Source organism: Mauremys reevesii, linkage group 6 (genome assembly GCF_016161935.1).
Source record: "Mauremys reevesii isolate NIE-2019 linkage group 6, ASM1616193v1, whole genome shotgun sequence".
NCBI classification, from domain to species: domain Eukaryota; kingdom Metazoa; phylum Chordata; order Testudines; family Geoemydidae; genus Mauremys; species Mauremys reevesii.
This window is the reverse complement of record NC_052628.1, coordinates 56,049,637-56,193,815: the sequence shown is the minus strand read 5'-3', so window position 1 is coordinate 56,193,815 and position 144,179 is coordinate 56,049,637. Positions and strand designations below refer to the sequence as shown.

The 144,179-nt window shown below is 40.2% G+C and overlaps 1 protein-coding gene and 3 long non-coding RNA genes across 8 annotated transcripts; 1 reads left to right on the top strand and 3 right to left on the bottom strand.

Moving 5' to 3' along the window:
- Positions 1-11,770: 11,770 nt before the first annotated feature.
- NR2F1 (nuclear receptor subfamily 2 group F member 1) lies at positions 11,771-20,530 on the bottom strand. 3 transcript variants are annotated; one of them, XM_039545222.1, is made up of 3 exons: positions 19,912-20,530; positions 17,093-17,620; positions 11,771-12,155 (listed from the first exon to the last, which is right to left on the bottom strand). In XM_039545222.1, exons 1-3 carry the CDS (start codon positions 20,351-20,353, stop codon positions 11,875-11,877), a joined length of 1,251 nt encoding a protein of 416 aa, XP_039401156.1. In that variant the 5' UTR covers positions 20,354-20,530; the 3' UTR covers positions 11,771-11,874. The 3 variants fall into 3 exon arrangements, with proteins under 3 accessions (XP_039401156.1, XP_039401157.1, XP_039401158.1); XM_039545223.1 differs by having other exon boundaries at positions 17,093-17,617; XM_039545224.1 differs by lacking the exon at positions 19,912-20,530 and adding an exon at positions 19,485-19,602.
- A 17,854-nt stretch (positions 20,531-38,384) lies between these two features.
- On the bottom strand, positions 38,385-88,505 carry LOC120408642. 2 transcript variants are annotated; one of them, XR_005600839.1, is made up of 6 exons: positions 88,215-88,505; positions 86,019-86,105; positions 72,241-72,363; positions 50,406-50,493; positions 49,279-49,346; positions 38,385-39,080 (listed from the first exon to the last, which is right to left on the bottom strand). It is a non-coding gene; the product is annotated as an uncharacterized LOC120408642 (long non-coding RNA). The 2 variants fall into 2 exon arrangements; XR_005600840.1 differs by lacking the exons at positions 38,385-39,080; positions 49,279-49,346; positions 50,406-50,493 and adding an exon at positions 71,676-71,894 and having other exon boundaries at positions 88,215-88,504.
- On the top strand, positions 53,733-86,645 carry LOC120408643. Of its 2 annotated transcripts, none has more exons than XR_005600841.1 (6): positions 53,733-53,826; positions 57,445-57,585; positions 71,512-71,681; positions 78,468-78,520; positions 80,730-80,759; positions 84,419-86,645. It is a non-coding gene; the product is annotated as an uncharacterized LOC120408643 (long non-coding RNA). The 2 variants fall into 2 exon arrangements; XR_005600842.1 differs by lacking the exon at positions 53,733-53,826 and adding an exon at positions 55,202-55,268.
- Positions 88,506-104,547: 16,042 nt separating the features above from the next.
- Positions 104,548-143,424, bottom strand: LOC120408644. The gene is made up of 5 exons (XR_005600843.1): positions 143,358-143,424; positions 141,490-141,546; positions 122,143-122,188; positions 105,052-105,071; positions 104,548-104,684 (listed from the first exon to the last, which is right to left on the bottom strand). It is a non-coding gene; the product is annotated as an uncharacterized LOC120408644 (long non-coding RNA).
- Positions 143,425-144,179: the final 755 nt, after the last annotated feature.

Below are 144,179 nucleotides of genomic sequence, written 5' to 3'. Positions count from 1 at the left end.
TGTTAGTTGTGGGGAGTTTTGGTAATAGAGAAACGCTAAGGTCAGAAAATAAACACAAAATGAAACCTAGGCACGGAAGCAAATACCATTAAAGGCATCAGCATATATTTGATGAAGTTATTGCATACACAGAGCTGTTAAACATACATCTGGAGCCATGATCATAATTATAAAGAGGAAAAAATCATTTTAACTGTGAACATGCAGGTAGCTGTCTATGGTGACAGGATCTGCCTTCAGTTCACGTGAAGAAAAGATCTCTAAATACTGATGGCTCTTTGCAAAGACTGTCTGGAAACGTATCTATAATTATTGAATGGAAAAAAATATGGGGTTATCCATACCATGCTGCCTTACCTCTGCGCAGTAAACTCCCAATTACCAAATCTATGTGATGGCTGAACTCAGGGGAATTAGGATGTACTTTGAAGCAGCTTTTACGGTACACTTCATCTACGTTTTAGTTTTCTTTGGTTCTCATTAAAGGGCCACTTTCTTCTTTTCACTGATATACTGTCTTTGTGTCCTTCATTTCACACTCTCCCTCCCCCCCCAAAAAAAGTTCTCACATCTTATCGGGGGGAGAAAAAGGAGGCAAAATAATCATAAAAAAGCTGTGGTCCGGATTTTTTTTTAAGTGCAAATCTTTTATTTTAAAGCGGGTGTTATTCTGCCTAACGAACGGTCCTTTCTGGCAAGCGCGATTTTAGGGCTATTATGGAAGTATTTCTGAGGTGAAATCAGAGATGCAGGCAGTGTGAGCAAATATTTTTTTGTGCTCCGGGCTTACTCTCCCAAACTGATTTCTCACAGAAGCATCTAATAATCACTTTAGAGATGTTCAAATGATGACACTATCTCTTTTCTAGTAAGAAGTGAAGATGTGACAGGTTTTGTTATCAGTGGTATAGTGAGCGCTTTGTAAGATATTCCCTTTCTTTCCCCATAAATACACCATCTTTAAATAAAGACCCCCTGTCTTACAGCGTGACTACCCCTGCTGGCTTTGTCCACTTTCTGTCCGGTGCATCCACATAAATCCAAACTTCATGTCACTTAACATATTTTAATGATTTTACCAATCCAGGCAGGACTTTTTTTAAAAAAAAACTTAACGGAGGGTCATTTTTTTTCCTTTTGAAGCAGCCACACATTTAGCAACACGCCCGAATTCATCACAAAAAAAAACAAATAAAAATCAGGGGAAAATCTGTGGAACCTTGAAAATTCTTCTATTCATATTAGGACCAATTTTCTGTTTGGCCTTTGAAAAAGGGCCCTGTCACTCAGAAAGGGGCCATTTCTTTAACCTCTCTCCTCTACACCCACAAGGCAGCCTCCCGTCCTCTCTCCTGCACACACACACACAGAGCCCACCCCTTATTCCCCCACACATAGTTCCATCCAACCGGTTTTCAAGGAGCAGCAACGATGAGTCATTAGCCTTCTTTAGCCAGATGAGGAGCCCCGTCTCTAACCAGAGCAATGGTAGGCCACAGAAGCGCCAGCAAACAGCTAGCAACGTCCTCCCTAGAGCGTTTGAGTTTCTAGCTGGAGGAGATTGTTTTATCGACTGTAGTGCATATCTAGCGATGGCATTTCTTCTGTTAAGCCACACTTAATATTAAGGTTGGCTAAGGCCCAACACCTGCACCTGGGGCATGGGGGAGGCTAAAGTTTGAGAGGAGCAATCGAAATGTAACAACGCTTGTAGAACATAATAGGGCCAAATACCTTCAGAAGGCAACTGTCAGAAGGTTCTCTTATATGGTACACATATGAAGGTGTATATGTCTCTGTGTGTGTGTGTGTTTACATATCTATGTACATATACGTGTGTATGATTATATTTTAGATATGTATATAGTTCCTATTTTATTCCTTACAAACCTAGGGATTCCTCTCTCTCTCCCTCCCCTCCCACCCCCCGCCCCAGTAAATGCACTGATGGGAGAGTTTAAGAGACTTATTTGGGAGGAAATAGGGGGTCAATTTTGGTCTAAGTGGAACATCTGCAAAACATTCAAGCAGCTTATTCAGCAAAGAATCTAGCCACTTATTGTAGAAATAATAAAAGGCATTAATGATTATAGCTCCCACCCTCTTTCCCCCCCAAAGGCCAAAGCTTAATGAAATAATTCCAAGGTTTGCCTCATTTCCTAATAGTGGATTTTTTTTTAAAAAAGAAACAACTTCAACTAAACTTTCCAGCCGCCTGTCGTGACGGGAACAGGCTAGGTAAATAAAATGTAAGTGAGAATGCTATTAAACACAGCATAAGATACAAGGCTTGTGCATAGTTCCACCTTGATATGCAATTAAATTACAGCAAATTCCTCTTTAAATAATATCGTTTGGAATCCTTCTTTAAGATTCAAGGATGTCTGAGGTTAAGTAGCTTTTAAAACGTCAGTTCTAAATGGCTTATGCAATGAATAGCTACCTTTAAATCCTAAAACCATTATAAATATGCTATACATATGGATGCCAGTTTGTCTCTACATATTTCTTTTTAAAATGAGGAAAGCATTCATAAAAAGCTCCTTGGCACACTTTATTTTAGGAAAGCAGATGTTAATTTTTTCACGTATCATTTTATGACCAAGTACATGTGTAACGTTGGAAAGCATCCAGAACGCCTCTATTATTTGCTAAATGACTGTTAGTTGAGGCATATTATTCTCTGCATAACCAAGGTATAGGTTATATCAATAAAATAAACATCTGTGATTTTTACCAGGAGAGGGAAAAAAATTAAAGGGTTCCCATAAAAGTGAGAAAAGCATTTGTGTAGGAAGAACACACCTGCAATGGAGTAAATGGGCTATTTATATTGCTCTATGCAAAACAGGCCCTCTGTTGTATACTAGAGATTATTTACTTTGTATAAAATAAGGTTACAAAATTCCTCCATGCTAAAACGTGATTCTCACTGAAGCTTTCACACTACGTGATAACGTTGACTGGGCACTATTTAAAATGCCTTGGGATGTTATCCAGGCAAGCAATGCTTTAGCACATGGTTTAGCTCGTTGGGAATGTGCTATGCAGTTTTCTCCTCTAAGTGTTTAAGTTTGAGAATTCCCATTATTGCAAGGTTCTCTCTCTCTCATTACCAAACTATCTTTGAGATACGTTCTTGTTTGTAGTGCGTTACATGAGGACTTGAGTGCACGGGATAAGCCAGGCATAGTGCAGAGGCATAATAATTAAGCATATGCAATATTTATAGTTCTGTAATGTTTACTATCAGGAAGGCAAATACAGTCAATTGAGGTTTAACAAATATAGTGTTAGTGACCAAATATAATGAATAATTATACATATGTATTTATATATATGCGCACGTACACACACAAACACACACACACAGAGGAACATCTAGTTATTAAATTTAACCAAAGCTCTCTGCACCTAAATGCGGGAGAGATAGCCTGTTCCTTTCTGAGTGTTGCACTGTGCAAAGGGGCCAGGGAGGAGGGTTTTAACATAAAATGCTGCAAATATGAAAAATAGGTCACCAATAAAATTGGTCTCAGCGTGAAGTGTAATTGTAACAAAATGCTGCTGAGTACAATCTAGGAGCTAGCTGGCTGTGGTAGCACAGTCGCAAACCATCTGGTGTGTATTAAAAGTGGTGCTGTAAATATTGCTGAAAACTAATGCATTATCAGCTTCTATAAGTGCACAGGGCCTGCAAGCTTTCCATATGTTAGAATATGTAGATCTAGTGGAAAGGAGGGAAAGGTGTCCTATCAATCAGAAGCTTTTCAAGGGTGTTTTGCATACTCCTTATGGAAGTTTGTTCCAAAAGAGAAAGAGAGGAGGGGAAAAAATAGAGAGAGGTAGGATCTCTCTCTCTCTCTCTCTCTCTCTCTCTCCCCCCCCCCCCCCCACTTCTCTAGGAAGAGGATAGGGTAGGCAATTGCTGACGTCACTTCACATCAGTGCAGGAAAGTAAAGGTTACAGAGGGAAGAGTTCATCTGTTTTTCATCACTTGTGAAGTTTTGCTTTTTTAAAGCTAGAAATAAACTCTCGAGCGGAGATTTCCCCCTTTTTAGCCCGATTCCTATAAGGTCTTTCTGGGCGCGTCCACATTTTCCGGCTGTCCCTCCAGCTCTGTGCCTTGTTCAGTTCAACCCAAGACACTAATCAAGAAGGCAGCACACACACACACAAATAAACAAACGCCTGATAGTGAAACTGCCCCATCTACATCCATACGACATCTCCTGCGTGACGTTTCTTCAGTCCTGCAACTTTTCTCCCCTTCTCTTCTCTAACTCCTTCTGCACTGGCAGGAGTTTCCCTGGAGTCAGATTCACCTTCCCATTTAGTGATCACTCCCCTAATATACGTTTTCATTTTCATGCCATTGTTCTTGCCTGCAAGAAAACTTTGGCTGTACATTCAAAGCCACTCCCGTCTCCCTTATTGTACAGAAGTCACTTACTCTTTCTCGAAGTTGGACTGGGTTCCTTAATCTTTCTTCTTCCTTCTCCTCTGGTCTTCGTTTGCTCAAACTTTCTTTCCCGTGTACACACAACACTTTGCTACGAGTGCCTTGTGTTGCTAAACCTGCTGTTAATGACACCCCAAGTGCAATCAGAAAAGAAGTAAAACTCTTACTTTTTTCTCTCTTAGGCTGCATTCCTCTCTGACCGCTGCCTTCTTTAATTATGGAAGCTATATTTCTTCCTTGGGAGTCAGTCGTGGGGATTTTTTTAGGTGGAAACGCGTATCTGCTCGGTTATTTTTGAGCAGGGACCAGTGCCCCATATCCAGAGGCTTTGAGTGAAGTGCAGATTGAGACATATCGGGTTCCCTATAAAAGGATCATTTCATGTGGGAGGTTGGACACAAAGTTTGGACTCGTGACTGGCATTCCTGAGAGACATGCATATTTTAAAACAACAAAGCAAGCCCGAAAGAAGGCTTAGAGGGGGGAAAAAAACTTGGAAAGAAGTTACTAAGTGACAAACATCTGTCAACATGGACTAATTTGTACGCTCGCTGTAAAAGTACCTGACTGGTTTTATTTATAAGTTCAGGGAGTAGCATGTAGTTTGCAGCAAATTGAATGCACACTTTATCCTCGAGAACGTGGTTACAAATGGATTTTTTTTTAGCCAAAATCTGTAAGTTTAAAAATCCTTCTGGGTTTTGGCTTTAAGTCAGAACTCCCTCTTTCTGGCTGCTGGTGTAGAATTGTTTCAGTGTTTCAGGAAATATTTTAATCGAAAAATAACCAGGACCAAAAAAAAAAAAGATAAAAAGTAAACACTGGTGTATCACTTCTGCTTTTTTTTTTATAACCAATCAGTATGTTTTATCCCGCAGCAAAAAATATCAGCCCTTGGCTGAGCTTAAGTAACAGCAGTAAGAATATATACATATGTGCAAAACACAGCAATGCTGCTTGCTGTATGTCACTAAGGGAAAGTAGTAGAACACTTTTAAGACGCTCGCCACTAGTGGTGCAGATGTTAAATATACGCACACATCGCAAGTGCGTTATGTGGAATGGAAAGAAGTTTGTACAGCTCAGGGAAAAAACAGGTATGGTCCCTTTTTTTACACTCTGCATCCCCAATGAACCAAATGGAAGGTCACTGTACAGAGCCCACATATAAATATGTTTCTGCGAGAGATTTGAAGACAAAAGGAGAGGAGGCCTAGTGGTGAGCTGGATATCTCTGTTAGTTGTCAGTGCAGGTCCATGGGCAGGCAGGGAATGCTAATGAGCTTTTGCAGAGCGGGCTGCAAACTCTCTCTCTCTCTCTCACACACACACTCACACACAGTCTCTCTTGCGCTTTCTCTCATCCACCCACACAGTGTGATCTGAAATACACTCTCACAGAATATCCCTGTCTGCTTCTCACACACAGACACGCATCCCCTCTCTCAGACACATACAGCCTCAGCTCCTACACACACTGAACCTCTGTGTCTCTGTCTTACACACACGCAGTCTCTCTCTCACACACACACACAGTCTCCCTCTTCTCTCTAAGCACAGGGATCGATAGCTGACCCCATGGTTTGGCCAATGCTTTATTTATCTGGCCGAGCAATGATATTAGCAGCCTTAAACGTTATATACAGCAAATGTCTCCCTAAATCAACAACAATAGGCTAGCTTACAGCAACCAGTCTGGCCTCCCTTAAAGAAGCCCCCCCTTCCTTTTTCACAACTGGGGATATTTTATACCCTGTAGGTTTGGATTTGATCCATTGCTTTAAGCTTGTCGGAGGGTTCTGCAGACAAGGAGATGTATATACACTATTATACAGCCATCACTGAGATTACTAACAGTGATTCTCCTGTCACCCAGCCCGCACTGCTTTGAAACACTACTCACATTATCCTTATTTTTCAAAATTGGGATGGGGAAGAAGATACTGTTTCCAATTTTCCTCTTTGTTAATTGTTTTATTTACTAGCAATTACATGTATAAAGCGATTTGGTATATTTCATGTAGCGCCTTTGTTTTGCTAATGGAAACCACATGAGGGTGTGGGGAGGGGGAAATACCATCCCCCCTTCCCCAGCTATGAAGTGCACTTCCTTCTCCAATTATGCAAGTATTTCTATTTTAGTGACCACTGTAGCTAGGTCAGAAGCAATAAACTGGACACAATCACCAAGGTCATAGATTTTACGCCGTGAAACCTTAGAGCAGCTTCTAGCAATATATTGTACTTGTAACTGACAGAGAAATAAAAGAATGTTTTCCCACCCCAGTCCTGCTTTAATTTGTTTTACAGGTGGTTGCACCTTGCACCAGAGGAACGATGAGAAAACATCCAGCAGGAAGCTCCATTTTTAACCCAGTCAGCAAGCAGGCACCCAGAGAGAGTTAGGAGAAATAGCTGTAATACTGCAGGCACCTGGCCAACTGTAACCTTTCTGATCTCTGCAGTTTTCGCCTTATTCTCCAGCTGTTTTGCGCTGAATGAGCTATGTGATCGGAGGGGGAGACTGAAATATTTAGGGGAGTATTTAAGTCCAGATCCTTCAATGAAAAAGAAAGCCAACCAAAGTTGGGAAATGGTTTCCCTGACAAGTAAGGATAATAAATGAGAGGCGCTTTCAGATAGATATCTCAGACGTGAAATTGCGCCCAGCTGGTTGTGTAAGCAAACAAATAGTTTCATGTTAGGGAATCTCGACTTGTGGCTTGATGAATAGAACACGACAGAGGTAAATGGCTCTTTAACTCATTTAGGAATAAAACTCTTTGGCTTCCTAAGTAAAAGACCTGGTGACGCCATGGATCCTGAGCTAGCCCTTTAACAAGAGTTTGATTAGTTTCCTCCGACCCCCATTAAAAAAATAAAACGGTCTTCTCTCAGGAGGAATCATCACGTCATAGATGTTGGGAAACCCGGTAGGTTTGCAAGGTGACAGAACACCGTGCTGGCGAAGAGGAAAATGTTTAAGGAAAGCAATCATTGAACCATTGGAAAAATATTAATTTTCGTTTGCTCTGACCCATGTGATGTAAAACCACATCAAAGCCAATGGCAGCCACGCTAATTAGAAAAGGGTCACTTTTGATTTTTTTAAATATTGTTGGGAGCTCATTCCGTTTCTAAACTAAGAATAAAACCGATTTAGAGAAACAGGAAGAACGGTGGGGTTGAAGGGGCGATTTGCCGCTGCTCCAAATCGCAGATCAAATAAGTTTCAGGTTCAGGAGTGTAAAACACCACAAACTGGCCTCTTGAATAATCAAAATGTCCCATTAAAACCCGAGGAAGTACCTGCCAGTATCTGTAATGACCGTGTACATATCAAGAGGGGACATTGTTTATGAATGTCTCTTCACTTGATTATTGGTGGTGTAACTGGTGGGGGAAAAAAATCTATCTATTCCAGTAGGCTGTTCCACAAGGCGGATAATGTGCACTCGCACTAGTCTAGCAGTTCCTTGGGGAAACTTCCCTGAGCTTCCCCTTTTTGATTTATAAGTGAAGCTTGTGTCTACAACAGTTTAACTCTACTTCAAATAAGCTAAAGTTCTCAGTCGCTCAGTGAGTGTGTTTGTTGAAAAGAGAACGTCTGACTTTCATATGTCACAGGTAATTTTTTTAAAGGAAGATACTTTGGGTTAAGCCCTTTCAAACTGCTAAAATATATTTTCCCTTTGTGTTTGGAGCCAAACAGAGTTTCCTTTGCATTAACCACCATTGAATTTACTTTTCCTTTAGTACTTTTACCTTTTAATGTAACTTAAAATGACCTCAAGCCATAGGCATTCGTAAAACGCTTTCTATAATATCCATTATTTATTTCGTAGTAGAAGAGCGTTTTTAAGTATAGGAGACCCTGCCTCTGCAACGCATTATTTAATTCGCCCCGTTAAGTGTGCAGTAAAATATGCCACTTACAAAGCTTTTTAAATGCCACCTCATTCTGAGGGACTGAAGGGAACTTGAGGCCATCCTTTTCTATCCCGTGAATGTTTCAAATCGCTTTCTTCTCTTCAGGTTAAGGAGATTGACTCAGAACTGCCAAAACTCGACTCACAAGTTGTTTGAGCAACACGAGCAAATATGCTCCCCGGAGTCGTGTAGCTATGTATTGAAATATACACAGAAAAAAGGGTCAGATACAATTCCCCACTCATATTTAAGACAAGAACAACACCGACCAAACCGTCTCACTTGCACTATTTATTAAAGCTCCCCGAAGAGTCAGAAGTCATCCCGTGACAGTCTACCACGAAATCCTTGCATCAGCTGTGGTTCGACCTACCATTCGGAAACATTTCCAAATATTTATTTGATTGAATAGAAACGGCTTAATTGGGGAGTGGGAGAAGATCAACTAGTTAGTGCGACGCCAAAGGTATATAGGTATATGTGTATGTTGGTATCAGGGCTATCTAAAGCCCTGCATTCACATAACGTTACACTATTGCTGGGTGTCTGAGTGCTGCTGCTGGCAAACTTTTAATGAGCACATCCTGTTACTGTAGCGCGAAAAACCAAACACCTTCTTAGTAAAGAAGTAGCCAGTGGCGTACTTTTTTTGCAGCCAGTAGAGCAAACCCCACTGTATTTAACACAACCAGGGACACCATCAAAACTACGAAGAGGGGGATACAACGGAGTCAAAGAATAAGTCTAAGTCTAAACAAGATAACACCGAGGAGAAATTTAACTCGAGCTGGTTTTAAAACAGTACATGGTATGTCAGAACAAGTCATCAGAAACTTATGAAGGGACCCTGGCCCTCCTCCACATCAACATTGTAGCATATACTGTGTGACTGTGACAACTGGTACAACAGTTTCGGCAAATATATGAATGCCCAGGAACTTTGAAAGTGGCCAAGGAAAAGGTTCACGACCATAATAAACATTTTATAGTTAACACTTCAGAACACAATACCGTATATCAGCAAAAGTTTAATAAGGGAATTAAAACACTTCTTTCTAATCACATACATGGCAATAACCACATCTCTTACACCTCATCTAACCTGCAAGTTTCGTGGCAATCGGTGGGCTAGTATTATTCATAAACATGAAAATTAATTGAAAAATACGTTTCTGACCTACGAAAAAGTTTATCTGTTTTCATTAGTGGGAGAACACTGTAATGAATATATTTACATCTCATTGGAGGAAAGCTAGATCTCTCTTTGCTTCGAGCCACCGGAGCCCCCGGCACCCATCCTACCAAAAACAATGATCAAGGATTACTTTCAGTATTTCCAAGTGCTGAGTGTCTGTGTTCAGTGTCTGCCTCTCTCTCCCTTTTCTCTCTTTCAGAGAGGCTGGTGTACCCTCTCTCTCTCTCTGCCTGGGGAAGTCAACCAGGATGAGGAACAGAGCTGTCGCCTATTAGCGCTCATGTGAGTTGGGAAGAGAGAGTATTTGCGTCTAATTTCCACCCTTGTGTGCCCAGGGTTACAATAATCATAAACATAGCGGCTACTAGGGAGACAGCCTGAGTCTCCATATTGAAATTGACTTTACCCCCATAGAATGTCTGCCCGCAATGTTGATTATCCAGCTATAAGTGCTTACTGTCTAGAATTGCTCTCGCTTCGGATCTGCTGCGCCTAGACTATTAAAAAACCCCAAGCGAGTTGCATTGAAGGATCTTGTTAATGCAAAAAAAAAATTTGGACAGTAAATGAAAAGAAAACCATTGCCGATCACTCCTCAAATTGAAAATCCTGCCTCATCTGGGTTTGTTTGGAGGGCGCGGGAGGTGTGTGTGTGGGGATGTTATTGTTAAAAGATCCAGCTTTATTAATACGTTAAGAAAGAGCTCCCTTGGCAGTATGTGTTCTTACAGCTCCGTCTCAGATCCTATAAAACATTAATGCACTGAAAGCTGCTACAGAGATCAGCACCACCAGCTAGAAGCATTGTGAAGGGGCTCCATTATGGAAACGATTTTTTTTAATTTAAAAAACCGGGGCTTTTGCAAACCTCTCAAATTTTCATTTTATAGAGTTACAGCACAATAATCCATGTAGGATATGTGTGTGTGTGATACACGCATACACACACATATACACCACGCAACGAACAAACCTCCAGTTAGCTTTCTGTATTAATGGGATGGGAATACCCTTTACATTTAGTGACTGGAGGAGAGAAAAACAATAACACCGATCCTTTCAGCAAAAGATAGCAAATGCAGCACACAATCAGACCACACAGTGTTGGGTCTTTGAAGTCTTGGGAAAAACCCCACTAAGCTTTTAACAAACGAATACCAGGAAAAATGACTACAGTATACCTTATATTGCACATCACTGCACAGTGCTGGTAGAACACAGTGACTCCAAACCTTGCCCGTGAATTCTACAAGGAAATAGCACTGTGTAAACTTAGCAGAAGCTTCAACTGACAAGAAAGGTGTTTCAAAATGCGTTGACCAGGGTAGATACACTTAGCTTTGTGATACAATCGCAGATAAATTGATTCATCTATGATATTGAACTGTTTGTGTTCGCATCTGTCTCTTAAATCCTAAACTTACACAATCAAATCAGTTTTGGAACACTGTGTGCTTTATACAACTTTGTAGCCCCCTTAAAAGTTTTTTTTAAAAACTTCTCCCATTTAATCCCACTAGAAGTTAAAAGCGAGGGAGTATACGTTTGTCAACTCTGTTGGCACGGTCAAGCAACAAGACTAATGATTTTTTTTTGCTAAATTCTTTTATTTTTGTTTAAATTCTCACTTCAATTTTAATTCTTGAAGAACAGCTTCGACAACATATATCGCACTCATTATAAGAAGCAAAGGGTTATATCAAAAATTATTAGTATAGAATCACAGGAAACCTGGTTTGGAACCAGAAAAAAATACAAAACAGATATAGATACATAGACACAGGACAATTGTTTTTTATAATTATTTGGAAAATGTTATTTTCCCCTAATTCTTGTTTCTTTTTTCTTTATGCGCATACGATGTTTTAAATTTTACCAAAAAATGAAAATAAAGACTAATATTTTACAAAATGAATAACAATGTTCGTGGTAAGTGTTTGCGTGTGTGTTTTCTACACAAGATTCAGTTCAGCGTCAATATTTTTTGTTTGTTTCTTTGTTTCTGTACAGAATATATCCACATCAGTCCACAATAAATCCTGGAAGATCCATTATTCTCCTTCTGGTTTTATTAAATTTCCCTCGGTCCTTTTTCCAAAATTTTCCACAGACACAAGGTCCTTTCTTTTCCTTTCAAACATGGTCACAGATCTGATCCTACACGAGTCTTTATTTTTTTTGTTTATTGTCTGCTTTCCCCCCCCTCTCTGCACCCCAACTTTACTCGGTTCGTATATTTCTGTTTGTGTTGGTCCTCAGTGTCTCTATGGGGGTGTTGGCTGTGCTCTAGGAACACTGGATAGACATGTAAGGCCAGTTGAAGCTGCTCCCAGATAGTAACATATCTCTGATGAGGGTTTCAATGGGGGTTTTACCTACCAAGCGGACGAAGAAGAGCTGCTCGATGACTGAGGACGAGACGGTGCGCAGGGAAGGCAGCCTCAGGAGCAGTTTGCCGAAGCGACTCGGCTGGTTGGGGTACTGGCTCCTCACATATTCCTCCAGGGCGCATTGAGATTTCTCTTGCAGGCTCTCGATATGGGCAGCATCTGACAGGCCACAGGCATCTACCCAGGCAGCCACACACCAGGAGGAGACAAGGAGGGGAAACCGTTAGTTACTCAGTAAGCAAGCGAGCAAACAGCGCACATACACAGGGACTAAATACACCGTCCCACCGCCCCTTCCAACCATAACACACCCCCCATCAGCACCCAGGCAGGGCTAGCCGAGCAACCAGCCCGACAAACAGAGAGACGCGCAGGCAAAACCTCCCTTTGTGTTTCCTCCGCCACCTTGGAAATAAATAATGTAGGATGCTGTGTGTGTGTGTGTGAGTGGGTGGTGGGGGGTGGGGGGGATCTGAAGCCATACAGCCAAGCCACAGCAACCTGTCTTCTGTCAGGAGACTATCAGCCTCTGAGTGGGGAGAGAGAGGAGGAACGGGGCTATTATGCTCATGATTTTGTTTTAATATACACACTGATGAGTGTTGTACCATGGCTACAACTCAAACACAGAGCCAGGAGAGCCATTGTTTGGCTTTATACTAAATGTGGCCTGCATCGATGCTGCATGCTAAATAAATACATACATTGATTAATTAATTCAAATACGCCGAGTTTCTGGACATGGCTGGAAATCCGAACAAGTCAAAATGCTTTCGCAATATGGGATTTGGAGTCCCTTGTCCGGAATCTGCAATGCAATGCCAAAGAGAAAGGCTGAACTGCTCTCTGTATCTGGGAGCAAGTAATTGAAAATAGGTCACATCTTTGTAAACTGTATAATAATCTAAGAGGAATATGGCTCAGTTACTCCAGACTGTGCTAAGCAGACATCTGCAGCTATCAGCCATAAAGCTGGAAACGGCTGCAGTGCGTGAGCATTGCCTAAATGTAACCATATATGTGTATTTTTCACATATATAGCCAGAAGTATATCCTTCATACCCGGCAGAACGATGCGATCGAGGCAATTGCATACTAAGCTGAGAACATGACCTGGAATCTATCTATCTATCTATCTATCTATCTATCTATCTATCTATCTAAAATACCAAAACAGCGAATTATTGTGTATCAGCTGATTCGTTGAGAGACTTGCTCAGGAAACCACCGTCAGTGAAATATAATGGATTTGCCCCTATAGTTCAAATAGCCACATTGTTACGTATATTAATAATAAATATTTTTAAAACATAAGTCTCACAGGCGAGCAGTCAGTTGCAGTGTGGTTTACTATAGATCAAAGCCAGGCTTTGCTAATATATAGATCTGTATATGAATTAATGAATGTTAATAGCCCCAAAAGGACATTACAAAATTGTGAATGTAAATTTATGACCCTGGAAAGACACAACAAATTATTCAAAGCAAAAATCTCTGGCAACTGGATTTTTGAAGTTTATGTCTTTCTATTTCAAAAACTGAATTTAAAAAGATCTCTGAATACCTTCATCTACCATACTATGGCCTCGAGCAAAAATACAAATAAAACAAGCTATGATTCAAGAACTTCTGAGGATAAGAACCTTTGACCTGAGCTACGGACTAGGCATCCCTCAGATATACTATTATCCAAGCCAGACTGTTTTGCTAATCCATACTGTACCTTTAATGCAGTGTTATTTTGCAACATCTAAAGCACCAGGCTGCAATATCTATATCTATACCTATATCAAAAGAATAGGCCTGTTCTTGTTTGAAATATATATCAAAACCACAGTCCTGTTCATATGCTGATTGCCACAAATCACAGTCCATATTTACATATATCTTGGTATTTTACATGTATCATCTGCTCATTATGCAATAGGATCCCATTCAACTTCCAAACAATGCAATATGAAAGGGTCTTACTGATAGCCCAGCAGATTTTTTTTTAGGCCCCATATGTCATACCCTTAAGGTTAGTAAAATATTTATCAGATATTTACGATAAGTGCACCTACAATGCAGAGTCACTGGACAATCAAGATTGGGAAGTTACTTGATAGAAATACGTTAAAAAGGGGAAAGAATACGTCTTAGATTTTGTATTACACAGAAACACTTACAATTTTCTAATGCAGATAATATCTACTCTCTATTAATTATTTGAAATGTCCCGGCATATGTGTTTATTTGAATTGTATTTAGCACTCTTAAAGTTTTTTCCCAACCGCTTAAAACAAGATTTAAAAAATTAAACACTATATGGTATAAAACCGATTAGTTTATTGAGTCCGGAGAAATGGAATATGTGTAAGAAGTAATGCAATACATATTTACCATCCGTGAATTATATCTCAGTTAATAAAGAGAGGGCTAATGTGGAAATTCTGTATGTCTCACTTTTTATATGGCAATGTGTCAATAAGGGAGAGCTCAATATTTCTTCCTGCAGTCTATGGAAAAGAAATTATGTAAATAAATAACCATTACTGTTCAGTACACTCCAGCCTTATCCTTTGTAGTACAGGGAATGTATTTCATGTGATGCATTCAGAAGAGTTTAGTGTTCAGAAAATATAGATGTAATCAGCTGGCATATAACTAGAAATCAAAGTTCTTATTGCGCTGCAAATAGATTTATTGAATTTATGTTATTTTGTCTGGTCCCTTCGTGGAAACTTTTATTTACTAGAAGAAACACGTAGGTGTATAAATTAATAAAGTTTTTTTTAAAGAGTAGTACGTTTGGGTCACGACCTAGTTCTTGGACGGTGTCCAGAATTTTAAAGATTAAATATACTATCCGGAACCCAAATGTAAAAAACACACCAAGATAAGCTCATGCCAGCTTTAAATACTCAGTGCTTAGTAAACTGCTTTGGACAATATGTCTAAAAATGTCTTTTCCATCAGTCAAAGTTTGCTTAAAAGTTGGATGACTTCGAGAAAGGCTTCCCATGAATTCCCCTCTGGCTAGCAATCAAAACAAGTTTAGTCAAAAGTGGAAATGTGTGTTTGGGGATAAGGGAAAGGGGTAAATTACTACTGACAGCTGTATTTTCATCTTCTAATATGCCCCATGCTATTCTGCTCCAAAATAATATTATTGTTCCATTCCTAAACCCCATTCATCGCTTTAGTCAATTGCTGGAGCAAGCTCCTCCCTTGGTAAATATTTCATTATATACTTGAATACATTACTATTCATATAGAAAGAAGGAGTTAAAAAAGCCACCAGTTACACATCTAGCCCAGGTCCAGAATTTGGGGGGAAAGATGGGAAAAACCCACTCTTCATTTGGGGCAAACGCCTTTCAGGTGTCTTTTCTTTTAATAACTACTAACCACCACACCAGTTCTCCCTCTATTTTACAAAAAAAATCTTCAATAGGTGTTGAAAAACAGAAAGATTCTCAGAGATTGGTCTGTTTACTGATGAACATTCTGAAATGAATGAGTATGGAATGTAAGTCTACAGACAGACTCGAGTTAAATCAGGCTGATAAATGCTGCCCAGTCTCTTTGTCACCTTTGAAAAACATGTTTCCATCAAGAAGACTTATTAAGATAAAATGCATTAAAATGTCGAGATGGCTAATCAGTAAATCTTCCATTTGTTTTAAGATCTGTACTTTATCCTTCGCAAAGAAAGATTCCTTCCAACACTACAAGACTGCATTTGCACTGAAAGTAAAAGGGGGCAGTCAAAGTACATGTCTCTGACCACCCTGCATACAAATTAGATACTCCTGTCTAAATAAATTATCTGATGTTCAAATCGATATTAATACTACATTTGCTACATTACAATATTGTGCAAATTTAAGAGTCATTTTAATACCATGTAAATACTATTTTTCATGCATGAAAGGCAACAAATATTGATGGATTATAAACTGCTTACTGTTAAACAAGGCCTTTGAACGATTTGCCATCTTTGTTCAAGAATGCTTTTAATTTTGCTTCGGCCTAGTTTCAAGTTAGATTTATTACAACTGTTTATTTATTGCTAAGTGGGAGGAATGGTTCAAAAAAGGAAAAGACAGAAAGAAAAAGAAAATAACATTGAGTGGCTTCTTATCTTGCTTGTTTATATTTCCTATGTTTTCCGAAAATTGTTCGTCTTTGATGTTTATATATTTCACTCTCGAAGGTTACAATAATAAAAGATGTATAATAATCTTATAGGCTACAACCCGAACACTTCAAAGCGAAGTTAATACACCTTCCTGCAAGTTAATTTGAATCATCTATCATGAGAAAAATTGTTAACATGCATGCATGCATGTTATCACCTCCTACACTTAATTTGGGGTTTTTTTTCAGGCAATCTGTTAAAATTCCAATATTTGTGTGGTTTGCATAGCAAAAAGATTTCTCTCTAGGCTGGTAAGCTGGTACATAACCCTCTCCCCCTCCCCCGCGACTTGCTGTTTCTATTGTTGGGGTTGGTTTTCTGGTGGGTTTTTTTTTTTTTGCCTTTCTCTTTTAGATCGAATCCATTTTTTACGATCCTCAATAACCTCTGCAACTGCAAACGTGAATGGTTTCCGATAAGGGAAAATCAGGCAGCAATAAATCAGTATTGTTTATGATTTATTTGTGCTTATGCACTCCTTTTAACACTCTCGGGGAGAACCTCCTTACCAGTTAAAGTACCACAAGAAACCCAGATCCCTCCTCTCTCTCTGGCAGACACACAGTCACTCTCACACCCGAAGATAGCTGGTAATATTTCTCTCTTTTCCCCACCTCCCCACCCCCCGTTATCCAAGGAAACAAGGAGCACAAACCCTGGCAGTGGGGGTAATGGAATATAGTGTGTATAGAACTCCAGCTATCTACAGCTCTTCCCATAAACGTGGGAGCCACATTGATTTGCAAATCGAGTGGGTTTTATTAACCTAACCCCAAGCCAGCCTGGCTTGCGGGGGCGGGGGGAAGCTGGGAGGTTTGACCCTATGATTTTGCTCTTGCTGTTGCCTAATGATCTCTTTCGCCTTCTCCGACCTCTCCCCTCAGCTCCCCCCATCCCTTGCCCTTGGCCTCTCTCCCCCGAACACACTCACCTGATGTGAAGAGGACGATGGCTTTGAGGCAGCTGTACTCCGCCGAGTCGACGTGCAGGGCCTTGAGCTTCTCCACCTGCTCCTGGAAGATGCGGATGTGGTCCATGAAGGCCACCACCCGGTCGGCAGACATGGGCGAGGCGTGCAGGCCGGCGGCTGCCAGCAGAGGGGCCACATGCAGGGGCATGGAGCACTGCGCCGCGTTGAGCACAAACAGCTCGCTCCAAGTGAGCCGCAGCAGGGCCACCTGGTCGGTGATCTGCAGGTCGGGGAAGAAGGGGATGTTGCGGGCCCACTCGACGGCGCTGAAGAGCAGGCGGGCGGCCAGCTCGCAGATGTTCTCGATGCCCATGATGTTGTTGGGCTGCATGCACTGGCTGCCGTAGCGCGAGGTCGGGTAGGGCTCGGCCCGCAGCAGCAGCGAGATGTATCCCGACAGATAGCAGTGGCCGTTCAGAGGGTCCCCGTTGGTCAGCGCGTACTGGCCTGGGTTCGGCTGGGTTGGAGGCATTCTTCCTCGCTGAACCGCTGACAAAAAGAAAGAGAAAAGGAGAGGAAATGTGCATCCAGGAGGCTTGCAAACATCGCCTAACACGTTACAGCCGATCCGGAGACAATGCAAGGCTTATTCCCACACAGACACACACACACACACACGTACAGAGAGCTATAGACAGCATATACACATGGAGCAGTGTATACATAACAGTCTGCATCTCCTTACCCTCAGCCCCTGTACAGGCATCCCGGCCCCATCACCAGCACAGCCAAAAAAAATAAAATAGAATACAAATTACAAATAAAAAAATCCCAACCAAAACAACGAGACAATCCACCCTCCCCCCACTCGCAGCAAAAGGAAAGCAACCAGCAAAACACAAATAAAAGAAATCCTCCGGATTGTAGCGTGCTGTCTGGGGTAAAAATCCCAGCAATCTGGTACAAATATAGGTACCATAGCTCTTTCTTATTTCCCAGTCCATTGTCCGAGGAGCATGTAGATTTACAAGCAAATTGTTTTTTAAAAAAACAAATGTGTCCATATTCTTCAAAAATACCATCAAATTATCCTTATAACTGGATCAGGTCACAGCCCCCCAGCTAACCACTTCTAACTTTTTATTACACGGAGCAAGCATCCAATACGTGCCCAGCAAAGTTCTCACTGATAGAAGGAAGAGAAAGATTAAATATTCGAAAGGGGGTGGGGGGAAGGGTCTGAACTTACAGTAGCCAAACATTAGTGAAAAAATGCGATGGTTTAATTAATATCTTTGCTGCGCTGTTGCAACTGCAAAAGCCTGTAGACAGCTTTGCACACTGAATGCACAAGCTTGCAACTGCAAAAACACTGGATTCATTAACCATCTCAATACAAAACGTAAGCATGCTTTGAGTTCCTAAAGCTGACCAAAGTTTTTTTTTTTAGTATGTGTATGTTTTACTTCATCAGTGTCAGTGTTCTAAACTGCATGCAATGTAAACAGAGGTAATTCAAGGAGAAGATACGGCTACTGTGGTTTATTATTAACACACACCTATATATAATTTATCTTTTCCAGTTTAGAGCGTGCAATATTTTCGTAACTTTATCCTTTATTACAGTATTGATGAAAACCTAAATTCCAATTGAGCCCTCAAAATCTAAGTGGCTGGACTCTTTTTCCCCCTCTCCGCCTAATTATAGTTTTAAACTTGGCAGTTATTTTTTCAATTAAATGAAAACACAATTCTAAGTTTGCTTTTTTTCCCAGACGCTACAAACAGCTCCCTGAAGCTACAAATTAAGTCGTCATATGTGCGAGCTCTTTCATATATGAAAGAACTCACTTTCTAGTGGCATATAAAATATAATTTTAAAACTAATTAAAGAAGTAGTAATCCCCACTCCACAAAATTGACTGTTTCGCTTCTTTGCCTATAAGACATCTTTAACGATAGTCACAAGATGAACTTTAACTGTAAACTGCTAAATATATTTCGAAAATATAGTGCAGCCAGTCTTGCTACAGGAAAATGAGACATATTGCAAGCAAACATCAGAACTACTCTGAAAAACAGCATTTGAAACGGTGGGGAGCTCATGCCAGAAACAGACTATGTATTATGCGAAAATCAGAAGGATCAGTAAATATGTTGTAAATTGTAATTTGTATGCAGTATTTAAACAGAGGGTGGAGTTTGATGGAGAAATAAAATGAGCAGCATGCTAAAAAATGACAGGACTATAAAAACACGGTTCAGTCACAAACTTTCCTTTGAGAGCATGGAGTGAAAAGAAGGCCAGATCTTGCAAGAGGCAGACTCTACCATACTGGCAAGCAGAAGAAAGCTGAGATACAGTAGCATATTTCTCCCCCTTCCTTTCTCTCTCCCCCTTCCCCCCACTTACATGTCTTTCATCTTTCTTTCAGGAAAGATGATGGTGGAAATGGATCTACTGCGAAGTGTTGTGGGGTTTTTAAATTTTATATATGGAGGGAGGGAGGGGAAATAGAAGGAAACCCATCTTGTAAAGAATGTTGTCCCCCCAGCCTCATGCCAACAATAGACAAAACCACATACACACACAGAGATTATACTAGTGATACTGGAGAAATAATAAATATTTAGTGACTGATCATCATAATAAATTCCCATCCCAGTGAGCAGAGAAGGGAAGTGTGTGGTGGTGGTGGTGTTGGGGAGGGGGGGAAGAAAGGAAGAGGAGGAGGGCATCAGCGCAAACCAAAAGCCTGGGTGCAAAGCTGTAGATGGATTGCAAACATACACCCCGAGCTACAGAGAGAGGGAGAGTAGAATAGGGAAGAAATATTCACCTTCCCGCCTCATGCCCACTTTGAGGCACTTCTTGAGGCGGCAGTACTGGCACTGGTTGCGGTGGTGCTGGTCGATGGGACAGTTCCTGTTGGCACGACATGTGTAAGTTAAGTTCCTGCGGACGCTCCTCTTGAAGAAACTTTTGCAGCCCTCGCAGGTGAATTGGCCGTAGTGTTTGCCGCTGGATTTGTCCCCGCAAACCACGCACTCGATGTGCTGCTGGCTCTGGCCCGAACCCTGCTGGCTCTGGCCCTTGTCCCCGGCCGTGCCCGGGGTGGAAGGGGGTCCCGGCTGGCTAGGGGTCTGCGGGGTGTGCGGGGCCGCCGAGGCCGCTTGCTGCTGCTGATCCCGGGCCGGCTGAGCTGCTGGGTTGGGGCCGCTCGGGTTGCCCCCGGCCACGTCTTCCTGCGGATCTCGCCAGCTGCTAACTACCATTGCCATATCTCGGGCCCAAAAAGTGCTGGGGAGCGGAGCTTCTCGCGGAGGGCTGCCGGGGAGAGGAGGGGGGTGGGGGGGAGTGGGTGGCTCGGATTTGGGGGAGAGAGGAGAGAGAAGGAATCTTGCCTGCCTCTGCTTCAGCTGCTGCTGCTGCTGCCCTTGTGGTGCTGCTGCTGCTTCTTGGAGCTGTTTCTGCCGTTTTCTTTCTCTTTATTTTTGCAACCCCCTCCTCTCTCTCTCTCTCTCTGTGGGGGGATGGGAGGGATGAAGGATTTTTTGGTCCCCCCCTCTTTTTTTTTTAAATATGTTTTTTCCCTCAAGTTGCAAAATGAGAAGCGGCCGGCCGGGCTGCGGGGAGAGGCATGCAGGAGAGTCACACGGGGGAGGCGATCGGCGGACACACACACACAGCGCGCACCCGCCACACAGTCCGAGCGCTAGGAGTGCAAAGGATGTGCAGACATAGAGGAAGCTGGAGGAGGAGAAGGAGGAGGAGGAGGTCGGTGCTGCTGCCGCCGCCGCTGCTGCTCGCTGCCGGGGCCCGGCCGGTGCTGGTGCTGGTGCCGCTGCTTGTCCCCAGTTGCCGCCGCCGGCGCTCTGGGCTCTTTTGGGGGCGCAGGCCTGGGCGAGGATGGTGGAGAGAGAGAGAAAAAGGCTGCCGATGATCAGGGGATAAAAGTGTCCGGGGGCCAGGTCCAGGGCAAAACGCAGTCAGCCATTCAGGAAACCAGTCTTGGGAAACGCGATCGAGGAGGGATTGAAGATTAGACAGTTTGATGTTGTTGTTGCTGTTGGCTGTTGTTTCTCTCTCTCTCTCTCTTTCTCTCTCTCTCTCTTTCTTTTTACTAAAGAAATACAAAAGCAATTGGATGTGACTAATTCGCAGAGGAGACGAATTCACGGCGAAGTGTAAAAAAATAGAATATGAATAATAATGGCACACGCAGAAAACGAGAGATCCAAAGTAGGTCGAATAAATAAATCCTCTTCTTTCCCTCTTTCTTGCTCCTTCCTTCTTCTTCGGTTATAATACACGATGCTGGTTACAAAAATCGCTGGAGCTCGCCGGGAAAATGTTCCTTTTTTTTGCTCAAAAAAAGTATTTCAGATAAAAACTCATCAGCCAGGACCAAAAGCCTGCCCCAAAATAAAAAACAATAGACAATAATGGAAAAAAATGATATTAAGATATGAAAGCGTCCTTTCTCTCTGGGCTGCTGCTGCTTCTTTTTTCCTTTTTTTTTCCTTTTTTTTTTTTTTAGTTTCACCTCTCTCTTCTCCTGCGGGAATGAAGCGAAAGACACTAGGAGGAAGGGTAGAGAAAAAGAAGAAAAGGAAGGAGAAGAGGGAGCTGAAGAAAAAAACTAATAGAATATGCAAGAAAGGGGGGAGAGAGAGAGAGAGAAAGGAAGAGAGAGAGAGAGAGAGAGAGGGAGAGAGAGAGAGAGAGACCCAAAAATGAATGCGTTTAAACGGGAAGACTAGCAGAGCAATGTTTCCGAAAGGGGGATCTGCGCGAATGTCTGTATATAGTGAACTTTGACACTACTATTGAAACTGACACGTTTCTATGGAGATCGCTGCCTTATATGGAGCTCATGTCAAGGAGCCAAGAGAGGGGCTGCTGGCAACTGATAATCAAAGGCGACTGACTGGTCAGAGCCCTGAATTGGGGGGAGAGAAAATGGGAGGCTAAGGTTAGCCAAGCCTCCTTCACTCCATTGGTTAAGAGGCCCCCCCCTCTTTTTTTTTATTCTCTGCTACCTACTGACTGGGTTGGGGAATGAAGGCGGGGGGGGGGGGGAGAGAAGGGGATTCTTCTGACAAGCACAATTTACATTGAGATCGCCCTGCGCTGCTATTTACTTTGAGACCTGATTAGTATGGGTCGTCTATGGTCATACACACTCACACACGCACACACATCAAAAGGACGGGGGGTGGTGGAGGGGGAGATACATTGCGATGGGGGAAAGGGGAATTAAAATGAAATTATTTTGGTTCATGCTGAAAAGTTTTTTGGGGTTTTTATTAATTAGATTTCTGTATGTTTCCAATTGAAAAACCTTATTAGAAATTTTTATTACTGAAAGTAAAAAAAATTTGCTTTGTGTAACACACACACATATATAGTGTAATAATATATACATGTACCCACTAATATTGCTTATTATTTATATAATATAATATATGTATATATATATAAATAAACGTATATATATAAATTAACTTCAACTTTGCTTTTTTTCTATACCACGGTGCTGGCTCCCATTTATTACCTAAAATACTCTTCCTCCTTTGATATTTTTAATTACGATCAATGACACTGGTGGAATTCTCGGTGTCGTAAAATGAGAGCAGAAATCAACACTTTCCCCTGGAAGGGTTACTATTAATTATGATGATGATTACACTTTCCAATAGTGTCCCTTTCCAAGGCTGTTTATACAGCCAGCAATGCTTCTATAATTATTAATAAAACAAAAGTAAGTTCTCATTTTGTTGTCTGGGAAGATCAATGCTGGTAAACGAAAGTCCCAGGAAGAGAGAGAGAGAGAGAGAGAGTGAAGGTTGGAGTATGTACTGGGGGGGAGGGTTGCTCTCTCTCTCTTCCAACTGTCTAGTAGTGGAATCGCTGGATCCGGCTGCCATCTAGCGGACAGAAACCGAGCCTAGGAGCTTCAGCCCAGCAAAGTCCCCAGCGCCCCCCTTCCTCCTCAGTGCACAAAGCCCGTGCCTTTTCTAAAGCAGCAGGACGCCACAAAACCTTTTCATTACTTTTTTCAAAATAAAGACGCTGCTTTGGGGCAACAAACCTTCTTTTTAATTGTCTACCTCTTCTAGCCTCCTGTCTCCCATCCCTTCTTCCATGCAACGTCCTCTTATGTGCTGGGTTTTAAATGCGCTATGGGTCGAGTGTCTGTGTGTGACAAAGAAGAAAGAAACTGCACGAACTCCCCTTAGCTCATATCAAAGTTTTAAATCAGTTTGGAAACCAAGCAAAACCTGCAAGGAAAAGGGGAATGTGAAATATTACAGAAGCTGTTTTTAAAAATATATTCCCTTCATTAAAAAAAAAGCCTTAGATGCGGCTTGATAATGATTTTATTTTCTGTCAAGCCCACAAATGTAAGATTTTTGAGCCAGTTTGAGAGGAAGATTTCTAAAATCAGAATAAACGGTTTGTTTTGTCCTGAAATAATGAAGAGATTTTCAATGAGTCCCCTGGCCAAGCCGCCCCTATTGTATATTGCATTGATAAAAAGGATGTTATTAACTATGCAACAGTGGGCTCCTTTCCTCTCTCTCCCTCTTTCCAAATAAACTCTCGCTCCTTGCTCTTGGTCAGTGAAAAGGTGAAACGAATAAGATTAAACCAGACAAAAAAAGCAAGCGCTGTATGTATATCATCCAGATTTTACTCCCCAGACTGTGGAGAGACAGGGAGTAAAAGAGGCAGAGCAAGGCACAGAGAGAAGGAGAGAGAGAAGGAGAGTGAAAGAGAGTCAGAGAGAAGGTGGACGGACCCAGCAGCTTGTGCCCTGCTCTTCCTTGAAAAGGTTTCCTCGGAACCTGGATCGCTTCAGCTGGCACCCAGAACCTCGGCCCAACCAGGCTTCACCAGGCAAGTACTGCTTTTCTATTCCGTGTTTCTAATGGGGTTAACATGGGACGCAGCGTCTGTCTAAATTTCATTGGAAACCCACTGTGAATGAGTTACAGTAGAGCAGTACTTTGCAAGGATAACTTTTGCTTTTAGCATCCAGGCTGCTTTCCCGAGACTCGTCAAGCAACCCAGCTTGAGAACATGGCCCGTTATTTCTATATTTCAAGCATATTGATTCTGATTGAAGGAATTATAGATGGGAGATATTGATAGCCTCCAGTTTTTAGTATTTTCTTATGAGACCTGTTTTTTTCTATTCAACACACAGATTCAAAGATATGCGCGTGTAGCGATATACGCACTTCCCAGTAAGATAACACACTTGCGTTTACCTATGTGTATCGTCGCAAATATTACAGACACAACTGATGTAGCATCCATTCCATAACAGGAATGGAACTTTTACTTCCAATAATGTTGCTGGGATGCCTGCTAAAGAAATGTAAGCATATTAATGCTCTTGTTTTTCACCTGCTCTATTTGTTATTTGATCACCTAATGAAAAGATCGATGGCAGCTTGTTTATTTGGGAGATAATGTCAACAGATTAAAGGGACAGCACCAATCAGATCCCACTGACCTGGGAAACAGACTACAATAAGAAGGAAAGCAAAAAACAACGCAAATTGTTCTGTTTCAGAGATGTATTTTTACTCCACTGTAGTTGTGCGGATGGTGACGATCATTTTCTGAGAAAGAATCAATTACCTATGTATTCTGAAAGAAGATACTTAAAGGAATTGGGAAACCGGCTTTAGTGCTGGTTTGATTCCCGACGAAAGTCCAATCTCCTCTGAACCGTTGTGTGAGTCTTGGGAAGTAGACTGACAGCAGTTGAGCTGGGACGAAGTGAATCTATCAATAAAAGTAGTCTCATTCCTCTGATGTCCAAGTCAAAACAAGATTAACTTGACAAGATGCATTTCCACCTCCGACAAATTACAATAAGACTTAAAAATGGGGACAACTCAAATGTAATTTGGAAATGAGCTTTTACTGTTAACTTGCCCTATGCCACGTACCAAATGGCCAGAACAGACCACGATAACAACAATGCAAAGCTAGGACTTTCTCAAACGTAACCTTCTTTTGACACATTAGAACTCACTTTCATTAGATGAGACCACAGTTTGGAATGTTAGGGGTTGTTGTTCCGGTGAAACAAAAATGGACTCCGTTTTACGCTCTTCTTTTCCTTCTGTCTACACGCTTTTATCTTCCGGAAAAAAAAAGTTCAGTATCTAGCTCGGTTGTGAATCTGTCACAAATTTTAAAAGCTATTTTAGGGAAAAACGTATAGAACACAATAGAAATGCTATTTTATAAGAGCCTGGGCACGGGAGAAAATAACATGTGAGCTGGGAGGTGAGTTCTAGAGACATCTTTATTCTGTATGTCCTAAAATAAACGTTAAACACCTGCTTCTCTTGCTAAGCCTCACAAAGATATTTTGATATGTATATGTACCCTCCGGGCACACACAGAGGCAGGATTGGGGACAATACCTATATCCTACCATAAGACACAATGAGCAGTTCTCATGTAAAATATCTATTTGCCTTTAGCAACTGTTAGGACGTCTAATTAACTCTTTTTCTGATAAGAAAACACATTTTAAACCTATACAAATGCCATGTTGAAAATCCTTTAAAATGCACATGATCCCCCCTTTCATAGATATACTTCTAACATACTCGGAGACCCCTATTCAATGGATGCCTTGAATTCTACACTCTGAGTACACATACCCGAATAACTACCCAATCCTGTACTGAGCTGTTTTGCCGACGAATCAGTTAGTACATTCTGAAAACTACTGACAAACTGTGTCTGATACCGTCTAGTACACGGTCAGTCAGTTCATATTCATGGTGCCGTTCATAGCACCCTATTTCCCTTTCTTGGCTGCCTTGCAAATGTAATTGTCATGGAAACATTTCCATTTCTTCCTCTCCTGCAGCCACAAGCTGCTTCTCTTTGCCAGGCCGGGTTGCCCATTTGCTATAACTTTCGCCAGACTAGGACTCCGCTCAGATTCCAGCTGGGCTGGGCCTCTTGTGTTAGCTGTGCCAGGCTGAGGCCAGGCCTGTAGAAAGAGGCGTGCCCAGCAGGACCTCCTCTACCAGTAGCTGGGCTGGGGCCTTTATTCTCAGCCATGCCAGCAGTTTTTAACTGTGCTAGTTCTTTTAATAGTATAATAAAAGATGTATCCACCAGGCTTTGTTTGTATAACAGAAAATTGTTCCTTGCTTTGAAAAGTAGTTTTCAGTGGATTATAATGACCTTTGCATGCAGCTGGAGGCTTCATAGTCCAATGCTGGTTACTTGTCACTTTATTATTAGGCCATAGCTCTTAACTTCCAGTCAAACTGCAGCACCTACATGTGAAATTCTCTCCCTCCTTCTCTGTGTGTACTACGGTTGCATATCCCCAGAATTTATTTACAAAGCCTTTTCCCCATTTCTAAAATATTCAGTGAGGCGTGATATTCTGAGGACACATTCCCAAGTCACACTTAAAATTGATTTCTGAATGCCTCCACCTGTCTGATCATTCCTTCTTGTACTTTGGTAAATCTTACAGAACAACGATGGCCTTGGGAAAAAGGAAACAAAAAAAACAACCGCTCAAACCGTTATTTACACCCTGTAGAAGAGCCCTGACCAGCGAGATATTAAAAAACAAACACACCACTTTTTGAAGTTAAAAAATCCCAATCAAACAAAAATCATGAGCGAATGTAATGCGAGCGTGCACCAGAAATAGCCAAATTCAGGTGGCCAAACGAACACGTTCGAAACTATGGTGAAAAAGGTCAGTAGCTCTAATCTATCAGTACAGCTTTTCACAGGTTTCCTTTTAAAGGTGCGTTATCAATTAGTCTCTACTGGCATGTTATTAACTGAGATAAATTTAATTCCTCCCTTCTCCCTAAATTCCCTTAAAATTATTTTAGACATTGTTGGCATAAAGTGGAATGCCAGCAAAACACCTCCCAATCTGCCGTCATTGCAATCTATCCAGTACAACATTGATTTTAGCTTGTTTTTGTCATTTGTTAGCTATCAAAAGTTCCGCGGTTGACTGCCAACCTGAAAGCAGGGCACTGAATCACAACTTTGCTCTCTCTCTCTCTCTCCAGTTATCCACCCAGACATTAGATCACAAAGAAATGCTTGAGTATACCGAAAGTCCACTTTATAATATATGTGCATGAATGTAAGGTGGAAAAACCCATACCGAAGGCCACTTGTCTCACAGGGTAAGGGATCCTGACAATGTTTGAGCAACCGAGAGGAAAGGAAATTAATGACGTCTTGATGCAAATCAAACCTTTCTGTATAAGGGAAATCTGGGAATCATTTCGCGCACACTAGTGAATCCAGAACCAAATATTTACTTTCGGCACAAATAAAGCTGCGGTGATCTGAGTGCCTGAAGCCAAAAGAAACAAATGTGTACAAAGCCATTAACACGAGACACTACATTGAAACCCATCTTACCATATTTTAAACTCTTGACTTCTGTTAAGGATGAATGTGGTGTTATTTGTAATTCCTATAAGTAAAATGGGATAGGCTTTTGATGCAAAGTTGGCGTTTGGAAACGAGTTTGAAAGTTGTTAGGTTGTCCTGACAATACAGTCAACTGCCCTATATAATCATCTGCCTTAATACTTACCTGTCAAAGCTCCTATTTCTTTTACTACAAGGATTAGTCCACCACACGTGGATTTGAGTCGGACTTTTCACAGACTAAGGTCTGTTCCAATAACTTGAAGTATTTAATGTCACTTTTCTCCTTGTCTATAAGATAAAACACTGTACAAGGGTTTTGCTCAGGAAATACAGGCGTGCTGCTGGTAACAACAATCATGTTTACCCCATCATAAGTTTGATCTCAGTAATAAACCTTAGCATTTTCACTTAAACTGTCAGTAGTAAGATATGTTTATTACAGAGTATTCTATCGGTGTTCAGAGGGATGGTATATTTTTAGGCAAAGTTTAAATGAAATAGAATAAACATAACAAATCGCTCAAGCAGACCGCATCCAGCTGTAAATAACTGTTAGGTATTTTATCATGCTAAGTGTATTTTATTTACACATTTCTGGGGAATTAAGAGCAGGCATATCCAAAGCTGTAGTTAATAAAGTATACCAAACTGGGTTAGAGTTATATGTTTTATTGTTAACCCCTTGCACTGAATCTTCTGAAGCTGAAAGGGGAAAGGAAAGGGCTTTTGTCCGAGTTGATCCTTGGCTATTCTGGGGCTCAGGTTGGTGTGAAAGGGACGAGGAGGTCACTTGAAATCTCCTTTTATCTACTCTTATTTTCTCTCTGGATCAGCAACTTTGAATAGACACCATCTAATCGCTCGTAATAGAAGGAAACTCTGGGAGCCACGAAAATGCCTTTACTCTAGAACTGCATATGTGAATGTGGACACACACACACACACACACACACACACACACACACACACGTGTGGTGTGTGTCTATGCATGGGTATTGTATTTGTATGTGTACGTACATTCTGTACAACATACATACCCACAGACACATATACGTACATGGAATTTTACGTTTTAAACTGACTGTTCCAATTAATGTGGCCCTAATTTGTATGCTTTCTGTCCTTTACGACTGTTTGGGGACAAGGAATGTACTCATCAGAAGTAGATATAACATGGGTGTAGACTTATGGTAGGAAATATTCTTTACAATACAGATCTGTCCCAATTTTAAACTGGTAATAACCCTGGCGGTTGAACGGGACTGTAGCTATATCGTTATGATAATAACATGTAATGACAGTCAACAATTATTTTAAATCTTATCCGCAGATCACAGATTTGTGTGTGTGTGTGGCACTGCTTATTAATTTTGTCAGGACACTGAGTAAATCGGAGACAGACATGTAAATGGGAATATGAGACATTTGTGAATGAAGCTTTTCTTCCACAAAAACATATAACTGCCTGTCTGAAGTTGAGCAATTAACTACTATTTATTGAGCTGAGAATTTGTCTAGCAAGTCTATTGTGCTAGCTGAAACTGAAGTTGTTTTTTCTTTTCCAAACATTGTTAAACTCTCTCAGATTTATTTGTAAAAGGCCAACGAAAAATATTAACAAAATGTGTAGTTGTTAGAAAATAGAAAAGCTTTGCTATGGAGGTGGAGAAGCTTCCAATTCTAAGCAAAGAACTATGTCTGCTGCTCTTAACCCCTCAGATATTCGCATTTCTTTCTGTGTCCAGGATGCTTTAGCTGTAAATTCCTTTAAGTATATACTTTGTTGCTAAGGCTACAAGTTCCATCCCAACACGCAAATCTTCTACTTTGCAGAGCCAACTCAGCCCTGGGAAGGAGTCTTGACTTGAGAAACCTACTTCAAACTCCTTGGAGTGCCTCCCTGCTAAATACCTGCTGAAGTCTGCTGTTTAAAATGAAGGGCTAAAGAGCCCTCTCCCCCCATCCTCTCAAATGATACATTTTACTGGGAGTTCTGGTGAATAGAAGGCAAGAAGGAGCCCAGTCCAATAAAGATTAAATTAAGTAGAAGAAACCCAGCCGGTATATATTTTGAAGCTCCGGTGGGGCGTCAAACCGATGTTTAACACATTTTTTCCACTCACTGTGCACAAGTCCTGAGCATGTAATGCCTTTTAATTTTTTCCACCTTCAGGAGGGAAGCGTTCTGATTACTACAGCGGAAGGGCTTTCCTATTCCAAATTTGCTTTAAAAAACTCTCCTGCTAAAAAGTAAACGCACTCTATTGTTAGGTGAATGGGAATTCTATTTCCCTTGATTAATCTTTGCTCATGCGTTGTCACTAATAAACGGGCTGCAGTGTGTTAATCAGAACATCTTATTTATTTGTTTTAGAGGGGTGGGCTAGGGAAAAAAAACCCTCCACCCAGGTAGCCCCTAATGCAGAGCGAAAGTTGAAAGGAAATATAAAGTATTTTAGCAGCTTTACTCCCCCCCACTCCCGCCTTTGGCTAAACTGGCTACATTTCCTGAATGGCTGAGGAAATATTGTTTTAACTAACGGTCTCAGCATAGTGGACAAATGCTTATGAATCACTGAACCTTCCAGTATTGATGGAAAAGAAGGAACTGGAAAGCGAGATCATGCTTAAAAAAAACCAGCCCCAGAGACTCTGAAAACATGATCTAAACGCTGGAAAAGTTAAGCGTTATTTGGTAAACGTTTGTAAATGCAAATAGAAATGAATAAATAAACCTCAAACCAGTTAGTTTGGGTGTAGTAGTTTAGCAGGACTAATTGCAGACAATGGAGCTGAAATGACTTTTCCAATTAGCTGCTGGTTGGAGTTTAGTTGAAGGAACTGTCAGCTCTAGCGATGGGTAATTGCTTTATTGCTCACAAAACTATCATCTATTTAGAACATATGTGCTAATTACTCTGGATGGGCGTTGGAAAAGAGACCATAAATCTATTAATACTTTCAAAAGTCTACGGCGCTTGTAAGCTACTAAACTCCCTTATATGTAATATTCAGGATAGGTTTCTGTGATAAATGAATGTTTCTCAAAAAAATCAGAACAACATATATACATATACGTTTTCAACTTCAGGTAGTGTGCTGTTGGCTAACAGTGGTCATCTCCGATGAAGGGAGGCAACCTTTCTATACACTAAACCAATGCAATAAATCACTGTCATAAAAACGATTTTCCTCTAGCTTTACACTAGTTTTTTCCCCAGAAAGATTAGTTTAGAAATCTTTTAATTGGATTACTCTGGAAAATTAATCTCCTTTAGGCTTGCTAAATTTGTGTACCAAATATTTAGAATTAATTTAGTGTCACTGAACATATTTGGGATGCCTTTTGTTATAACTAAGAAAATGGACAGGTCGGAAAGGTAACATTTTAACATAGGCATTCATGTGCTCTCAGCGCTTTCTATGCATATTCATTGCGATGGATGTCGCATTATAGCGCATAAAATTGCTTTTGTAAGGAGATAAACAGAGCTGGCTCCTGGCCTGCCATGGTGCAGGGCTATAGTGCAGAAAAAAGTGCAGCTCAGTTCAAGAAAAGAGAGTTTGCAGGCAGTGTGGAAAGTCCTGTCCTAACACAATAATTTATGGCAATGAGTATCAGAATTTCCCATAGGAAATTGACACTTTTTCTGAAACACACACACACACACTCTTATTGCCCCGGTGCAATTAGGTCCCGCACCTCACCGTGCTTAGGGGAACCAGACACAGACACGCCCATCCTAATCTATTTACGATTTGGAGAGAACCAGGTGTTATTTTCCCGTGCAACACTCCAGGGTTTCCAATTCCGTCGAATCTAGCACGTGAAACCTTTTCTCAGCACAAGAAAACCAACTTTTGGGAACACTATTGTCCCCGATGTAGAGTTCGGTTGCCCCCTACCCCGCCCCGAAGAGTCGTTTAGGCGTTTGGTCGCTTAAACACAGTCTCTTTTACTTCTGGATTTAAGAGCTTACTGATCTGCTGTAGCCGACTCCCCTCGAAAAACCTCTCTTTCCCCGTAGTATTATCTGCATGCTCATTTTAAAGGGTGTATTGTGTGCAGTGCGTGTGTTAAACCGATCTACTGTCCCTGAGAGGACACATCACCTTTCTTTCCGGCGCATCAGGTTATCGGCATCCTGAAACTTTCCTAACATATTTGCAGAAAAGTTTCTTTCCTGCTTGGACTTTTGGAGGAGCCTGCTACAGCAGGGACCTCTATCATATTTATGGCTATCTGATGTGATTTTCGGAGTTAGATTACTCTATCTATATGAAATGGGATACTTTACTTTTAAGCTCAATTTAGCTCTTAATAGCAGCCCTGTGAGGTGTGGTTAATTGGTGGGGATAAAGGCATAATGACTTGACAGGGAGATTGCAATGATTCTTTAATGTACTTTTTTTTTAACAATGACATGTCATCTCTTTGGTAAAAGAGCAATAAAATGGGATTCTCTGAAGGAAACAAATTTGTAACTTCCACTTAATGATTTATACATAGAATGAAAGTCAGATTAGGTTTTGTCTGGCAGAAACGGGGAGGGTTCTATATGTATTGCATGGCTATAGCTTTAGCTGTTTTTTTTCCGGGTCTATGGAGTCAGATGCATATTGGTGAGTTCTACTTGGCTGGAGAAGAAGGAAGGGGATTTTGGTGACTTAGGTTGTGCAGGTGAGCAGTCAGTGTAGGCTGAACGGAGCAGGGATTGCTGTAGCAAAACACCCTTTAATATGCTGAATTACTTTAGTACGGGATGATTTCAGACACACTTCTTTCCCAAGACCACAGTCAGTAAATTGTCTCAAAACAACCAGATCCCATGTCAGCCCAACAGTTCTTTGGAGTTTAACCAGAGTTTGCCATTTCAGCGTCAGCATTACATTTTTAGTGTTAGCCTTAGGTAAACTGCGATCTACACAGGTGGGACGGTGTATATTTAATAAAACGTAAAATACACACATATGTATACATTGACTACATGGAGAGACACCTATACGTAAGTATACATAAGAAAGTATATAGGAATATATAGTTCTATACATATGTACTTTCGTATATATGTATGCACGCAGTTTACATATATAAAGTTTGTGTGTGTGTGCGCATGTACACACTTTACATCTATGTGTTCGTCCGTATATATACATGTATATATGAAGTGTGTTTATGTGTGTGGGTGTGAGTACGTATGCGTGTGTTTACACAAATGCATAGACAGCTACATCCAGAAATTATATGTGTACTAACCAATCCTTTGGGCTATAATAATATAATTCCATTTTACTAATGGGACATTACATCAGTTCAATCATTTTTAACCCCCTCCCGCTCTAATTTTTCACCATCTGTCTCTTTTTTATTATGGTCTGGTATTCATACCTAGGAACTCACCCAGGCAGAAGTTGTACTGTCCCCTCTCAACTTAATGTACGTTGAAAGAAGCTCTCTTGTTAAAAATGTAAAACTAATCTTAATACCCCTTCGGAGACAAAGCGCTCTGTCTGTCTGCGGCTGTTTGTCTGTGTGTATCTTCATGCTTTGCTTAGGTAGTGTGGGAATTCTTTACAGTTTGGAAGATTCTAACCTTGATTTTTCAGCCTTGAGCTCCCTCTGGAAGCGGCAAGAGCAATTACTCCACATTACTGTACATATTTTATTGCAGTGATAGATCGCAGGTGTTTCAGCTGCTGCTATTGTCTGCCTCGCGCCCAGAGCCCTTAACTAGGGAGAAGCAGCTGCAAGAAAGTCGTTAACCTTCGCTGGACCAGAGGCGCCACCGTATCAATAACTTGACGGTTACTTAGCTTTAGGGGCCAATCCTGCAAGGTACTGAGGGATATTGGGCACCCCAGCCAGGTGCTCAGCACTTCCCAGCATCTGGTCTCAGAAGCCACATGTCCGTGTGAATCAGCAGCATCCGCTCTCTGGGCTGAAATGAAATGAGCCAGGTGCACAAGCCAGCGCAAAGGTCTGCGCCCCGTTTAGGGCCGGCACCGGCCTTGAGCTGGGGAGCCGATGGCTCAGCTGCGCGCGCTGAGCTCTCAGCGCAAGCGGCGCGCTCCCCGCACTCGGGATGCTGTGGGGGCTGGCGGGTCAGGGCAAGCCAGGAGGGCGCAAAGGGGCGATGACGAGTAAGGAAGGTTGTTTCTGCTGCCCATAGGCGGGGCAATGGCTGCGCCGCAGCATCCTGCTCTGCTCCAGCTTGGGGCAGAATTCACTTCCCAAAGCTCCAACACTTTTCTTTCCCTTCGCGTATGCACCCTTTGGCCCTGATCCTGCCTCGTGAAGTCAAGGGGCGTTTTACCATGGATTGCAATGGACGCAGGCTCCGGGGAGGCGCTGTCTATCTTGTTACCCATGCCTATGTGTTCCCTTCCCTGCGACCCATAATCAACAAATACGAATTCAGACCGGACTTCGGCCTAGCTCTTATGTGACAGGTGAAATTTTAACAATTCGAGGCAAGGATTTTGGTATTTTATCTTGTAAATATATCCCCTTCAGGGCCATCATGTTTTGCATCAAGCTTATTCATCAAGCTTTGTGCAGGACGTATAAAGCCTTTTGCAAGCCATTGCGCATTGTCAGTTTCCCCTGGACCTGGGCAGAGGCCACCGCTTCCCACCACCCCCAGCTTTTATAAAAGCAGAATGCAACTTCACATTTAAAATCCTAGCAGTCTGTACCCTAGCCATGCCTGCCTCCCCCAGAGATCTAGCTGTATTTGTACAAATGAGGTATCTATAGTGTGTGTGGGCGAATGACAGTGTGTCTATACTTTGTGTATAATGCGATGGGTGTACGTGTGTGTCCGGAGGGTATAGGTGAAGGCATAATTTTCATATGTGTGTGCAATATTATACTACAACACGTGTGTAAATATGACAATATGCTTAGATATGGCTGTAGACCAAGTTGGGAATTAAGCAGCACATAAAAAAAAACACCCCAACCCTCTCGTTTGTGTGCAATACACTCATACATAGATACTATACAATGCGTGAAGGAACAGATCTGTAACTAAATATGTGTAAAAGGAGTGAAAATGTTGTATATAGGATGTAGAGCTCTTTGTTATATTGATTTCAGGAATGTTTTACATCATATAACATACCATTGTGCTGTACTTGTAAATCAGCCTGGAAAAAACCAAGAGAAACCAATAAAGCATGTTTTCAGGCTAGAAGTAGATATAGGCTAGGGACAATTATTTAGACGTGGAAGCATGTACAAAATGAGGGAAACTGAATAAATACATAAAACATGAAGCAGGCAAAGCTTGTGACTAGATACAAAATGCCTGTGATGATTGTTTTTAATTTAAGCTATTTAACAGTCCCTTTGAAAGAAAGCCAGGGTGTTCATTTGCAATGAGTTACAAAGGTGCTGGGTGAAGGCAGCTTGCTATGCGGTAGCATCGCTGAATAGCATTACACTGTGTCACGGATCAGTGTCACGATGACGTATGACAACACAAGGGCTCCTTACGAGTGAATAGCGTACTAGACATGGAAAGTGGACCAAAGTCTCCTTGACAATTCTTACTCATATGTCTTGGGGGACAGTTTTACATTTGTGACCCCCTTTATTTGGAGTCAATTCTGAGAGAAAGACACATGAAGCACATGACTGAAGCGGCCTAAATGGGATGAAGATGGGTTTATAGGATTGTGGGGAAAGTCTGAAGAGGTCACCAGTGGAGGTGCAAAGCAAAACACCTGCTGTATCCAATTTAACAGGACGCTCCTTTCTTTTATAATCGTTATTAGAACAGCTTCCTGTAAGATCGTGTCTTGAAGGATGTAACTTGTATCCTGTGTTTTACTTATTTTCGTGTTTGGTTCAATATATGGACTGTTAAAGGTTGAGATCTGGGACCTGTAAGTAGTAACAAGTCATGTTTGGATATTAATTGAGAAACAGAGAGCAGTAATAGCAACATGATTTCCAACAGCAGACAAGCAGACCAAGAAAATATATATGGTTTGTAAAACCACTAAACTAAATGGGATTGCCTTTTAAATTCATTCCAGTGTTTATCAACAGCAAACACTTGTCTTTTAGTGCATTCTTGGAAAAAATGGTGAATCTCGAGTTTGTTTTTAAAGCAGCTCGTGTTAAAACTAGAAGCATTGGGCTTCTTTTCTAATGTATATTCCTCCCTTCCCCCAACTATATTTATCAGCAGGTGTCTTAATTGGATAAACGAGTGAGCATTGTTTAGATGTGTTGTGAACCCCACCGACTATTTTTGGTGGCACTTCGCTGCTTATATTTACACAATGCAAGCTATTCAAGATCAGTCTCTGTAGCCTCTAAATCATTTTCTTTGGGAAATCCAGCTAGCCATTTTCTAAAATTGCTTTAAATTCATGGACGTAGGTTCCAGTGAAAACCCTTCAGAGACATTTATCATCTCCCCAAAATACAGAGATGTTATTTATCTCGCCAGTCGTACAGTGAAGAGTATTTTCCTTGAGACAGGGATTCACCAAAGGAAAACCACCCTACAGCCTAACTGTTTTGCCTTTTCAGTTTTTTCCCTCCACACTGATAACGCTAAACTGCTGATCCAGATGTTGTAGGCCACTGAATGTGTGAACAGGTAATGCAAGGAAGAGTGACATTGTTAACAGAAAACATCTAATTAACAATGACTTCATTTGATTGGAAGAATGAAAAAGCCTTTTTAAATCAATCCAGATTTACTGGCCTAAGCACAGCCAATTTATGAATATGGAGGCTGAATTGAGTCTGCTTTCTTTCAAGATGTCATCTGAGGGGTAATAGTATAGGTGAAGTCATTTAGTTACACTGTGGAAACTTTTATAGTGCCTTTCTTGGGAATTTAATTCAGTGCTTCTTCATTTTATTGGGAACAGACCGAGTCCATCAACTGCGCTCTCCATGTTTAGAGGCATGACTGCTTGAAGCAATTAGGCTCACCAATTAGCATACTTCTCCTGACCCCAGCAGCAGCACCAGGTCCTTATATTATCCATCTCTTCGCAGTAAGCGAAAGCTAGACTAAAACATGCATCCCAAGTGTCCAGGGTGGTGAAATTCACACCCAACCGGACTACTAAAATTACTCCTTAGTCCTTGAAAATAAAGCTCCTAATAGCAGCTCAGTGTTTATGTTCCAACTGCACAGGCAGCCTTCCCCCCCGGCTTAGTAATATCACTGCGGTTCCTCAGCTGGGATTTTAAAAGTCCTTTTGCGTAGATTTTTAACATTTTACAGAAGCGCTTCACTTACAGAGTAACGGTGGTTTCCCCCGGCTTCAGTACTCGCTAGGAACGATGCCATGCAGGACTAGGAGAGAAAACACTGGACTAGGTTGCGCATTGTAGAGACCATATAGGGAGACCAGAGTGTTGTTAAATAACAGCAGCAATAACTACCAAAGAACATAGCAAGAGACTACAAACAATGACAGGGCACTTTTTACTCAAGGCTGTCAACATCGTTAACAGAGAGGATGAGGTCATATCTTTTAGTGGACCAACTTCTGTTGGTGAGAGGGACAAGCTTTGGAATCACGCAGAGCTCTTCTTCAGGTCTGGGAAGGTCGTTAACACTCCGTTAATTAAGCCTCACTACACTCTTGTTAGGTAACTGTATTATCCACATTTTGCAGATGAAGACGCTAAAGCATCCAGAGGTTAAGTGACTTGCTCCAGGTCACACACACAGTGAATTGGGAATAAAACAGGTCTCAGCCACCTACTTCTCTGCTCTAACCGTTAACCAGCGCTCCTTCCCATCAACAGAGTGGGCTCCGGAAGGTATGTGCTAGTTGCATTTTGCACTGACTTTGACAGGCGAGATCAGATATTGTGGGAGTCCTTATAACAGAGGGATCCATTGACAGCTCTAATGTGGTCAGACATTGCTGTCTCGGGTACATGGATTCCCTACTCTGAACTCTCGCCTCTATAAATTACATCCCCCTTTGTATACCAGATATTTCTGGAGGCTAAGCACTATGAGCTAAGGAGGACTTCCTTTGCTTTGCTTGAACAATAAGTCACATAAGTTTGCCTTGAAACTTCCAGCAGACAAGGAAAGTTAGAGATCGCTACATTTGTCGCTCATAAAATTGAAATGGGCTACTTCTTCATTACAGAAATAAAGGATTTGGGTTAACAGCACCTGCTGGAAAGTAGGGTATATAGATGCAATTTAATATCTCACTCATCCGAATGCATGCCCTTAAACAACATCCTCACTGAGTCGTATTGGTGAGAGTTTATCATCTGCAGCACCAGACAGGATTAGATCTGGACAACCTCGTGTGGTCGTGCAAATGTCCATGCACTTTAGATTCCAAGCAGTTTCTCTCGCCCACCTATGGCTATCTCAGCCTTATTTGACCCCACTCGCTCTCTTTTACGTTCCGTCCTTTGGAATTTTTTTTTTAAAGTTACTGTACTTCATTCATGATTTGGTTCAAATCTATGTGCTCTCCTTTGCCCCGCCCCGGTCCGCTACTTCGGTTTACGTTCCACCAAACATGTTGCTTTACATGTGTAATGCTAAGACAGCTGTGGCTCTCAGTACATGGTACTGGCTTAGACTTCTGTAAAATTTGCTGGTCAGTGGAGGATCCTATCCTATTATAGGCTCTGAAAACGCTCTCAGTCAGAGCGGCTTGTTCTCAGCACCTGCAGTATGGGGCCCTGCGCGCAGCAGGATGCAGTTTCCCCCGAATTTCAGACCTCCCATCTCTCTTAGCAGTGCACAATCCCTTCTTGCTTGTTAAGCAATACACACGAGATAACAAGCCACAAAGGAGCCCACGCTCCCCTCGGAGATAAGGGTGCGACTCCCGCTGAAGTGGATGGAGATTGCAGCTGCGGGGAGAGAAGAGACGAGACCCCCTTTTAAGAGTTACATCTTAAATCCGTCAGCAGCCAAATTGAGTTCGAAAGGTGGATCCCATGTAGCCTGGGCACATTCCTGCTGAAAGCAGAAAATGCAGTAGGGCCTGATCCTGCATTCCCTGATCTCCGTGAGGTACCGATTACAGGGGGAGCAGACTGGAGCTGCAAACGGCTGGAAACCGAACTGAATATGTAACTTTTTCCGCTACCTGCCCATCGTGGTTAAAGTACTAATTATTCAAACCCTATTCACAGTCAATTGATGGAAGCCAACTTCCAGAGAGCCGAGTGTTCAGAAGATATAGCCATTCAGGGTTCACAACAGGGTGGAAGAAAAATCTTTATAGGATGAAATAGGCAATCAACTGAAATCTATCCTCTTTAAATAAACGGATTCCTTAGTATTTTCCCAGTGTTGGTGTAAGTTGTTGTCTGTGATGTCCCCCTGGGCTCTTTCCTCTGCTCTCTGATTTGGTGTATAAAAGCAGCTCTGAATGATGGATTACTGTGTCATTGCAGCCTGCGAAGGATTAATTTGTTTCATTGATTTCTCTTTAGGCAGATAGCCAGAATTCGCCGCTTCCCACCTTTCCCCGAGACTTCCAGCAGTAATAGACAGTAATAGCCTAAGACAAATCAGCCCATTCCTGTAAAAATAGAAACACAAAATCCTGAAATCCCACGAAAGCCATAAAGAAGCTCTCCACCCCCCACTTTGTGGTACTGTGAAAGTAAGTTTGTGTTTAAATTAAAGGCTTTTCTTATGAATATATATATAACACTTAAAAGCTATTTAGTTTTAACAGCAGCTTCAATAAGCGCTGGCATGTAAATAATCAGCAGACATTTGAAAGACGGCAATGAGTATTTTATTCACGTTTAGCAACAGGCTTAGGTTTTATATAAATATAACCAAGAGCTCATTCTTTTGTATATGAAGGGTCGTTGTATAGCTAATCTATTATCGATCTGTCTGTCTGTCTGTCTGGGATATTGCAAAGAAATGTGGTTTATGTCAGGCCGCAGAGTCACTGGTCTGATGTGGGGGCGGAGGGAGTTAACTATTTCAGATCAATTTGTCTATAAGTATTACGAGGGCAATTTGATTGAAAAAAGGCCTTGAAACATTTGGATAGGGCACAGAAGTAATGAAGAGTCAGATAGACACCCTCTTAAATGCCCATTACAAGGAAGGAGAATTAAGAGCCCAATGATCGCGGTAGTATGAAGCATTGTGCTCCAGAACCAGCAGCGGGGCTAGTTCCGCTACACTACAACACTTTTCCAGTTTTAGGAGCGCTGCTATAATCCGCAAACATCGGCTGGCTGGGCAACTCTATTTGTTTGCACAATGCGGTGCTGAAAATTGTATTGATTTAGTGTTCTCAAGTTATACTTTATAGGAATTAGTCGCGTAGTAAAAACTAATATTGTCATGTGCTAATGTGCTAATCCAGGGATTGTGTAAAGCTATACCATGCCGTAAGAGCAACTTTACACCTCACTGGGTGCACAGAGACTTTTTTTTCCCAGTTCTGCATCCTAGTGATAGCTTCTTAATAGCTACCTTAAAGTATACTGCTACTATCTGGTGCCAAATGGCCCATATCTGAGTTGCATGGAAGACCTAGGAGATACCAGAATTACACCACCTATTTTTGTTAGCCTTGCAGGGGGTTTTTAAGGTGCTAGCTTCTAACTTCTTATTTTACATGGTACTTACTAGGTTTCCATGGGTCATGTTAAAGTAAGAACCCTGGGATGAGGACACAGAACTGATTTCCTCAATTTGACTCTAGAAAATGTCCCTTTTCATGCCCAAGTAGCATTTTTTGTTTTGATTTGCATACTGAGATTCTCCAGGGCATGCAATAGCCATTTCTAACTCCTCTCCTTTACCACTCCTCGATCTGAGGTAGCTTTTGAAAAATTAGACATATTGCTATGTAATCAATTTGCCTAAAGTGTGAACAAGACACAGCAGCTTCTAACTACAGCAGCCTGGGAATTGCTAGTATTCTGGGAATAACTCAGGGGCTCTCCATCCAAAGGAATGTCCCCTCTCCCCCACTTTTTTTTTAATGTAAGGAGCCTGGCACTGCCTAGCTCTCAAATTTCTGATTGTTTTCACTGTGAAGGAACTTAGAAGGTCAAAGCACAAAATGGTTAGACATGTAACAGGTCCCCGACAATCTCCACTCAAAACAGGGCTTTTTGCTTGTTTCTGTTTAGCAGCAAACTCTTATCAAGCAAGAATATTACTTTAAAAATGTTATTATCTGAGAACCGGGAGCAATGTGCAGTGAGGAAAAACCCAAGCCATATATATATAGCCCCCTTTGCCTGAGACTCTTACAAAGGAGAGACAGCAAAGAATCCTGTGGCACCTTATAGACTAACAGATGTTTTGCAGCATGAGCTTTCGTGGGTGAATACCCACTTCTTCGGATGCAAGCAGTGGAGTCCACTGCTTGCATCCGAAGAAGTGGGTATTCACCCACGAAAGCTCATGCTGCAAAACATCTGTTAGTCTATAAGGTGCCACAGGATTCTTTGCTGCTTCTACAGAACCAGACTAACACGGCTACCCCTCTGATACAAAGGAGAGAGGGATTGCGCAGTGGTTTGAGCATTGGCCTGCTAAACCCACGGTTATGAGCTCAATCACTGAAGAGGCCACTTAAGGATCTGAGGCAAAAATCTGTCTGGGGATTGGTCCTGCTTTGAACAGGGGGTTGGACTAGATGACCTCCTGAGGTCCCTTTCAATTCTGACATTCTAAAAAAATACCCCTTCTGATCATTTGCTCTTCACCAAGCACCTTTTATTCTTAGTACACAGTTTATTGTTGGTTTGGTAAAACTGAGTCAGAAGAATAAATCTAATTCCCCCTGCCCCTTTCTTCCCCACCATTTACAATAAAACAGTAAGATGAATTCCAATAGCATCCAAACTTAAAAGAAAGCTATATCCTTTAATCCCTAAAGAACTAGTGAGAAACAGAGCTGATAGATTAGCAAACATTAACCTTTTGCATACTTCTGGACATGGGCTCTATGTCTATTGAACTAAATATTATGTCACTATGGCTTGTTAAAATTTGTGTGAAAAAGGTGTGCCCCAGAACATAATGTGCTAGTTAAAAAAAAGGGTACTGAGATCTACTTTCCTAAATATATGTTATTGTTTACCCGAGTGTCATTTACTTCATTTAAAGTACAGATTAGATTAAACCTTAGCACAGGATTCTAATGGTCTACTGAGTGAGACCACACACACAAGTTCCAGCTGTGAGTTTGGGATCAGTCTGTCTTTGGGCAAAACGGAGAGTTTTCCTATGCCAATGCTGGATTTACACATAGTAAAAGCTTAGACTCTGCCCACATGGTGTTTTGAATCTGCTTAGGTTTTTCAGTAGCTCTACATTATTAACACATCTGTTCCCATATAGATGATTTGTGGAAGATTTATGTGTCACCTGAATAAGCCTCCCTTGAAGAATCTGGTGTAAAAATTACAGTTTTTAAAGCTAGTTTGTTAAAATCTATACTTTTAAAGGAGTGAAAAAGTATGTAATTAAATACAGACTGCTTATTTGGTTCATTGCAGACGATAAAAACATTGGGTCTGATTCTGTCTCATAACAGTTTCATGCAACTGTAACTCATCAGTGAAGTCATTCCTGATTTATATCAGCATAAGAGCAGAATCAGTGCTGGACAGAAAGCTTCTATTTTTTTAAAGACATAACTATTTTTATTTATATAAATGAATTAAAATGTTGTTTACCTGTATAAGAACATTAGTAACTTAAAACACTGCTGGGTACCAGGCCACAAATAAAGACATGTGTGATGTGCAGTCAAACTAGCTGAAGCTTTGAATAATAACCAGCTGAACCAAACTGAGCAACTGTACCCTGGGCAGAACAGACACAGATTAGTGAGCAGCATGAACTTGTAGAGACATTACTATGGCCAGCACAGCTCACAGGACTCACCTAGAGTTTGAAAGTTTAGACCCTGCAATGGCTCAGCCTGGTGTGCTAGGCCCACAGGTACAACCTCCTTCCAGCGTAAATGGTGAAGCCTCACCTTGTGCCTTTTAGAAGTGCTCCAAGGGAGCTGGTTACTTGATCCAACTGCTCTCTTAGATCATGTTTTGAGAGCAAGTACTATCTTCTTAGGAACAAATCAGTAAGTAAGTGCCAAAACAATGCACAACCGGCACCACAAACAGTCAGGCAAGGGTCTCTAAGGGAAGATAAATAGTCACTGAGGGCAAAAGATGCATCTCTGTAAAGTTAAATGAGGAGATAAAATCCTAGCAGGATATTCCTTCTGGACTCCAGCAACACTTGGAGCTCGTGCCAGGGGGCTTCATGGTGTAAGTGGTGTTATGTGACATGGCAGAACACCTTCCCATGAGATGAAAAAGATGCCTCTACTGGGAAACCACAAAGAGCCAACAGGAGAGCTGAGCAATTTTCTTTCAGAAAATGCTAATTCAACAAATTTGGACTATTTCACAGGAATGTATCTATTTGGGTAAAAATGTGATGGGAAATCATCAAAACATTTTGTTTCAATCATGTATTGTTTAGACCCAACAAATTCTGCATCTTGGCAGGGGATTAGACTAGATGACCCTTGCGGTCCCTTCTAAATCTATGTTTCTATGATTCTTTGGCTAAACATTTAATTTATACTACTGATTACAATAAAAGTTGAAACTAAATAAAATAGTAAAGTCAAAATGAAATTATTTTGACTTTATCAAAATAAAGTATTTCATAATATTTTGCTTCACAAAAATATCCAAGATGAACTTTTCTTCTCAATTTGGGATGAAATCAAATATCAAAATAGCGCAATTTCCACGGGGATGAAAATTCCATTTTTTTTAAGCTCTCTCTATTCAACAGGTATAGGCAAACTATTATATGGGATGGGAGAAGCAAAGTAGTTTTTTCAGATAGGCATGGCAGAGAATAAAGTCTTGCTAAAGCTGGCTGGAGAACTTTGTAGACTATAGGTGCCAGGAGGGCAGGGATGGTGTCTCTAGCCTAGTTTGCCAGAAGCTGGGAATGGGCAACAGGGGAGGATCACTTGATGATTAACTGTTGTGTTCATCCCCTCCTGGGCACCTGGCATTGTCACTGTCGGAAGACAGGATAGTAGGCTAGATGGACCTTTGGTCTGAACCTGTATGGCTGTTCTTATGTTGTAATTATCTAGTATTAATGATCATCCACCAGAGTGAAGGGCTAAAGTCATTATTTTGAACATCCTATGTGGATCTGCAGCATCTCCAGCACCAGTATGAAGTTATTCTCTTCTTTCCTCAGGAGGGTGTGTGTGTGTGTCCATCCATCTACACCTATGTGAATAGGCAGATACTAGGCAGTGAGGGCTGGAGATCCTGCTTGGTGCAGTTGAAGAACTTGGGGAAACAAGCCTGGCTTTCCTGGTACCCTAGTCACACTGCTACCAGTCCACCACCAAGGAGTGAGCCAAAACTACCAGGACTATGGTGAGGAGAAGCTGGCTGGCCAAGGCCTGCCCACAGATTGACTTGCTGGGAGAGTGGTGTACAGCATTAGTTCTATGGAAAATTAGTTTTTCCATTTAAGCACTCTAATTTCATTTTTAATTGAAACGAAGAATGATTAGTGTGTTGTGAATATCTAAGTCCCCATGCCCACAAAACTTGTCCAGGACTTGTCAACGGGTAATGATCAAGGGCTCCATGTCTAGTTGGCAGCCGGTTTCAAGTGAAGTGCCCCAAGGGTCGATACCGGGGCCGGTTTTGTTCAATATCTTCATTAATGATCTGGAGGATGGCGTGGACTGCACTCTCAGCAAGTTTGCAGATGACACTAAACTTGGAGGAGTAGTAGATATGCTGGAGGGTAGGGATAGGATACAAAGGGACCTAGACAAATTAGAGGACTGGGCCAAAAGAAATCTGACGAGATTCAACAAGGACAAGTGCAGAGTCCTGCACTTAGGAAGGAAGAATCCCATGCACTGCTACAGACTAGGGACTGAATGGCTAGGAAGCAGTTCTGCAGAAAAGGATCTGGGGATTACAGTGGACGAGAAGCTGGATATGAGTCAACAGTGTGACCTTGTTGCCAAGAAGGCTAATGGCATTTTGGGCTGTATAAGTAGGGGCATTGCCAGCAGATCGAGGGATGTGATCATTCCCCTCTATTCGACACTGGTGAGGCCTCATCTGGAGTACTGTGTCCAGTTTTGGGCCCCACACTACAAGAAGGATGTGGAAAAATTGGAAAGAGCCCAGCGGAGGGAAACAACAATGATTAGGGGGCTAGAGCACATGACTTATGAGGAGAGGCTGAGGGAACTGGGATTGTTTAGTCTGCAGAAGAGAAGAAAGCAGCTATCAAATCCCCCCTCATTCAACTACCTGAAAGGGGGTTCCAAAGAGGATGGATCTAGACTGTTCTCAGTGATACCCGATGACAGAACAAGGAGTAATGGTCTCAAGTTGCAGTGGGGGAGGTTTAGGTTGGATATTAGGAAAAACTTTTTCACTAGGAGGGTGGTGAAGCACTGGAATGGGTTACCTAGGGCGGTGGTGGAATCTCCTTCCTTAGAGGTTTTTAAGGTCAGGCTTGACAAAGCCCTGGCTGGGATGATTTAGTTGGGAATTGGTCCTGCTTTGAGCAGGGGGTTGGACTAGATGACCTTCTGAGGTCCCTTCCAACCCTGATATTCTATGATTCTATGACTTTATTATTCAGCTAGAAGTTTAACTGAGTACAGTTAATGCGTGAAATGGCACTGAAGTGGTTAACACTCAAACACTTTTGAACAGCATTTAGAAAGGAAGTTTGGTCTCTTGCCTACCCACTGACCTCTGCTACTGGTAGTAAAATTCAGCTCTCTGTTATATGTGGTATTATATCAATGTGCTTTAGTTTGCTAAAACATTGAAAGTATAGCAGAATTAAATCTATACATTTAGTTAAAAATGTTGACTAAATGACAATTTTTTACTCACTTACAAGGGTCACATACATATGTGACAAAGATGAATCAACAGGAACCTGTTAGATTAGTTTTTTCTAAATCTCTTTTATTAAAACAGCCATTTTTGTTACTACTGCATTTTGTCTGAGCGCAAAACATTAAAAAGTACATGGCTTAGTATGCTTGTGCTTCATTATGTATAGTCACAGACAATATTAAAACAGAGTGATGCTACAAAGGTGTAGTTCTAAAGCCTTATGTAGCTATCAACATTAGTTATACCAATCATATCTCTAACTTTATGCTATGTTAAACAGAGTTAAAGGAATATAGGTTTGGCTCCAAGCAGCTTTTTAGTTTTACTACATTTCAGGGTATTGAGAAAATTCCTAACATTAATGCAACATGTTCTTAAGGCCCTGCAGGACTCAGGGAATTGGTAATGGGGTCTAATGCCTTTAAACACTACTTCAGATCTGGAGAGAATGAAACCAACTGATAGCAATTTGGTGGCCTAGGTGTAATCAGCTCATGGGATCAGTTTAGTTCTTAGCTGGACTTCAGTGGGACTATTTGCATGAGCAAAGTGATCAAGTTTTGACCCTCTGTGGTTAAATAGACCTCTGTGTCCAAGGGCTTGTCTACATGGTGACACTGGAAAGTTAATATCTTTAGTTGCAAAGAGTCCTGTGGCACCTTATAGACTAACAGACGTATTGGAGCATGAGCTTTCGTGGGTGAATACCCACTTCGTCGACTGCATGCATCCAACGAAGTGGTTATTCACCCACGAAAGCTCATGCTCCAATACGTCTGTTAGTCTATAAGGTGCCACAGGACTCTTTGCTGCTTTTACAGATCCAGACTAACACGGCTACCCCTCTGATTGTGAAGTAGTTCTAGATGCTTTTTCCATTACATTCATCACCATTTTTTTGTGACACTGTTAAGTTAAAAGTATTAAAAAAACCAAAACACAAATCCCCTTAGCTATGTTACTTCCCTTTGAAGTCAACAGGAGTTTTACCTGATGAGTAAAGCCTGCAGTACTTGGCTTAGTGCTTTAGAGTATTGAACCATAAACATTTTTAAAATAATCAAATTAATTTTCCAGTGTTTCTGCTACTTTTCTTTCACTTAGGATAATGAATATACAACAGACCAGTCAATTTTACCTTGTTAGATTTTAGTCAAATTTCACTGTCTGGTTCTCATGCACTAGCATACTGCTTCCATGTTGGGGCTGCAAACATTGCTGTGGGATGTAAGTATGTTTAGAAATGCTGTTTTCATTGATAGTTTTCAAACAATTAATTTTGGATATAGGTCGAGTAAAAGTTTACTTTTACAAAGGTTAAAATCACACAGTAATTATATCCTGCCTTCCTAAATCTGAGCCAATGCCCATCTAAATCAATAGGAGGCTTTCCATTGCCTTTAATAGGCTTTGGATCAGACTTTGTAGAAGATATTCTTCACTCTGCAATTGGTGTTAGTAGTGTCAGTGAGTGTTTGACAGTTGGCACATTTCAGTCTTGGGACTGGTTGAATTTCATCGGTGGGGGAAGTTATTGCCATGTCTTGCATAAATTTTATAAAGAACTAACCTTTGATTTTAAAGGGGAGTTGGCACCCCACATACGCATTGTAGCAGAGAGACTGTAAAGTCCTTAGAATCCCCCTGTCTAAAACATCACCAGTGCAATTGTAAAAAATATATGTTGAAGATCATTATTTAAAAGTAATCTACATTTATTTTAAGCTATAAAATGATATGCATGCACACTCACAAAAGAACGAGTAGCAGGAGGCTAGAACAGATACACTCCATACACTAGGAAGATGCCAATAATAAAATATTTTACATTGGGTGTATTCTGATCACTCTGAGATCACAATTTTGTTCAGTTCAAACATCAGGATATCTTAAAAATTATAAGAATATCAAAGAATAAATGCTAATGAAAATGAGTCAGGGCACCAAACTGCAGGGTAAAATTTCTGTTTGCCAAAGTAATATATAATAAACAGTGCACAGACTGGGTCTTCCTGCGTAATGTCAGCTGTCTGGTTTGTACATCTTGTTCTTATAGGAAAAGTCCATGAAGAAAAACCCAGTGAACTTAAATTCTATATTTTTACATTAAAACAACACAAATGTATCAAACTATAACTTCTGCACAAATAGATTTAGAGTGGTTTTATGTTTCCTTGTTTATATTTTTATCTGATTACTATTAAAAATCTACATGTAGAGGTCACATGTTATTTGTCTATCAGATTATAGTGTAATATGATTTTTAGCTAGGGAAAGAGGGTGAAGGTATTGCTGTTAAACAGATACTATGCTATGTGAATTATGTCATTTCTATAGTTATAAAACAACTCGAGAAAATGTACTGTAACAATATGATCTATGTTAAGATTGATTACCCCAAAAATGCTTTCAGGAGGAAAAACAGAGGAAAAAAGAGAAAGATTGTTTCTACCCAAGCTTTACATCATAAAAGGTTTGGCTTCCATGGAGAAAAAATCTAGCATTTGGTTGTTACATACAATGGTCACTCCATTTGTATATTCATTATGCACATTAAACAGTCAAACATATTCCTTCAAGTAAATATGCGTATCTTAATTTGTTCTGCTGAAAGAGAGACAACTATCAGAAATGGCAATAAAAGTCACATAATGAAATAAGAATACTAGAAAATCCAAGGATTTTAGTATGGTCCATTATTCATTCAGTTCCTGGCAGCTTTTATGATTACAAATCACTTGATTGACTAACTAGACATTCACAAAGTGAATTATGAATCAGGTTCATTTTTCCTGGTTGATAGTTGGTACATGTTGTAACTCTTCCACTTTGTGATATATCAAGTTCTTGTAACAGTAATAAGAGATATAATCAACTCTTTATTTCAGGACAAATAAATTGCCTTTTCAAAAATGAAATGTGGTTGCTAACGTTTTAACAGTGTGCAATGTAATTCCTTCCTGCTATTTTCTGAACAGTATCTGCTATGATGACATAGCTTTTAAGTAGTTGACTTTGCTAACATTATTTTAACAGTCATATACCTTCAGAACCATGTACACTGACCTCAGTGGACATTCTGCACTTGGACTGTCGCCCTTTTACTTGTAACAAGCAAGTCTAAAACATCTAATCACTGGGCCACATTTTGCTTATTTTGGCTCCATGTAAGGTACAGATTGGGACTCAGTCGGCCCAAAGAATTTGAAAGGAATAACCCCCCTCTCTTTCTCTCTCATACACAATCAAATTTTTTGAGGAAATGTTTTTTGTCAATTTACTTTTCAGAAAATCCAACTGTGGTATCTTGTTTTAAAAAATGATGACTACAATACTTCAAATTTATTAAACAGCTTTTATGGGATTATTTTTTATTCCTGATTACATCATGAGTATAGATTATCAACCACTCTATTCATTTTAAAATTGTGATTTAGAGCACAATCCTAAATAAGATGTTTATAACAATTTTAACTACTCTGCTTTAATTAAGGGAGTAATGGGCTTAGAAATAAGATTTAAGGGTTGAGCAAGGGGGTAAAAATCAAAGCTCTCAAAGTTTTAACATTAAGTGGAATAAGTGACTGTCCAGAATCAAAGGGGGGCAGATCAAAAGTCAAGATAATGGTTTCAAGTATAAAATTCACTTTCATTTGGTCCATCTGCTTGTCTCCCATGGAAACCAGTGTGGAGTATGGTGAGATGAAGCAAGTACATTGGTTAAACAAGGAAAGGGAAATTGATTGTAACATTTCAGTGGTCATAAGTAGGAAAAGGTGTGGTACATGAAGGAATAAGGAAGATACCTACCAAAATGTAGTGCAACTATGCTCAACATCATTGCATCCACTGCTGTGCTTGAGTACAGAAGAATGGTTCTATAAGATTCAATGAGATTTATTTCATCACTACTCTGTTGAACCCCATAATGAGCCACCTGCTTAGCGATTTTCAATGATTACTGCTATGTTTGTGATGTGCTGGGTATCCAACACCATGTGTATGCCTTTCTAATTTCCACTGTGTTCCCTGCACATACATTACAGGTTAGTGCTCTTCAGCATGGCATAAACTTTGCTAAGCTGTTCCTCTTACTGTTTCTGTGGTTTTCATTGGTGATTAATTCAGTGCAATTCTTTTGCTGAAAGATTCTTTGCTTCTGGCCATTCCCCTTCTGGCAACTTGTGTGTGTTGTCTCTCTATATTGTGCTGTCCTCAGGGGCGGCTCCAGGCCCCAGCAAGCCAAGCGCGTCTCCCGGGAGGACGGCAGGCAGCTCTGGTGGCAGGGAGGTCCACCGGAGCCGCAGGACCAGCGGACCCTCCGCAGGCACATCTGCGGGAGGTCCACCGGAGCCACGGGACCGGCGACCGGCAGAGCGCCCCCTGCGGGCGTGCCGCCGTGCTTGAGGCGGCAAAATGGCTAGAGCCGCCCCCTGGCTGTGCTGTTCCTTAGCATACTGGTTCTGAAAACAGGAACTTAACACTTAGGTATCTGTAACTTGTGTGAGTGGTTTACTATTTCTTTTCCTATTAGCTCATTGCAAACTTCTTGGCTTTGTGGCATGCAGCCAATAAGAGCATAAGGTCTTTTGGCTGGCTTATTTATACTGGCCACTTTTGACCTCTTAATTTGTGTACTCTGAAGGTGTATACAAGGAAGTTACTCCTTGGACACGTATCTCCAAAATTTCCCATTCTTCTCACCCTTGTTTCCTACTGTGCAGGATCATGGGAATTCCCATGAACATGTAAACCAAACAGCAGAATTTAAATTTAAACATAATGACTCAGGTCAAACACTTGCTCACTTAAATATCCAAAACCACACTAAATTCTGCTCCCATTTGCATCTGTGTAAATCTGGAGCAACTCCATGGCTTCTACTGAGTTATTTTGGATTTGCACTGGTGTAAAAGAATAGAACTGGTATCACGTACCTGGTTCAGAAGATGCATCTAAGAGCAAAAATCTTTTTTTCCAGTCTCCATTTCACACAAAGTGCTACCGTGACATCACTGGAGAATTCTGCATAGGGAATGAATGCAGAATATGAAATAGAGATGTACACTGCAGATACAAGAGAATTTTGCCTTAAATTTTTAATCTCTTTTACCATATATTCATAGTCAAGTTTATATAATTGATATGAAAAAGTGATGGAACTAGGCCATCTCAATGCAGATTTAGTAATAGCTGTGTTTTAAAATGTGCTGTACATGTAGCGGTGGGTAACATTCCAGTTACGTGGTGCCAGATCATTAGTGCTGATTCTCTACACTAGTAGCTGAGAGGTGTCCTAAGCCCTGGAAATCCCCAGAGCTGTTATTAGTCATGCTAGTTAGATCAGCCTTTAGGCTACTCTAATTTGGGCCAGGACGAACTGGCACCTGGAAGATTGAGATTGCAGAGAGGGAAGACACGAATGTGGTGCAAAGTTTAGGCCCTGTGCTAAGCACAGCTCAACCAAACCCAGTGGTCAAGCCCTGGGAAGGAGACAAGGAATGCAAGGTACCTACAACTAGATAGACAAATGTAGCCCAGGACAGAGAATAAAGTACAAAACAGTCCCAGGAAAGCAAGTTACATGTATTATCCTGGCCACTTTTGTTTCTTAAAATGTTACAACTTTGGTTTGCAAGTTAGAGCAACCTACATCAAGGCACTACGCAGACTAGTCTAGATCACCCTGGGACTCACTGACACTGGTATGTCTTGGACATATGCTTGCTTTATAGCACTTTTTTGGATACAAGAATATTTTGTCTTGGCTCTGAGAATTTTCCAGGTTGCACTACATAATGATTCCAAAGGTCTGAAACACCATAGACTTCAAAGGGAGGCAGAGAGAACAAGAGAGATGACATGGGACACAGCAACTCTTGGGGTCCAAACAGAAGAACATAAAAATGCATTTTACTTTGATCAAAGAGGCTAATGGTTCATAAAAACACAAATGTTATGTCTGTTATTTAGTAAGTGAGAGCTTAATTTATTTAGCTCTTTTTCCTCCAAGTTTAATAATTTTAATTATTTTTAATGAAGAAAACAACCCCTCCCAACCCAAGAAATTCTTATACAGTATCAACAGAAATCCAAGTGTCAGAACTTGGAATTCCCACAAAGTGTATACAAAGCAGAAAGTTAACTACATTAAACTTGGTCAGAGATTTTCCAGAAACACCATCATATGTTTTTGGAACTTTCATATTTGTCATTTAACTGACATGTGATCTTTGCTGAGTGTGCCAAATCACTGAGGCCTGAATACCATTCAATAATGTTAATTTTGTTTTCTGATTTCCAGTTCTTAACCAATTATTTTCCTGGCAATCATTCTAGCCTTGAGTATAAATATTACTTCAAGCTCTTTGTTGATATCCAGAACATTTTGTATATCTACAGTAGGAGATTCTGGAATCTAATGGGAAAACCCTGAATATTGTTAAGATGAGATGCTGATTTATTTTGTCCCACATGGGAAGAAGTACAAGGTAGTATCAGGGCATATCTATTAACTGGATTCCTTCTGCAAAATTTTAGCACATTATTTTTGAAGATTTTGAACTTGTGCATCCTACTAAGCATTTAGCAGATTTAAAATGGGATTTTCTTCAAAATAAATCTCAGTCTCAACATTCAGGGTACTGGACAATCCTCAAGTGGTTTTAGGAGTCAGAGGGAGATGGGAGGCATCTTGTTTGAGAAAAGAAAGGACCAGGAATGGAGAGGATTTCTAATGGGGATAGGCAGTGGAGAAGGATGAAGGACTTTCTTTTCTCCTGCCTCAGTTTGGATTCTAAAGACTTAGTATACTTGTACGGAAGTTTCTAACAACAAAGAAAATGACATTTTAATTTGTGAGGGTTGGTAGCACATTGGAAAGTGTAGCCCTGGTATAAACCCCCCACATCTGCATGTGTCCCTGTCTGTTGGAATAATTATCTCATTAACACTAACAAATACTCCTATATTTAAGTTAGTCTACGGGAGACTTTCTGCTAAGCTGGTAGATTTACTGCAAGTTCTGCTCCTAATTTTCTTGTTTGCATTACAATTCCAGTTCTGATCCCAGACTTTTTTTGATTTGACAACTATTTTTTCCCTCTTCAGCCCTGAACAAGAGGAAGGATACACCATATTGCAGATGATACTGTTTACAAAGGAGTGAACTATGTTAGGGCATTTCTTTCAATATTTTATGCACACAAAAAAGGACCAAATTCAAAGTCAGATCCCTTTACACTTACTTGCAGATGTATAAAGGAACTTAAGCTGCAGTCACTGACTCTTTAAGGAGCCACAAGATAGTGTAAAGCTGGGGACCAGTCTGTTTTTATCTGCACATTCTCACAGCTTTCTGTTAGTTGCTCTTGTTGCTAGACTCCTTTCTACTTGTCTCCCTGGAGTGTGAGTTTCACCAGAGGCCCTAGGCTTTCCTACACTCAGATGCTGTGGGCTAAATTCATAGGTGCTGTGGTGGTGTAAGTTACATGTTGGTAAATGGGTGTGAGTCTAAGGGCCCGATTCTGCACTTGATATTCTAACAAAGAGCCCCATTGATAATAAGGGTTAAGAATAAGGTTGCAGAATCAAGCCTTAATGGACCATGTGTGCCTAGCTCTTACTCAGCCACAGAGTGGATTAACCCTGTCCCCCATTTAGTCAAATAAAGGCTGCTCAGACTCCAACTCCAACTGCAGAATGAGAGCAGGGCTGCTAACCCCTGAGCAAGGGCGGTGGTGCAAGAATGAGGTGTGGGAGAAGCCTGGACTCTGTTCCCCCCTTCTTGCCAACCAGAATAGTTGGTGGGCAAACAGGGCACTTTGGTGCATCTGGAAAAGGGGTGAGGTAGTTTACTCCCTGCTAGAGCAAGGGGAGGAATGCATCTCTCCTTCCTGCAGCTCCTGTTGGGGTGGCTCAGGGATGGGCCTGCAGTTCTAAGGAAGTAATTTGAAGTAAGTTGAAGTAATATACATGTTGACGGGGCTGAAGGAAAGTGCAAGTCACAAGGAATTGACTCCCCTCTCAACATGGCCACTGCCTTCAGCAGCAGCTATGAACTGCAATACCCATTGTTAAAAGAGGAGGCCCAAAGGCCAAACGCAAAAACGCATGCCCAATTGCACACTTACATTCAATGTATAAGTTGGCCTCTCAGACATTGGTTCTATAAGCCTTATTTCAGCAATTACTGTTTCTTTAAGACATGTAGTCTCTGGAGGGATAACTTCTGTCATGTTTGAATTCCACTGTCCTTTTCCTAGCATTTCAGGGATGTAATGCAGTACAGGACATTACCACACTCCTTTCTTCTTTGGAGGATTCTCCCCTCAAGACTTCAGTGCCACAGAGGGAAGGGTAATGTTTACTGATCTTCTACTATTAACACATTTGTTAAAAAGGGATCAGGATTGATTATTTTCATCTTGACATGCAAAGAGTCAGACTGTGCCCTTGGCTTGATCTCAGGGTATGAACTGACAATATCAGCAGAAGATGCAGAGGCAGCAGCTTTTTGGATATCATACATGGCAGGCACATAGCGTTCTAACACACAGAAATTGCTCTAGCAAGGTGTACACACTATAGTCCCTATAGGAATAATAAAAAGAGTTTCTCATGCATTTGACGTATTCACATACCACGTTCAGCTCTGTGCAGAATCAGCTGAACATTATGTGTAACCTATGATTTTTACTACTGTTCAGTGATCTACCCTCCGCCATGCCAAAGTTCTGGTGTAGAGGAAAGATACAAAATGAACAATTTTAGCAAGTCAGATTAAAAACCTAAATGTGAGACAAGGTGGGTGAGGCAATATCTTTTATTGGACCAACTTCTGCTGGTCAGAGAGACAAGCTTTTGAGCTACACAATGTAGCACGAAAGCTCGTCTCTCTCACCAACAGAAGTTGGTCCAATAAAAGATATTATCTCTCCCACCTTATCTCTGTAATATCCTGGGACCAACATGGCTACAACAGCACTGCATACAAACCTAAATGTAAACATTTCCTAAATTATGTCACTAGATCAGAAGCAGGAAGGATTTTAAAGAATCATCTTTAAATGTTTATGGAGCTATAAATATGGTAGAGTTCTTCCCTCATTTTTACTCCATGCAACCCCACTGAAGTCAATGAAATGGCATGTAAAGCACTACTGGATGTAACTCAGTAGAATAGGCAAATACAAGACATTGTGTTGTTTACTGTTAACATGAAAGAAAGGATTCAAGAGTCCATTGTGAACCAGAAGAGCATCAGCACTGACTCATTGTTTCTAATTATTATTATATTACTTTTTTCAAACAAACAACAAAACATCAAGCAATTGGCTCCCCTGGCTAGTGTCTCAACAAAGCCTCAGGACTCAAATGAGCAACCCAACAAGTAAATGGTTAGTTCAAATGAAAATTATAACAAAGACAAAAATGTCAGCCTGGAAACTGAACTAATAAGGGAAAGAATTTGCATGAAGCTGCTGGCACAATTTTAAACTTTAGTAAGAATAAAGGAGAGCAGAGCTGTGGAAATCAGCTTGTGAAGCTGAGGTAAACAAAAATCCACATTGATCTTTTCTTCATGCAAAGCAAATGAATGAAGATCTCTGAACAATGATGGCTTCCAGTATGATCTTGCATGTTAAAACTTAGGCAGGGTTTGCAGCCCAAAGTGAATTCAGTGAAGAATGACAGTTTAGCAATCCAGCACCAGTTCCAACTAGTCAGATGTTGCTGCTTTTTGGCTTAACTACAGGAAGAATCAGAAGCTCATGGTTTCTGTGACAACACAGGATCAGGTGACCTGGATATGTCCTTCCACGCTGATCTGGATAAATAAATTGGCTGGTTGTAAACAGGATGGCTAAGTATTCTCTCACAAGATTTCAAGTTCACAAAGCATGAGGCAGCAGAGTGAGGAGTCAGAGGTGAAAGGTGATAAGCCATCTTTGGCCTGTTCTTCTGTAGAGCACTGGCTGCTGTTCAGACTGAGATCTTGGAAACAGTCCATTGGCAGGCTTCTTGCCAGGGGATTTGTTACAGAGAGAGCATGGCTTAGTCAGGATTTCACTACAAAAATTGTCTTGATTCTTTTGCTCTCTTATTAAAGACACTCTCCCTCCCCCCACCTCCCCAATTATTTATTTAAAAAATATATATATCTGGATGAAACACACACATTCATTTCCCACAGACAACACTTTCAGGATGATTTGTTTTTTAGAGATAGAGGCTCAAAAACTATGAATTTATTGTGCAAAGTAATAATTGCAAATTACAGTGGCAAACTGCTTTCCAGAAAAAGAATTAGGATATTCAAATAATTGAAAGGATTGAAAAAAAGACTGGCTGCTATCTTAGGGCTACTGCGGATATTTTTGGAGGTTATATATCTCTGTTCCACCTAAACCACCAGAGGCAACACAAGATATTGTAATTAATGGACCCACCTACTGTCATTCTTGTACTGGGTGGTAAGACCTGGTGTGTATTGAAGTGCAGGAAGGGCTTCATGTAGTAAAAGTTGATATGTCCTTTTAGAGTTGTTTTTTGGCTTAGAAGTACATCAACAAATTCATTGACCCTGATCTCAGGGCCTGGCCTGGCCCAGGACCAATGAGGTGAGTGTGGGAGGTATAAAGGTGAATGTCACCTTTGTTCTCCTGTGATCCCTCAGGGCTGCTTTAATTCATTCCAGGAGTAACACCCTCAAGGGTCTGTTGTACTATCCAGAGATTGGTGGAGCATTCCAGCCACACCTCCAGCATACACCCCAATCCCTGTCACTGGCAAGACTGGGAGCTACACCATCTTTAACATAAATCAGTGATTCCCCTACTGGTTTGGCTGTTTCAGGGAGGTACATGGCCTCAATCCTGCAAAGGTGAAAGATCCCAGAGCTCAGGCTCCAGCCTGAGCCCAAATGTCTACACAGCGGATTTTTAGCCCTGCAGCTCAAGCCTTGTGAGCCCGAGTCAGCTGATCTGGGCCAGCTGTAGGTCTTTTATCCCTGTGTAGACTTTTGTGATGCCAAAGCAGCAGAAAGGGGTCTTAGAAGGTTAGATCCCTCTGAACATAGCCTTATTTGCTTTGCTGGATCTTCACATTGTCAGGGTTGCAATCAAGGTCTTACCTCTCTGCTGCTGTGGAGTAATTTGCATCACTGACACATGTGCCCCATTAGGAAGTACTCTAGTAAATTGAAGTCTCCAGGATAGTTGAGATTGTGGTTAATTATGGGAAAAATAAAGATATGTGCTTGTACACCCTGTAAGTAACACTCCTGGTAGTAATGCTCTAATTCATAGGCATAGCGCCATTAGAAAGGGGTAGAGCTTATTAAATTGAAGTTATGCAGTGACATTTTCTACATATCTAGCATAGAAGAATTGTAGACTGAGCAGAAAATTGGGATTCAGGTGCTCCCAAGATCCATTCCTGGCTCGAACACAGACTCTGAAGCCTTGGCAAGTCCTCATGGCTCCATCTCCACTATGGCAAATTTCCTAAGAATTTCCCTCCATTGCTAACACCAGTATTAGCAATTTTGGGAGCCTTGGTGTAGCTAGGATGCCAGCTGCTGTACGCATTTAAACACAATGCATCTAACCTTGCTTTGGAACAGGCTTAATCTTATGTAGATAGGGGCTTACACCCATTTTACTAAGACACAGAATTTAATAATATTTCCTTCCCTCCCTCCGAGGAGTGAAGTGATTTAATATTCGTAAGATGCTTTGAAGATTAAAGTGCTACATGTTATTACAAGTGCAAAGAATGTATTTTTTCCCTACTACCCATCTTTTCCATTCAAGTTATTTCTACCAAAGGAACTCAGTTTCACCATGGGGGGAAAAATAAAAATCACAGAAAAAGGGATGGGCAGCCTTGGTTCAGATATGTAAAACATTAATATTAAGCCAATAAATATATTTTCCTTATGGAACAATGAATTTTATTTTGATTTTTAAACAGAGCTATGCGGAGACCGTCCAGTTCACTGACTACTCCATGGAACTCAAGAACAACGGTCATTAGAAAGGATAAAGGGAAGCAATCTGTAGCCTCCTCTCTCCCCACCACCCCCTGCAGTTTCTCATCTCAATAGGCACACAGGTAAACATACTCCTTTTGTATGACAACATATCTCTAAGATAATGACAAACTGTATTTCTTAATTGCTGTTAACCTTGCTGTATTCTTAATCTTTCCAATCAGGACAGGAAAAATACCAGTCTTCTCATTTAAAACAAAACCTGAAGCAGAAATTAGGATACTGCAAGATTAGATCAATCTAATTAGATGATATATATACCATATATAGAGCTGTGCCACTCATTAGGTGCATCATGGGAATGGTAAACCAGGGTCATCCCTTAGGGGGTGTGGGACCCGGGGAGGAAGTGACGAATCCATCACTTCCGGGACCGACCACTCCTGGTGCTGGCCAATTGCATCAGCAGCTGTGTGCCCCCCCTGCCCCAAAGCGCAGGGCCTGGAGCGGTTGCCCCAATTTGCCATGCCCAAGGGATGGCTCTGGTAATCACTATCTTCTGAAGCATTGGGTGTTAGCCACTGCTGAAACTGTGTTACCATACTTGATGGACCAATGTATTGATTTGGTATGGAAAATTCTAAGTTCCTATTATCTTTTAAGGAGAACAGAAGATCAAAGGACTATAGCACCAGCGGTGATGCTAAAATCCTAGGAGAATGCAAAGATTTTTGGGATATGTGTTTATATGGCCCCCTACCACTGTTGCCTGGGAGTGCTTCACAAACCTTAGGGAATGTTCACTGTCCAGCACAGCAGGGTGTGTGTGTGTGTGTGTGTGATTGCTGCACTGTGGACTCCTACACCCTACCAGCATGCACTGTTTTCTCTTTTGCCTCTCAGTGTGGCTGTGGCTTACAAAAATGATTAGAGGTACAGAGACTTCTATATGAGGAGAGACAGAGAAGATTGGGACTGCTCAGTTTAGAGAGGGGATCAGCCAAAGGGGAAATGATAGAAGTATACAAGATAGTGAATAGTATTGAGAAGGCAAGTCTGGCTCCCACATTTACCCACTTAAGATGTCATTTAATGAAACAGAAAGGTAACACATTTAAAACCGATAACAGGAAATATACACACGCAGCACAATTAACCTGTTGAACTCATTGCCACTAGATATAACTGAGACCAAGAGAGTAGTAGGATAAAAAAAAAATATAAGACATTTATATGGGAAATTAAAACCACCCACAGTTACATTAGATAGGACATGTTAGTCCACTTTTTCTCTGTATGTCTCAAATCAGAGAGCAAAACTAAGACCATCAGTAGAGCAGGGAGGGTAAGAAAATGCCATGCTTCAAGTTTTGGGATGAAGTCATTAGCTCTTTCAAGATAAACAGAGAACCCTGAACTCTGGTAAATAAGGAGGGACTGAGTTTCAAATATTTTGTTTTTTATTGTGTTTTTTGGGTTGTTTTTGGTCTACATGGACCATAAAAATAAAAAATGGAATAAATCTGTTAAATCATGTAAATGTAGGAGTTAGTCCCTGGCTGTGATGTATCACTCATAAGACTGAGATTAGATTAAAACGTAAATTGCCTCTTGTCCTGTGGTCTCTTCTTCCTGACCCCTGAGAAATAAAATCACAGTCTCTTCTATTTTCCAAGAAATGGTGAACGCTCTATTCTACCTCCCAAGAAATATGACTCTCCCCTGAATATGACACCACTTCTCACTCACCTGCCCTCTGTAGTTTGTGCTAGTTTTCTATCTGCATCTTCAGCCATTTTTCCCCCCAGGAGAAGGAGATGTGAAAGCTTTCTGTTTCCTCCTGTTTGTCCTACGGGATGGAGGCATCATGTGCATCCACTCAGGAGGAAGCTGTCTGAACATCTCCCATTGTCCCCCGGAAGAGGGGACTCCAATCTCGACAACCCCTTTAACTGCAAACTTTGTCCCCAGTGGGTCTCTCTGCAATTTTATCCTTCAACCATTTTACCCTGTCTCTCCTCTATCCCTGAGGATGTTCACTCTGTGACTCCCACCCAAACTCCAGCCTTCTGTCTCTTCATCATGGGCTCCATAGTTAACCCACCCACCCGATCCCCGCCCTCCACTCCCCCCTGCCTCCCTCGCCCCCCCCTTCCCCCAGGCCAAAGCCAATCTTCCCCGGATTCAATTTTCCTTTCCAAATTAATTTCCCCGGCTCCACAGCTGCGAGCAGGCGGGCACCAAGATTCCAAACCCTCCAGCTCAGAAAAACTATTATACCATACACCCATTATTTACCACCATTGTGTGTATATTAAGTGAGTTACCTATTGACTTATCCTACTATCCTATCATACCATCCTCCATATCCTATCCTTAAACTTAAACTTATCTAGCTTAATCTTCCCTCCTCGGAGGTCCTATAGCTGTGTCAGTTCAGTGTTCCCCTCCCCTGATGGTTAGAAACCTCTTCCTGACTTTTCCTTTTTGACAATTGACAATTTAATGTCGTTCCCACATTAGCACTGAGCTGAACTAATTCTTCTCCTTCTCTTCCTCCTTCCTGGTATTTTCCCTCTGATAATATTTTTTAAAGATCATATCTCTTCTCCTTCTTTCTTCTCCAAAAAAAAAACAAAGTCTCTCCTCTCCCCTTTCATTTCAAAGGCCTTCCATTCCATTGATCATTCTAGTGGCTCCTTCTTCCTTCTTTCTTTATTTTTTCTTCTCATTTCATCTTAAAAAAAAAACCAACAACAAACAAAAAAATGAAAATGTCTCACCTCTCAACGCTTTATATAAAGGGACTAGCACCTCCTTATCCCTACTAGAAATACACAATACAACCCATTAGCGCATTAGCTTTTTTTTTTTAATATCCACATCCACATCACCTCTCATAGTCATCCATCATCAACTCAGACTCCTCTTTCCTCCCTCCTCTCTTACTTACAACTGCCCCCCCCCAGCTATAACTAAAGTTCTTGTTAGACATCCCCTAAATGCACTTACACCACTTCTCACTATTGAATTTCATCCTGTTACTAATACTCCAGTTTACAAGGTCATCTAAATCTCCCTGGAGAATATCCCGATCCTCTTCCGAATTGACAATACCCCCCAACTCTTCTATGTCTGTCCCTAGGACTCCATCTGTGTGAGTGTCTGTTAGTTGAAATCCCTTTTCTTAGGGATATAATAGTGTAACTTCCCCCCATTCCTCTCACTCAGATACCCAAAGCTATTTCCCAATTGAATCTTTCTTCCCCAGGGAAGTCTTTCCCCAGATACCTCTCTGCCCACCCCATCTTTGCCTTGCTCCTTGTGGATCTCTCTGGATTCATTCTGTGCTGCTCCATGTACCCCTGTAGACTGAGGACTCATCTGAACCTTGCTGGGTGAAAGGAAGCTGCCTCCAGCTCTTACTTGGAATACAAGACCCTGTGTTCCATGCTACCCAACTCAAATGCTAGTCCCTGCTGTTACCAAGAAGGGATGATGCTGAGTCAGTGCGAGGAGACCAAACACAATAATAGGCTTGCAATATATCTATTCTATTACTGGTTTAGGAACTTAAACAGATTTTTAATTACAGTCTAGCTATGTCTGTCAAAAAAATTTCCAGTTTACTTTTAGAGTCAGAAAATCACTAACCCGTGTCCTCATGTGCAGAGTAACTACCACATGATCTTTACATGAGGACTGCGTGATCCTTTGAGGTTCCGAGTGCCCTCAACTCTCACTGAAGCAAATGAGAGCTGAGGATGCTCAGCACTTTGTGCGATCAAGACTGTAGTAAGGTTCTCAGTTAAATCCTGATTTTACTAGTACAAATACATCAACTGTATTTAGTCGTCAATGATGACTAATAATTCCAGAGCCATTTTCTTTGCTCTTGGTTTATAATTTGTAAATGTTACTTTATTACTGTTTTACAAAAGTATAAGCAGTGTTGCAAGAAGGCTTCGTTTTGGCAAATTAAACCTGCAGTGGGATTTCTAATGCAGGCATTCATCCTGTGGGACTACACATCATCGTTTTGTGGAATTATTTCTGACATTTCATCCGTCATCCAGTCAGAATAACTAAACAAACCAGTGCTGTTCTCCTCTACTCAAAGAGCAACTTTTCGAGAGCCTTCCCACAGAAAAAATATAATGATTATTGCTATCAAATTATGCTTGCAGAAGCAGAAAGGAAAAAAATTCTACACCAGTAAAGGCAAAAGAGCTATTGTACACCAATAATGTACCTTGGGAATCATTTAAATAAAATGTATTAGGCCAGATCTTTAGCTGGTAAAAACTGGCAATGGAGATATGCCAGTTTACACCAGCTAAGATTAGGTAAATAGAACCTAGGATTTGGATGCGCTATCATTGAAATCAATGGCAAAATTCCCATTGAATTAAATAGGGGCAGGATAGGACCCCAAATGACCACTTTTTGTCTTTTGTTTAAACAAATTTCATTTTTAAACCATGAGAGAGATAAATAGGTTATCAACACAGCTTCTCATCCTCTGTATTTACCAGGGTCTTTCTTAAAATATAGAATACATGTCTTGGAGGCCAACTTGTTTATTTCAACCATGTCACTCCAGGAAAAATATGATCTAAACTACATTAGTTGTGATGTTTAAATATCAGAGCACCAGTGAATGAAAAGTGCAGTGTAGCTCATTATTAGTGTATAATGCCTTCTTAATCTATATTAAAAACATACATCCAATAGGTCTCAGATTGGTTTCCCCACTCTGTAGAGATCTCCAAGGATATATATTGCAATTACATGAGTTATTTTTTGCCCTTTAATAACTAATATAATGTGCTTTGAAGTAATGTGGTCTCACACTGAAATCTAAAATCAGACACCTAAACTAACAGAAAAGGTAAAACCGTCACAAAAGAGAATTTGGAGACGGAAGTATATAATCAGATAAAGGAGAAGAAAGTTTTGAAAAGGATTGCAGAGGAGTAACAGGAGATATTACTAGTGTGTTTCTTACTTCATTGTTGTTTTCTTTTAGTAAAAGTTCTATCAGCTGGGGAGAGTTGCTCTCCTCTTTGAAGCTAGCTCTTGTTTCTCTGAAATCAGATTCCTTATTCCCAGGGCTCCACTCTGCAATGCCAGCACAAACATACACCAGCAGCTGCACAGAGCTTTAAAGAGTTAGCAAGAAGCTATCAAAAAATTACTTATTCCATTTTAGATCCACGTCCATGATTTTAACTTAGTAGGTTTGAAGTTTGGGGAATGGGTAGAAAAAAAAATCACACAGTTTGAAATAATAAATAAACAGTTTGAAAACGTATACACATGAAGAATAAAAAGCGAAATGCATCTACATTTAATTAGAAAGATAATATCCATAGGTGAGAATAACAAGATAAATCCCACCCCTCCACTACCTACACACATTGTGAATAAAGCTATGTAGAATGTTCCAGATTAGATTAGATTAGGCCAGTGCCAGCCTTCCTTCTATAGCCTAATCAGGCAAGCAGGTGCAAGTCCAGCTATTTCTGCATTTTGACAGCACTGTGTGTAGTTAGGGACCAGATTCATCCATGGTGTAGGTCCTTTAAAGTCAGTAGAGCTATACTGTAGATGAATTTGGTCCATAGAATTGGATGAATGAAGGAGCTAAATTTGAAATTCATGCATTGCTCCCAAAATTCTATCTTTTTTCATTGAACCAGAATTGATTCAGACTTTAAGGTCAGACGGGACCGTCATGATCAACTAATCTGATCTCCTACACATTGCAGGCTACAGAATCTCACCCACCCATTCCTGAAATAGACCCTATCCTCTGACTGAGTTACTGAAGTCCTCAAATCATGGTTTAAAGACTTCAAGTTACCAAGAATTCACCATTTACACTAGTTTAAACCTGCAAGTGACCTGTGCCCCATACTGCAGAGGAAGGCGACCCTCCCCGCCTCCCTCCCAGGTCTCTGCCAGTCATACCTGGGGAAAAAATTCCTTCCCAACCCCAAATATGATGATCAGTTAGACCCTGAGCATGTGGGCAAGACCCACCAAACAGATACGTGGGAAAAAATTCTCTGTAATAACTCAGAGCTCTCTTCATTTAATGTCCCATATCCAGTCACTGGCAGTTGCCTGTGGGCCAAATGCCATTGTTGTAAGTCCCATCATACCATCCCCACCAGACATTTATCAAGCTCAGTCTTGAAGCCAGTTAGGTTTTTTGCCCTCACTTGGAAGGCTGTTCCAGAACTTCACTCCTCTGATGGTTAGAAACCTTCGCCTAATTTTGAGCCTAAACTTGTAGATGGCCAGTTTATACCCATTTGTTCTTGTGTCCACATGGGTGCTTAAATAACTCTTCTCCCTCCCTGGTATTTATCCCTCTGATGTATGTATAGAGAGCAATCATATCTCCCCTGAGCTTTCTTTTGGTTAGGCTAACCAAGCCAAGCTCTTTGAGTCTCTTATAAGGTAGGTTTTCCATTCCTCAGATCACACTAGTAGCCCTTCTCTGTGCCTGTTCTAGTTTGAATTCATCTTTCTTAAACATGGGAGACCAGAAATGCACACTGTATTCCAGATGAGGTCTCACCAGCCTTGTGTAATGGAACTAACGCTTCCCTGTCTCTACTGCAAATACCTGACCTGAGGCCAGTGGAGCTGGAACGATGTTTATGTTTATATTACTTCAAGCCAGGAGGCAGCACCCCCACCATCCATAGTTCCAGCACCTATGCCTGATGCATCCTAGAACTGCATTAGCCTTTTTCATGGCCATATCACCTTGAGGGCTCAGAATCATCCTGTGATCAACCAGTACACCCAGGTCTTTCTTTTCCTCTGTCGCTTTCACCTGATAAGCCCCTCGCATATAGCAAAAATTCTTGTTGTTAGTCCTAAATGCATGAACTTGTACTATTAAATTTCATCCCATTTCTATTACTGCAGTTTACAAGGTCATCCAGGATCTTCTTGTGTGATACTCTGGTCCTCCTCAGTATTGGCAATACCTCCCAAAATTGTACTGATTTCTGACATTTTGTGTGTGAAAATGTGTTTGGATTTTAAATTTGTATATATCTGTTTGGCCTAAGCATATGTATGTGAAAAACCATTAAGAAAAATCACAAAAAATAAACCAGCAGGATCTGAACTGTCTTCATCTAGGATGTCTCTCCGCATCCAGGTTAATAAATAATGCTCCACATTGCCCCAAACATACCTTCCAGAACTCACCCCTTAGCAAAAACCTTGAAGAACAGATCAGCCTTTCTGTTTGCCCTGAATGTGTCCTAAAGACCAATAGCTCTCTTGAACTATGCATGCTCTTCATGTAACATTCAGATATCGCAGGAAAACAAAGACATAGATGTGATTTTTGTGACAAGTAATTTAGAAGTCTCAGCTATCAGCTTTAAGATGTCTTATTCCCAACCCTTAACCCCACTAAATGGAATTTAATAATATTTTGTGATTTTTTCCTAGACAAAAACTATCCAATCCCCCTCTTCAGTGGAGGCAGGACTTTTCATATGTACATTTATAGATGCTTGACTGTCACTGAACACAGAACTTCATGATATGTTCATATGTGGCAGGTGTGAAACTGTAGGCTGGCTAACTGCCCCACAGTTTTGGTTTGGGGGAATTCTGTAAAGAATCACCCCCCCCAAAAAAAAACAACAAAAAAACAACCCAACCAACCAAACAAAAAACCCAATGAGATGCCTGTGGTGAGTCTTATTTCCAGGTGACCATTGGGAGTGCCTGAATTTCATTATCACCAAGTCCAATATCCTTGTGAGAAAGATCACTTGAACTATTCAATTGATTTATAACCCAGCACCTCATCTATCTTCCTTTATTAGCCAACATATACGTGCATGCAATTGATTAAATGTGTCCATTGCTAGAATGTCAGAAAATTATGCTGTAGAACAAGAGAACCTTAGGCCACCACAGCATGAGCTTGATCCTGCAATCCTTCCACAAGTGGGTGCCATGGGTTGAGTCTGCAATGAAAACTTTTAGCAATTCTCCCACTAATGGCTTAACCAATGGCACCCAAATGTTACTGGTTCATGTACCACTTACTTAAAAATGGTTGTGAAATGAATGGATGGAACATCAAGGTCATGTACCACTGTTGGACACATACCACAGTCTGGGAATCTTCAGGTCCCAAGACCAATGCAACTCCACTTGTGGAAAACATAGAATCATAGAATATTAGGGTTGGAAAAGACCTCAGGAGGTCATCCAGTCCAATCTCCCACTCAAAGCAGGACCAACACCAACTAAATCATCCCAGCCAAGGATTTGTCAAGCCAGGCCTTAAAAACCTCTAAGGATGGAGATTCCACCACCTCCCTAAGTAATCCTTTCCAGTGCTTCACCACCCTCCTAGTGAAATAGTGTTTCCTAATATCCAATCTAGACCTCCTCCACTGTAACTTGAGACCACTGCTTCTTGTTCTGTCATCTGCCTCCACTGAGAACAGCCTAGCTCCATCCTCTTTGGAACCCCCCTTCAGTTAGTTGAAGGTTGCTATCACATTCCTTCTCACTCTTCTCTTCTGCAGACTAAATAATCCCAGTTCCCTCAGCCTCTGCTCGTAAGTCATGTGCCCCAGCCCCCTAATAATTTTCGTTGCCCTCCACTGGATTCTCTCCAATTTGTCCACATCCCTTCTGTAGTGAGGGAACCAAAACTGGACACAGTACTCCAGGTGTGGCCTCACCATTGCCGAATAGAGGGGAATAATCCCTTCCCTCGATCCGCTGGCAATGCTCCTACTAATACAGCCCAATATGCTGTTCACCTTCTTGGCAACAAGGGCACACTGTTGACTCATATCCATAATTCTCATCCACTGTAATCCTGAGATCCTTTTCTGCAGAACTGCTGCTTAGCCAGCATGGTGCATGGGATTCTTAGTGGTGCATGGGATTCTTCCTTCCAAAGTGCAAGACTCTGCACTTGTCCTTGTTGAAACTCATCAGGTTTCTTTTGGCCCAATCCTCCACTTTGTCTAGGTCACTCTGGACCCTATTCCTACCTCCAGCATATCTACCTCTCCCCCCATTTTAGTGTCATTTGCGAACTTGCTGAGGGTGCAGTTCATCCCATCATCCATATTAGTGCAGACTAGGTGCAGGTGTTTTTACCACTATTATTTCTAGTCCTGTTTGGAGCAGATTTGGAATTGCATATCTAGTCAATCAGAGTGTTAATTTCAAAACGTGAATTTTAATCACAGACAACTTAAAATTCACCTCGATGTTGGCTTGTTGCACAAATCATCCAACCTGGGAACAAAAATTATACCACTTGAAGCTAAGTGAAAATTTTGAATAACTGCATCAACACTTTTTCATGTGAATTGTTGCACTGCAGTCAAAGGCTTTCCGTACACTGAGAATTTTTAGCAATTCTCCTGTCATTGGTCTAGCACATAGTGGATTCAGGCATGCCATCCTAGGCTGTGCAGAGCTATTGCTAGCATTGGTGGAGCTACTACATCAGCATTGGAAAAATTGCTAAACATTCTTAGCATAGACAAAACAATGGTCTGCAGTGGTACTATGCACATCATGATCATAGTAAGGGCTTTCAGGATTAGGCTTCATATCTGTACAGTAAAGAAATGGTAGAAATAGGAAACAAGTATCAATATAAAACTAAAATGTCCAGACATTTTTCACTGCATACAGTATGATACAGTTTAAACTAACACCATCACATTTTAGTATGGCAGTTAAATTGTATAACTCCTAGCCTTTGCAGTTTCAGTTATTGTGGGCCAGATTGTCAAAGGCATGCATGCATCTAAAGATGCAGATAGGTGCCTGGTAGCATCTTCAAAAACACCAAAGCACATTAAAACATGGATCTGGCCCTAGCTGATATACTCTGTCCCATTCCTTATGAAAAAGATGAGGGTCCAGATGAAGGATGCTTTAACCTGCACGAGACAATGATGCTCACAACCCTTTCTGCTGCACCAAGCAGTACTGAAAGCCAGGCCCAATGCCATCTGCCATAAATCAGTCCCCCACTCCACAAACTGACTCCTGCTAGCAGGTCACCTGCTCCAAAACCTGCAAATGTTATTATATAACTCCAAATGGCACCCTCCCCACAGCCAGACCTCCTGGGTGCTGAGAGAAGGCAATAAACAAAGAATGCACTATGGGTTGTGAGAAAATGCCTCAGATGTCAAACAGAAATTAGTTGAGACCCCCTACTCACCACCCTACTGCCCTCCATTTCCTGAAGGGAAAGATGGGGGAATGAAAAGGAGGCCAAACACTGGGCTCTTGTGCCTGAGAGGAATAATACATGCCTCCAGGAGTGGGGAGAAGAGGGAACTGGGAGCCAGTAAGAACCCACTAATGCGGATTAACCAGCCATTAGGTGTGGCAGTGTCCAGATCATCTTGCCTTCTCCTGAGGCCAGATTGTTAAGGGACCCTCTCCCCTTTGTGATATCTATTGCCTGCTTGGCATGACCAAAACTCTCTCAATAATGGAGGTGGGGCAATTTATTTGTGGGTGGAGTTGCGCAAATTTATTCAGTGAACAATTCTTGGTCTGCAGATCGTTCTGAGCAGCTCACTGAAGTTGTTAAAAGTTAGCACTTTCTTGGTTAGTTATACAAGCTGTGTGATATTGTTGGTGTACCCTGATTGGGTGGCATATATCTAACCAAAGCTACCAACATTTTTGTATTTGAACATCAAAGTAAAATCCACAATTTAAATATACAATAAAGCAAACAGATTAACTTTTGATAACTGTTTGAGCATCCAAACTTGAAAATAAGCTTTTTGTAAGAACTGGTACTTGGAAAGGAGATTTGCTAGTGTATTTGGGGAAGTTAACAGAAATGGGGAGTGTATGAAGATGAAGTGAATTAGTTTTATTCATTTAAATAAATATTTGAGGAAAGCTCTTCTGGTAAAACATAAAATGTCAGTGATGTGAAAACAGAAGTGGATGGATATACAGCTATGCTAAATAAAAAATAAAAGATGCTCACTACTAAATAAAAAATAAAAGATGCACAGGGCATTTATACCACTCAAATCTTCTTAAAATGGACAATGTCAAGGTAAAAAACCCCATATTTAAAACAATACTTGCCAATGTTACTAACCCCACAGTTGATTAACACTGAAAGAATTTAAAATTTGTAGTTCACCGTCTTCATTATTTATTTACTTTGCATGTCACTCAACTTGAAAAGAGAAACTAGACTAGTCAGTTTCACTTTCTGGGGTTCATACATGTGCACAATGCTGTCATGCTTAGTTTTCTAATGCTTTGGGGGAAAATGTGTAAATTAAGAAAAGTGCTTGCGATGCTAACAGACCCCAGTCGTCTGTGGGCAGAATTGAATCTGGGACCTCTGGAGCTTAGTGCATGAGCTAAAAGCCAACTGCTTGTTAGCTAAGGCTGTAGCACAAACTCATTTTCTCTCTCTCTCTAATTGGTCTTGGTGCCACTAGATGGGACAGAACACCACACCCAGAAGGTGTGTGGGTTACATGTTCATTTAGATTTCCTAATTATTTCTGTTCATTTTTTATAGCTCTTCCTTTCCCCTTCTTAGTATATAATTTGAGTCTAAGTGACTCCACAGTGTCCTTCAGAAATAAGCTTTTGATACTGCACCAGAACACAGAACTGAATTTCCAGCTGTGCCTGTGCTCTATTTGTGCAAATGCAAAACTTGTGAGTGCACATATATGCATCTATATGTTATAGGTGCAACTTAAATGCACACTTTTGCAAATGCTCCTACCTGCATGTATGCAGTGTTAGAAAGGTTGAAGTTCATGCACTGGTATTTGTATCCATAAAATGTGAGTCCATGTTATGTGTAATGACAATTTTGTATATGCACAATTGGAGACAGCAGGTTGAAAACTTATCCCATGGTGCCATATTTTGTATAGTTAGGTACTTTCCATGATATTTCTTGTGAGCAAGCAAAGTCCTTGTAACATAATCCACCTACTTAGATTCTTATGGTGACACCTGTCATTGTAGTACCTAAGTGTCTCCGTAGAGACAATACTGAAAATCCTCAAGAGATAGTAATGGCACTACATTTATGATAACACCTGAGAAGCCTTTACAGGCTGCATATAACAGCTTGTTGCTGTATTCCTTAAAGCCCCTGGAAATCCTTTTGAAGAATTTTGGGCATGCTAGGAAAGCTGGATTGGGCCATAAATCAGTATCAACTCATAACGATACTTTTTAGTATCTTTGGAGTTACTAGGACCTTATCAAAGATCAATATACTTTAAAAAGAAGGTACAGAGCCACTTTATATACAACATATACATAAATTTTGGAGGGAATCTTGCGTCTTACATTAACCCTTTTCCACTCTTTAAGAAGATACTATGCTGCAGTGGAAGAGTTCACAAAAAGTCAAGCTGCCAAAGGTGAAACCCTGGTCCTGTTAAAGTCAATGGCAAAACTCCTTTTAACTTGAACAGGGCCAGGATTTCACCCCCAATGTGCAAAACGAATTTACCTCAGGAGGAATTTGTTAATTTGGTTTTGGTGTCCTTTGTGCAAGGCAGCAAAGGTCATGAATGTCTCAAATCAATATGGTCACAAAAGGCATAAGAGGTAAGTGCTCAACAGTTATTGCATTTGCTATACAAGCAAGGTTAGTCTGGACTAGAAAGTCTATCACATTACAAAAAGACTAATCAATCATTCCAACAGGCAGTGCTAGGAAATTTAGGGTAAAATGCTCATCTCTGATCTGTACTGTGGATCATTTGCCTTTCTGCATTCATTCTACATGTAAAATCCCTAAGAACATCAACAAGCCTGGTGGAAAAAGCAAATGCCAAGATGACCCTAATGAGGAAGTGACTTTATAATTTATAGCTTTGAAAAAATTAGTTACATTCTTGATTGAATTATATTATTCTTTTAAGTTAAATTACCATGACATCTTTTGGGTGAGGATACCAAGTAGTCTCATAGAGCAAGCCATAAGGCAGCACCAGAAAAATATGATAAAAATATACTTAAAACAGTAACCCTGATAAAAAATGTGATTGTATATGGAGCCTTCTGGAAAATGCTGTGCATCCCCAGCTTTCTCGCAGGAGGCATTCGGCATCTTGCAGCAGGAGCTCAGCACCATGCAGGATTGAGTCCCTAAAGAGAGATTCTATCATGGTTGATCTTTCTGTGAACTAGACTCCGACATGGCACTGAGAACCTAGAAAAACAACTTCAGTAATTCAGAACCATTCACTTCCCCCCTTAGTCTTGTATTTCCTTTTTCTAGAAAGTTTTTTGTATTTTGCAACTATTACATTTGGGGTCAGAGGACAATGGTAGAGTTCTGGAAGGAGAATTATTTTCACTGGATCCTTAAAATAACTCTTCTGCTATGGTAAACATAGGAAGGCTACAAAGATGCACAAACATCAGAATGATCACACATCTTATTCTTATTATACAGACATCTCAGTCACAGAAACGATTAAAATTCCTCAGAATCATGAGAGTAAGCGCCACACCATTCATGTTTGACTAGCCAGATGTGATGGCGAATTCCAGTACTATTTGACACAGCAGTGACTGTCCATTTCCTGCTGGTTATCTCTCTCCCTTCCTCTTATGGTTGTGAAAAGAAACACAGAGGAGATTCAAAGGAACTCACTGTAATAACAATTCTACGGTCATCTTCTAGAGTTAAAACTGAAACCTTCCTGCCCCCATCTTCTTCATCTCATGTGGTATAATTCCAGAACCTTTATTTCATGAGGCTTTCCAGTGCCTCTTACTTTTTCTCCTTTTAACACTATCCCTCTCAGTACAAACTTTGACTGTTTGCCAATTCAGTGCATTTAAAATAGCATACAAATAAAATAGCAGAAGGTACAGAATTCTGGACAACACAGTGTTGGTAAATTAAAAATGCTGATTTTTATTTGTTCCTGGATATTTTCTTAACCCAGTATAATTCGGACTGTACTAATTCAAGCATTGGTACCTATGTTTGTTTATAGGTTCTTTATCTAGAAGACCTTCATTATTTGAAAATAACTCCCCTAGCCACCTGTGACTGCTTCTTCAGGACCTTTTTAAAATATTTTGCATTTATCCCTGCTTGCAGTGGAGGAGATTCTTTAAAACTGCAGATGTTTTCTGTGTAGCATTCACATCTCATGAATCACAGGTAAAAGTAAGTTGTTTCCTTTTGGTGTGTGCGCCACATACGTTTGTGCATGATTCAAATATATAAGTAATGCTTTGCAATAGATCTTTTTCTTTTCTTAATCACACTCAACTGTGTGCATGCAAAGTAGTAGAAAAAGAAGTTTCCAGAAGTGTGGTAATTCCAGATCTTCTTGTTGTCACTTGTACAGTATGAACAGATGTAGAGAGGAAGCTATAGCATAAACAGAGAAAAGGCTCAATTTTCTATCCAGTTTAATTTGCCAGAGCACGATCTTTTGCCTATGTGCTGAAAACAGGAACATGTCTTCTCTCACAACCTGCAAAGCAGTTAACTGAAAGACTGGCAGCTGGTTGAATAGAATGCACACCTTACACTTAGTTCCAGGCAGGCAGTGTTTTAATCACAGTCATGGTGATGAAAGGGCTGGGAGGGCTCACCTTTCACACACAAACCCAACATAATGTCTCAGCTGCAATCCAAGCCATTTCCTGCTTCAGCATTCCTGACACACACACTGTGCGCAGCATACTTTAAAATATAACCAGCCTACATTTACCTGTGTCATTTTACATCACTGATCCTTAAAACACAGCCTTTTAGAATTCTCCCTCTAATCATGGAGGCATCTTGGAAGACTTTTTGTCCCAGTGAATTGTAAGAATTCCATTGAACACATTTACTGGAAAAAAAAAAGAAGAAAATGAACTGAAATGAATTTTAAACAGCCCACTTATTCAATTAGTGCTATATTTCAGAGTCAGGCTCCTACATTTCAGAAAATGGTGTAAGACATGTTACAATGTAATTTTTCCTTTTTGAGATTTATTCTCAGAAAATTGACACCATTTATTGCATGAATGCACAAATGAGATATAATCTCTCTCTATATATATACACATACGCTTTAGGCTGAAGTACATTTTGCTTTTTGAACAAGTATGTGAGAACTCTGCATAAATGGTGCCTATTTTCTATTTATCAGACTCTGCATTTGAGTATGGATATATACATTCCACACAAAACACTATAGGCCAGATGGCAAATCCTTTATTCTCATTCATGAGAGGGTACTCACACCAGTAGTCCCACTGATTTCAACACCAGTGACAATAAGGTCCTATGTTAAGAGAACACTAAGGCCCAGTCTTGCAATCTGACTGGTGCACCTGTGAATGGGCACAGACATCCAACTGACTTCAGTGGGACACAGGGTTGGTACTCCTGCATGGATCATGTTGCAAGGCCATAGTTGCAAGGTTAAACAACAAAAGGTAGTACACCTCTACCCCGATGTAACGCTGTTCTTGGGAGCCAAAAAATCTTACCGCATTATAGGTGAAACTGCATTATATCAAACTTGCTTTGATCCGCTGGAGCATGCAGCCCCACTCCCCCGGAGAGCTGCTTTCCTGTGTTATATCTGAATTCATGTGATAATGGGTCACGTTATATAATTAGAGGTGTCATTGACAAGCTTAAAGTTAAGTGTACAACCTTAAATCTGCCCTCCTTGGGGTATATTAGTTTTTAGTTACATGGCCATGTAGTATTCTTTGAGCTAATAATGCTGTATCCTGTGTGCAGTATTTCTGTAGCCTGTTTGCCTCAAATATCTACAAGGCAATGGGCAATACTCAGATATCCACCCCAAACACATTGCCAAAAACTCATCCATTTCATCCTCAACCATAACAACATTATATTTAACATCAAAAACGGTGTCCAAGCCATGGGTACTAGGATGGATCCCCCATATGCCAACCTCTTCATGGGTCACTATGAGGAAGAATTTATGGAAAAATGCATCACAAAACCAACAATACACCTGGGATACATCAATGATATTTTCATGCTCTAGACAGACAACTTAAATTCCCTCATAGATTTCCACCACAACTTCAACAACCACCACTCATCCATCAAACTGTCTTTGGAACATTCCCACAGTAGCATCAATGTTCTTGGACACCACTATCAGCTTCAGCAACAGAACCCTACAGATAACAATATGCAAGAAACACAGATCACCATACTTACCTCCACAGATCCAGTAACCACCCCAGACACACCAAGAAATCAGTTAGCTACTGCCAGGCAATCAGATACCACAGAATACTCTGAGGAGAAAGTCTGGATACACACCTTAGCACACTTAAAACTGCCTTCAGCAGACATGGACAGTCCACCAGAGAAATAGATCACATAATGAAAAAGGCCACCCAAATATTCAGAGAGAACTTGCTTCAATACAGAAAAAAACAAAAACAAGCACAAAACCCACAAACACCCAAGCCTCCCTCCCCCACACTGAACGAACAGCCCATATGTCACCTATCACAGGAACCCATACGGAAGATCAGCAAACAACATACTTAATGGAGCCATGTCCTGAAAGAAACTTTCCCACCCCTCCTTCTGGCCTTCAAACAGTCCAACACCTTTCCAAACTCATCATTAGAAACAAACTCCGCACAGACCACAATTCAAAGTGGCACCAGACTGTGCCATGATAAGAGATGCAAAACCTGCAGACATATTTCCACTGCTATGATGATCAATACCCCAACAACACACCTTTCATGATCCATGGGTTCTACACATGCCAATCACAACATGGGGTGTACCTCATCCAATGCATCAAATGCCCCAACAACTATGTGGGTGAAACTAGACTATCACTATGCTTTTGAATGAGCCCACACAGAAAAACAATAGAAGAAGACAAAGACCCTATCACCCATGGGCAAACACTGTTCACAAATCACTCCAAATCCGATTTCTCAGGCCACATTCTCAAAGGAAACGTGCACAACACCGTCAAAAGATAAACATGGGAAAATTAAATTCATAACTCTGCTAGACAACAAAAATCCTGGGCTCAGAGACATTGGTTTTATGCCTCATTACAACAGTTTGTAACCTACTAACCCTCCTTTGTCCTGTGACTGCAGAAGTGTTAATTGCTCACCTCACATTAGCTGGTCACCTGCAACATGTTTGAACACCTCATTCTTAACAAAAAGAACAGGAGTACTTGTGGCACCTTAGAGACTAACAAATTCATTTGAGCATAAGCTTTCGTGGGGTACAGCCCACTTCATCGGATGCATTCTTAACAGTCCCACCTTGTATTTAGCTGTGATACTCATTACTTTTTCCAGATGTGAAAAAGATCTATGTGCAGCTTGAATCTTCCACCAACAAAAGTTGGTCCATTAAAAGATATTATCTTACCCACCTTGTCTCTCTAGTATAATATCACACAGTATTTTTCCTACTGTCTTAAGTGCATACAGTAGTTGGACTTCAGAGACATTACTGGTTGCAGCAGTATTCACTATACTTGAAATGGGGAATACATGAGAATCAATAATGCCTATAGAAATGGAATGAACTTTTTAAGTGCACCCATTCTGTGTGGGAATCTTCCTTTGCATTCCTGTATACATTGCCAATACATTTTTATTGATGTGTATGTCAAAAATTTTGAACTCAGTTGTCTAAAGTTAAGCACATTAAGAGTAGTCATTTTCAGAAGTGCTGAGCATCCACAATTACAGTTGATTTCATTAGGATTTGTGGGAGCTCAACACCCCTGAAAATCTAGTCACTTATTTAGGTGCCTACATTTAGATGTAACGTTAGACACCAATAGTTGAAATTTTAGACACCAATATTTGAAAAATTTGGCCTTAGACATTGGATGATTTGTTCTTTTCTTTCCAAGTTATGTGTTTCTAATAATCTGGGGCCTGATCAGTGCTTAATTTGTGTCAGGACTTGCCAGTTCTTGGCAGTTCATAGCTCCAGCACCTCTGGGCTTGCTGCATCAGTTAAGAAAGTAAAAAAAAAAAAACTGCTTGAGCCCCGGCACCTCTTTCATTACAAATTAAGCACTGGGCCTGATCCACGCCTTACTGAAACCAAATGAAAAGATACCCTTAGGCCTGGTCTACACAACGGGTTAGGTTGAATTTAGCCGCGTTAAGTCGATTTAAAAATGACTGCGTCCACACAACCAACCCCGTTCCGTCGACCTAAGGGGGTGGCTTATTCATACCCCTGAGTAATATATTTATACCTACTTAAGCTGTAGTGTGTACATAGTCTAAAAAGCTAATTTAGCTGCACAAGCATGCACAGCAGAACAGTAATTAGGTGCAGCTCAGTAGATCAGGCATTTAACTACGAAGCTAAGTTACCTACAAACTTTAGGTAGCTTATACATGTTAACGTCTTTTCACTGTTACTATATCTTTTTATACTATCTGTGATATGAAGTATAAGGACTGTTTAATGTGTACTTTTCTTAGACGTTTCAGGGGCACAAGGTAATACACAGAACTACAAGATACTTTACATGTGCATCAAAGGCCTTAATCCTGAAATTTATAAGCAAAAGGATAGTTATGCCTATACATAGCCCCATTGCCTTCGGCAGGGCTTCATGCTGGTACCAAAGCTGGGCACTGTAATTTGTAGGGTTGGGGCTTAGACTGATAAAACTATATCATATATTGAATAGTATGTCCTCCTGTAATTAAAGAGTATATTATAAAACAGAAGCCAAAAAGGGTCTGAGTTAAAGCTGCATATGCAACCTTAACTTTTTAATTTCTGATGTTTAACAATGTAAACATACAATCTCATCCGAAGAAGTGGGTATTCACCCACGAAAGCTCATGCTGCAAAACGTCTGTTAGTCTATAAGGTGCCACAGGATTCTTTGTTGCTTTTACAGATCCAGACTAACACGGCTACCCCTCTGATACAATCTCACACGCTCATTAACAGTCTTTTGTATGAAGTGTTTCTTTTTACATGGAAAAGAGAAACAAGGGAAGGACATGTACACTCCAAGACTTGAAAGCCCTGTAGCTTTGATAACAAGTTGGCAGTAGGTCATGTACATTCTGTAATTCAGAACCAATTCTCTAGCCATTACTGGAATGACTGGTCTCCTAAAACTAGGCGGGCCCATAGGAAAAATGCTTGTGAATCTGAGTAGCTGAAGTTCACCATACCAGATTTTCCTCTTTCTCATCTTACAAAGAGTGAAGAAGCCATCCTAACATCTTTGCATAGTATAATTCCACGTGGACTAATCAAGAATTCTTTGCCTCACTCAGGGTACACCTTCAGTACACTTTTCACTAGGCAGCTATGTTAGTTGGCATACAGCCAGCTCCGCCTTCCTTAGTATGCACTTTGTGAGCTAAACAGAACATTCTGCCCAAAAACCATATATATACAATTTGAGTGAGGCAAAGAATTTGGAGGTTCTCTTGATTAGTCCACGTGGAATTATACTATGCAAAGATGTTAGGATGGCTTCTTCACTCTTTGTAAGATGAGAAAGAGGAGGATCTGGTATGGTGAACTTCAGGAGTTCTACAACTACTCGGATTCACAAGCATTTTTCCTATGGGCCCACCTAGTTTTAGGAGACCGGTCATTCCAGTAATGGCTAGAGAATTGGTTCTGAATTGTATACAGCATGCAATTGTCAAAATTCCTGAAAAGTCAGTAACATCTGAATCAAATTTCACCAGAACACATGAAGGCAATTCTCTCGGGAGGCTATTTCCATGCCAAATTTCAACTTCCTACATCTAGTAATTTTGGTTGTAGAACTATTAATAAAAGTTTCAATTTTTTTATTATTGGAAGGGGGGTGGGAGAGGAGGAAAGGACTATTCTCCCTCTAATAAAAAATAGCAAACACTGTTCTTGTTCAAACTTAAAACACCAACCAACCAATAACCACCACCACCACCACCCTCTCTCTCTCTCTCTCTCTCTCTCTCTCTTTTGGCCAGAGAACAGAGACCAAGCCTGGAAAAGTTTAGCCCAAGATGTGAAAGTTTCAGAAAGGTCTGAACTATTGAATACAAGAGGTTAGAATAGAAATGTTACATAACTATAGCTATTTCTTCTGTTGCCCAATAATACCCAACGATATGAGATTGACATAGAAATACAAAGATACTCAGTGTAAGAGTACTTTTACTTCCTTTTCCCTGATAAGGGGAGGACTTTAATGAAATAATAATTCTATTTAATAATTAAAAATACCACCACTCACCCAGGAACATACAAAATAAACAAACAGTGGTTATAATCAGGTGATCTGAGATGTAAAGTAAATATATTCAGTTCACAACAGTTGCAGAGACATGGGGCATGTAAATTAAGGTTGCCTGGAGTCAAATAATATCTTGTTGGGTTTGCCCACTAGCATAAGAACAACCCATATTACTTTGTTTGTCAGTTCTTAAACATATTTTCAAAATTTGTTTATCTGTTCTGTTTTAAGCAGTGAAAAGAATGTTTCCATAATGTATGTATTAATAGAGGATGCATTGCTATTTCACAGCATTCAAGGCTAGGAGAATGTGACTATGTACAGTTAGTGGTATGGGGGAAGGGAGGGAGGGAAAAGCTGAATAGATACTCGGCCAGAAACAGAACTTACTAGGAGGGGGTCTTGCATGGACCTGGGCATACTATGTCCCACATGCTGATTTTTTGAACAGACCTGTTGCCAAGATAAATTTTCCTTGGACTCTAGAATTTATAGGATGTGCTTGGCTTTCATCAAGAACACAGCAGTTTCTTCCCCACACAAACAACTCTGCTCTAACTAGGCAGGACAAATAGAAAGAATGCTTCACTAATTATTTATATAAAGACAAAGATAGCTGCAATCTGGAAGTTTCATAGGATCTGGAAGTTGTGGGTTTTTTTTCCTTTCGGTCTTACTTTATTTTTAATAACTTTCAGGGCTGCCTTGTCAGAATACACTGAACAACAACTGGCTATTCACGCATAGAAAGGTAATTTAAAATTTTATTACTTTCCCTAATACTCAGATCTTTAATCATTTAGTTATATATTGCTTCAAGATTTTATGACTGTTGGTATAACAGTAAGATAATGATATAAAGCCCAATCCTGCAAATCTCACATATGTGAATAGCCCTTACTCATTCAAATAGTCCCATTGATTTTATAGGATTACTTGCAAGAGTAAGGACTACGCAAGTCAAATAAAAGGTTAATTTTTTACATGAGGAGAATAGGATTTCATAAGTAAGGAATGTGTTATCCTGGCTCCAATCCTGCAAACATGCACACAATAGTTTTATTGAAGTTAGTCTGGCTACTTCTGTACTGCTAGTGAAACGTGTTCATAAGTGCTTGCAGAATCAGAGCTTCAGTCACTTTGTTTCATAAATGATTCCCCCCTTTTTAAAAAATATGAAATAATCTGGCCAAATATAGGAGGGGGAAAAGACATTTCCCAAGAGTAGCAGTGAAGATTTAGTCTCACACACAAAAAAATTACATTTATATAGTTCCTTTTATCCCAAAGTATACCAGAGCATTCTAAAAATTATACACTGAGGATGTAGATGTGGTTATGCGTATTCCCATTTCTCACTGCTGCCACTTGGGAAAGAAAGGTGGGTTGGACAGAAATAATGATAATAAAAGAACTAGAAAAAGGTGTGAGGGGATCTTTGCAAAGTTTTTGCATATTTTTGCATTTTCCTCTTCCCCTAACGGGAGCATTAAATGTAGCCAACTTTGAGCTGAAGCATGGCACATGGAAACACAACACATATGTTTAGGACAAGAAGTGAAGAATAATACATCCAATTGAATCAACAAGATGTATTTTAGGTAGGCAAAGGGTAACAGGCCTGATCCTGCAAACGCTTATGCACATTCTTGAATATTGCACCTAGTTCCACTTCAAACTAAGTCTGTGGATAAATGTCAGCAGGATTTGGGCCTCTATTTGGACTTCGATTTATAGAAGTGTTTAATGCACAAACTATAACTCAATAATGTAATACAGTTGCAAAAAAAAAAAAAAAGAGAGAGAGAGAGCGGTACATAATCCTGGGCTGTATTAGCAGGAATGTTGTGAACAAGACATGAGATATAATCCTTCCACTCTGCCTAACACTGATAAGGCTTCAACTGGAATACTGTGTCCAGGTCTGGGCACCACACTTTAGGAAAGGTGTGGACAAAGTGGAGAAAGTCCAGAGGAGAGCAACAAAAATGATTAAAAGTCCAGAAAACATGATTTATGAGGGAAGATTGAATAAAGTTGGGTTTGTTTAGTCTGGAGAAGAGAAGACTGAGGGAAACATGATAACAGTCTTCAATTACGTAAATGGCTGTTATAAGGAGGAGGGTGATATTTTTTTTCCTTTATCCACTGAGAACAGGACAAGAAGTAATGGTCTTAAATTGCAGGCAAGGGAGATCTAGTTTAGAGATTAGGAAAACTTCCTAACTAGAAGGGTAGTTAAGTACTAGAACAAATTACCTAGGGAGGTTGTGGAATATCCTTCAGTGGAGTTTAAGTGCAGGTTAGACAAACACCTGTCAGGGATGGGCTAGATAATACTTAGTCCTGCCTCAGTGAAGGGGACTGGACTAGATGATCTACTGAGGTCCCTTTCCGTTCTACATTTCTATGATCCTATGATTACTCTAACCATGCTGGGATCATGGCTAGAAAAGAATGCAGAGGGGAAAATGCTTTATGTATTGGTTCACTAACACAACTTCACTAACACTAACTCATGTAGGTGTTCCATAAGTGTCCCATCAATGTACTGGCTCTATGCTGGAATGTGAAACTTGATGGGCTCAAATACAGAGAAATTTTGTTTCAAGGAATCAAGTGTCTTGTGCAAAGCTTTCAAAATGTAAGGTAGGAGTGTTCTATCTTTGAATTTCCTGAGTTTATGTTGTAATTTTATTATTAGATTAGCAATAGGACCTGGTTGTGCCACCGTTTGGTTGAATAATATTTAATTGCAGAAGCAATCACACTGAACTCCTTGGAAGAGTGGCACAATAAACGTAGGCCCAGATCGTCAAAGTATTTAGGCACCTAACTCCTATTGATTTAAATGAATTGCGTACCTCAAGCCTTTGAGGATCTGAGCATTAGTAATTACATTTCCTTTATTTTAACTTGGAGGAATAATCAATTTCCTTCCCCTTTAACCTTCCCTTTAGAATCCTGAATGAACTACCCCAGTGATCTAGGTAAGAACATCTCTGAAGTTCATTAATTCAACTCATAACTGGCCAAGAAGTGTGGAGTTTGGGCCAACCCCACCACAAAGGCTAGGTGTGTTGACAAGATAGACTTTCTAGTCTCTGCTGGCCTGAGAAGCAAGATGCCAAGTCTTGTGCATAGCAATGAGTGGCAGCCAGCCCAAGTATGCAACTTTAATATTCATAAAGTGGAGCTGTTCTAGCTAATGATTTGATCATATTAGATATTTTGGAACAAAGTTTTAAAATTTTCATACACAGATCAAGTAACTGCATCTAATTGAGCTTTATTTGTAGAGAAAAATTACAAGTTTTGCCCATTGCATTTTGTAGAAAAAAGTTTAGAGACCAGTTCTGAACATTTTGCCCTGTGCTAGGACTGGGTGAATAATATGCAACTTGGTAACTTCTGTTTATTTCAATTGTATGAAATATTTAAAAGGTTGATTGTTACTTGCTTAAATTTAGATTTAATCAACAGATTATAAGGAACAAATCTCTCAAAGAGCACTTGGAAGAGTTTCTGAAGCTATTTTACAAAATCAAAATTTCTGCCATTTAATTTGTTTTCAAAATACCACAGCTTACTGTACATGACTTACCAGATGTTTTATCTTTCTAAAGATTCAAGTTACATCTGAGTTATAAATAACTTTTTAAAAAGCCACAGCCAACTCAAGTTTTGGGTGAAATATGGCTAGATAGTAGTTCCTTATATGGTAAATTTAACAGAGTAAATGTTCATGGTTGAATTATAATTTTCTGAAGATCAGAGATGTATAACAGAACTAAGATCATATTCTTAACAGTGTATATGAGAGAGTTGTTAAGCAGTATCTAGGCATCTTTTAACATCCCTCCCCATTAATCCTCCAAAAGTATTTAATTTCTTCCCAGTAACAAAAATATTTTCAACATCATGGTCCACTTGAGCAAATGTTAATCTTCCCCATAGTTCAGCATATGTTGTAGATACTCTGGAAATCACTACTGGTGTCTGAGATTATTAATATTGCTTTTCCAATCAGTAAAGTTAGTAGCAATAAAACCTTGGCATTGGTAGGAATAAAGCCAAATGTACATTTCAATAATTAATTTTGTGGCTATAAACAGCTACATTGTATTTCCACTGGCAATGACAGGGAAGCCCTAGCCTACCCAGCAATCACACTTTCCTCTTGTGTATATACATAATGAAAAGCATTCCCACCTGAGAACTCCACCATGGATTAACTTGTGAAACTCAGAAAGATGTGTTCTGTTGTATATTTCTCAAATCAAGCCCTTGCCTTTACTTGGGCCAAATGATGAAAAACACAATCCAGCTTCTTTTCTCCCCAGCAGTATTTAATTACCTCTAAGGCCTGTAGTAAAAGCTTTGGCTCATTGACTAATTGAGAACACTTGCCCTAGTTTGCAATTAGTAAGAATATCTCCCTTTTAAATATGTCCTATACTCTTCCATGGAAAGGTGGGTTTACTCTTAATCAGCCAAGATCTTAGGATCTGCACAAATTAAAGTATATGCAGGTTATCTTCTTGCTTTAGGGGATATTCACCACTGTCTGTGTTCTTGTGGAGTAATAATGAGATACCATAACCAAACAGTAGAAGATGCATGTCAGATGGTTCTCCAATAACATTAGGGGAGAAAAAAGCAACTGATGTATGGGATATTGAAGGCAGATTAAGTTGTTAATGTATATTAGTATATTCTTAATTTCCTTTTAATTGAAAAAGACATATTGACTTTAATTAGAACCATTTCACAGGAACTGTCAATTAGCACATGTCAAAGTAGTTAATTCAGAACAGAATTGTTTTAATTAGGGTCTGCTTTCCTTTAACTGTGGGGCCAATGAAATCAGTCTTTCCTTATCAAGGTTTTAAATGTCTCTAAGACATACAATACAAGTGTAGTCTCTTATCTATTATTAGAAGCCCATATGGATAACATTAAAATGATGATGCTTGCATTGTTCATGCAGCACAAATCACAGTTTCCTTTATTACAGTTTGGAAAAAAGATGGCTTTGAACAAAGACCATTTTAAATACACAGATTTATCCTACTTTTAAGAGACTACAAAATTTATGACATACATGTTCACATGTAAAGTATTATTTAATATGTCTGCTCAAATAAATGGGCCTAGTCAAACATTTTGTGTGTTCTATCAGCCAAAGACACATAAAACAGTGTTAAAGCATGCAGTAATATTTTCCCCTTAAATGAACTATAATCAAAAAGAGAAAACAGTCTCAGTGATTATTTTGGACAATATAAGACCAGCATTGTTAACTTTCATTGCATGCAAAGATGTAATACCCATTGCAAATACAGTGGCTGAAAACACTAGTGAGCTAATGTGATCTCAGTAATCAGACAATCTGAGTCTTGATTTTCACAGTATAGTTTCTAAATATGTTTGAGGTGACTGATGTACCTTGATTCATAGCTGACACAAGTAAGGCCCTCCATTTTTGTCTACCAGCAGGTGCTGTGAACTGTAGTATTGGTATACTACCAAGTAAAAGAACAGCAGAGGAAAATGTATCAAAAATGTAAAAAGAATTAATGTGAAATCTAGACTTAGTTTTATTATATGAGGGTTAGCCACTGTTTTACTGACCTACATCAATTGAGGATTACAGAGATTAGTGAAAGGAATACTTAATAGCTGAACTGTGGATTCCAAAGAGGATTATCTGGTAAGATATTTTATGTATCCTGATGCTTTATTGAACTTATTAAGGGCCTGATTAACTCAACAATAACAGAAACATCATTTTCCAAAATGGAGTGTGATATGAGTATACTAAAATTAAAAGTATACCAGAAGTATACTTCATCTAGTATGTTAATCATACTGTATTCTTGTACTGGAACTATTTTGGTATATGAACTGTAATACAAATTGCAGGAAGCCTTGTGATAAAATCACTTAGGTCAGATTTTTACAAGTCCTGGAGAAGTGGGTGAACTTTCACTTGACAACCTCTTGAATTGAATAACTGGAATTCTACTGAAGCCTGGGTTTTCTGGAGATCATTACAGACATCAAAAAGAGCCTCTTCAAACACTGTAGTTTACTGCTTACCATTCTATAGGAGGTGTAGTTTGAGCACAACTTAACAATTGTATCATTACTTTTTATGTTACCTATTTACAATTATATGTTAGAATAAGATCCTTATATTCATTCATTAATCCTATTGTGGCCCATTTTAAATCTCTACTTATCAGTTTAAATACTTACCATAATTTAGAATTCTTTTTTAAGCAGATCTCAGGCACTGAAATGCATAATCCATCCTCTTTTATACCACAGCAGAAACAATGCTTTGGATTCTGAACATATAAATTTGCTTGCACTATATTATGTATTTCAAAAATTAACAATAGCCATATCTGTTTCACCCATGTTTTAATATCACTCTAATACCCATTGTGGATATGAAGTTTTGGCATACTTACAATATAACTATGCAGTGTAAAGCAATTGTCATTGCCATTACCACATTCAGATCATTATGACTATAGGAAACTATATTTTATAGTCTGGAAAAATTAGGCTTAAAAACTGATCAATCACCACAACACCCTTGAGAGGTAAGCAGTAACATATTCTTATCCCTATTTTACAGATGGGACAACTGAGAGAGTTAAAGAGAGAAAAGATCTACCCAAGTCACAAAACAAGTCAATCCCGGAGTAGAACTCAAGAGCTTTTGGCTCCCAGCTCCACATGCATTACTTTGGATCATGCCGCCTTGCTGCCAATATACTAATAACAATTTACTGCACATCTCAATACAGTGCAGTAAGTTCTGTGTGCTTAAGCAGAACAATTCATTTTTTTCTCATTAATACTAAGTCTATTTGTTGCTCAGCAGGACTAATATTTATACATTCTAGATCTTCTGATGAAGTAGCAAGCTCTGATTTCAGTTCAATCTGACAGGTTCTGAGAGCAAAATGTCATTATGGAACTTCAAAAGCACTTGCTCCATAGCAAGATCTTTACAATTATTTATATAATATCTTTCAACTCCTGTTGGCTCCTTGATCTTCTGTGGAAATCCCAACTCCTCTGCCAGTTTTGGTTTATGAAAAGTTGACCCTTAAGGCATAACTATTTTAAAAAAGATATGCCAAAATGTTACAAGATATAGTAGATTTCACCCAGTTTGATATCCCTTCTGGAATACGCACTTAATAAAAATTGCATTTTTACTAAGTAATTGGCCATATGAATCATGTGCTATTCATGTATTGTTCATGAATCAAACCAAGAGCCATTTAAAAATGACTAGCATCAGGGAAACTTAATAGCTTTTCAACAGATTATTTAAATGACTGTAGCTATGATTTCCAATAATTTTTATTCAAACAGCAAGGCTTTAGTAAACTGTGGCAGGACTCTCTCCGAAAAGAGTACCTTTCTGATTAAAACCTTTTGCTACTGGATTTAAGAAATTAAAGAAAAAAGGGGAACGTCTGAGTTATGTATGCATCTGTCAAATCCTGGATCTTTATAGTGTAACAATTTGACCAATCACAGGTAAAAGAACGGGTGGTTTGGGAGGGATATATTTCACTTTATGAATCACAGCTAATAACGTAGTTAAGTACTTTCTGAACAGGCACTTCCTGCAGACTGACCAACCTGTAGATTGTGTTCCTAGTAGTTTCTGGTGCAATAGTTTGGCATGCATGATGCATTTGGAGAGTGGATTTGCCAGCATTCCAGCAACATATGCAACTTTAGCTAGGATTTCTTATCACAGATTAGCACCAGTTCGAATTCCTTGATTGATTGATTGTCTATACTATAAAGCCAGATGTATTTCACAGCATCAGCTGTATTCACCTATTTCTTTTCTTGTTGTTGCAGCTTGCATCCTTGACATGATTTTGCCAATGGCTACCTGGCCTCTCAATACACTGTTGCTTTTCAGGAATATTTTCTAATAATGACAACTATAGTTAACATTTATATTTATACTGTACAATTATACTTAACTATTTAAAATTTCAAAAAGCTGCAAAACATTCATTAATTTGCCAAATAAAATCACTATGGGGTAGACAAATAGGATCATTACCCCCCATGTTATAGATGAGGAAACTGAGGCTGAAAGATTAAATGTCTTGCCCAGTGTCACATGGCAAGTCTACTGGCAGAAGGAGGGGTAAACTGAAAGTTACCCTTCTGGGTGCATTCCTCGAGACCGGGTCTCTCACCTTTGTTTAATAGTGTTGACCAAATCTTAGTAGAGGGATTCCCTTGTGGACTCCTCTCTTCTCACTCAGGATCCCATGTGATCTCAACTACAGAAATTGTTTACAAAGAAAAATAATATTAGGAAAGTGCCAGCCTGCTGTGACCAGCCAGCAACTCCCCGGTCACCAGCAAGTACTCTGTGGACAACCAGCAGTTCACTGAACACAGTCTGAGAATCACTACCTTAGCACTATATCTTGAGGTTTATTCCTCTAGGTCACATTGCCTCCTGGTACAGCAATGTTAACTAATCCTTTATTAAACAAGTCTCCAAGCACAAATAAAGAATTTGGGTTGTTAACATACATAAGTTATATTAAAGAAGGTTTCAGATCAGCACATTGTATTTTGTAGCAAAGTCATAAAATATGCTAACATGATAACATCTAATGAGGGAAATGTTGCATGCAGATGTCTGTTTGCCTATTATCCCATAAAATGACTGTATATTTTTATTTATATGAGTAACATCAGACACAAATGTGTTACCATAAATGCATTCATTTAGGAAAATGTATAAACACAATATGAATCTAATATATATGTAAAACTGTTTTAAAACCTGATATTTAATGTTTATATAAAGAATAAAGATGAAAAAAATTGTCCATAATTACATTTTTTGTTACTCTTGATGAGACAAGAAATATAGGTTCTCAGCTGGCACATTATTTCTGATGTGGCAGTGAAGTGAAATTTGTGCCTAACATCATGTATCCTTTACATGATGCAAAGGAGTATAATGTTATTTTTGTTGTATTTAAAGGCTCTGTCTAGGCACATTGGCCACCAATTTCATTTCTACTGCAGTGCATGGATAGCAAAGTCACATATCCTTAAATTAATGCAAAGGGCATAAGAAAGAAAAGAGAAAGTATAATTTTTGTTGTTGCTGTTGTCATTTGAAATTTCCATAGTGTCTGTGCACATTGGGCACCATTTCATTTTTATTGCACTGCACTGATAGCAATGTCACATATCATTAAGTTAACACCAAGTAAGTAAAAAAGAAAAACAGAATTTTTTATTGCTACTACTGTTGTTTGAAATTTCCATATTCTGTGTACGTAATTTTTGTGGGGAGGAGAAAGTACCAGAAACTTTAATATACAACATAAAAAGTTTGTTTATTTATTTTGTACTGCTTCATGGTACAGCGGCTAGGAATCCAGTGCTACCTATATGTCCTATGGATTGGGTAAGGATTTGGAAAACCAAGCCCCACATCAGGAAAATAAAAACAATTGCATGCCCTGACTCAGGCATGTATTGTTCCTCTCCTGGCTAGTCCTGTGTACCCCAGGGGGGCATGCCCCACACTTTGGGCAACACTGAGTTAATAAGTGGTTATATGATTATCCAATTCTGAACCCAGGTACAACTGCCAGTAAGGCAGCATTAGCAGCTAGGTTTTTCAGTACAGTGAATCCATTACCAACGACTGTCTCTGTATATGAGCGCAAAATTGGGTCCTTTATCTAATCTTTTAATCATTTATGTACTGTGTCTAACAATGGCTCTTCAGAATTGTACAAAATTTAAAACTTCTGACCTTGGCAGTACTCTGCAGTGGTGATGTAACCTAGTGTACATTTTGGATGAGTCATCTCTAGAAAGGTAGAGTACCAGAAGCCCATCTCTTGTAAAAAAAAAAAAAACCTGTATGTTTATGCCCGTAAGAAATAGTTGTTAGAAATAGACACTAGGCCAGAGTCTCTAGAGTATTCTGGGTCCTTTGTACTGCTTTTGTGGTGCAAAACCAGCTAGACCTGGACAGCTGAGAATTTGTCCAGCATGGGGATGGCCAGGGACCAGGACAGGGGTGATGGTGCCTAGAGATTAGAGCATCAGTCAGTGGCTAGAAACCAGAGCCAAGGGTCAGAGCTGGGTTACCTGGAGTGGGGGTGGAAACAATCAGGCACAGGAGCTAATACAGCCATGGGCAAATGCTTTGAGCAACCACCACCTGGCTGCCGCTGCTCATCGTAAGAGGAGGTCTGCAGATTTCCTCAGCCAATTGGGTGGTCTGGCCAATCAGGTGGCTCAGCTGGGGCCCAACTGCACTTGTTAGACTGCCTAGGGGTTAAGCGAGCAGATAAACAGGTTACCCGTGGGTCCTCATTCCTAATAGGGGGATGCTATCAGCTGGTGCAGACCTGGCATACTCCGCTTTTGTGACATCCTCTTCCTTCTTGCATGTTGTGGGTAGGGTGTGTTGAGGGGGCTGGTAGATCATGTGCCCTGGCAATCCCCAGCTGGTATATGTTCTCTTGGAGACCAGTGCTAACTGGGGTAGGTTAGAGAAGCCCTCAGCAAGAATCTGGTCTGAGAGCCAGGAGGCCATATCTGCTTCTCTGCTGCACCAAGCTGACCTTTGGGCAGCAGAGGATCTGGGCCATACTATATTAACGCATGCTCAATGAAAAATATGTTTATGATGCAATGGGTTAAACACCCACTCTTGTACATAAGGTTCCTTTCACTATGTCATAACAGGCTACATCACAATAAGACATGCCAACACATAAACAAGGTTAAATGAGATATCACTTAATTTCATTTTGAGTCTTGGGGAAGCCTGATCCTCTCCACCCCTTGCCACAGGATCCTTTTGTACATCAACAAATCTCAAGCTCCAGAACGTCAAACATAATGAATGAAAGAGAAAACGGTCAGAGCCACTCTCATAGGTCCAACCATTATCTGAATTAGGAGAGTATATTAATCCCCGGACTTGCTGTTCCTGGTTCTTTGGATTGTGTCTATGAAATGCACACCTTTCCATGCTCAGCCCAGTGTAAGCCTTGGTTGCTAACTTGAGAAAAGTCAGTCACACTGTTGAACCCTACCAGTATTGGTTTTGGCTACCTGCCCATTCATCGTCCTCCTTTGCCTTGAGAAAGAGTTGTATGAGAGATAACAAGAGTGAAACTTTTTGTAGCTGGTGTTAGAAAGAGTGGGATAGTGCAGCAGTTTTGGAAGAAATGCTGGAGCAAGGATATGCTAGGAAACCCTGAACCAAATAGCAAGAAGAAAAATTTTGCTACAGCTCTGATTTGTAGAAACCACATTTTAACATCTTTCTCAATTCTTCCATATGTTTTTAATCTGTGTTGTCTATTTTTCTCTTGGACCTTTTGTATTATATTTGCCTGACTCAGAACATTTTAAGTTATGAAAAACATACTTACCTTGGAGCTCCACAAAATCATGATTTTTTTCCCCTGGATATTGTAGTAAGTTCAGTGGGCCTAATTTCTATTGCTCTGTGCCTTGTATAATCATTCATATTAATGTAAAATGGGTATACAAACCATAATACTGATTTGGTACTGTTTGATATCCACATTGCACTGGTGTAAATAACTACACAAAGTGAAGGGCGATAGAAAATTGGGCCCAACATGTTTTACAGGGTAAGTGACACGCGGCATACTATAAAGTCAATGGACTTTAATGACCATGGCTGAATTTGGTCCATCCTTTACTTGTAAAATCTCTAATTTACTTGTTCTGTCACAACCAAGCTGTCAGAGTGATAGTTTCAGTTACCAGTGACTTCATACATTAAAATTCCTCCAAACAAAAGTCTGTGTTAGGTTTAACAGAGAATGGGGTAGACCACTGGCTTTGTATGAATTTGGGGTTTCCATTTAAACACGTGTCTTTGGGGCCTTCAGAGCGTGAACTCTGCTGGCATAGTTGCTGTCATGCTGTCTAGAGTGATTCAAGAGCGAGAATGCCAACTTTAGGGCAAACTGTTAAGAAGCAGAGCACCAACCCCAAACTGATGGTGAATTCTATAAGAACTCACCAAGCAAGTAAAAGAGTGTAAATTCTTTAGGTACTATACAGCCTTAACATGGAGTCACTGACAGTTCCCTTGGGCATTTCGATCCCAGGCAAACTTGGCTCTCTGGTAGGTGGTTCCTTCCATCGAAAATCAAAACAATATTCAGGTTACTCCCAGTCCTAAAGGATCAGTCACTTATTCCAGGTTCAACTGAACCTAGCTGTCTCACCGAAGACAACACTTGTAGCCAATCCTGTAGCAAGCTACCTAAAAGTTGATTAACTAGGTAAAAGAATTGAGTTATTTACAAGGTTAAAGCAGGTAACATACACACATAAATGAGTTACGTCTTAAATTCCAAATGATAATAGAAACTTCTATAACAAGCAAACATTATATGTCTTTTATTACTAACCCAAGCTAAACAGTTGGGGATTCCTCGCTTATGCTTAGAAATCTTTGCCCCTCAGAGTTCAACCAGCATAGGAATAAAAAATTCTCCTTAACAGGCATTTTTATTCCCTTCCCCCAGTGTTCAAGCTGTGATAGGATGAAGGCTTGGGCACTGTACCCTCTTCAGGGCTGTGTGGGAACAATCAACAAAGTCTGTTTCATAATGGCCCATTTGGATTCAATAATCCTTACTGATGGGCAGGCAATAACTCCTTCTGTAGCAAACCAGCATTTTGCATTAGGTGAAGTTTTTTTCCTGTTCGGTGAATTGCATAGTTTCAGAACCAGCATTTTATAGAGCACAGTTATAGTGCACTTACGTATTACCTTATAGCATGGGATATAGCGGTCACAAATGAGATTAATGCAGGCAGCAACTTACAAGCATTTTGTAAAGTCTAAACACTATACACACTGATATGTCAGTGATTTTTAAATTTTTAGGCTGCATACCTCTTTCCAAATAATGTAGTGAATCACATGCTCCTATTTGAGATAGGTTCATAATATACCTATGAAAACAGAAAAGAAGGTCTGTAAGGGATAACATGATGCATTGTCTGCCATTACAGTATTTTTCTTGCATGCCCCTTGACAAGGGATACGTGTACCCCAATCTGAAACCACATAAGTCCAATAACTATCTTAACAATACTAATACACAGGTTGGTTGCATGTGTTGCTGTTCAGTGAGGCCTGGGGGCTTGGCATGAGCTGGCACCTGGTCTGCCAGCGTCACAGTTGCATCATACATTCAATGCCTCTCAGCTCTGAGATACTTCATTGGTACTTTTTAGCTTTTATTTAAATGTATACAGCTTGAATAATACATATTGGGATAATTCTGGAGTCAAAATCACAAATTTCTCTCTCTTTGAATCAGGTGCAAGAATGCTTCTTTATGGCCATGGTAGCTATGTTACAAGCTGTCTAATTCACAGTCTCTGGAGTATATTTTTAAAATAAATCATTCAGTGCTGTGCCCAAGGGCTTACTTTTTACATGGGATGGGGCTGAGCAAATGTGTTACTGATGTCCTATAAACAGTATCATTTTGATACGCTGACTCAACGTAGAAAATCATAATGTAGAAAAATAACTGTCATACTGGGAGGAAAGAACACCTTTGTTTGCTTCCATTATTCTTTGTTCAGTGGCAAATTAGTCTCTGTGAGTCAAACCCTGCAGTCCTTACTCACTCCTTACTCAGGCAAAATTATCTTTCAGCAGCAGTTTTTCCTGAATAAGGACCTTAGGATTTAGCCTTATGTATTAAGTTAATTTTTCCCTCCTCATAAATGCATAGTCTTATTGAAAAAGTAGTAAATATAATTTTTCATCAGATTAATTCTAAATTAATTAAAACCATTCAGTGTGGTAATCTTTATTGTACAGTTGTATTTAATACCTATTATGAGATTAAACTAGTAAAATATCTGTCATCATAGGAAATGTCTTCAAACTTCAGTTATAAAATAATGGAATTAAAGCAAACATTCTGATTAACTAACGATGGCATCATATAGTGTCTAACAGCAGAGAAGACAGCTCAGAATAAATCTATTAGCACTGGGCCAAATCCAAAAGTCTTTACTTAGTCTTTAAAATTACTACAGTGGATGTTTATCTGAGTGAGAACTGAGTAAAAAGTGAGTTAATAACCTCAGTATTTGATCTGATATTATTAAAGTTTGTTGCTGATTAATTTTGTATATTGTTATTGCAATTGAACAGCTCATGTAATTGCTATAAGGTGTTCTATAGTGTGTGGCTATGATGCAAGAGCTGCATTTACCGGTTCATTAAAGTTTTTGGCTTCAGTTGATTAAAATAATGGCAATTCTATTGAATCTTATTGCTTAACTTCCTAAGTTACAGTATGTAAACAAAGCAAAGTGTGATGAATCATCTCTGAATTTTTTGAGAAAAATGGCATTCCCCAAATAAAACAATATTTTTAACTATATGACAATTAATAATAATTTAGAACAATGTATTTATTTGAGACACATATATTTAACAGAAAAAATTACAATGATTAACCAAATGAGGTCAATTATAACATCCAGCAAAATAGTCAGTAAACCCAGAGCAGGAAAACCAAGTTAAAAGATCACAACAGTACCTCCTCCCAAACCCATATATAATGTGAAAACAATATTACATAAAGCTTCTCAAAAATAAGATAAAACCAAAACATCTTTGGTCATGTCTTGCAAGGTGCCAGATAGATGTGATGTGGTAGATATTCAAGGAGTAAACACTGTAAAGTTGTAGGACTTCAACAGAAAATGTCTTGCTTGTTTCTTGGTGAAGATTATCTTTCAGGACATTCAGTATTGTAGGTTTAACCTGCTGAGTCACCATCAAGCCCTGTGACAGGGCATGGAGCAGCAGGCTGACCCTTCTGGAAACTGGAGCTATTTGTTTTTGGATTTTGTATACTTAAAGTTCATCTTTAAATTTAATTGTATTGATAAAAACACATTAGATGGATTGAAACTCTGTGGCTGATGATCTGGAAAGATTCTATGGTTTTCCTGGGCTCTGCATCCATGAAAGAGACCTCCTATATGGAAGGGATAGTTTTATCTCCTTGCCAGTCACAGAGTGCCAGTCACATGAGCGCATGCTTGGGTGCCACCTAGTTTGATCACTGTTCTGTACATAGTAACCTATGTATCTTTTTGGTGACTAAGCATATTAGCCCACAGTTACTATGCTCTCCTTGGTGCATTCGAGAAATCAGGCAGGGAGATGAAGAAAAGTCTCCTAATTGGAATTAATACACGTTCCTGTCCCACCAAAATTTACTGATTAGAAGGATGGCCAAAGGATTTTCCAACTAGTGATGGGGGAGTCCCTCCAACACAACAAAAGGAATAGGGGACGATCTGATGAAACCAACCTATTTTTCTTTCTTGCAAATCAAACACTGCCAAACTGTGTGACTGCCCATTCCTCCATGTGTGGCCATAAAAGGAAATTAATAACTCCCTAGTTTGGAAGAAATGCGCACTGAATATATTCCTTTTGATGGGGCTGAGATTTGGGAATTGTGGAGTGTGTGTGGCAAAGAGCTCACTTACAAGTCTGTAACTTGCTATTGCAGAACAGGACTTTGATTTTTTTTTAAATACCCCCATGTTTTAGGCTTCTGCAGTAGGCTAAACATTCTGCTAAAGAGGTTGGGTTTGACTGATTTTCAGGCAGATGTTAAAGCATAAATCTTTAGCATCCAAATGAAAGGACACGAGAATAATAGTTAAATATTTGGGCTAGTGCTACATCTGTAGTTCCCACAGTTGCTAAAAACAAAATAAAAATAAAATGAAATAAAGTAAAAGGATACATAAATGCCTCAGACCCATAGGCACAACACCCTTCAGAATGTGTTTTATATGAATAATGGAGTAAAACTCTGGTCTCAATCCTGCAGTCTTTTTACAGAAAGTCCCACTGAAGTAGTTTTGCTTGAGGAATCATTATAAAATAGTGCTCACTATTTGCATAGTAGCATTTTGTTGGGTAATAGTGACCAATTTTTTAGAACTACCTGGAAAAAAATAACATTCATATAGAATATCCTTTTCAAATGCCTTTTTTGCACAAGTTAAATTTGAACATACCCCATTAGCACGCACTCAAAACACAGTTATACCCGTTAATAGCTAATTGCTCATGTGAGTCAGGTCATTGAAGTGTGGCCTATCTACCTGATTGGGTATGCCAATGTACTATGTATGACAACAAAAGGGAAAACCTATGAAAATATGGCCTTATGTTTTAGTGGAAGTTTTGCTTGTGCCAGGACTGAAGGAAAATGTCATAGAGGAATGCTGAGAGTGGAAATTGTCTGATTTTCTGGAGCAAATAATGAAATCTCGAGAGGCACTAGAGAAAAAAATAATATAAATGTTTAAAGAGAGATTGCAAAATAAACAAATGTAATTTTTATGTATCAATATTTGCTCCTCAGGTTTATTTTGTATTTTTTGGTTTTGTAAGTATGATTTAAAACCCGGTGCTGTAATTCTCTAGCTTGTAAAACAATTATAGAAGGAAGGGATTTTTCTTCTTCTTTGGACATGATTTTAGAACAGTCTCATTCCAAAAGTTTCAACAAACATTCAAAAACTAGACACAACAGCATGAGTTAAAGACAGAATGTCATCTTGGCTTTCTGACCTTCCTCTTTTGTGGGTTTGTATCAGTCTAATATTACTTGAACAGAGTGTTTTTTGTCTAGTCAGTTAGGCTGCTTTGTTTTCTTAGTAATTTTGTGAATATTCTTGTGAAATTTGGGGTATAAAAATCACTGAATATGGGATACACAGAAAACTATTTTATAATTGAACTAGATCATTTGTTTAATTTTTTTATTCAAAAAAGAAAATATAATTAATTCTTCATTTTGAAGTTACAGGATGATATTTTCATTTCAAAATTAAAATACAATTATCCCCCTCCCCTATGACCCTCACTAAATAAGTAGACAAAAAGCCTTTGAGAACCACTCTCCAGTATGAAAATGACTGTATATTTTTTCAGTTTAGTTTAATAATGGGTATCGCCTACAATGGACTTCTAGTTTTGTTCTTAGTAGTATATGCTGGATTAACATGGATCATTTTTGTCATACAGGGCTAGATAGTACCTAGAGCTAACATACCCAAAGAATTAGGAGGTAGTAAGAATTCGTTGCATTTGCACAACCTAGATTAAGGTTATCTGGATCAGAGCCCTGGAGAGTATAGTTGTGGTAGGCCAGATGTTCCCCACAGCAGCACAGTGGGCAGAGTAGGTGGAGCCATGGCTGCTCCTCCCCACACCCCAGCCAGTGAAGCTGCCCATAAAGGACTGTTGCAAATTACTCCAATCCTGTGCAACAAGCCCAAAGCCCCAAGCGGCATTCAGAATGCCTCCCAAGCCTCTCGTTGGGGTGGTGCACCTCTGCTTCACTTATTACCTTGGGCAGCATATAAATCATAGAATCATAGGACTGGAAGGGACCTCAAGAGGTCATCTAGTCCAGTCCCCTGCACTCATGGAAGGACTAAGTATTATCTAGACCATCCCTGATGGGTGTTTGTCTAATCTGCTCTTAAAAATCTCCAATGATGGAGATTCCACAACCTCCCCAGGCAATTTATTCCAGTGCTTAACCATCCTGACAGGAAGTTTTTCCTAATGTCCGACCCTAACCTCCCTTGCTGCAGTTTAAGCCGATTGTTTCTTGTCCTAGCCTCAGAGGTTAAGAAATTTTTTTTTCTTCCTCCTCCTTGTAACAACCCTCTTGGCACAGTCTAGCCCCAAATAATTAAATAAAAATCCAAAGCCACTGACTTTACTGTTTCTTGCCCTAAAATAGTTGGAAGTTTTAGTAAATCAATGTTCCTCTGGGGGAAAAAAAACAATTTTAAAGTAAATTAAGTGCAAAACTAGTGTGTTTCCAGCAAAAAATGTGAACCTTTTAGGCTACATCTAGACTAACAGATGCAAATATTGATGTAGATATTAGTACTTCTAACAATAGCATGAGCATTACCATTGTGTTGTGAAAACTGAGGACAATGCCCCTTTAACTACCGTGGTGTGTCACTACGAACCAAGAGACTGGTAGGAAAAGTCTTTTAGAATATTGATCAAAATGTGGTTTGGTCCGAGGGTGACATTTTGAACCTCACTCTGTGGTGATTAAACTTTTCACAGCAGTATTTAGTTACTTATTATTTTACTTCAGATAGAGGAAACTGTTGTCAGTAACAGTTATTCCCTTACATGAACAGTGAAAGAGACCATCAGTTATACAAGATAAGAGAATAGAGCAGAATTGAGGAAATACAGCTTATGGCTTACAGTCAGTCTACTTGGTATTATTACAACAGTTATATAATGGAATTGTTTTTAGTCATTTCATCTCACTTAGATGTATCTTTCATCCAACTGTTCAGTTTTTAAGCAAAGTGAAAGAGAAACACAAAGGCTAAATCAAGCATAACACTTGTCACTATGTCTTCTTTTGGGCAATTGGAAATAGTCTTATTTCAGCTTTATTTAAATAACTATTTTATTTGAGCAAACATTGAAATCAAGGAGGCACCTGAAATTTCCCTCATTTATAACATGACAAATGACTCCTCAGAGCTAGCTCTGCACTTGAGACAGCCCAAAATTTAGCCAGAAACTTTGTTTCAGCATGTCCCAGATAACCTAATGAATGTTAACATAAACAATGCCAGATATCTGAATCAGGTCACCTACAACCCTACTCCACGCAAGATAGATCAAATTGAAAAGTATATTGAAAGGATATGTAGCAAGAGGAGTGATTGACTCTGAGAACACTGGTCTAAAATCAGAACCTGTGAGTGACTGCATGAATTCCGATTGCTTTCTGGGATTTACTGCGGACGTTTTCGTGAGTAAATGGTGAGGCCATCATCATGACTCATAGTACCGGGAAGCCAGTGAGGATTAGTAGGGCAGGGTGAGTGAATAGTGGTAAGTAGTTTAAGGAGTTTATACATTTGCGGAGATACCAACTAGGCAAATACATTCCTTACTTCTGATTTGCTGGCACCTTGTTTTTGAACCTACAAAAGTGGAGGTGACTCTTGAATTCGACATTGTGGAAATGGTTGCTCCAGAAATACCTTCTTAAGTCAGTAGATCATGCTATATTTTAGGAGATGAAAGTAAGTGCTTCTCTGGATAACAAAAGCAGCAAAGAATCCTGTGGCACCTTATAGACTAACAGACGTTTGGCAGCATGAGCTTTCGTGGGTGAATACCCACTTCATCGGATGAATACCCACTCTGGATAACAGTGCACTACAAAATTAAGTTAGCTGCCACAACAGAATTACTGGGGGTTGGGGGGAATTCACTGATGATTACTTTAGAAAGGAACATTTCATAACTATGAGGAGAATGGGCACTAGCACAAAGAAGGGCAAGTACAAATGTTGGACATCATAGAAACAGCCATGTGGCCATTTAAGAAGGGAAAATTACCTACCTGGCAATTCTGACTTACCCTATGGCACAGGAATTTGGAACAGGTAAATGCCCTGGCACCAGTCAGATCATCTTCCCCAGTTGCAGCCATCAGCATCCCTCAATTGTTGGGCCACTTTGCAGCCTGTGTTGATTCAGTCTTTGGTTCAACTGGGAGAACCTGGGTTTTAGGTCCCTGGAAATGTAAAGTTCACTTGGAAGGAATGGGGGAAACTGCAGTGATAGAAGCCACTTGCTGTAGGCCAGATAATGGAAAGCACTGACAGGGGGGTTCCAGCCTGGGTAGCCATATGATTAGCTGATTCAATGCATCCTTCAAGCAGCTTTAGCTGATGCAATGCTTATGGAATACCTGGCAGAGTTTAAAACCTTCCTCTTTCAGGAAGAGTCACTCTACTGGTGAACCCCTACAAACCCAGCTGAGTCATGAATCAAACCCATTGTATTGAGGAATATATGATCATGTGTCACGGACTACTGCTCAAAAAGAAAAAGGTGCAGATGAGGAGAGTCATACTGTCCTGGTTCAATGAAGAAATTGATTATGGTAGTTTCTTAGGGCTCAAAAAACTTTACTGAATAGAAATCTGGCTAGAACAACATATATAGATTGGAATGCACACAATGAAAGGTAAAATGCAAGTTAAGAATAAAAAGGGCAAACAAGCTATAAGAATTAAAAATAGCTGGAGATCTCTAAAAAATAATATTAAATAGATCAGAAGCAGGAAGACTGCAAATATGAACAGCAAACCCTCTAGAATGCCTGAGGGTCAGGGAGTAATTAAGGAGGAGGATAAATTAACAGAGAATTTATATATTCATTTATTTCCCATTAGTCTTTATTCTAGAGAGTGGTAGGGAAATTCATAGAATCAGAGAAATTAGAAATTAAATAGACTTATTAGGTCACAGTTTATCTCCCTATCAATCCAGTTCCATTTATTTACTGGAGTTTTTTTTTCCAGTATAGATTTAAACATCCTAAACTGATGGGGATTCCACCAATAAACTTGGGAGACTATTCCACAGTCCAATACATTATATTGTCAAGAAATATTTCTAAACATTCAGCTTCCACTTTCTGATCCTTAATTTCATTCCATTACCACCTTTTACTGTCGTACAATGTCAACATTCTCTAGCAGTTATACATTAATATTTTATTTTCTGTTGTTAGTATAGATATCTCAGGGTTGATATTTTAATGGCAATGACTCCAATTAACTTGTTTCCCTGTGTAATGTTAAACCCTTCAAATGTTCGTAGATTTTTATCATGTATTTTTTTAGTTGTCAGCCACCTTACACGTACTTATAATTTAATCTTTCCTAGTTTCCATCTCTCCAGCCCCTTCATGACTTTTCTACCTCTTGTCTAAACTTCCTCTAACTTCTATTCTAAGGTCACTTTTCACAGGAAATAAGAATGTGGCCTCAACAGACTGGCATGTTAGGAGAAAGCTAATTTGAGAAACTCAGTTTTAGTAAATAACCAGGATTAGACAATTTCATCTAAGAGTTCTGAAGAAAATGAAGTATGAAGTAGTGGAGATATTGATGAGAAGATGCAATGTATTCCTACCTTGCACACCCCACAAAACCCCCATCTTCTTCCTGATGAGTTACCATAAGGTAACATTTTTTTTTAAATAAAAAGGAGACAAAGATTTGTAGTGAATCGTTTCTCTCAGAGTGAACAGAAGTTAATAGAGGGTGTATATACACTGATCAACAGTGTTATTTAATAGAGTCATAGATTTTAAGGCCCGAAGGACCACCAGATCATCTAGTCTGATCTCCTGCATATCACAGGCCACCAACACCACCCAGCACCCGCACAATAAACCCAACCACCAAAATTAAAGAAAAGTGTTACAGCCCACAGGACATTGGACTATTATGTCCCACAGGCAGAGAACAGGAGAGACCAAGGTGGACCAGTGCTTGAGGCCCCCGCTACGGAAGGGAGATGATTAAGTGAGATGTACCCAGATAATCCTGGCAAGTGACTCACACCCACACACTGTAGGGGAAGGGGAAAAAACCCAAAGGTCACTGCAAATATGGCCTGGGGGAAAACACCTTCCCAACCACACATATCAATTAGACCCTGAGAAAGTGAGCAAGAGCCAGCCAGCCAAGCATCTGAGAGACAGAATGCTCAGTGCCACCTCAGAGCCCTGGCCCACGTGCCCCAGTGTCCCATTGCCAGCTGTGGCCATCCCTGATGCTTCAGAGGAAGGAAATAAAAAAAACCCAAATCTGAAGATGTTGGGGAGAAAAAAAATCCCTTCCTGATCCCTGCAGGTGGCTGGCTGAAACCCTGAAAGTGAGCCTCAGGACTGCTGAGCCATGCCTTCTACCATTGCAAGCATCCTTGTCATACAATTGCAATCAAATTTGTCCATCTCTCTCTTAAAACTAATTAAGTTGTTTGTTCCCCACAACTGCTATTGGGAGGTTGTTCCAGAACCACACCCCTCTGATGGTTAGAAACCTTCTAATTTCCATCCTGAATTTGTTCATGGCCAGTTTATACCCATTTGTTCTTGTGCTAACATTGTCCTTTAACTTAAATAGCTCTTTACCCTCCCTGGTATTTACCTCCCTGATGTATTTGTAGAGGGCAATCCTATCCCCACTCAGCCTTCTTTTTGTTAGAATAAACAAGGCAAGCTCTTCCAGTTCCTCTCATAAAATAGGCCCTCCATTCCCTTGATCATGCTAGTAGCAGCTCTTCTCTGCACTTATTCCAGTTTGAATTCATCTTTCTTGAACATGGGTGAACAGAATTGAATCCAGTATGCCAAATGAGGTCTTACCAGTGCCTTGTACAATGGTATTAATACATCTCTCTTTCTATTGGAAATCCCTCACCTGATATGTCCTACGATTGCATTTGTCTTTTTCACAGCTGCATCACAAGGTACCTCATAGTCATCCTGTGAATGATCCACACACCTAGGTCTCTCTTCTCCTCAGTTGCTTCCAAGTGATGAGGTTCCCCCAGCTTGAAGCAGATTTTTTTATTATTCGACCCTAAGTTCATGACCTTGCATTCTGTACTACTGAATTTCATCCCATTTTTATCACTCTAGTCTTCAAGGTTCTCCAGAACTTTCTGTATAATATTCCTCCTCTGTATTGACAATGCCTCCCAATTTTAATATCCTTATCAGTATTAAGATTTGAAGGAGGAAGCTGATAGTGAATTGATGAAGTTGGCTAATGATATGGATGTCTTCACTAGCAATGTTAAAACGCTGCTGTGGCAGCGCTTTAACGTGGCTTGTGTAGTCTCAGCACCAGCGCTGGGAGAGAGCTCTCCCAGCACTTTAAAAAAACCACCTCCATGAGGGGAGTAGCTCACAGCGCTGGTGCACTGTCTACACTGCCACTTTACAGCGCTGAAACTTGTGTTTTTTCACACCTCTGAGCGAGAAAGTTGCAGCGCTGTAAAGTGGCAGTGTAGACAAGGCCCAAGTTGGTATAGTTGCTTATAAATATAGGCTCTGATCTTGCAATCTGCTTTGCATGGATGGTCTCCTATACCTGCGTGGAACCCCATTGAAGTCAATGGGGCTCTATACAAGGTCCCCTTGTGCAGGTGGATTTAAACAAGTTGGAGGAGTTTAGCAGAAGATGTAAGTTGAGAAAATGCAAGGTAATAGAACTATAGTCTAAATTTCTTGTGTACATTGATGGGGTCATGAGTTGGAAGAACATTTGATGATAAAGACTTAGGAGACATCATGGATACCTTGTTGCAAATATCTGCCTAGTGCACAACAGCAGATTTAAACAACACACAACAAAAACAAAACAAAATGCCCCTCAGAACAACACACTGGATACTTGGATCCACTAAACAGGATAATAAGAGAGAAAATATGATCATGATGTTATGTCAAACAGTGGCATGTCATCAGTGGTAAGAGTACAACCAGTTTTGAATACCTCACCTTAAGAGAGACATGGCAGAGATTAACTCGCTTATGATGTCACACTGCAAAAATAAGCAGCTAGGGCCTGATTCAAAGCTCATTGATGTTAGTGGATACGCTCTCATAGACTTCAGATCAAGCTCTTAGTCTATAAAAGAAAAAATATTTGGGGCATACTTCAGAGGGCATTAAAATATGAAGGGCACATTTTGCTCAATCCCATAATGTAGGACAAATGGACACTTTATGATGTAAAAGGGCAGCACAGCTACAGCTTTTGTAACTGTAACTACTCTCACATGCATTGATATAAAACTGGAGTAACTTTTTTGACTGAATAGTGTTCCACATTTACATCCATAGAACTAAAAGCAGAATTTGGCACATTAATTAGCTTCAGGTAGGCAGTCATATGTTTGCCTGCAGGGGTCAGGAATGAAATATTTTCCACACCACTGTACAATCACAACTGGTCAGTAGTGGATTATCTCATTTTCCACCTTCATAAGGACCTCAGTGGCTATCTCAGGAGGCAGAATATCAGACTAGACAGTCCAGTGGTCTCCTCCACTGTGGCAATTCCTACACTAGTGGTCCTACACAAGTTACTATATATAACATTTGAGAAAACATTTAATAGATGATTTCCTGTGTTCCACAAGATTTAACTTAGCCGTCCATCTTTCTGTTTCCTCCTCGTTTTCCAGCTTGTTCAATAGCTGATCTCATTCACCAAAAAACATCATTATTATGATCTAATGTAATTTCCCAGTATCTGGATTTTATTTTAAAAAATCTTATATGTGGCATCAAATATTTGTGATTCTCCTAATGAGGTACAAAACTCCATGAATACACCTATATAATGAAATGCACAGGTGTACTGACGAGCAACAACAACAAGTAAAAAAAGCCCCAACCTTTTGCTATTCTGTCAAATAGTGTGTGTATATATCAAGGATCCAGAATACAAAGCTGATTTAACAGCAATCACATTCTGAGTGGAATTCACTTGAATGTAATACCTTCCCCCTCTAAGATTCTGCATGTGGTATCTTAAAGAAGATCATACAAATTACTCATTCTGGGAACAAAGGCTCTTTTTGAAAGCTGTCAGCTTGCTGACAGTTATGATGAGCATTTACTTCAGACTTGTAAAACATATTAATCAAACTTGTTCATATAGCTGCAGTCCAAAGAGGTTTACTGTTTCTTTCAGAGAAATGTTTTACATAAGTGAAGAGCTCTGACTACCTATATGCCTTGAATGCAAACCGTTATATATGCTGTTCATTTATTCATAATGAAAACATACTATTCTACACAAGGCTTAAGTAAGATTGAAGCAGTGTTTGGAAATCTGTTTATTACAAGACTATTTGCAAAAGACCTATGCACCATTAATTGAACCTTGAAAAACATTTGAAAATATGGGTTGCAATTGCAAACTTCAATGTATGACATGGAGAGCTGGCAGGCTGCCTGGTTTCTACTTAAAGGATTGTCATTCTGGGAAAAATAAATTTCTCTAACTAGACAAAAGTCAATGTTTTCATGTTTTACTGCAATCAAACTGATATGGCTGACAATTTAATGTCTCAACACTTAAAATATCTGTGGATAATCAGTTACCTCAATCAATCATAACCACAAGATTCCTCTATTTTCAAAGTCTGTATACATATGACTAAAATATTTAACAATTTAGTGAGAAACCTCCTCAGCACTAATATTCCATGATTCATCTGGAGCCAGGAAGATATTTTGCGTGAGTGCCTGCATTTGGAATTTTTTTAAAACCCCCTAACCCTGCATGTAATCAGATTTTGAAATCTTTGTTTTAATGTCCTGCTTTATTTAATTTTATGTATATTTTATAGTCTGCTTGCCTGTCAAAAAGATGTAGAAATGTGCTGGCATTCCAGCTGAAGATATCATTACGAGTGAGAAAATGCTCAAGGCTTTTTCAAAGTGGGTGCTGAAACATACGTTTCCCTTTTTTGACTCCAGGGATGCTAATAGCTGCCCCAGCAGACAGGTATTGAGAGGTCAAAGGTTAGGAGTGCTGTGGACCCTCAGGATTTGACTGCGAGCACAGTAGATGGGTTGTTTCTCAAAATGAATAATAAAAATAGTAATAATTATGGAAAGAAAAGGAAACTGCCAAGAAAATGAAAAGAAACCTGCAAGAAGAGAATTCTGGGTAGCACAACACTTGGCAGAACTGATTTTAATATCTGACAGGTTGAATTCACTAATCTTTGCTATTGATATTGACATGAAACTTCATACAGTTTTAGAAAAATTCATATCTATTAAGACATGCAGCAGTGTTCCTACAACATGGGAACAAGTTAGCTAGAGTCTATCATTCTTCTTCCTCCATGATAAAAATTGATATGAACTCTTTTAAACTCCTCACAGATAATTACTCTGAACACTCAATAAAGAAAGCTATATCTTTGGCACATTCCTTTATCTTTTAAAAAAACCCCGAATCAAACCAAAACAAACCCAACAACACTTTTTTCCTCTTTTGTTTCTTTGGTTACTTGGAGCCTTGTAATCAAACTAAGCTTAGTTTCAGGACCCTTGGGGCAGTATCTCTTAGTTCCCTGTCAAGCTGCGTTGCAAAACAATCAATCTTGCTCTTGCACTCACTTGGCGGAAGTGCGGCGACATGAGGAGTGCAATGCTTTGCACTTGCCGTGAAGCCTCGGTGACAAAAGTTTTTATAAAAAGCCGACTGTATTTAGGGTTATGAATATGCAATGACTCTCATTAGTATTGAAGCACAGGAGCAGGGGCTGACATCCCCCGCCACTTTGAGCTGCTGCAGAATTGTCTAATGAATTGTCTTGCTCTTTCACTCACACAGTCTTTTCTGTTGTGGCTCCCAGTTCCAAAGGGAGTTGCCCAGTTTGAGGATACTATTGACTGCAGAAATTAATTGCCAAAAACTGTTCTTGATTTTGTTGAACTATGTTGAGACTGTGTTTAAATTGCCAAAACAGAAGACCATTAAACTCTACATGAGCTAAAATCATTATGAGTGAGAGAACCTATATGTTTATATAACATATGCACATAAATGTACATACAGTAACATAATTTGTACATGTATGTATATCAGTATATGAGATACATTAAATGAAATAAAGTCATAGAAATTTGACATTCTACTGGTTTGTCTATTATTCTTTTGAACAGAACAAACAAGGATGACAGAAAGTTCCCAAAATGAATAGGGCTACAACACAGAGCTATTCGATCAACCTTTTCTTTCTCTGTCCTTCCTTCCTTCCTTCCTCTAGGCCTCTGCCAAACATTTTGTGGCTCACAAATATACAATCCTTTATGAATATTTTACTGATAAGAATGTTTCCAGCAACTCATTCAGGTATCTGGTTTGAGCTGTAGAAGATGAGAAAGCGTTCACAGACAAGTTAGAATGACCCTTTCCCCCCAACTAGTTAAATATATTTTCCCCCCACTGAAATTTCTGTTGACACAAAAGGAACGTTTGTGGCTCGCTGCAGATTGTGAAGGATGGAGTGAATTGAAACAGATAATATATTCTAGGAGCTATAAGTAGCTTTCTGAAAGGTGTGCACATACAGCAAAGAATAAAGAATTTGAAGTTCTCTCAGGAAGATGCTAGCCCTGCACACTTCTGAGTACATTTAATCTGTAATGGAAATGGTCCCACTGGTAGGAGGAGGATCTGTTTTCTTTTTACTACAGTTTCTGGCAACATTAGTATTATGAGAGCTTGGCTTACCTCTTGACCCATCCCATCATCTGGAAAAAAAAATAAACATAGAGAACATATACATGTTAGGAGTATCAAAAATGAGTGCAGCTTAAAATAAATGCAGTTCTGACAAAAGTGGCTCAAGTATCATACATCAAACACTTGTTACCTCTCTTGGCCTTAGTGATTGCACATGACTAAGAACAAGTCAATGATAAAATCTGAAGAAAGATGAAACCAATCTAGGCCTTTTTAAAGACCATCAATCATTCTGTGCAGCCGTGATATTATTAGTTCAAGTAAGCCTTGTTCTCCCATTTTATGGGCATTATAAACCTCCTACCCCTAGACCAATGCTATCATGGGAAATCATTTTTATGGGCAACATCTTAGTGGGGACCAATCAGATCTACTCACATAACAAGCTACTGAATTATTCAACAGTCTCCCTAAATTTGCATTCTTGCTGTACTTTGCTGTCAGGACATGGCTTAGAAGTATGTGGTTTTTACAGTATATATTGAGAAGACAACTGCACACAGGAACTATAGTATTCTCAATGTCTTTGAACTGCCATTTGTTCCTTTGAATTCCTATAGTCTATGAATTACTACAGAAGAATATTCATCTAACCCCCCTCCCACCAACAGCTCAGCACTAAACTTTAAACTCTTTCAGCTTTAAAAATATCAAAACATAAGGACAGCAAAAGTGAAACAATTGTTTTCAAACATAAGATATTCAACTTTACTGAGCAAATACTACCCAACAAGTCTCATAGCTGTTGCTATGAATACAGGGATCACTTTGTATATGAAAATATTTCAGTTTTAATTGCAAATCTGTGCAGAGATGATTTGGGGTCTGTAATTAGCACATAAATTCCAGACTTTGTGACTGCTGTGAAAACACATTATTTATGGAATGATTATCTAAATATAATTCAGCATTTCTTGCTTTCAGCAAATACTGTAAATATCTGATTTAATAAAGTGAAAAAAAATGTGCCCTTCTCATGCATTTATATTTACATTATCAGGATTAATTCCTGCTCACTACCACTCCCCTCTCCACCTGCAACAGACTCCAGAGCATCGCTTAGCGCTAGGATCACCTTTGGAAGGTTTCTTTACAAACATCAATCCTAGAAACTTAATTTGTTTAAAACGAAGGCTCAGATTATGCAGATACTGATGAACTGTGTGTTTATGTGAGCCTCCCCTTAACCTCTCTCATCTGACACTGCACTAAATCTAAGCCCATGGGGGAACAGAAGGGAACCTACCTGAGCTGGTTTTAAGCTACTGTATGTAGTTTCCTAGTTATCTGGGCATGGCTGTAGAAAGGATGGTATGGTCTTTTGTTCCCAGCTCCCCACCCCCGCTTACTCTAAGATGCAGGCCCAGCCATTCCTAGCCCTCAGGAGCACAGATCCCGTGATTGGCACAAAACATGCCACTTATAAAGTAAAATTCGTATCTCCCTCTGTATAGGAATTCCTCCTAGAGGACCAATCTGACCCAAAATTCTGGGACTTATTGATGTAAATAGGGATTGTTCCTATACAGAACAGAAAGTCTTGGCCTCCCACCCATTCTGGAGTTTAGGAAAGTTGGACAAACAAATATATAGGGAGGGGGCTAGAAGAGCAATGGGAGCGCTTCCCAGGCACAGGGAGGGGAGCATTCCCCTTGCAAGTGCTATGTTTTGGGACTGCTAGTGAGGGGGTGCTGCCCTCATTAGAACTACTCCCCTGTGTAAAGTTAAGCACATGTGCAGAAGTTTTGCCTTCTGTCCATATTTTAAAACAACAAATACATACTAACCGAATGCAAAACATGTCAAGATCACAACAATGACAGGCGTATATTAACACAATAGTAATTTGTAATGAAAGATGACTCAGTTAAAACTTCCTCCTTTTATCATCGGCAGATTCCCACTCTGTTCCCCGTTTTAGACCCATTAGTTAATGCATACGTTTGAACTACAACTTTTCTCCCTTTGCTCTCTGCCTACCAGCTGCAAAACTCCTAGCACAGCCCCTTTTATCAAGCGCAGTTAGCAGGAACATTTTATAGTAATAATAATAATAATAATAAAAATCCAACCTCTCCCACTGCTTTGTCCAAATTGGCTGGCTTTTCTTTGTGCAGATCATGACACATGACTGGACCAAACCAAAGCAATGCTTGTTGAGAGTGTTGCCCCTCGCTGGATCAGTGTGAAGGAGGCAGGTGAGCTAGACACTAATGGGCGAAATGTGTGGGTCACTCTCAGTTTTTCATGTTAGACTACAAGGGTTTGTCCCCACAGTTCAAATCTTTGGCAAACAGCTGCCTATAGCTCTGGGAATGATACTCTTCCTTTTGTCTCTCTGATCTTCAGTGATAGAGCAAGGCAGAATATATGCAAGTACATACCTCACAGCCCTGCAGTCAGTTTTGAATTTAGATTTGAATTGTGATATCAATGTCATGGTGCACATGCTTTGAGAAAGTAGTTACGAAGAATAATTGAGAGATTCAGTGTGAAGCCACTGAAAGCTGTAATTTAAAGTTCCAGATGCCTCAGTACTACTATTACTATTAAAATTTAAAGTGACAGAAGCCCAATTATGTATGGTTATTTTCTTAAATAAAATCATATTTCTATCCTATGTGAAAGATTAATTTCTGACTACCCATCACTGTCACAAGAATCTATCGTTGCAGCCTGTGTGTCACAAGAGATGCTTAGCCTTATCCATGTGACAGTGAAAGAATCAACAGGGAAGCAAAGCTGGGAGCCTCTTTGGAGACAGCAGAGGAGACTGATTTGCATGATAATCAGCAATGGATCCTCTCCCATGCCAGCCTCCACACATAGCAAAGAGCAGCACAACTTTAACAGCAGCTAGGCAGGGATGAGGCAGGAGCTTCAGCACTAGTTCCAGAAAACTGGCAAATGATACCAAAGATTGTGGCTAATTGAAATAACCAATTGTAAAGACAAAGCACAGTGAGGAGCCTGAAGATCTTTCTTGTGTCAGCTGCCTTGGACTCTTTTAAAGTATACCTGCTTCTTTTGCAATAGTCTTTTTTTTTTAAGTGCAAAAATTTGCTTTGGTTATTTCTACAAATTTGCCCTAGGGCTCCCCTGCCTGTTATTATAAAGAGTTCATCTGAGCTGTTTGGATGATGCCAGGTTCCGTGAGCTGTAGGTGAGAAGGTTCTGGAATTGTCCAAACAGTATATAAGAGTACTTTAAAATATCAGCCAGAAAGGCAGGCAGGGGACTCCTTATCAATGTGAAACGGTGCTGCCAACTCTCACAATTTTGTCACAAGTCTCATAATATTTGGTGTTTTTCTTAGAGCTTATAATGATACGATTCAGTGAGAATCTCAGATTTTATTTTAAAAAAACAGGTTGTTAGCCCTTATGATTGTAGAGAATAGCTTGAAAATGTGAACTCCAAAGGTTCAAGAACTAAAAGGCAAAAAGAACCCAACATATGGTATTAAAAAAAAATCTCATAATTTTTAAGCAATGTTCATGAATTTAGTGTCTGGTTGGGATTGGCAATAGTGGTATTATAAAGCCATTGAGCAGGAGGAATGCCTGAAGTCCTTCTTGTCCAGAGTTTGTGAAAACTGATTGTGTGCTAATATGGATCCTGTGGCCTCACTCTTGACCTGCCCACATGATCATCCTTTGTTCCTACCTGTGTGGTGACCTCTTCCACAGTGAACTGAGAATGTGCTAGTGTTTTTGTGCTGCTGCTTAATGTATGGTTGTCCATGCAGACCACTTATGGGTGTAAGTGGTGCAGCATGCCTTGCACTAATCTCTGCTCCTGGGGGCATTTTAGATCTAGTTAGTTACAAAATCACAAACCTGACAGTGGGACCAAGCCACACTGCTATACTACTCTGGCTGTTCTTTACATCTGATTTAGTTCTGAGGTACACTAGGTTTACCTATTATAGCTCAGATATCTGTATTGTCACGATAGGTATTGACCAGTCTATGTATAATCTATTAAAAGAGCCAAATTATGCTCTCATTTACACTGGTGTATATCTGGAGTAACTCCCCATTAGCTTCTGGTGAATTACTCAGGATTTGCATCAGTATCAGTGAGACCAGAATTCACCAGGATGTAGAGAGACAGTCTGTACATTTACTGAACTGGATCTGCAGTGCACATGCACATAGGCCTAACCAAAGAAAATACATAATCATTTAGATCATTGAGATTGATTATTTTTTGTTTTATTACCAACATAAATGTACCACAAGTCCAGGCACAGAATGGTGAATCTGCTGTTTTCAGGTGAGACTACTGACATGCAAATGACCTGGAGAGTCACCGATATGAGTCCAGGAGGAATGGATGGGGTATACAACCCCACAGTGGACAACAAGAGGTTAGGGAACTGTTCTGGGCTCAGTCTGCTCTGCTAGGCCATTCTTGCAAGGCATGCACAAGCCGAAGGACGAGCTTAAAAGGCAAGCAGAATTGTTCACTTGCTGGTAGACTAGGGAAGAAAACAGATCTTCAGCTCTGGAGGAAAGGGATGACTGAAGGCAGGAGCTTTCCAGATGACCACTGCCCAAAGGACCCTCCCAGAAGGAAGAGAGGGACAGATTCTGACTCTCTGTTAACTCAATTTATATGCATTAATTTCCCTTTCTTTTTTGTTCACAGATTACCCCGGAAGGGGAGCGACTTTGCAGGGGCAAGTCCCAGGAAGAGGCAGGTCACCACAGAGGCAGAGCCAGGAGGTACTCAGCCAGGCAAGAGTTGTTATGCCATGCCTGGCCACAAGCAAGTACCAGTGGTTAGTCAATCAGTTCACAAAACCCTGCTGAATCAACTACTTCTCCTTACAAGTAATATCAGCATATTAAGTCATTTATCTGAAAAACAGCTGTATACAAGATCATGGCATATTTTTTTCACCTTCAGAATGCTACTAAACAGGAGAATGTGAGTATCCTTCAATACTTTTGGTCACCTTCAGCTAAAATAGTTGTATTTATAATCTCCTGTGTCACAAAATGGAAATGATCAGAAGAAAGAGCAGAGAAATCCCTCAAATTAAACTAGACAAAGAGTTCATTGAGACATGTGGAAGAGGTAGAAAGATGTTCTCTTTGAAGGCACCTCCAGGGAAGCAGGGATAGTAAGAAGCAGCGCAAAGGAATACATCTACGAAGGGTGACAGAATAAACCCCCTATTTAATAGTGAGGAATCTCTGCAGTACAAAAGAAAGCTGAAGAACAGACTATGGCGACTATACTGTGATGCACTGGATCATTTTACTGCCTACCACTGAGATCAGAAAAATGTCAGCGAAAGGAGTTAAAACTTGTTATCAGCAATGGATTTCTGGAATCCTGGCAACTGTCTACAATTAAATTGGACAATATGTGAATCCATTTGTCTTCAGTGATAGGAATGGCTATTGTTTCTTAAAATGTATTTTTGTACGTATTTGTATTACTGTAGCATCCAAGAGCCCAAGTGATGGGCCAGAACCCCATTGTGCTAGGCGCTGTACAAACACAGAATAAAAAGATGATTCCTGCCCCCAAAGAACTTACAATTTAAGTAGCTAAGTATAAGGTACAGCAGATCTAAAACTAAATGTTAGCAATACCTCTGAGCTATTTAGTTGCAATACATCCCTTGTCTCACTCTACTGCCATTTCACTGTGGCTGGGCCAAACTGATTCCCCTCTTTCCCCCAGCAGAGAAATTTATGGAAGGGGAGAGAGAGGCAGGAAAACTCTGTAAGGTTTCCCCTGGCAGTTTCCTGATAGACATTCCTTCAAAGGGCAGTTGTTTTCAGGAAGTGAGGCCTCCCTGCCCTGTGGATTTAAGCCATATGCAGGGAACATCGTGGGTGGATGAATGTAGATTACTCCTGCTTCTGTGCTGCTCTGTTGGACCTGCCTCTCTTTTGGCAGCAGGAACTGTTTTCCTGTTGACTGGATCCCGCAGCAGCTGTTAAGTTGCAACTATGGGGAGGATCCACCAAGACCTAACACAGCTCCAAACTGTATTAATTCTTGGCTGGATTGCTGGATGGCCTGTAGGCAGCAGTGCCAGGGGATGTAGCTTGCCCTCTTCCACAAAACTCCACGCATCCCTGACCCTGTGAAAAACTGGCATGCCGGTACCCGGGGCCCCAGGAAAGGGTGATGGTGGTGATGCAGGAACAGCCTCTTTAGTGCAGGGGCACTCATTCCCTATCTGAAGGGACAAAGCAATGATCCACGGCTAGATTAAAAAGTCAGTTTTTATGTTATGTACTATAGGCATTTCTTATCTGTTTTAATTTTTAATATAAATGTTCCTTTTAAAGTGCCAGGAGCAATATGAGTTTAATGTGAGCTCAGAGGGCCATGCAATGCCAGCATAATTGACTCACTACCATCACTTGTCATGGATATTTTTTTCCTTCCACTCTCCCTAAGTCTGCAGGAGCTTTTAATAGAAACAGAGCATGTAAGAATGTATGTATTTGATACAGAGCTTACAACCTACTAGTCAATATTGAAATTGGATTTGAATTACTATGTAAGTAATTGCCAGTAAGAAAACTGGAGTAAAGGAGCTATGGAAAGGTATAAAGTGCCTACAGGTCAGAAGTGAGGGAAAATTGTTTATTGAGGTCAAAGGCCTTAATTTTTAACTATTATTGTATGAAGGGACTGAAGCCACTTTTTTCCTGTGGCTTTATATAAAATCTATGGTTTTGTCTTATATAGAAGTTTTGCATCTTTCCACTAATCAGTGTCACAAATAAAAACCAAACACAACTTGTAAGTGAACAATATGTACATTGAACCTCTGAACTGGTGACCAGATATTTCCACTCTTTTTAAGCATGTTGCACTTAATTCAGTGTTTAAGTAACCTTACTTGTATCTTCCCCATATCCTCTTGTGCTAGATTATCTGATGTGCAGTAAACAATGAAGAGTACTGTAATGTCCTCAGCAGTCACAATAACCTGTCCTCCCCTTAATGACAGGTTTAGTAGTTTGTCAAAACCCATCATCTGAATTGATCAGATTGAATTACTTCAACAACTGATGAATTGGAGGTATTCATGTGGTGAAATAAAAGAAGCCAAATACTTGTGCTTAGCAGGTGCTTTCCCAGAAGAGAAGCCTGTGTCTCACTGAAGCCTCTCATCTAGGTTGTTTTCCAGAAGCAGAAATAACTTCCTTAAATGAGAAACATAATATTTATTATACTCAACCTAATTTACTACCAAGAAGGAAGATTCATAATCCTGTTTTCAATCCAGAAAAGGCTGCCACTATTTCAAAACACAGAAGCATGCCTGGCTGTATTAATTTTAACAGGGAACAGATTGGGAGAAGAAAAGTAGATATGTGGACAAAGTTGGCACCGGGGTTTGTTGTAGGGTTTGGTTCCTGGGTTGGTGTTTTTGTTGTGTGGTGTGTAGTTGCTGGTGATTATTTGCTTCACGTTGAGGGGCTGTCTGTAAGCAAGGACTGGCCTGTCTCCCAAGGTCTGTGGGAGTGAAGGATCATCCTTCAGGATAGGTTGTAGATCCCTGATGATGCGCTTGAGAGGTTTTAGTTGGGGCTGTAGGTGACGGCTAGCAGCGTTCTGTTACTTTCTTTGTTGGGCCTGTCTTGTAGTAGGTGACGTCTGGGTACCCTTCTGGCTCTGTCAATCTGTTTCTTCACTTCACCAGGTGGGTATTTGTAGTTTTAAGAATGCTTGATAGAGATCCTGTAGGTGTTTGTTTCTGTCTGAGGGATCGGAGCAAATGTGGTTGTATCTTAGAGCTTGGCTGTAGACAAAAGGTCATGTGATATGGTCTGAATGAAAGCTGGAGGCATGTAGGTAAGTATAGAGGTCAGTAGGTTTCCACTATAGGGTGGTGTTTATGTGACCATTGCTTATTAGCACTGTAGTGTCTAGGAAGTAGCCCTCTTGTGTGGACTGGTCCAGACTGAGGTTGATGGTGGGGTGGAAATCGTTGAAATCTTGATGGAATTCCTCCTTCACATGGGTCCAGATGATGAAGATGTCATCAATGTAGTGCAAGTAGAGTAGGGGCGTAAGAGGATGAGAGCTGAGGAAGTGTTGTGCTAAGTCAGCCATAAAAATGTTGGCATACTGTGGGGCCATGCGGGTACCCATAGCAGTCCGCTGACTGGAAGGTATAAATTGTCTCCAAATCTGAAATAGTTGTGGGTGAGGACAAAGTCACAAAGTTCAGCCACCAGGTTTGCCGTGGTGGTATCAGGGATGCTATTCCTGATGGCTTGTAGTCCATCTTTGTGGTGGCTAGGATGGTGTTTCTGGAAGATCACCAAAGGATTGTAGTTTCCTCAGGAAGTCAGTGGTGTCTCGAAGATAGCTGGGAGTGCTGGTAGCATACGGGCCTGAGGAGAGAGTCCACATAGCCAGAAAATCCCGCTGTCAGGGTGCCAATGCCTGGGATGATGGGACATCCAGGATTCCAAGGTCTATGGATTTTGGGTAGCAGATAGAATACTTCTGGTCAGCGCTCTAGGGGTGTGTCAGTGTAGATTTGTTCTTGTGCTTTTTTAGGGAGTTTCTTGAGCAGATGGTGTAGTTTCTTTTGATAATCCTCAGTGGGGTTAGAGGGTAATGGCCTGTAGCATGTGGTGTCAGAGAGTTGTCTAGCAGCCTCTTGTTCATATTCTGACCTATTCATGATGACTACAGCACTTCCTTTGTCAGCCTTTTTTATTATGATGTCAGAGTTGTTTTTGGGTGGCGTATTTCATGTATTTATACCTGCTCCTGTATTTTCCATTCCATGCATCTGATGAAGTGAGTTCTAGCCCATGAAAGCTTATGCCCAAATAAATTGGTTAGTCTCTAAGGTGCCACAAGGACTCCTTATTGTTTTTGCTGATACAGACTAACATGGCTATCACTCTGAAACCTGACACCATATACGGAAGAGAGTAACTCTAGGCACATGAGTATCCTGGGGCAAATTCATTGACCTTACTAGAGTTATTCCTGATTTACACTAGTGGAAATGAGGAGGATCGGGTCCAGAGTGTTGTTTAAAGATTGTATTCTGTACTTCTGGGTTCTCTTTCCAGCTCTGCCAATGACTCTCCTTTTTTTCATGTCACTTTAATTATCTGCACTGCAGTTTACCCATCCAAAATTGAATAAAACACTTTTCTACCTCATAGGGGAGTTAAGAGACTTAATTTGTGTTTGCAAATTATTTTGAGATCCTCACATGAAAGAGACTAGAGAAATGTGAAGTATTATTGAGAACAGCAGACATTAACACATACACACTCAGATTACCTTATAATACCATTTTTTTGCCATTAAGAGACCTTAATCAAAATCTTAAGATGTTATTTCTACAGAGATAAAGGAGGATGAGAGCCTCAGAACAACTGTAGTTGAGAAACAGGAAAATGTTGTCTAGTCAAGACAGCTCATTAGCAGTCCAAGGAATGATAGAATCAGCATCCAGGGTAACTCCAAAATCATCTACTCAACTGACTGGAAGACAATTAAAAGGCAGATACTGGTGGCAGGATTAATATTTCCCCATAGCTTGGCTTCTGTGATTTATGTTCATAACTATTAAAAGTAAAAGAAAGCAAGGTTTCAAAACTGTGTTTGTATTCTCGCTAACCAAGCTGTTTTCTGTTTGGTCTGGGATTTTTTTGCTCCTTTATCCTTTACTGGACAGACAAACTTGCTAATTGTTTTTCCCATAATTTACATAAAATTAGATGCACATTTTTGAAAACCTTCTCCTAGTGTTTGGTTCAATTAAAATTTTAGCATTGTGTTATATTTTTTCCAGGACTGGAGAAGGTACATAACTGATTCCACTATGCCTAATCCTTTCAGCAGGAAAATTGGAGTGGTGAGGTGAAGTAAAGTAAGCGTTCACCTGTGAAGTAGTTTGTTATCTGCTCAGCTGCATACCCCTGTCTGTACTGTACCAGTTCCACAGAGAAATGAAGACCTCGGATCCATGGGATTGTCAATTAGCTACTTTAATGATTAAAAACAATCACTCATATGTTAAATAAATGGATGGTTCTTATCTATAACTCTAGATACATTTTTCTTTCATGCTGCCTCCATTGTCTGTGAGTGAGAGTGAGAGAGGGAGGACAAAACTCATGAACAGAGTTTGCCCAGGGGTTGGAAGCAGAAGCACTTCAAATGTATAGGATGTGGAAGGAAACAATGAACCTACCATTCAAACACCCTCTTAAGGAGTATTTTTGAAACCTATCATATAAAATTCAACACCACCAAGGGCAAAAAGACCTCTCTAGTCTTCTTCATTTTCTCCTTAATTCAGGAATGCACTTACATATGTGCTTAAGTCACTCCCTAGTCAGGAAAGCATGCACTTAAATCCCTTGGAAATCAATGGGACCAAAACACTTACTTTCCTGAACCAGGAACTTTGGGTTTTGGATTCCACAGGAACAAAGTTGTAAATCACTGAAAAAATGGGGTATGTGAAAACTGCATTTTAGGGCCAAGTATGATTCCAACATAATTAGGTGTTGTGTAAACCTCCTAAGATGTGCCAAGAACCTTTCAGGAAGTCAATGGAAATACTCTTCTTAGGTACTCTTAGCAGGATTAGGCCCTAAATTAAAAAAAAGGAGCAAGTTAATCTGTCAGATATAATAAATGGCAACAGATCTCTCCATTAATGTTCAGGTGCAGAGGTGGGCATTACTCAATCACATGCAGCAGCACTATAACCTGGTGCAACAAAGAAGACGTGTGACAGTAAAAAGAAAAAAAAAACGATCCCCTCCTCCTAGCCAGCACAACTGTTCATAGCTTGAAGCAAGTCAGCATTTCACACCATCCAACCACTTTGACATGACAGGTATGATATTTTCATACCTGCAGAATTGCCAAGGAAATCCTCCCTAGCAAAAGTGCAAAAGTTTTGAATATGGGGGAAGGGGCAACAACTGGCTTATAGGCAAACGTTGAAATGAACAAGTCTGAAACAAAATGTAAATCAATTACTGTTACAAAAAGATCACACTGACATTTAAAAGCTGGACTGATAGTATCTGTCCCCTCCAAGGCTGACATAACTGAACCAGATTTGATCCCCAAATGTTTTTCTGGAAGGTGGTGGGGCGGAATCCTGCTTTAACTTTAGTTGTTGTTTCAGAGAAATAATTGCCACCCTGGAAAGGTAATTACATATGCCATTGTTTATACACATAATAGGCCTGGAAAGCATGTTCTGCTGCTAGAAAAAAAAAGAAAATCCTGCTTTCACAGTAGAGCGGTACACTATGTATAGTGACAGAATGCTACAAATAGCATTCAAACCCTCACATGTTAATAGTTTCCCCCCCCCCCCCCTTGGTGTGTGTATGAGTTTTGGGATAGGGGGAAGGGATGAAGAGCGAGGAAGGAGGTGGAGCAAAGAAGAAAATTTTGTACAATAGTAACCACAGTAAATTCACCAGCTTTTACTCTCCAGATTTCTGTTAAATGAACATTTACTGCTGTAAAGGGGCTTACTGGTACTTTTTTGCTTTGCCATATGATTATTAATTACTCCGGAACTTTGATCACCTGTAGAACTATATCAGATATATTAGTAAATGAAATATATTAATATTGGCTCTTCTAAATTGGTCTTGATTTGAACTGCTCTGAAAGGAGACCAAACTACCGGACAAAATATCGGATAGCACTTTGCATTCCACTGTGCTTTCAATGCAACATATAAAGTGAATTTAGGTCACAAAGTACAGCTAAAAATCTCTATACTTCCCCCCCTCAGTACTATAATAAATGACAAATGAATAAAGCAAACACTGTACTGTAATATTCTTATCAGACAACATGGCTTTTTTAATTCCAATGGTTTTTCCAAAATATTGCAAGTATCAGGACTGAACAAAGAAAAAATACATATGTATTCCAACACTGAACTAAGCATTGTTAGATGTTGAAGCAATTCATAGCAGGCTATTCTCTGCTGCAGTGTCCAGCAAATTGCATGACCTGCTTGTTAGGCTTGACAACAGTGTTTTACCTAACAAAGGCCTCAACAGCTCAGAGCAGCAGTGGAATGTCAAAATGAGCACATTTCACACACAGATGTGTGACCGTAATAGCCTATAAGAAGATGCATGTGGCAGAGAGAAGGGGTTGGGGGTTGGGAAGGCTAACAGTTAGCAGTAGGGACATGGCCCTACTGACCACATTTAATCAGCCCTTCTGTAAACAATTCAACATTTTCATTGTTCTCTAAAAACTAATAAAGAGAAACAAGCACTTTTCATTCATCTTGAAGTAATTTTCTGTCAGGTTTGAGCCCCTTGTGGCCTACAGCTTGTGCATTGCTAGCTGTGTGATACAACAACTATTTCAATTTATTTTACAAACTCTGGCCATTCACATGTCAGTTAGTGTTCACCAAACCGGCATCTGAAATTGTGCAGTTAACGAGTTTTACAACATTTCTATCAAGAGAAACTGTTTAGCATAACTGACTCTTAAGGAGTTATTATACCTCTAAAAATCCATTTTAAGGGGCATTATTTAAATAAAATAGAAAAACGGTTCACTGCCTTTTAAAGGGGCTACAAAAAAAGTCCATCAGATCCAGTGCAGTAATCCTCAGCTTAAAGCACTCTTGAGAGCACTTCTGGGAATTATCAGCATAATGAAATGTTTTGTGAAATGTCCAGATAGATTCCTCTACTCAACAATTTTACTGCACCATATTTATTTTCCTCCTAGTTTTTAAAGAAGTGAATTACTTTTTGAGGGGACGACGCTACGTTGTGCAGATTAGCTGAACACAGTTATTCTACAACCTTGGTAATAGTGAGGGTTCAGTTTGCAGTGTAATCTATATACATCTGCAAAAAAAAAAGTCAGCCTTATGCTCTACGCTGCTCTAAAAGGGTTAAACCACAATGAGGCTTATGCAGATTTGCATTTCCCTTGTACTGCATTTTTCCCATACTCTTAAACAACTTTGTTATACAATGGCACCTGTGAAATGCTTTATTGAAAACAGCTTTGACTCTCTTCTTAAGTCAATTAAACAAACAAAGGCTATAAAATTGGAATGTTTAAAAAGGAGATGTTCCTGAACTTTTAACGTAAAGAGAAATAGATTTTGTATATTAAGCTATGATGGACAATGACCCAAAACTGCTTAATAGCAAGAGTCCATAATGGTCGTACACTATCACATACCAGTAAGTTAATCTTAGCATATTAAACTACCTAATGGGGCAAAAGCCACATGTGCAAAGTAAATGACTTCCTCGTTCTGCCTAAAATGAATACGAGTAAGAGAAAAGTTATGTGGCAGTATAAAGAGATACATGTACACATATATATTGTACAGTGTAACGTTATTGTTATAGATTTCCTTATCAGATATCTATCCCAAGGACCAAATTTTCTTGTAACGTAGTCAGTGTAGTCAATGGAAATAAATAAACCAGCAGAAAATGCAGCTCCAAATTCTTAGAGTGATATCTTTCCCACATTATTTTAATTCCTAGAGAGAGGGGCAGCTACTCGAGTGCCTGGCACCAGCATCTGTTAACAGGAAGTTCAGCAACATTTATGGACATGACAGTTTGTCATCACTGATGGTTTTGGCACCTCCTCAGAATTATATTAATCATACCTGGCCCATTAGTGTATCTAGCACCAATTCTAGCAGTGCTGTCACTCAGAGTTTATAAATTGGGGAATAAGAATAAATTGTCTGGGCAGAAAAAAAAAATACAAGATGGCTTCCAGAGTGACCAATCTAAAAAGTTAACTGACACTTCACTACCAACTTTACTTAGGGTTCACAAGATGCTGAGCACTGCGGGATCCAGCACATACTCATTTTAAGCATGTAAATAGCCCCACTGAAATTAATGGTTAACTCACATGCTTAAAAAGTTAAATATATGTTTAGGTGCTTTACTGGATTGGTGCCAGAATGCTCAGCACCTTACTGGATTAAGCCCTCAAAGAGATCGAAAACACATAACAAATACGTGGGCGAGGGCTTATAAAGGAAAGTATACTGCTGAGATTAACATTAGAATCAATGGAAAAGTCCAATGCATTTAAATAATGTATAGGTGGTCAGGCTACCAGAAGGCATGGAGAGAAAAGATGGTATTGGATTCCTAGAATATTGGATCCTGAGGATATTGAACGTGGATGTTTAAAAGAATGCAGTGTATATAGAAAAAGTGTGAAGCCACAGCAGGTAGAATACCAGAAGTGAATGCTCATTTTGTATGTTACTGAAAAGAGACAGAGACAAAATAATTAAAACAGCAGAGTGAGCTGAACTTCATCCTTATGATGCTAGCAAGAGACTTGCCAATTTACTAGTTTGCTGTGGGGTCCCCTAAGAGGTGCTGTGGTTGCTAGGAGGTGAGACTGGATTAGGTAAGACTCCTGCTCAGTCAGTCCAAAATGCCTTGCTCAGATGTCCCCTACTCTTCCAGCTTTCAGTCCACTTCTTTCTGCTGACAGGTCAGCTCTCTTCTTATTGTCCAGAGGTTACAGGAGGTGCAGTGGGAAGCATAGAGCTATAACTGCAACCAGTGGCAGGGACTTTTTGGTGTGGTCCCCAGAAGAAATTTATAAAAGTGGCAGGTAGAACAGCAAAGAGGACCTAGAGTGAGAAGTTGATTGGAATGGGCCCTCTTTTGGCACATGTGGAAGGCTGGAGCTAGGGAGGTGGGCGGACACTCATTCTAGAAAGCAAAGAGGAAGGAAAGGGAACAGCATCGAGGTACAAGAAGGGGAGCTAACTTTATTTGATTCGAGTACTTCATCCTAGGTAATTATACTCATCTTACATTTTCTAAGAGTTAACTATTAAGCAGTAGCATTTCATTCTCTCCTAATATCTCTCCACCTATTCAAGCAAAAAGGAGGGACATTTCTTTTACCAGGAAGGGACAGATGCTTCTCACCTGCCACATGTTGGGAAAGCCACAATGAAAAATCTTTTCCTTTTGAGGAAGCTCGTAAACAAAGTAGGGACTCCTGGACAGAATCGCTACCATGGAAGGAAGATGAAAATTATCTGCCACACCTAAATCTTGCCTATTAGCTGACTTATTATGCTGTTGAAAACTGGGAACTTGGCTTTTAGTTGTTTACATTGGTTTGACTTATTGTGCAGCATTTAAGATTTTTTTGTATGTGTTCTCTAAAATTCAGGTTTGTGTTAGATAATATCTAAAACTAAATCATTACCAACTGAGAATCACACTGGAGGATTTTGTTATTTTAATCTTTTTGTTATATATAAAGCCAGGCCTCTGGATTACAGCCTAGTACTTTATTGGCTTCATTCCAGCCTCCCACCCAAAATCATATTTTATGATATGCTGGGGAAGGAGTGGGTGGCATATTGCTTGCTAAGGGAGCTCTTATACCACCTGAGAATTCCCCTTTGTTGGATAAATGCTCATCAGCACCTTTAGGGCAGCTTTCTGGCTGTTTTGCACTGCTGAGACTGTATAGAAAGCATAATATTATTGGAAACCTTATCTTAAAATGTAAAAAATTACTATCAATCTTAAAAAGAAAATACAAGACAGAAAAAAGTATTAAAAATGCCTTAACACGCAGAGACTAAAAGGTATTAGTGTACCACATGTAGGTAAAAGGGCAGGTATCAAATTATCCACCACACTGATGGCGTAGGTGGATAATTCTGTACTTGAAGCTACCAGTATCTCATTTTAAAACTGTATGAAATTATACTGAAAAAAGAAGAGAACACAGAAAACTCAGGTCGCACAATAGCAGATTTTTTTTCTTACGATATGAAAGATCACACAGATTGACTGATTCTTTTTGATTTCATAGTCCTATTTATACTTTTTCTTTTCTTAGTGGAATGAATGCAGATCCCCTTGCTTTCACCAGAGCTACATATCAGAATGACCATATACAAATGCAGACCTGTTCTGGTGTACTACTAATAATTCCAAAAACATCAGCTCTGAGATACATTTGACCTTTGATATACAACTACTAAAACAAGAGGGGAATAGGGGAAAGAAAAGATGCTCCATAATTTTATTTGTAGACCAACTTTGCTTGCCTTTTCATAACAACATAGCTCAAATATTTGTCATGAAGTCAAAATATCAAGTCACAGATTTGTAGAGATATAGAAAGCTTCCCTGTGCCCACGAAGAGTAATTATTTAATAAATCCAACTTCTGGGCCTTTTGCAACCATCTGATCATTGGAAGTGGAGCCTTCCTCCTTTATTGCCCAATTTAGCTACAAATAAAGCTGTATCAACTATTTTTTTGGTCAATTTTTCCTCACCAAACAATGGATAGGGTGAACCCCAAATGGCTTCTTCTGGGTAGCCAAAGAGGCTAATACTCCATATCTGAATTATTTTTCCTCTATTCGCTATCTCAGTAATTTCTAAATCTTGCTGTAGTACCAGAATATCTGCGCTAATGTTTCAACTTGATTACACTCTCTTCAGAGTAGTGTAGGATACTGTTTGTATCTCACAAGAATTAGATACATCCAGGTGACTGTTTTTGATAGGGTTTCAGCATGCAGCAGTGAGAGTGAGCTCTTTTTCCACCTTGTAATGTGCGCATCGATTCACCAAGATCTAGGTCAGCTCCCAACCCTGTTTCCCCATTTACTCATAGACAACTTTAATCTTGATTTTGCTGTGGTCTCTGTGCTTTCCCCTTTCCTTTCAGCAGCTCTGATTGCTGCTCTAATTAAATGGGGGTATTTTCAGCTCTGATACCACCAGTAGACTGACAAATATAAAGCTATGCAGCAATTTACACACTATCACCCCATTTATTTAATACAAATACAGCTTTATTTTGTTTTAAATGGAAAGTATAGAAAATTATGTAAAAAACGTGACATCAGTTATGAACACAACCACCACCACACAAAAACGTCCCTGGCCATGAAATATCACAGCATTCTTTGGGGGAAAATGCTGTAAACAGCATACTATAGGATACCATATATATCTTAGCGAGAGAGAGAAAGAGAATATGAGAGGAGAGAAGGCCAGGGAGAGTGCACACTTACCCACCGTGACTCTGGGAGCTACTCCCCAGCTGTGTATACTGGAAATCTGGAAGATAAAGATCATGACAGTTAATACAAAACACACAACCATACTGGTTCCCAGGAAAGTAAGTGAAATTACTTGGCTGATCATCACACTGCAGGGCTGTCATTGATATCAGCTGGCCCCACAGAACCAGCACACAACTGGTTGTGGAGATTTATTGGCTGGCAGACCCTCGGGCAGCCTACTGGCACTGACGCCAGAGCAACACATGCCCATCTTGCTCATGCAAGGGAACACAAGGGAGAGAAATAACTAGTCAGATAGAAAAGCAGATCTGAATGCAGAAGCAACATTCACTGAAGTCATTATGGCTCTGGACAGAGCACAGGCCACAATGTCAGATTGAAAACAAACAAAACCAAGATTTACAATGCTTGATTTAATAGTCAGCATTCTGTCAGCAAAGTGGTCTGGGCCCTGTCTTAATACATGCCAGGTTTCTGGTAGCAAGTTGCTTGAAGGGATTCAGCCATATGTACCTTGGGTAAACTGAGGCCTCATCTTTCCTCAGCACTTTGCATGACAGCAGAATTGCAAAGCTGTGGTGTCTCAGGATGTAAGAGCAGCCTGTTTGCTTGGGCATAACCATGATGTTAGATATTTTACCAATAATTGATTTATAATAAATTCCGCAGTTTGTTCTCATGACATTGACCAAGTGTGTATCCCATGCATACTATGTACAGAGAAGATCTGTGATACTTGATGGAACAGACTTTTATTGCCATAGTGCTATGCGATTAATAGCTTTCTACTAAGCCAAACTTAATTGGTGTTCTTTACACCATCCTTCTGTTCAATCTGCTGCTTCATATGAGTTTTCAAATGATCCCTTACAAGGCATAGTCTGTACAAAATTTATCATAGTACATAATTCTCCCAAGGCCTTTTGATACACAGCCGAAAGAGGGAGCAATTTTAAACCAAAACCTCACCCAGGAGTGAGGACTACTTTCCTTTACCTTTGAGCCATGGATGAAGGAAAAAAAAACCAAAAAACCAAAAACTAAAACTTCTACCTTCTTTGAGATATTCCAGATATGTGGGTACCTGTGTATTATGGCACCTGTACCACAGTTACTGTGTAAGCCTTCTTAAACAGATAACAGCATCAGTAATGTTTGGACCTGAGTGTTAGTTAATGGATGTTGGGAAACATCTCATTGTAGCTCAGATTCAAGACAGCCATAATAGGGGCCCTTGGCACTATGTTGGAGTCCCATGAGAGTCAATAGTTTATTCTACATAAGGGTCTGTCCATCTTCTGCAACTGCATATGTGCACTGCAATGCTACTGCCCTCTGGGACATTACCCAGGGTACAATCTGGACTGTTGAACAGCTGTGTCCCCTCAATTCTCCGGCCTGAGGGGCCTTTTACATTGCTCTGCTGTGAGAGAAGCCACTTCTGGTCTGCCTACACACTGCCCCCAGCATGTAAGTTACTCCCAGCTATATTGTAGGAGTGCAATGGCCAGCCACGAATTACATTGCAGAGCAACACCAGCAAATTCCCAGTCCCAGCCACACATTTTACTAGGACAACAATGATCAGCAAATTATGAGTTTTCAAATGATCCCTTACAAGGCATAGTCTGTACAAAATTTATCATAGTCTTGAAAAAGGAATGAACATGGGGTACAGACTATCACATCCTCAGCATAATGAAGGGCAGTGAAAGAGAATATATTTAAATCACTTCCAGTTCTTAAAATTTAATACAATCATCCTGCTAAACACCAATAGTCAAAATCCACTGTGGCACATACGACTGCTGGGGGTTGTAGCTGGTGAGAAGAAGCCAGAGAAAGCTTTTGGGGTCTGGTGTTGACTACGAAGGCTTGGGGGCTGTAAGCTAAGAAATTGCTCCTTTTGTTCTTGTTTCCTCTTGCATTTGGAGAAGCAGGACTTTGTACATTCCTTGTACAACTGCATCAAAGAAAATACCGGACTTCAGGAATTTCTACTTTTGACTGGAACATCCTCACAGCCCTGAACTTTGACAGCCACTTTGGTCAAAAACAGGCAACAGGCCTTTCCTTTGATTTCAGTGGCTTTAGACCAGGTCGTTAATCCACTACCGGCTGAGAAAATGTTGCAGCTTAATTTACCAATCTGCTAATGATTAAGGGCCCTCTAGAAGGCCAAGGTAGGACTTGAGAGGGTAAGGGAACTTTCTTCAGACAAATGATAACCTAGCTGGATTTAGCAGGATTTCACATGGTTTTACACTAGATTTGCCAATGGTGAAAAAAATTATTCACACAATTCAGCTGTTGCCTGTGAGATGCACCAAACACAGCAGAACTTGCCAAAAGATCAAGAGATAAAATCATGAGTTGTATGTCCAAAAAAATAAAAATCCATATTTCACAAAACATTCTGCTCATGTAATTATAGTTGAAAATTCAAAGAAAAAATTGCCCAATGATCTTTTCAGACTTTAGTATCAAATACTTCGTGACACAGCATAGACTTCCAAGGTGAGTCACCTAAATTCCCTTGATATTATTTTCTAATTGTATATATAATCTATTCACACCATATAAATTGAGCCATCAATTTATCATGGCACACGATTTTCTGACATGAAGGCAACAACTGCACAAGGAAAGGCCATCATGGTAATGTAAAATGCTCTGATTGAAAGCATACCCCAAACAGGAACTTTCTAAAATCTCCTGACTCCTCCCTCTAATATTAAGGCCTTGTGTATATGCAAAAGTTGCATACATAGGTGTCTTCTAAATAGGTTTAACTAAATTGTTTTAAAATCTATATAGTTGAAATGTGGAAACTCCTAAATCAACTTAATCTTGCCTTATATTGATTTAGTTTTACTCCATAAATTTCCAAATTCAGCTAAATTGATCTAAACCAGGCATAAACCAATTTAAGTGTTCACATTAGGGGGTTTGCACAGATTAAACTAAAATGATGTTAAACTTTTGTGTATAGACAATGCCTAAATTAGGTTGTACCTTCAAAGTAAAAGCAGGTTGATAATCAAAGTAGTTATCAATCAGAAAACTAGTCAGTCACTATTGCATGCTGTCATAAATATCCTGAGGCAGTTGGAGCTACATATTTCTATTTTATTTACCCTAGACATGACCATTTGATTCCTAAAGAGATGGACATGTGGGTTTTTTCAAATCCCTATCCAATAATTTCTATGTAAACTCTGAAAATGTAACTGATAATATGTCAATGATTACTATACAAAGAGGTTAAACATTACAGCTAATTTCCTCACTGAAATCCAATCCAGGGATTAGCAACAATGGGGAATCTGTTTTATTTGCATTTAATTTGTACCCTCACACTATTATCTCCCATGTTTTAGTTTCAGGAAATGTGGTCTTAGGCTATTATAACCACATTTCATGCTGCAATTGAACTGTTATTTGAGCTCTAGAGTTGGAAACGACTTACTGAAAAAATGAAGCGAGCATACTTTAATTATACTAGTGATGTGTCTAAATAAAAAAAACATAGTATATATTTAATACAAAGCACAGATTAACAGTTTTATAAGACAAAAATCTATCTATATCATTTTCTCTTTACAAACCACTTGTATATCTTCCAACAAAACAAATGCCTACAGTGTAAAAATGAATAAGGAGAGCATCAAACTAGCAATCACATGAGCAGTAAACAACATCTTAATTGGCCTGAATTGCTAGAGTTTGATTTTTGGGGGTATGGGGGGGGACTAGCTTTTATTTATTGATCTATATGGCATATTTATCTTTCCAGTGATCTGTACAAGTCTATTTCTTTCTCTCAATATCCAGTCCCTGTATGGTTTTATATTGCAAATCCCAAGTGGGGAAACAGCAGAGTTAGAGAAGCACTGTTACTTCTGGAAAAGCCATCCATTTAAAAGCTTTCACTGAGGCAAGGATAACTTCACCGTTTTTACACTTTGTCTTCTGAAAAAAGAGAGAGAGAAGAAATGGTGCTATTATGAAATTGCCACCCTATGCATGCTTCAACAGTTCTTTACTCTTCACTGGTTTGGCAGCAGTGAGAAAACAAGAAAGGATTCAATGTACACTGGGAAATGTCTTTTAAATGTTCCTGTGTATATTTTATTTACTAGTGAGGATTGCAGACAGAAATGGATAGGGTAGGTTGAATATGTCATGTGCAAACCCTAGATTTGGTTCTTTTTAGAATAACAAGGGGACATTTGTGTAGAACCATTCTTAGTATTTTTATAGTGTTTCAAGATAAACTGTACTTCACTTTATACATTACCCTCTGCTGTGCAGTTGAGAACTGGCAAACTTAATCATTATCAGCGAAGCTGGTTGGCAGAGAATTCAACTCTTTTCTTATACATAGGTGTCTGCTAATGAAGTCAGCACTGGAATTAAAAAGAAATCTATCAATGACTCCCTTATTCTTTATGAAATTGTTGCTGGAAATGTCACCCTGCTGACATTGTGTGGTTGTTTTGCTTAGGACTGTTAAAGATTGCCCCCCAAAATACTTCTACTGTTGATGGTAGAGGAAAATGTTTACAAGCAGTAACATTGTATCTATTTAACTCATGCTTTTGTAAAGTGATTTTATAAATACACTCAAAATATGAAGCTCTGATATCTGCCATCATTCGGGTGTAGCCTTAACTGCCTTGAAATCAGCTAATGAAATTTTTTTGTGTGTCTTTTACAGACTACATTTGCATTTGACATAATTAGTGGTAGGCAGATCTAGCTACATCTAGGGGGAATCTCAAGACAACTGCTTTGCCGACTATTAGTGCTTAATTTCTGAATGTCAAACCCTGCACATCTTAATTTCTAGAGAATAAGCTCAATTGAACTTGCTCCCCAGTTATGCAAAAACTGCTCAGATAAAACCAAGTGGACACCAATGTAATGAATGTGGTTATTAAATTGTTTCAATTGAAAGAACCCTATTCTTACACCATCATAATGGGAACAATTTATCCCCACTGATCGGCCTGTCTCTTTTTTCTGAGCTCTCTTTGATCTTGAAGCATATTGCAGTAGTGTGTCCTATTGAAAAGCAAAACTGGGGCAATTTTAATGCTTTTGTACCTTACCAGTGCTCTATTTTTTCACTGTTTAAAAATAGCTGTTAATTATAAGTTCAGTTTGAATGTCTCAAGTGACCCAGAAATGCAGGTTGGAATGAGACAGATTGTGTGTCTCATATAAAACAGATGTACTTCCACAAAGCAGTCTGAATTCAGCCCTCAATATGTAGCTTTCTCTAAGGTTATTTCAATCAGGTATTGAGCTTGTCTAGCACTGGGCTATAAAATCTCACACATTTTGAACAGAGAAGAGAAAACTGGATCTATATTTACTCCAAAAATAAAAAACCTCTTTTTCCATGTGGATGTATTCTGCTGGTGGTGGTAGATGGGAAGAGGGAATTTTCTTCCAACTTCCAAGACCCAGAAGACCATATGCCTCATTTAATCTCCACCTCTCCTGCCTCTTGACATAATGAGACTCTGCTTTTAAAGAACTTTCAAGCGTTATAAGCTTCCAGGAGCTCCTCTTATTTCAGTTGGATTAAGCATTGCACAAGTACAAGCCATACCATGCAGATATGAAATGTCAAGCCTTTCTGGCTTTTGAGTGGTTTGAAGAAGTCTTTATATTTTTCTTTTGCCAACACTCTCCTAATCTCTAGCTCTGGTGAAGTTCATCAATAGAAATCCAAATAAGCAGCATGCAAATTAAATTAAAGAATGTTAGTGATTTACTTGAGGACCTGAACAAACCAGTTATTTATATGTCTATTTGTTTGTATGTTAGATGGCCATTTACAGAGATTCCTATTCAGCAACAAGAATCTATTTCAACTTGCAGATTAGAATATAGGGTAAAGTGCAATGAGTTTGATGATCTCTCCCCAGTCCCTAAAAATCAGTGGTACACATTTCAAAGCCATTCATGATGTTGAGTGGTTTAATGGTGAAGGAAGCCAAGGGTCAACTGGGCTTGGCTTGTACATTTATATCTCATTCCCCATGAGAGAATAAACACACCTAGTTAAAAGGTGAAACTACTTCAGGAAAGCCTACACTGCACTAGGCAAACTCTACCTATTCTGCAGCTGAACAGGAAACTTGAGTCAAAATAGCATTTGAAACTTGTTCCTCTGTTTGATTGCCTAACTTGCTGCAAATTTTCCTCCCTAATGTACAAAAATTAATGTAATTAGATCCAGTTAGTGCCCACCAAAATCAGAGGTTTTAAGTTCATAGTCAAGACTTTAACAGTATCGCATGATGAAGGAGTAACACACTAAGTTTATGTTGGGGCATTATGGGTTGGGTAAGGAGGAAGCTGCTTTGTTTGTCACACACAATAAAACAATTTTCTGGGTTGAAACTTGGTTTGGTTATGAATGAAACTGGTCTTGCTTGGAGTTTCAGGTTTTGGGCACACTTGAAACCTCTCCTGAACCTGAAGAAATGAGAACAAAAGATGCTGGTTTGGGTTTGCTGAAATTCTGTGAGCACAGCAGCTGATTTTCAACACCTCACTAGTTTAAAATACCAGTCCCAAAGTACCATTATGATTGTGTGCACCACTGATTGGGAACTTCTAATTGTTGAAAAAATGTTTCCTTTAAATATCCCCATTACTGTTCCTAGTTGCTATTCTGATGGAAAATACAAACTTGATAGTGGCTGAAACAATACTGCATCTATACTTGAGACGGGAAAATGAACATTTGGATACAAGTTGGTAGCGCATTATCAATTTTTTAAACCTCTTTCTGGAATTATTTTTGAGGATTTCTATGATCTGTATTATGCAGGAGGTCAGACTAGACGATCACAATGGTCTCTTCTGGCCATGGGATGTATGAGTCTATGTCTTGGTGAATAAGGGTCTGATCCAAACGCCATTGGAATCAGTGGGAGTTGATACAGATCTAGTGATGTAAAAATAAATAGGTAATAAACTACAGCAGGAAGCTGTGACAGGGTGCTCAACTCACTGCTAGAATGGCTCCTCCTCCAGGACATTCTGTGGATTAGCATTGCGAGGTTGATACTACTTCCCACGGTGGCACGCCATCTCTCCATCCCTCTGTCTTGGTCAGCAGCTGCTCTCTCACTCCCCAAACTGCTGTTGCCTCTTTGTGACACGGCCCTCTAGCCAGGTCATTGCACACATTTTCCCCTTCCTGGTTATCAAAGTCTTCTTTCTGCAATCCTAGGCAGTCTTCCCATTCACCACCTCATGGGAATGGTAACCCAAGCCCACCCTCTACTCTGGGGTCTGGCTCAGGGACTCTCTAGTTTGCAGAGTAGGTCTGTTCCCTCCAGGACCTTACTGCCTTTCCCTGAGCGCTTTCCTTACTATCTAGTATTTTCCCATTTTGGGGTTTGCCAGCCTCTCAACTATGGTGACCAGATGTCCCATTTTTAAAGGGACAATCCCATTTTTGGGGACTTTTTCTTATATAGGCGCCTATTACCCCCCCACCCCTGTTTTTTTTCACAGTTGCTATCTGGTCACCCTACTCCCAACTCCCTCCTCTCAGGGAGTAACTGTGGCTACCTGTCTCTGCAGCCTCTAAACACTCCTTCCTTCTTCCAGAATTAAATTTTCCTAGCATCCTCCTCTACTTCCAATTTCCTGTCCTTATAGAGCTAGCCCAGTGTGATCCTCCTCAGCAGGGCTCCCTTTCTCAGTCAGGGGATTACTTAGTCACCTGATTCCTCTCAGCTGTGACTTGTCAGGTTAGTTAGCCCCCTTCTCAATCTACATTAACCCTTTGAGGATGAGTCTGGGGTGAACACCCTATCACAGAAGCATTACTAAGAGGCTTGCATCTACTTTCATGATAGCTCTACCTGCTTAATGTCTTAAATTGGCTGCTGTCAGACAGACTCAAACAGGATGTGTTATGGACTATGAGTTCTAGGGTATGTCTACACTATGGGATTATTCCGATTTTACATAAACCGGTTTTGTAAAACAGATTGTATAAAGTCAAGTGCACGCGGCCACACTAAGCACATTAATTCGGTGGTTTGCGTCCATGGTCCGAGGCTAGCATCGATTTCTGGAGCTATCCCATAGTTCCCGCAGTCTCCCCCGCCCATTGGAATTCTAGGTTGAGACCCCAATGCATGATGGTGCAAAAACAGTGTCGCGGGTGATTCTGGGTAAATGTCGTCACTCATTCCTTCCTCCGTGAAAGCAACGGCAGACAATCATTTCGTGCCCTTTTCCCCTGGATTGCCCTGGCAGACGCCATAGCATGGCAACCATGGAGCCTGTTTTGCCTTTTGTCACTGTCACCGTATGTATACTGGATGCCGCTGACAGAGGCGGTACTGCAGTGCTACACAGCAGCATTCATTTGCCTTTGCAAGATAGCAGAGACGGTTATCAGTTGTTCTGTACCGTCTGCCATGTCATTGTAAATTGGTGATGAGATGACGGTTATCAGTCATTCTGTACTGTCTGCTGCTGTCATGGGTGCTCCTGGCTGAGATCGGCCGGGGGCGCAAAGACAAAAATGGGAATGACTCCCTGGGTCATTCCCTCCTTTATGTTGTATCTAAAAATAGAGTCAGTCCTGCCTAGAATATGGGGCAAGTGTGCTAGAGAACCAGTGTACCAGAGAGCATAGTCGCTCTGTGTCAGATCCCGCAGAAATGATGAGCTACATGCCATTCTAGGGGGTGCCCCTGGCCGACTTCACCTGAGGCCAGCCAGGAGCATTCACGGGCTGATGATGACGATGGATAGCAGTCATATTGTACCATCTGCCACCGGGGAGGGGAGGCGAGAGGATGCTGCTGTTCACAGCCGCAGCATTGCATCTACCAGAAGCATTCAGTAGACATAGGGTGACATTGAAAAAAGTTAAGAAACAATTTTTTCCCCTTTTCTTTCATGGGGGAGAAGGGTGGCGGGTAAATTGACGAGCTATACCCTGAACCACCCCGGACAATGTCTTTGACCCTACAGGCATTGGGAGCTCAGCCAAGAATGCAAATGCTTTTCGGAGACAGCGGGGACTGTGGGATAGCTGGAGTCCTCAGTACCCTCTCCCTCCCTCCATGAGTGTCCATTTGATTCTTTGGCTTTCCGTTATGCTTGTCACGCAGCACTGTGCTTAGTCCCTGCTGTGGCCTCTGTTTGGAGATTTTTTCAAATGCTTTGGCATTTCGTCTTCTGTAACGGAGCTGCGATAGAACAGATTTGCCTCCCCATACAGCGATCAGATCCAGTATCTCCCATACGGTCCATGCTGGAGCTCTTTTTGGATTTGGGACTGCATCGCCACCCATGCTGATCAGAGCTCCACGCTGGGCAAACAGGAAATGAAATTCAAAAGTTCGCGGGGCTTTTCCTGTCTACCTGGCCAGTGCATCCGAGTTCAGATTGCTGTCCAGAGCAGTCACAATGGTGCACTGTGGGATACTGCCCGGAGGCCAATACCGTCGATTTGCGGCCACACTAACCCTAATCCGATATGGTAATACCAATTTCAGCGCTACTCCTCTCGTCGGGGAGGAGTACAGAAACCGGTTTAAAGAGCCCTTTATATTGATATAAAGGGCCTTGTTGTGTGGATGGGTGCAGCGTTAAATCGGTTTAACGCTGCTAAAATCGGTTTAAACGCGTAGTGTAGACCAGGCCCTATTCATGCATGGGAATAATTCCTGTGAACATTAGCATTCATTGTGGGAGACTAGACCTCTGTGTTGATAGTGCTAATTAAAACAAATATACCTATATTTTAAGACTGATAAACAACCTTTCAGTGAATTCCCATTTGCCATGAAAAAAATTCACTGTGTCAGGGAATTCATTATGTTACTGAAGTACAGTTCTTTTGATTTTTTCTTATTTCAGACACAAAACAGAACAGCTGCATGCTGCATTTCAGAAGGAACATACACATATATTTAAATGTTTTCTATCTCTGGTTTTTGAATGTGCTGTCATGAACTGTGATGAGTGAACCTCAACGATTTGGAACTTTAGTTCAGAAAACTATCCAATAATGTGACTATTTGACTGGACTACAAGACACTCCCATCCTCTTCCATCTATCTCTTATGTCTGTTCTTCCCCCTTTTCCTCAAGGACCAGTAATCTCTGTGATCTCCTCCCATCTCCAGGAGGCCTGCAACTTTCATCCTCCTTGTCTTTAATGAGCTATAGGCAGTCCACCCATCTACCACTAGATTTCTTTCCTCTTTTCCCGTCCTTCTGGATTTCCCATCCCTTTCATTCTAGCATGCATGCAGATCTGAAGGAAAAGTGGCAGAACTTGTAAAATATAGTAAGAGGAGCTGGTCTCTGGGCCATAAAAGAGAGAGAGAGAGAGAGAGAGGTCACCTGGGTCCTCTATAATCCAAGGAGTAGAGTAAACAGGTTGGTAAGTCTGGGGAAAAGAAGGTGTGAAAATCCATTTTTTATGGGTGGCTTACCTGGTGGACGCTATGGGAAAGCATATGTGGGAAGACTGCAGACGTGTGGAGCAGGAATGAATTTATGTGAGAAGCTGAAGCGAAACAAATTTAGACTGAAAATAAAATGTACATGTAAAACAAACAGTGAGGGTAATTAACCATTGGAACAATTTGCCATGAGTTATGGTGGAGTCTCCATCCCTGGAAATTTTTAAATTAAGATGAGATGCTTTTTTAAGAATATGCTCTGGTTCAAATACGAATTAATTCAGGGAAGTTCTACAGCCTGTGATATACAGGATGACAGACTAGATGATCAGAGTAGTCTCTTCTGGCTTTGGAATCGATGAATCTATGTGGAATTGTTAGAAGAGAGCAGTGAGATACCAAAGGGAAGGGATGATGGAGGGTAAAAGGTAATGAGTCTGCTAAGGGTATCACACAAGATAGATGGTAGAGAGGATGGAGAGGAGAAATGGAAAAAATAGAAAGAGGCAGAATTGGAAGGAGGCAGGGAGACAAGAAGAGATAGGTGTTCCATATACAAACTTTTAAAAAAGGTTTAAGCTGCGTTCAGTTGGAGAAAGGGCTAAGGATAATTTAGGGATGATGATCAGATAGTTGGTTCACTCCTCCCCAGTTGGGAATTATAGACTTTTTTAGCACTGTAGCTGGAAAGTGGAAGAAGCTCATTTGAAATAACTTGTGTCACCACCGACATGTTCATCATCATCAGTATGCTAATATTGTGGTGTTGAGCACTGTATAAATACTCAGCAAGATGGATTATAACAGAAATTGGTCAAAGGAAATGGGACTTTAGGAAATATTCACTATACGAGATTATTTAGAACAACCCATGAGGGTTCAGTTATAAAATAATATCTAAATACATATACATTTTTAATATTAGTATGCAACATGTGTTTGTGAGCATCTTGATTATATTTACCAATGTCCATCTCTTATAAATATTTTTTGTTCTCCTACTTTCTCTGTGTCACATTACATTGCTTCTCTCAAGATGGTGCTACTCCAACAATAAGGTGTCACTCACCATACAAACTTTATCAAGTGTTTTTTCTCAGTGGGTAGAATTGCCAAACAGATGCTGCTTATTACTTCTTTTCAGGAGATTTGCTATGTTTGTGATGAAAACTAAAGAAAACCAGTAATGCACTCTATAATGCTTCTGTAAATTATATTCCATTCAGATGCTGTACAGCAATTTTTACTGCTTATTTTTTGTGCCAGCCTTTCTAGACAAACTGTGGCTTGGTGTAAGGCTCATGATGCTTTCCCAGGTGCTAAACTCACATTAATCACTGAAGGGTAGGAAAGCAGAAATCTGAATTTTTGCCTTTCCCGACCCCTCACTCTAAATCCATTAATACACAGGGATTTAGCATGATTGGATCTGCTGGCAGCCAACTAAATGTCTGACTCTGTAGTTGGCGATAAGGAAAACTATTTTACTACAATCCAGACACTTCATTACCGTCCACCCCAGGCCCAAAGGATAGATATGTATTTTGTTAATTTTAGGCTTTAAATGGTATATTCAGTGTAAAAAGACAACAGCAGTAGCAAAACGTTTGCCACACACTGTCTTTGTGCTTAGAAAACTCTAAGGCGTTCTTCGGTTTAAAAAGAAATTACAGGACAGTTACACATCCAGCAGTCTCAATATTCTAGGCAAAGTGCTGTAGTTCCATGTGCATTTGTAAGGTACATAGCACAAAAGTCAATCGATATAGTCATCTGTATACTTTATTCATACTCTCAAGAAAAGCCAACCAAAACTTTCCCTAGATGGGAAAGGCAGAGCTGTCTAGCAGATAGACCACAAGCCTAGGAGTTAGATGATCTAGGTTCTTTTTCCATCTTTTTCACTGACTCCTATGTGACCTTGGGCAAGTCACTTAATCTCTCTGGCTCAGTTTCCCCATCTCTAAATGTTTAGTCACTCTTGGAAAGTGCTTTGAGATGGCTGGATGAAAAGTACTGCGTAAGTGTGAGGTGTTATTATTGTTATTAAAAATACAATAATGTGTATAAGTACTTTGCAGGACTGGCCCAGAGTGCTCAGCACTTTTCAGGACTGAGTCCTTTGTTAGTACAAATCAAGGCCCCAGAACTACTATCTGATCCTCAGGGGTGGACTTCTGCAGTCATGCAGAGTTTAGCTGACTTTGTTCAACTCTATATGGATGTAGGGATCCATTTGCAAGCATCACATTGCAGGCTTAAGTATCAAAACTCCTGGGAACAGATAAAAAACCCAAAACAAACAAACTAAACCCACTAAACTATGTGGAAGAATCTCTTTTACTAATTATTTATGTATCTAATTGAGACAAAGTAGTGATGAAAATGGTAAGAGGCATGGAAAGACTTGATATGAACATATAAAGAGAGATTGAAGAGCTTCGTCTGTTAGTTTAGAGAGGAAATGAAGGACTTGATCCTGCTCCAATGGCAAAATCAATGGCAAAACTCCCACTGACTTTTATGGAGCAGGATTAGACCCAAAGGATGGACACGAAGCATGATAATGAACAGCATGCAGAAAGTCAATCATATTTTCCCCACTTACTCTTTCTCATAATACAAGTAGACACTTAATGAAACCGAAAGGCAACAAATTTAAAATAAAAGTACCTGCTTACACAAATAACCTGTGTAACTATTTGCCACAGGACATCAATGAGGCCAACAGTTCAATTTAAAAGCAGATAAGTCAAATGCCTAATGAAAACATCTATAATAGCATTATATAAATATGGTAAAGTATTTAGTGAGCCTAAACTGTCATGTTGTAGAGTCAGAGCTGAGCACCAACTTCTTGGAGTTAGGAACAAACTTCCTCTGATGATGGATCTACAACTGGCCACTGTCAGAGTTGGGATACAGAACAGATGGACCACAGGCCTGATCCACTGTGTCATTTCATATGTTCCTAAGCAGCCTTAAGGTCAGAGTGCTAGGATCTTTCCACTCTGACCCTACCATATTGATCACATGTATTTGGTTTATTCACCACTTGTGAAGAAGAGCCAGTGTTATATATGCATGTCATCACTGTAATACACGGTGGAGTTCTCTGTTATTTCATGGTCTTCTCTCTGTTATCATTCAGCTCCCACATTCTGCTGTCATGATTTAGTACAGTCATTGAAAGCCATCATTCAGTTTTGACATCACATGCACCTCTTATCCCATACATGGACCTTCTGCAAGTGTGTAGGAATTTCACAAACCCAGACATTTCCATATAACCATTACTACACATTCTTTCTGTCATATTCTGTTAGGGAATATGCCTTACAAGACATGGGATGATAAGTCTGAGTCAGACACTTATATTACAGAACAGGAAAACACATGTTTTCTTCCAAAACATTATTTTAATGTCTCTGGGTTTCCCTCCCCTTGCCCCCAAATGTTTTAAAATTGCTCAGTAAAGTTTTTAAATAATTTTCCAAAAATGTTTAATGCAACAAAAAGTTTCAGATATAATGTGTATAGCAAAGAGGATAAAAATGCTTTGTTTTATCACATAAAAGAGAGGTGAGAATGGTTTTAAATTATTCTGTACATGCAAAAATCTTAAACTGAAAGTTTTTGAATTGTTTGTGTGGGAGGAGGGAGGGAAAGTAGGGAACATGTTATAGTGAAACTATTTAGGCTGCTGTCAATATGTAATCCCAGGTATTTTTGATACACTGATTATTCAGGGATTATTAACATTTATCCCTGTAGCAAGGAAAGGCCCCATTTGAGGTTACGGCCCTATTGTTTTGGGCTTTGTAAAAAAACCCAAACCACATAGCAGGCATGATCATTGCCATGAAGAATTTACCCTCTAATTTAAGACAAGATGCAACAAGTGAGTGTAAGAAAAAAATAGGAGCGAAGATAGGGAGAAAGGACAAGCATAACAGTAACTACCCAGGTGAATAACTTGAGGGCTGTGAAGTACTTAAAAAAGTTAAAATAAATACATTTATAAATAAAGATCAGTAAACCCCACTGTCCCTCTACCTAGCCATTACTGGATGGTGATTTCTTGTAGGTATTATGGCAGACATAGTTCTTGAGAGGGTAGCGGCTTTATTAAGTAGTTTACACAGGCATTCTGGAGTGAGGGATGGCACAGAAGAAAACATGAGGATGTTTGTGGGGAAAAATGGGTGGCATCATTGGTGGGTTGGAGAGGGTGCAGGGCAGTACAAAAAGACACAAGGATAGATGTACAAGTAAATGATACAAAGTAAAGTACCAAAGTATTTCTTCACATAACACAGTCAACCTGTAGAACTCTTGGCCAGAAGATGCGGGGAAGGCCAAGACTATAACAGGGTTAAAAAAAGAACGCAATAAGTTCATGGAGGATAGGTTATTAACCAGGATGGGCAGGGATGCAAAACCATGCTCTGAAGTGTCCCTATCCTCTCTTTGCCAGAAGCTGGGAATGGGCGACGGTGGATGAATCACTTGATGATTACCTGTTCTGTTCATTTCCTCTGAAGCAACTGGCCTTGGCCACTATCAGAAGACAGGATACTGGGCTAGATGAATCACTGGTCTGACCCAGGATGGCCGTTCTTATGTTCTCATGCGTAGGGAGGAAAAGAGTTGTGTAGAGCCTCCCAGGGAGAAGAAGCAGCTTGATCTTGATGTAGAGGAAATAGCTTTAAACCACTTTACGTTTCTGGGCTTTTGATAGAGTTTTCTTCTTTCCCTTTTCCCTTCTCCCGACTGACAACTGCAAAGTACTAAACCTAGGAAGGAATAATCCAGTGCACAAATACAAAATGGGAAATTACTGCCTAGGAAGGAGTACTGCAGAAAAGGATTTGGGGGGTTTTGTGGATCACAATGTAATACTATTACAAAAAAATAATAAAATAAAAGCAAACATCATCCTAGGATGTATTAGCATTAGTTTTACATTGATGTAACTCCTTTGACTTAAATCTCCTGATTTATACTGGTGTAAATGGGATCAGGATTGGGCTCCTTGTCCCTTGATTTCCTGTATCTCCATCCATCACTGGGAAAATGAGTTGTGTGCAGCTCAGGTATTTTAAATGTAGTAAGGTTCAGGGAATTAGCTTTGACCTAACTTCTGTTAGTAGTTGTCCTAGACCAGCGTTTCTCAACGACCAGCCTATAGACCAGCGCCGGTCCCTGAGATCTCCTGGACACACAGTTTAGGAAGGCAGCAAGCTGGTCCCTGGTATCAAAATGCTTGAGAAACACGGCTCTAGACCTCCTCCAACTCCTCGTCTTAGTCAGCAGGTGACAATGCATTGAAGTTACAGTGATCCTTTGGTAAAATTTTGCTCTTATATTGTCTTTTTCAAATTAAATATATCATGTAAAGTGACACACTCTTAAGAGTGTTTCAATTTATTGTTCAGATTAGGAGTCTGATACTCCACTCAGTTAAACCAGTTTTACAGCAGTGCAGCTCCGCTAATTTCAGTGAATTATGCCAGCATAACATTGGTGTAATGGAATAAAGACTCAGGCCTTCAGTTCTGTATCAGGCATTTGAAGCTGAAGATCAGGACTACATAAACCCTCAAATACGAAGGCACTTAATTCACTTTGAATTTGACAGGACCCTTGCTTTCATTGTGACAATACTGTGCAATTGTTAGGTAAGTGGATAAATGTATATGGCTATCAAGAATTAGATATAAATTAAAATATTCTTTCTAAAAAGGTCATTTAAAAATAATGTTTAGATAATCAGCAAAAGTTTATTTCTTTTATTATATTTTTAAATAACCACTGAAGAGGAGACAAAAATCAAATTCCTTAAAATAATACAGAAGCAAAGTAAATGTGTTTTCTTCCAGAGCTGTTCATTTTAAAGGAATTAACCTTTAATTTTATCTAACAGAACCCTCCTCTTTACTGGTCTTTCTTGTTTTGACTAGAATTGTTGAACTTATTTCCAGGTGACCCATAACTTTGTTAGAGATATGAAGATAATTGGATAATACACTTATTCAGTAAATTGAAAAATGTGTTTTAGCTGGGTAGATATAACTGATTCAGCATTTTCCTTCCTCAGTCTAATAGCCTTTTCACTTGTAATAAAAAAGGAAGCCCGGGGTTTCATATTATACCACAACAGACTTCTTGCAACTGATTTGAAAACATGAACCACAAAGCCTGTCGCCAGCGGGACAAGCACCACCAAACCCTGTCACTGCTGTCCAGGGCTGCCAGGAATGCTAACTGAGTAATGAATATGATTTAAAAATAAACTAAAAAAACCCCAAATACCTACCCCTGGATTGCAGGCTAAGAGGCCTACACTGATGAAACACATCTGGAAGCCTGCCCATAGGAAACACAGAAGTGGAATGGGCATAATTTAATGCCAGAGATTTTTGGGAACTGGTCCAAAAACATCTTCTGAGAGGGGAAATGAGAGAGGAAATAGCTTGTTATTCAAAAGAGAGACAGAAAGAGGGAGAGAAGTGAGCTGTGAAGGTGAGGATATGGCTGCCTAGGAGGAGAATGTTCATGGACTGTGTTCAGAGAGGAAAAGAGCTGTTGGAATAGGAAATATCAATAAGCCAGCAAAGATAAGAAGGAAGCAAGGCCTGTTTGGAAGGTAAACAGTTCATGATGGAAAGTGCAACCTAGCCAAGAATAATAATGTAGAGATAATTAAAGGAAAAGGCTAGCATAAATGTGAGAAAAGCTACAAAGCTGATTTAAAAATCCCATACCTAATGATTCAGCATATTCCCATTTACAACAAACAGGAAGAGGAAAGAGAGATATTTTAGAGTTAAGTACATGTCCCAGATAACACTTATTAAAAGGCAGGCTATCCATCAAATTTAATGTTGACTCAGGCAGTAGAGGATACATTAAGTAAGACCAAAATTATAATACAATTGTTTTGCCCTCAATGTTGTTTTGTATCAAGAAATAGTCAAAAAACTAGTGCTTCCAGTAAACTAAATTCAGGTAGTTAGCACAGATTATTTTCAAATATAGTATTGGGCTTCGATATCTCTGTGTAATTTAGTAGACTATAAACCAGGGATCTCAAACTCAAATCACCACGAATGCCACATGAGGACTAGTACATTGGCCCGAGGGCCACATCACTTACACCTTTTCATACAAAGATACAAAAGCCCCCGTCTGCCCTCAGCCCTGCCCCCACTCCACCCCTTCCATTAGGCCCTGTCCCTGCCCTGCCTCCTCCTGCCCCTTCTCTGCCCCCATTCCAACCCCTTCCCCAAAGTTCCTGCCCCAACTCTGCCCCCTCCTTGCCCCTATTCCATCCCCTTCCCCAAATCCCTGCCCCGGCCCCGCCTCTTCTCCGCCTCCTCTCCTGAGCGCACTGCATCCCCGCTCCTCCTCCCCACTCCCTCCTGGAAAGTCCTAAGTGCCGCCAAACAGCTGTTTGGTGGCAGAAAGTGCAGGGAGGTAGGCGGAGGAGCGGAGACGCGGGGCGCTCGGGGGGGTGTGGAGGCTGGGAGTGGGGGGTGAAGGGAGCTATGGCAGGCTGCAGGAAATTACTCTGTGGGCTGCATGCAGCCCACGGGCTGCCTGTTTAAGATCCCTTCTATAAACTAAGCCCTGTATCTGAACATCTCTTGCACCCAGGGCCCAAATTCTGCATTAATTTAACCCACTGGGAATTTGGACAAAGTCATCTAAGTCTTTTACGTGTTGAGTAATGCTACATTTAAAATGACACCATATGCAATTACTTATTGATGTGTTTTTTCTCATTTTTTCTTCTCTGCTTCCTTATTATTCATAGTTAATGGGATTAAAGAAGATAGAAAGAGGAGAACTAGATTGTAATGCTGACCATTGTAACCATTGAGTTGAATGTGGCTTTTGGAGATTGACTTCTGTGGAAACTCTCTTTGGTCCAATCGTATAATTGGACTAATGCAGGTGGACCCCACTGGAGCTCCGTGTGAGGGTAAGAGTTCACCTGCATGGCTCTAACTGCAATATTGGGGTCTGTGTTAGTAAGGCTACTCTTGTACTACTTGTAATTGAAGTCAATTTAAGTGTCTCTCAAAAAAAGTATGTTTTAAGAAAACCACACATTCTGGCAGATGACGCCTGACTCTTCTATAGCACTTTTCATCAGTAGATCTCAAAATGCTTTATAAAGGGGGTTAGTATCATTGCCATTTTACAGATAGGAGAGATGATTTAGGACTTTTCTACACTGCAATGGTAATGTGCAGTAGGAGTGATTTGTGAAAAGCTCTAGCATGCTCTAACTGCCCCATGTAGACCCTACTGGCGTGCTCTGAAAGGTACCTAGTTCATGCTAACTTAGTCCATTAAATTAACGCTAAGTAGGTACTTTGTAGTGCACACCGGCAGGGTCCATGCAGGGCAGCTAGAGTTCAGCACATTAGTGTGCTTTACAAGTCCCACCCCTCTGGTGTGCTTTGCCATGCCTTGGTGACAAGCCCTTTGATTATTATTTAGTACATCAATTTGGACAGAATAAAAATTATAGAGTAGTTGAAAGTTATAATTAGTAAGCAATTAAAATCAAGTTCTAATTTATATTTTTGTTTGGATGGGTTTGCCTTCCACAATTTGCCTTCAAAAGGAACACTGCAATGACTGACTATATCTTCAGGGATTGACAAGGCTATTCAAGATATGAAAGTTTGTGTTGCTTAGACTAGCCCATATAGATTCCTAATTTTCTCAAAGGCAAAACAAAGTTTGGGGCCTACTCAACTAACAAAAAGGCATTACATAATCTACATCATTTGTATGAAAAGGTATCACTTAAATGATCCCATAGAACTTCTCACATCCTAAAATTTATCAAACTTACTTTTTCTTATGGGTCTCTAGTTTCCTCATTTGCAAAACTCCAAAATAAGATTCAAACCTGATGACAAAAAATTGTCAAAATAGTTATCAATTAGAACGGCATTGATGGCTCACGGGATTGACAATTAAATACAAAGCCTTTCACCAAGTCAAATATGGCCCAGGTTGGTAGGGATCAAATGTCATTACTGTATAATGATCAGTGGAACTGGATTCAGATGGCCCATGTTCTCTGGAGGGACTCTTACTGGGGAGAGAACTGGTGGAGTTAGAAGCAACTCAGCCACATGGAGAGAGCAATCCGCAAGTTTCAGTAAAGTTCCACATGTTCAACTCAACCTGCATTCAATTTCATTCTTTGCTAATGAAACATGGGAGAAGCAGTTGAGATATGGGTTCTCTGTAGTGCAGCAGCTGTCAGCGTGAGCCATGGAAATTGGGCTGAAGTGCCCTGGAGCCCTGGATTTTACGGACATAAACCTAGCCCAGCACTGGAGCTGGTGGAAAGAGGAGTTTGAGCTGTACACAGGCCTGGCCATGCAGGAGGATGACAACAGCAGAAAAATAAAATTATTATTTTATCTTATTAGGGAATAACACAGAAAGATCTGCACCACTCCGAAGCTCACCCCTGCTGCAAACCTCACAGCAGTCCTAGGAGCCCTGGAGAATTATTGCTTCTGAAAGGAGAATGAAATTGTACTGTGACATAGGTTTTTCTCTAGAGCCCAGTCTGAAGGGGAGAGATAGACTCCCTCTGTTACTGCCTTATGGCTGCTGCAAGCAATTTTGGGGACTTAACAGACTCTCTGATGTGGGACAGGATAGTCTACAGCACTTGGAATCACTGTTTTTGGGAGTGGCTGCTTCTGGAAGCTGATCTCACATTAGACAGATGCTTACTCCTGGGGCATGCAGTAGAAGCTTCAAAAGAAAGGATGAAAGCCCTAGGAGGCACAGCACACTGAGAAGAACAACAGCAAAGGCGAGCCGGTGACCAGGCTTCCATATCCATAATGAGATGCATTTACTGTGGGAAACACCATGATTGGGAAAAGGAGACATGCCCCACACTAGGACAGCATTGCAAGCAATGTGTCAAGTTGAACTATTTCAATAGAGTGTATAAGAGTAGAGGAAGGTGAAAAACAAAGCTGAAAGTAAGCGGGTACGATCTAGGGTGCCGGACCAGACCAGCTTCCCCAGGCTGGCAATTTAAAGGGCCCGGGGCGCCCTGCAGAGGCTGGAGCCCAGGGCTCTTTAAATTGCCTACTGAGTCCGCTGCCGAAGCCATAGGGTAGTGGCAGCAGGCTCCAGCGGTGATTTAAAGGGCCTAGGGCTCCTGCCACTGCAGGGAGCCCTGGCCCTTTAAATCACCACCAGAGCCCTGCCGCCGCTACCCCGGGGCTCCGGCAGCGGGGCTTGGGTGGTGCGTTAAAGGGCCTAGGGCTCCTGCCACTGCAGAGACTCCTGGTCCTTTAAAGCGCCACCCGAGCCCTGCTGCCACTACCCCTTAGGCAGCGGGGTTCAGGCGGAGATTTAAAGGGCCAGGGGCTCTGCTGTGGTAGCAGCGGCCAGAGCCCCGGGCCCTTTAAATCGCCCCTCAGCCCCGGGGCTCCCAGCCACCTCTGCAGCTGGTAGCTCCGGGGGTGATTGAGAGGTCCTCTTCCAGTTGAAGCCACACCTCTGCTCAGGACTCCAGTGTACCGGAAAGTCTTTTAACTTACTTTCACCCCTGGTGAAAAATATAGACTTGTACAAAAGAAGGATTTCACATCAAATAGTGGTGCTGATATCATGACTCTGTCCTTGAGTTTGAGAGCAGGTTAAGGGTGTTGGGACAGGAAATCAACAAGGGACAATACCAACCTTCTTTCATGTGACAATGTTAATCGGTAAATGTCCTGCAAAATTTCAACTGGATAGTGGGGTCTCCTGTAATGTGATTTGTGAGGGTGAATTGGACTCAAACAAACCCATTACAAAGAGAGGATACAATCTGTTAAGTACAATGAGAGCATAATGGAAAATGTGACCTCACAGTAACTAAACTGAAAAATAACTGTCCAACTGAAGTTTGTGGTGGTGGATAGTAAACAGAGTAGACCCCACTTGGGGAATTCAGCCATAGAAGCCATGGATCTGAACAGGGTGAAGTGTCAGAATTTTATATCTACAGTACAAGCAGAAAAAAAAGGGGGAGTTCCATGGACAATGGAGACAATTTTAAAAGCATCTGGGATATTTTCCAAAGGTGAAGAAAAGCTGTGACTGGTAGTGGGCCTCCCAGTGGAACCTGTGTGCTTACCATGAAGGAAAATATTAGCAGCACTGTGTAATCTAGTATGCATGGAGCTCAAAAGTCTGAAGATCAGGTGTATCAAAGCACATGTATAGACCAATACAGCCTGGGTAGGCAGTATTGTGAAGCCGTCAGGCAAATTAAGCATCTGCATAGACCCAAAACCACTGAACTGGACATTGAAAAGATGTCATTATCCACTATTCATGATTGATGACATCTTGCCAGAACTTTCCAAAGCCAGAATCTTTACAGTCTGTGATGTCAGGGATGGGTTTTGGCTCATAAGCCTAGAGAGAGTCCTAGCATGCCAACAACCTTTGCAACACCATTGGTTGCTACAGATGGCAGAGCGTGCCCATAGGCATAAGCTCAGCATCAGAGGTGGT

Bases quoted from the DNA above. Each gene is read 5' to 3' on its own strand.
- NR2F1 (XM_039545222.1), bottom strand. From the start codon at position 20,353: ATGGCAATGGTAGTTAGCAGCTGGCGAGATCCGCAGGAAGACGTGGCC. The intron at 17,621-19,911 runs GTGAATATTTCT...TCTTTTTGTCAG, and splicing joins AGTGGGCATGAGGCGGGAAG to CGGTTCAGCGAGGAAGAATG. The intron at 12,156-17,092 runs GTGAGTGTGTTC...CTGCCTGGGTAG, and splicing joins CATCGTCCTCTTCACATCAG to ATGCCTGTGGCCTGTCAGAT.